Consider the following 110,055-nt stretch of genomic DNA (forward strand, 5'->3'; position numbering starts at 1 on the left):
AATGACCCCTAACGTGCAATATGATGACGAGGGCTATCTACTGTATCTTGTGCAATGATTACATTCATAGTAGTGCAATAATTTCATTTATTCTAGTGTAATAACACAGTTATCCCAGAGTAGTTGACTTTACTAGAAATTTGCGTGGAAACCCGTTGCCTTAAACCGTTTTTACACAAGGTGGAACTTAACAGGTGAAGTTGTATTAACACAGAGCGGTAAGTTGATGCAGTAGACAAATCAAGTTTACATTAGTAGTCATAACTAAAAATCGTTAGTAAAAATTATTTTTTTCTGGTGTCATGTATTCTGAAATGAGCATGTTAAGGTAAACATGCAAATAACCATTACAAATATAGAACATTAGGCTACTTATCACTACTAAAAATGATTTGCTCCACGTATATAAATATTGTTTTTCCTTTATGACAGCCTGATTTTAAGAACAACATATTCAATACATTTATTCTAATATAACAGAAAACACAATCAACACAAACCATCAGATTTTCCAATGTACGGTGCTGCATGGAAGGATTCACTTAGAAGACATAGTTACTGATTTCCAAGCTGACTGAAATATCTTTTAACTGCCCAGACCCCATCAGTCCCCACCCAGGTCTCGGTCATGGTGCAACAATACATGTAGATAAACATGAACGCTAAATCAATCATACAAGATTAAAACCCAGATAACATAAATGCACACCCCAGACATTAACAGAACATTATTAAAACACACTTTAACTAGGACAGTTTAGAACAGTTCAAATGACCCCGCCCCTCCCATACAGAAATTTAACATCCTTAGTATCTCTGATCTGTGCACTGCATACTGATTATTACAAACCACTAATGTGATTTAGTAATGAATATGGTTTTTAACAAAACATGAAAGAATAAGTAGTGACCACTAAAAAGTTTAATTACAACTAAATCTGGGTTTACAGTGTCCATTAATACCAGTGAAATATTTTTCTTGTGCAATACAAACTTATTCCAGTGCAAAATCATATTGAATTTATTAATTTATTTATGTTTGAACCTGTGTTGTTGGCTGTGGATGTTTGTTTGCTTAAGTTGATTTTTATTGCACTAATCAGTAGTAGCACTCCTAATTTCGTAATTTTGTATTCTGTACAATGACAAGGTTTTCCATTTCTATTTAATCAGGTGAGAAACAAGCATGCAAGCATTTGAAGAGAGAAAAATTTTAGATATTGCAATTATTATTATTATTATTATTTTTATTATTATTATTATTGGGACATTGAACACTGAAACATGGGTTAAAAGCTGGACTTCATGTCTTGTCTGCAACAGCGGCTTTGCTCTTGCATAAATAGGTGTGTGTATGTGTGTGTGTGTGTGTGTGTGTGTGTGTGTGTGTGTGTGTGTGTGTGTGTGTGTGTGTGTGTGTGTGTGTGTGTGTGTGCGTGTGTGTGTATGATGCTCAGGGATGCACTACACGACTACTGCGCTCAAACACCTCAGACCACGTGACCAGCACGCGCACAAAAAGGAGTGTTAACAGCGCTCGCTCCCACAAACACACTCTCTCTCTCCACCGGCTGCCTGTTCGCCTTTAGGCTACTGTATTTGACATTGACAGTATCCAGGGAGTCAGCCCCGGCAAATCGTCAAAAACAACAATTGTAATTTCCCATTGGCTTCCAGTTCTTTGTGGAGTAGCTGCAACTGTTGGTGAAGAGAGTGAAGACAACAGACTGGTTTACTCCCAATTTAGTGACAATTTTTATTTTATTTTTTTGCATCATGGCCAAGATGTTTCTGACGAGAAAATCAAGGTACGTTTTTAAAAATGTTTAAATCATTTATTTATTTTAGCTTTTATTGATTTTTATATTGTGATAGTTTTTAATTTCTGTGTTATTCTAATTTATTTACTCGTGCTTACGTTGTTGTTATTGCTCAATACATTAGCATATTCTTGGATCCAAACTGTATTTAGAAACATCATTGAAGACTTTCTTTTAATGTAGGCCTATTGCATTCGCAATAGTTGTTAGGCAGTTTCTGCTCTTCAAACAATGTATTTTTCCAAATCCTTCATGCAAACGTAACTGTTAGTAATTAATATCATCATTACTGGCATCAAAATGTAAATGGATAATTGGACAGATATGTGCACTCGATCTTTTTTCTCCCTTGATGCCTAATTAATCCAATGATTATTGAGGAAACAAAACAGCTTAATGCTGACCTGCTTTAATTAATAAGAAAGCCTGTCTGTCCTACATACTTAAGGCAATGATTTCCCCTGAGGCTGCCTAGGTTTGTCATCAACTGTTCAGTTTCCCACTATTGTCTGGGATGCATCTGCTCTGGAGTCAGCTGGCTGATACACAGATTCCCCAAATATCTCCCAGCAACAAATTCATTTTGTGCTATATTAATTATTAATGTTACTTTGTGTATTCAAACAATTTAAGAATTGAATGTAATAAGATGAATTTAGTAATTAATTAATTATTACATTCTTTATGGGGACATTTTTTTTCTTCTTCATAGATTTCCTTCTGCATGGATGAAATGCTGTTAGACCACATACCTCTCTACTGAGCATCTCTACAGCCACAAACTAGCCATGAAGTCAGCTTTGCAAAGGATAGCAGGCACCACAATGAGTACATTAACAACAGGTGTCCAGTATCTTGGCTCAAACGACGCCAGCTACAACGACGCCTCCATTGACTCGAGTCTAATCAAGAACCGATTCCACTTTGAGAAGCCTCACTCTGCCTCGATTAGTAACTCCTTTCCCGGACTCGTCCCTGGAAATAAGGAGGTCGTTTACAGTGGCCTCTCTCCCATTTTCCCCACAAATGTAACAGACTTTCTGCTGAGCAATGGCACCTCTCTCAGCGGAGGGGTGGCACAGTGTGGGGAGGACTTTGTGGACAACATGGAGTGTTTTATGATTCTGACACCCGGTCAGCAGCTCGCAGTCGCCATCCTGGCACTCACCCTGGGTACATTTACAGTGCTGGAAAACCTCATGGTGCTGTGTGTGATCCTACACTCCCAGACGCTTCGATCTCGGCCTTCCTATCACTTCATAGGCAGCCTGGCTGTGGCTGATCTGATAGGCAGCATCATTTTTGTCTACAGCTTCCTGGATTTCCACGTCCTCCACAGGAAGGACAGCCCCAATATTTTCCTTTTCAAGCTGGCCGGGGTCATCGCCTCCTTCACCGCCTCTGTTGGCAGTCTGTTTCTCACTGCGATTGACCGCTACATCTCCATCCACAGGCCCATGTCGTACAAACGCATCGTCACAAAGACTAAAGCAGTTATTGCCTTCAGTGTGATGTGGACCATCTCTATCGTCTTCTCACTGCTGCCGTTGCTGGGGTGGAACTGCAAGCGTCTCAACTCTGTCTGCTCGGATATTTTCCCTCTAATCGACCAGAAGTACTTGATGTTCTGGATCGGGATGACAACCATCTTGGTCCTGTTCATCATCTACGCCTACATGTTCATCCTCTGGAAGTCACACCACCATGCTGTCCGCATGCTGAGCCGCAGCTCCCAGAGGAGTGTGATTGTCTACACTGCAGAGGGGACCAAAGTGCAGACGGTGAGGCCCGAGCAGGCCCGGATGGACCTCCGTCTGGCTAAAACCCTGGTTCTGATCCTGGTGGCCCTTATCATCTGCTGGGGCCCACTTCTAGCTATTATGGTTTACGACCTCTTTGGGAAGGTGAACGACTTCATCAAGACTGTGTTTGCCTTTTGCAGCATGCTCACCCTGCTCAACTCCACCGTGAACCCTGTGATCTACGCCATGAGGAGCAAGGACCTGCGTAGGGCCTTCCTCAACATCTGCCATATGTGCCGGGGAACGACGCAGCCTCTGGACAACAGCGCAGAGAGTGATTGGAACAGCAGGAGTGTGAGAGGCACAGCAGGTGGAGCGGGGAAAGATGGCACCGGTTGTGGAAAGACTCGAGTAAAAGTAGCCCAGGTTACTGTTTCTGGAGTGACTGAGACTTCTACTGCAGAGCCAGTCTAAGAAAAAAAACTGCCCTGCTCTGGTATAACTGTGAAGTTATTGTAGAATAGCCCCGACCCTCCTAGTGCGCAGCAGGTTTCTGTTACTGTGAAATGTGCCAAAAAATAACTTAGATACAGAACTGAAGACTTTTTGTTGCTTTTAAGCTGAAATCTGTAATATTTATATTATTATACCCAGCTGTATGGTGGAGTGTAGTCTCGCATTGCCAGACCTTCCTCCACAGCGCTGCGGAGGAAGGTCTGCCGAGTCCACAAACAGCATTCCAGGATGGAAGAAAAACATGCTCTGGTTTATTGGCATTTCTCTAAACCAATCACAATTGGCGCCATATGCAGGTACGGTGTCATGTCTCTGCAAAATAGCCTCGGGAAGGAACTTGTTTTGGTGGAACATGTGCATGTAGGGAGGCGAGCTCTGGAATTAAAATGGTTGTTGAGTGTGTGAAGAGAATTTTACTCCAAAAAAGATAAATATAATTTGATTGTCAGTTCTAGCTCGGAGGATGTTCCTGAATCGACCGGAGTTTAGAATGCCAACACAAAGAAAGCGGAAGATGAGGGACATCCGGCAGAAAATGAGGGAGCCGAACCTCCGGCAGCACCGGAACAATCCCGTAAATGACGTCGTCGATATAGACTAGGTGCAGTGTGACGAGACTCTACTGTGCATTATCTCTTTACTTTGTTTCGGAGAAATTGTTTGTTAAGTTGCACAAGTCTGATTGACAATGCCAATTTGATCTTATTTCATTCAGTAAACAATATCTTCTTGAATTTCCCCTTGGGGATCAATGAAGTATCTATCTATCTATCTATCTATCTATCTATATAGTCGTACCAGTTTTTTCTGCAACAACAGTTACAAGCACAACCCTCTGATCTGTCACCTTTGTGGTTTGAATGGGCATAAAGTTACAGATGTCAGCTTTAAGTTAGAAAATATGGCACTTCCTTTCTTTTTCACATCATAGCAATATTGTGGCAGTAATGCAATGTGAAAATGTGTCTACCTTCATGTAAAATGTCAGTTTCCAATGACAGCACACTGCTTGTAAGTAAAATCAGCATCCCATTAGTGATTTGAAATCAGCTATTGATGCTTTTGTATGAACATGATATTGTAAGATTTGGCATTTTATGTTATTTTACTTTATTTATTGTTTTTTTAAACTTGTACTTTGCAAAGCAAAATGATGAGGCAACTTTAATATGAACAGCTTTTGGAACTTGAGTCTTTAGTGGTTTGGGAATGTTACATCGCTGCTTATTACACATGTGCTTATAAAAATACAGAATTTTGTGAGAAGCTACACTTTAATATTTCTGTGAAGCATCCATTGTGCCATTGTGTCTCATAACAGTGTGTATAAGCAAGGACATGCATTCAATAAATCCATGCAATGTGTCTATTTTCATCATACTTTTGTCAACATATCTGGTGTCTTTTTTTTCTCTATAAAACAATAAAATCTCAGCAAACCCTCACATCCGCACCTGTGGCTAATTCAATATAGTGTGAGTGTGTATGACTGTGTGTTTATTGCTGTGGGCCAGACTGTTTTGGATTGTTTGATTTGATTCATTATGATTCACATTTATTGTCATTGCACAGAGTACAAGTACTGAGACATCAAAGTGTAGTTTAGTATCCAACCAGAAGTGCAAAAATCAGTAAAGTGCAGAGTATTGTACAACAGTATAGTGGCAATTTCAAGAATATACAGTAAATGGTATGAATATGCTAAGATATATACAGTATGAACATGTACAACAATACAGTAGGCAAAATATATAGTGCAGGTATGAGTACAAGTAATGGCAATTACCTGTGACACCCTACTTGTGATCCCTCGTCATAATTGTCTAAATGTGGATGTAAATAATAAACAGCTCCACCAGAGAAGAATTTTTAAATTGTTTAACTTGAGGACTTTTGGGCCTTAAGAGACGAAAATGTTCATCACAACAAAAAAGCCAAAACAAGCTACTAAGAAATAAGCATACTTTTGTGTACATAATATAGATTTTATCCATAAAGCGAAGTCAACTGTGTAACACTGCCCTCCTGTGGAAATAAAAGAGACATAGGCTTATCCAAGACAATCCATTGTCTTTAGTATTCCCCATGGACTGATACCGATCATACAGATATATGTAGTTGTAGTTTATCGAATAGTATAATGTGGCTATAATGTAACCAAATTAAATTAAAAACGTGAATTTCGGAAAATGTAGGCTATAATTAGGACGACATAAACCTTTCATTCCTCATCTTTTACTTTGTTTTGTTTTACTACATGACCCAGAATTCATTGCAGCGCAGGTCGCACGTGACGTCACGAACCGGAGAAGCCGACAGCCCCGTATCAAAAACAAGCAGCTAAGTTAGCGTTAGCTAGCTCCCCAGACAGTTGGCCCGCAGCCGGCGGATAGTCACCTCAACTTTTGGGAAGCAACTTTTAGAACAACACGAGTTGTTGATTGCAGCTGAACAGACCAACTTTCCCCCGTAAAGGTAAGAGACAGTTTAATTCAAATGTACACCATAGCGCACTGTTCTACCAACGGTAGCCAAAGCTAACGTTAGCTTTGTTTTCTTTTTGATTATTGGCTAGCAAGCACAGCTAGTGTTAGCTTGTTAGCAAATATTTAAAGCCTCAGCTGCGCAGTATGTATAGCATGTATTCTTCAGCGAAGGAAACTTATTTTAGCAGAACTATTGACACTGTAATGAGCAACTCGTGTCAAAGAATAGCCATGATTAGCAGTTAACTGAAATCATGTTATCGCTTCATTATTGTCCTGTTTCGGTATTTTGCACCCCCTCACCCTTAAACAAACTGAAGTCATGGCGTGTGGAGCCACCCTGAAGAGGACCATGGATTTCGATCCGCTGATGAGTCCTACGTCCCCTAAAAGAAGAAGATGTATCCCCGTGTCCCCATCGTCCTCATCTCCTAGGAAGTACCTTAGCATGGAGCCTTCGCCATTTGGGGAATCGTCGTCAAGGCTTAGAGCAGGTAATATTAACGTTACTAATGTTGGCATGGTTGGCCTGCTTGATGGCTAGCCAGGGGCTTGAGAGGCATTAGCAACACGTTAAATCACATTATAACAAACCAAACGACAAATGTGCTTATTAATGTTAAAGTGTAGCTTGTGGACTCCTAACATGACAGCTGTTTGTAGCCCCCTATCTGTCTTTTTTACTTTCTTTTGTCCCACTAGAACAAATCCTCAACAGCATCAAGCAGGAGTACAAACGCATTCAAAAAAGGAAGCATCTAGATGGAGGCTACCATCAGTCAGAGTGCGGCTATTCTCCAGGGTCCCCATCCCAGTCGTCTACTATGAATGTTTCCAGCATGCCAGGTTGGTTGAGTAACACACTGCCTACAGGATAGACTGCTCAGGAATTACTGTGACATGTACTCAGGCAACCAGAAATAGGACACATGCCATGATTCTTAGGTTTTTGTTTGATTTGTACAGGAACGTCCTCTGGAAGCGTTTCTCCTACTAGAAAAGAACAGCCATTATTCACCCTCAGACAAGTTGGAATGATCTGTGAACGCCTGCTGAAAGAAAGGGAAGAGAAGGTGCGGGAGGAGTATGAGGAGACCATGACTTCAAAACTGGCAGGTTGGTACACATTGAGCAATTTATGACTCAGAACATCACAAATCAACCAACAGTCCAAAATCTAAAGGTATCCAATTTCAAATTATTACAATTGATAAGCAGGAACCAGTAACTGTTTGTTGCTGCTGCTGGTTGATAAGCAAAATTGTTGTTAGTTAATTTCCTGTCAATTGATTAACGCACTTATCTTTGCAGTACCATTATAGTTGTGTTTTTTTGATTGTGAAAGATGATCAGTACTAAATTCAAAATTAAATCTATAAAATTATAATTGCCTAACCCAAAGTCATGTTTTGTCCGACCAGCTGAAAAAATCATAATTTTGATTATTTTGTTCATTATTCATTAACTTTTGGAAAGATGTTGAAATTATTGAAGTTAAACAGTGAAACAAATCAACAGTGAAAACACCTTCAACTGTTAAATTTCCCTTCATACTTTTCCCATTTTACCTTTTTTTTTTTTTTTTATTCAGAACACAAGACAAAAGTTTACTTGCAAAAACATAAAAATGTTTTTTTTGCGATTATGTTTTTGTGATTAGGAGCCAAAATCGTAATTGCACAGCCCTACTGTGTGTAAAGTTAACCAAGGAAAAAAAATCATCAAAATAAGGACACTGTAACCAGCAAATGTTTGGTTGTAATTTTCAATCAGAATCAGCTTTATTTGCCAGGTATGAGGACACATACGAGGAATTTTGCTTTGGATTATACATGAGAATATGAGAATAGATTGATTCCTGACCCCAGTAAATATTTATTTTAGTAGTATTTATTTATTTAGTAAGTTTGTGATCTGTACCATAGTTAAAAGACAAGTCTCTGGGGAAATAATATAAAAGACTAATGCACAAAAAGTTTCACATTGAGTTGTACAATAGTAATTCTTATTTCCTGTCCTGTAACATTTCAGAACAATATGACACCTTTGTGAAGTTCACACATGATCAGTTAATGCGACGATTCGGGGAGCAACCTGCAAGCTGTGAGTTATTTCCTCCACATTCCTGTCTCACTGGCAAGACTCTGTGCGAAAGTATTGGATCTTGGTTTTTGCTCTGCCTTTTTGAAGTTTAAAGTAACAAGTCTGGTTTCTGTATTTTTGTTTTATCTCCCTCTTCTCCAGATGTTTCCTGAGTGTGGCCCAGAAATCTTTGCAAGACGGCCTTCTCTTGCTGCAAGCTATCATGTGATATCTCAAGAAAGAAGAAAAACCTCATTAAGAGATTCAGTTTAGCTAGTTTAAATGAAACTTTTCTTACTGTGCCATATTTCTGTCTTTGGGCAAAGGTTTATATATAAAGCTGTTGTCAGTTGTTACCTCTCTGTTGTAAGCAACTAGGTGCTTCCTTATGTAAATGAATGGATCCTATCTCTACCAGTGGCCTATGTTCCTCCTGCTGTACGTGTATCTACAGTTATCTCACTTTTGTAATGATTCCCAGCATTCCAGGCTTTGTCACTTATTTTGTTCGTTACATGTAAATATGATAAAGCAGTGCAAGAGTTTTACTTAAGGTTTGCTGGTCAATCTGCGAGGTAGTGGAAGAAACACAGCAGAACAGAGAATATGTTTGCAGTTCATGTTCATTGCTTTTTAAAAATGGGCTAATTTGATTAATTTTTTTTTGTTCTCCCTACCAGTGTTTTATTTATTTTGACTTTTGTTTTGCCGGTATTACTTTGAAACCAATGTACTTATTGGAAAAAAACAATAAAAATCTTTTAAGTTGTTTTGATGCATGTGAGACATTTCATTTCTATGGTAGTTATATCTTCGTCTATTGTAACAATATTGACTCAAGTTAAGTAAATTACACCTGTTGTCAATTAACTGTATACTATGCACCTGTATTTGTGCTGTGCCTACAGTATAGGATCATTTTGGCTCAACCGTACCAAGATAAGTTTCTAGAGAATCTTATCACTTCAGATACTTGTAATGTTTTGTTGAACATCCAGCATCTGATACGTTTATACTATCTCTAAAAGGTACAATGTGTTTTGCTCATTGCGCAGGTAAGAATAAAACGTGTACGGCACACTGATTATCAGACACTACTGCCATGTTTTATTAGAGGGGGAAAATATCAATCCAAGTCAAGTTCGATAAGAGCTTAAATGAAGGGAGGCTGCAGCCACAAGTGTATGTTAAAGACGTGTGCATGGTTTCTTTTTGGGTCCGGTCAGCAGCCTCCCCAGGTGAGTCGAGCCACGTGGTCAGTCTTCTGCTTGGTGGACTTTATGAAGCCCAGAAATTCGAGCTCCGACACAGCTCGGATGAAACGAGCGCTAGAAAACAAGCTAAGGAACAACATTTCTCAATTGAGTATTATACTCTGGCCAAAAGTAAAATCGCTATGTAATGTAACTATATCGTATGAACTAACTTGTGTTACGTGTCCCTAGAGCAAACAATTATGACATTAAGTGAGTAATAAAATGTTGGTAATAGCATGATGGGGGAAAAACATGTTCGTAGATAAAGTTATGGAAGGATACTGTTTGACCTCATCCACTTTCCCGAAATTGTCAGAATCTGGATCGTTACCCTCAGCAGCAGAAACCACAGTGGCATAGGCCTAGAAACAAACAGGTTTATTCATGTCAGTATCCGGTCCATTCTGGGCCGATTTTCAGATCAATAACATGACACAGTGATCCTCAGGATCAATGAAGCCTTCTGCAGAATGAAAAACAAACCATCAAATCAACAATCATCACTGATTGTAGGGCAAAGGTGCCGGTATCCTAAGTTAAAATGGAACGCTGTATAAACATCATTATCATCTTTTGTTTTTCCTTAAAGACGTTGGTTGATTCAGTTGAATTCAATTATTAGACAAATATCAAATGATTGATTTACATTATTAGACAAACATCAAATTATTCTGTATATAAACTCACTTCCAGCCAGTCGTAAAGGTTTATCAGCCTGCCGCACTCCAGATGGAGTTTGTACACGATGCAGATATCAGGTGCAGCATTAGAGACAGTCCCATCCTCAGTCTTTAGGCGGTCATTCTGGAAGAAGAGGCTCCGATGAAGGCACAAGTACTTTCACTGCTTTCAGTTACTCCTCATGTTAAGATAGACACTTGATAAGACATGTACCTGAAGATAATAGAAGGGACTATTGAGTGCAGCCTGAATAGAGGTGCGAGGTGTTGCGTTGAGGTGGCGTCTCACAGTGGCGGAAGAAGTGTAGTAGCAAACTTCATTCAGTACCTGAGACTCTGGGGGAGACAGGTGACTCCTAGGTGGGAGAGAGAGCTGTTAGCTGAAGAAGAATTTCTACCATATTTATGTAATTTAAAATAAAAAATCGTTACACTTTCAGCAGAGCAAGAAGGTAATATGCCTCACTTCACTAAGCTGTCAATGAACTCAAGGGCTTCATTTCGCAGAACCTCGAACGGACTCAGTTTCTTGGCTCTCCGAGACTCGTTCATCTCCAGCAGCGTCTAGAATACGTAACCAGACAATATATGGATCAAACACATCAGCAAGGTGGAGAATCTCCTCACAGAAATCCTGCGACGATAACATTCTTCATAAAACCATGAAAACCTTCTGCAGCTGGGCCAGATCCGTTTTCTTTTGAAGATGCTTTAGTGGAGAGGTGATGCTGTCTTCCACGGTGGGGGGAGGTTCAGCAGCTACTGCTGTTTAAGGACAAGATCATTGTAAGGAGTGTTGCATATTCATTACCTACAGTAATAATTATTTGAGAACAGAGACTATTCCAGGGTGAACGCAAAATCAGGGAGAGTAAGAATCTATAAACAGAGAATGACAACATGTGGGCGCTCTACTTCATTTTTACTACTTACTGTCCAACTGCTTAAATTTGGTGAGCATGTCTTCCAGCTGGACAAGAGCGCTCTTTATCTTCTTTGACTTGGCAGGCTGCAGAATCTCCGCACACCTCTGTAGCAAAGCGATCAGCTCATCTTTAGCCAGCATCCTGGAGCGAAAGCACAGGAGATTTACAATTTGAATTGTACAGCTCGAGTGCCTAACTTCGGACTGGGGTGTTTTTGGACTAAAGTCTGGTATGTTCACAATTAAAAGCCAGTGTCAAACAACAAATGGTACAATGCTGTTTTACTGTACAGTATATTAATGGCTAAATAGTAGTAAAACGAATTTGGCCATCAGGAGGAGCAATAATCCTTGAATATGTTGCCATCTAGTGGTAACGTGTAAATAAAGACTAAATTTAAATTAAATTAAATTTATACTGTTTATTGATCCCCAGTGGGGAAATTACAATTTACACTCTGAAATCACTACACACAAGCCTGAAATACACACATGCTCAGGACCTATTCATGCACAAATGGAGAGATGTCAGAGTGAGTGGGCTGCCAGTGCTGGACCAGCGCCCTGAGCGTCTGGGGGGGGTACGGTGCCTTGCTCAAGAGCACCTGGCAGTGCCCAGGAGTTGAACTGGCATCTCTCCAGCTACCAATCCACACTCTGTACTTTGGTCCGTACTGGGACTTGAACCAGCGACCCTCCGGTTCCCAATCCAAGTCCCTACGGATACTGCCACCCCTAGACTAGAAAGGAAGAAATACATTCTACAAACAGTCTACGACGTTTCACTTCCGGGATTGCTCCGTTGCTGCCGGAAAATCCGCCGCATTTCACTCATTTAGGCCGGATATCCGTTGCCTTGGGCTTCCTTTGTGTTGGCATTTTAAACTCCGGTGGATTTATGAGGACTATGGTTAACTGCTCCTCAGATCTCTGCAGGGTAAATCCAGACAGCTAGCTAGACTATCTGTCCAATCTGAGTTTTCTAATGCACAACTAAAACAACTTTTAAACGTACACATGTTCCACCAAAACAAGTTCCTTCCGAGCCTATTTTGCAGCGGCACCGCAGCTTTTCTCCGGTGCTTAGCACCGCCCAAGATGATTGTGACTGGTTTAAAGAAATGCCAATAAACCAGAGCACGTTTTCCTCCCATCCCCGAAAGCTATATGGAGTAGCCAGACCCTCCTTCAGCGCGATTTGGAGGAGGGTCTGGCGAAGCGAGACTACTACAAATGAGACACAGTTATGATAACACGTTTAAAACTGAAGGACTTCAGGAGAATCTTTATCGAAGTACCTTGAGTCTACAATGAAGACTAATTATCATCCTTTTGTTATTCCTACTTGTTGATATACAGGTTAAATATCCAGACTTACTTCAGAAGCTTCATGGCTGACTGGTAATCCTCACTCTCCCATACGTTCTTCTCCAGACATATTAAATGGAGCTCTCTGATCTGTAACACACGGATAATTCAACGTTACATCAAGCCAGTTAGAAAAAAAACTGAAACTGTAACTTCGACACTACGAGAAAGTTTATTTTTTTACACCTATGAAGCAGTTATTTCTTGCCTGTTTTCCGAGGGGGTACCGAGGTAAGGATGAGGTCAGAGTGTGGAGACACCTCAGGATGGGATAATAGTTCTTGTGATATTTGTGAAGGTCTTTTATCAGCTTTTGACACACCTCCTATAAAACAGAAACAAACTAAAGCATTAGATGCTGTCCAGGTATGTGCACTCGTTGTTGACTAATGCCTCAGGTGTAGCGATAAAACAAAGAATGCACCTTTAAATGAGTGTCATCCGTCAACAGATCCACTTGTTCCCGAGGTTCCTGCTTCTCTACATACCTGGGAAAAACACACAGGTTAGACCTGATTTAAAAGGCTCAGTTTTAAACCATTTAAAGCATACAACAGGCTACTAAACCACATAAAAAACTTAAAGTTACCTGTGTGTTCACTGCTTGAAGCCAAACTAAACGGAATGGTATATGTTCACAGTTTCATGTTGTCTGTCCACTAAGAGTCAGTGCACATGTGAAAACCAAATTGTCAGTGAATGTATGTGTGTGTGTGTGTGTGTGTGTACCTCTTGAACGACAGCAGGTGCCTAATCCTCTCCAAGTCGAGGTGATCGAGCTGCATCACATTAAGCAGGGCCTCCTTCTTCTTACAGCACAGCACACTGAGAGGCTGAGAGTGAAAGTGCTCCAGCAGGGCCAGCTGCACCAAGACAAAGCAGAATGTTTGTTTACCATGTGTGTGTATCTGAACTAGACAAAGACACAACGGGTACAAACAGAGGACACGTATTGATAAGTAATAGTAATAGGACAGTAGTAGTAGTATTTACAAGCTACTCTGTACCTGAATGCCCTTGATAAACTTTCTCACTGAGAAGTCGTGGTAGAGGAAGATGCTGATCAGCACCTGCATCACTTTACCGTTGAGCTTAAAAGGGAACTGCTTTGTCAGGATCAACTGGAAACAGACAAGACACATATTACAATAACCTTCCATGGATTTCATTTAAGCAGACACAATAGCTTAATAACCAATTTGGTTGGAAAAAAATGTGCAACTTGTTTCTTTTATTCTATTAATTGTGTATCTGTACAGACTAAAAGTAAATTTGAACAAACAAAATAAAAAAAATAAAAAAAAGTTTCAGTCTCAAAATTGATAATAGTGTTGAACCCATACCTCATTTACACAGCCTCAACAAAGTGAAGAGTACAAGCTTCGCAAAGTTAATAATTGTTATGGATTATATTATATGGCACAGGTGATCATGTAATTGTGTCTATCACCTGTATGTACCCGGGTAGCCAAATCTGTCACATGTTAATAGAGGACATACTTCAAAAAATATGCTTCCATGATCAATAATACAGATTTCAATTAAACACATTCTATAAAAAGGTGTATTAGCTTGGATTTGGCCATTTTAAATCACCTAATGAAATCTCAATAATGCAGAACAGCAGCAAAGATGTAGGTTTTGTGCTTCATTAAGTTAAAACAAGTAAAGCACCTGCACAAGTAGGGAGCTCATTTTCAAAAACGTAGAAGAAAAACTCAATTTAAACAGTTGTACTTGTTGCAGCATCTTCCATTATTAGACATTGTGCAATACCCAGTATTATTTTTACAATGCAGTGTAAAACCTGCATGAGTACCTCAAATATGACTGACATGATGATGTTTTAACACTTTAATAGTACAACATTGGATGGAAGCTTGGCAAATGTGATCTAAGAGATTAACAGAAAGGCTTTCAGTTCAGGAAGCTCATAACATGATGCGAGTGTCTCCAGCATATTTCCTGAAAGTATTTCTTTTGCACTGTACTGTATGTGAGTGAAAAACTACCTTGTCTATGACTGTGGCCAGGTGCTGTGTACAGGAGAGGGACTGGAAGAGCTCTATACACAGCAGGGAGGACACAGAGTGGGGCAGCAAGTGTTGGATGGTGCTGGGTGACGTGGCGATACCGAAGATGAACATCAGGGGAAGACGTTCAATGTACCGGCTGAGGAGAACATGGAGAACATGTTCATGGAGATACTGTTTTGACATCTCAACTTACAAAGCCTAATCAAAACTGTATCAATAGAAGACCGGATATTCTTAACAAGGTGATGAATTAACTTCTTCTCAGCGGGTCACTTGGTATAACATTGGTTTAACACTGGTTTAGGTGTATGGTAAGGTGGCTACAAAAGCAAACTTGTTCACAGCTTGACAGTAAGCTGGACTGGAGGAGCCATATGGAGGCGGTGTACCTTAACGGACAAAGACGATTTTATTTTCTAAGGAGGCTAAGGTCATTTATCATCTTCCAAACCTTGCTGCGCAGTGTCTATCATACAGTAGTGGCCAGTGCTGTGTTTTTTTTGCTGTGGCCTGTTGGGGAGAAGGCGTCCGCACAGCAGATAGAAACAGATTGGACAAGCTAATCAAGAAGGCCGGCTCGGTGGTCGGGGCTGAACTACAGGCGGTCCAGCAGGTGGCAGAGGTCAGAACATTTAACAAACTGGGAACAATAATGACCAACCATGCGTTTATCGGTGTTTTTTGCCCCCAACGGCTCCTTCCAGGCAGCGCTGCCTGGAAGGCACTAGGATTAGGCACTGGTTATGGTTAGGGTTAAGGTTAGGTGCCTTGGAGGAGCAGTTGGGGGCAAAAAACACCATCGAGCCAACCATGCACACCCACTCCATGACCTGAAGGTGATCAGCACCTTCAGTCAGAGACTGATTGCACCAATGTGCAAGTCTGAGAGATACAGGAAGTCCTTCTCACCAGCAGCTATAAGATTTTATAATGCACAGAAATAACTATGCACTTATGGTAGTAGTATGTATTTATTGTATTTTAACTTATTAGGTATGGAAGATATTTGAGGAAATGTGTGGCGTTTTGTTTGTCTTGAAGCTGCTGTGTCACTGTAATTTCCTGTAAAGGATTAATAAATGATCTGTATCTAAATGATCATCGTTTTATTGTAATACTGTAAACAGGAGGAGACTGATGCATTAACAAAATTACAAGGAAACAGTTAAATTGTTTTAGTCAGATTTTCTAGTTACCTGCAGATGAGTATGAAGTCCTGAAGAACTCTAGGGTTGAAAGCCTCTAAATCTTTGAAAATAATTACAACAGGAGGCTGCTGTGGACCGTCTCTGACAGGAGAACTACGTTTCTTTCCAGGAGTACCAGTGTTGGATTTCTAAAGTACAGGGGGAAAATTGCTTTAAGCGCTTTTATGCAACGAACTGCAAATGTAAAAAAATGCAGTAGTAATGCTTTATGGTCCCACCTTTGTTTTTGTATTGTACCAATCACAGAGTGTACTGAGGGAGCAGTGCACGCTCTTGTGGTGCTGAGCACTGGTCTGCTCAGCCTCCTCCTCTTCTTCATCATCTACAGTCACAACCGTGCCCATCAACCTCTCCAGGACCCTCTTTATCAAATGCTTCAATGCTGAAATGATAAAGCAAACAATAGAAAAACTTGAAAGCATAAACTGTAACGGATGTACATGACAAAATATAGTTATTAAGCTGCAACCATTACTATTCTTAGATACAAAAAGAGTAATGTTTCTTTAAAATCAAAGGCTGTGCGATCCTCTGAGTCCCTTACCTCCGCACTCTTTGGCCTGTACAGAGGCCACGTAAGGAGTAACAGACTGCTGGAGCAGGTCAGACAGGCTCTGGAAGGTCATGTCATGGTCCGGGACATTCACACCTATGGAGGATATCAAAAGAAGACAAATTGTATGACTCTTATCTATGTTAGATTAGGATAAAAAAAAAAAAAAAAAAAAACCTCCAAGGCATACCACAAGACTGGTCAAAAATAAAGCAATCGGAAATAATTTGTTTCCATTATGTTCTACATTGGCTGTTGTTTGAATGATCAATCAGTTAATGTCATTTGTGTTACTGCCTCGTCATCAACATACCAAGCACAAGAGCCGCTGTGGGAATCTCACTGGCCCTCATCTGTGATGCCCAGTCACTGTGTTGGCGAGTGGATGAGCACTTCCTCGTGAAGTCCAGCAAGCTGTCCAAGATGTTCCTGTTGAGCTCATCCTGTAAAACCTTACAGGCAGTAAAAACATTTGTTAGACTTTATTTACTTACCAATTTCAACCATTGTTTACCATCGCCTTTAGAGGGTTTGTTCAAAAATAATCAGATGGGAATTGGGGTGGAATCTCCTGTTTTTATGACACTGCTTTGGCTTTGTATCATATAAGCTGTTGAGACACCACTAATGGGCCTTGCAAAGCTCCAAAACATTTCATATATGTTCAGTGCAATGATTATACTGTATAAAAATGTAAAGTTACCAAATAATGGCACCTCCATACTAGAGAAATATATCTTGTGAATCTATTCAACTCCATTGTTCCACACTACCACCTTTAACCAACTTTTACTGTTAAGTTCTGTTGGATGAGATGAGCAACATGTTGAATATGTGTTGTTACCTCTGTGTCCGTTTTAATTTGGTCCCATAGATCCTGACAAAGTTTGAATCGTTTTTCACTGTTCTCAGCACCTTCACAGCCATGGATGAAATGATCCGCTGTGGAGAAATAGCATCAAGGTAAGAGTAACGTATCAAGTGAGGATACTCTCCTATAAACATTAACACAACTCACCCAAACTGAGTGTCTTTTTCTTCTTTGCACTTGGCTTAAAAACAAAGCAGCCCTGAAATATCAACGACCATAAGTTACAAACAGTGCCAGTTAACTATGAACATAAACAAATATACGAAACACTGATATGGCCATGTTGTGTCACGACTGCCAAGCTCGTTTCATGAGGTTTATGAAGCTTAACGTTAAATAAAACATACATAACGTCAGAATATTAAGTTACCTTGGACACAGATGAAGTAGACATCTTACATGAAAAGTTAACGGTTGTTTTATATTTCGGATAGTTCAGTAAGTGACTTGCACTTCCGTCTGGATAAAAGTGAGACAATTTGGTTTAAAATGCTGCCCGTCCTGGATTTGACAAACGAGCTACTACTTCCCGCCAATGTGACGTTTACGGAAAGGGTTGTGTTCAGCGCGCGTGTGTTCATAGCTTAGTCAAGTTTTAAATTATCGGGCATGATTAACGCTGTCATAAGCAAATTAAATATGACAAATGCGACTTTAAAGTTTTTAAACGTAGTTTAGTTAATTTCGTTATTCCTCTCCGTTATTTTAATGGCGGTGGATTTTTTTTTTTTTATAACACTGCTGATCTTGAACACTCCCGACCCTTTAAAGCATCCCTGGTTTCCCTGTTGTGGCCTCATTCTCTTAATACATCCATGTGTTGTGGCCTCTCTGCAGGTCCAAGTCTGTTTCCTGTTGCATTGTTTAATATTCATATTCATATGACAAGCATGTGGAGATGATGCTCCATAATACTATGTATAACCAATACTATTCGTTTTAAACATTTATATCATGATGTAAAGTTTAACTTGTATGTATTTAGTTATTTATGTCATATTTAATATTTAGCCATATCTGTCAAGTGTGTGAATATTATTTTTTTAATATTTACTGTCTTTAGTTAGCATTGTGCATATTGTATACTGTTTGGGTGTCTATACTTACACCATGACAGATTTGTAGTGATTTGAATATAACAGGCTTTGGAACTAGAATTTCACTCGATAGATTTCTGGTGGTTTCTATGCAGATAATAAAAAAACTTAATTTGTACAAAGAATGTCCTTTATTTTCATGCAAATTAAGTCCAGTGAATGTGTAAATCATGTGTTTTTGTTTTCAAATTTACTCTACTGTGAACTCTGCAAACAAATAAGATGTGAAAAACCCTGCAACACAAAAAAGATCTGCAGACAAGATGTTACAAAAACCAGTAACATTTTATTGAACACTTTGTGGAAGACATGTAAATATTACAGATAGGTCTACTAGTGTTGAAAAAGGATAAAATAAATACAAACAGAATTTGAAATCCCATAGGGATATATAAAAACAGTTTTTCTTTAAAAGTCTCCATTTAGCAAAAGAAAAAAAAAAAAAAAACATCTTCAGTACTAAGCATAAATACAAACATGATCTAAAATCTATGCCCTATCGATTACCTGGTTATTATAGCTAACATACATACTTAAAATCATCCAAGACATTTTTTCATTAAGTACAAAATAGGCCATTTCATCGTTAACTGTGACCATTACTGTTAACAGTTGGAAATCTGATGCATTAACAAACCATTCTGCAGCATAACCTCTCAAATCCTGAGTGAGATTGAGTTGAAAACTAAATATCGGGCTATGATCGGCTATAAAGCCACTTTTTTATTATGACTATTGGCCTCATGTCTTGTAGCTGCTTTAGCAAAAGATCAGCACCATCTGAAAATGTTTTATCCATGACAATTTTGACATTGCTCACAGATTTGAGATTAAGAGGATTTCTGAAGTCTATTAGATTCTCGCAGCCTCTGAATTCATCAGTTATTTTACTTTTCATTGCAGACTTCTGTTTGTTAGTTTGTTGTCTTTTGGACGGCAGTTCAGAACTAGATTTCTCATTTAATTTGCGTTTGGAAGAGTGGGTTGACTCTGAGGTTTCCAAGAACTTAAGGAAAGAGTCCTCGAGTCCTAAAGGCTTGAAAGACCCTGGCATAACCCCGTCGTCACGTTGTTCTTGGGCTGTAGGGGTACCAGGATTTGAGTTCTCTCTTGAACTGTTAACAGTCAAACGATTCCTAAGGGTCTGCATCCTCTCCGGACAAGCTGGTGTAGGATGTGCAGGCTTTCTGGGGCGGCCTCTTTTAACTCCACCTTCTGTCCCAGTGGAAGCTTGAGATTCTGCACTATCATCGTTGGACAGCTTGCTGTCTTCTTGGCCTATTCGATCCACCAGCTCATCTGTTTTCTGGTCACTAAGCTTTTCGCCGTCATCTAGCTGTGTTTCCTCAGAATCTGAGCTTGACGCGCCCTCTGATTTGCTTGAATCTTTGAATCTGGCGCGTGAATACTTTTTGCAGAAAATGAACTGGCTCCTGTGGTCTTCAATGTATCTTTCTGTGAGGCCGTGAGTGGTGTAATGCTTAAATATACTTTTTTCAGCCCGCTCCACTGCATCACAGCCTATTATCATGCATGGGTACTGCAGGGCGGACTTTTTGGTGCACATGGCTGATGCCTCATCGTGTGATTTTAGTGTAGGCTTTCCAAAACTAGTCCAGTGTTCAATGGACTTCCCCTCTTTCTTTTTAGTGTTTTTCTTCTTCACTTTGAACTTGTTCTCAACATTCTCTTTCCCGTTAACCCCTGGGAAGAGCCCAAGTGATTTAGTCCGTCTTCCGTCACTTGTTTTAGGATCATAAACATATTCGTGCTTTTTTATCAAGTGACGGAGGAGGTTTGATTTTGTAGTGTAAACACGGTCACATGCCTCGTACTCGCACCTGAAAGTTGGGTCAACTGAGCCGCTCTCAGAGATTGCGATTTCCTTGTGGTAATTCTTAATGTGCTCAATGTACTTTTCCACAGAGTTGAAGGGGAGAGCGCACTCCGGCCGGTCACAGTTGAAAGTCCCTATGGTCATGCTCGCCATCATGGCAGTGGCTTTGTCACGGGTAAACTTGTGAAGTAGGAGGTAATGCTGCACTAACCTCGTGATTCCCATGAACACCCGTGAACAGTTTTTGACTTGGCACCTGACTTCATCATCTTTGTCTATGCTCTGATGGCTCTCCTGTCCATTATTAACACTTGTCTTTTCGGTGTCGGGTTCAGGTTTGCCGGGAGGCAGGGATGCCTGATGCATGGCCCTGTAATGGAGAATCAAATTTTGCTGGATGGTGAATGCGGCAGTGCATCCTTCATGAACACAGCGATATGGTCTATATGGACTGTAGGCGTCTGTTTCACACATTTTGAGGCTCAACCTTTTCTGAGGTTTCTCTTGCCTCTGGTGTTCATCCTTCGTTGGTGTGTTTTTGGAGCTGCTGGGTTTCTCTGGGGAGGATGAAGCAGATGTAGAAGAAGGGCTGGACATTGGCTCCTTTACTTTGCTAAATGATGCATCTGATCGTCCTTGCTGCTCCATCGCTTTGCCAACCGGACTGAGTTTCTCTTGTAAACTGGATTTCTGTTTCACATCTGGACTCTTGTTTACAACAGCCACTATAGGTTGCTCTAGGTTACTTTTTTCATGAACCGATGGTGCCACTTCACAGAATGACCCATCAGTCATATAGTTTTGAGGTGGTGGTAGTTGTGCGACAATTGAAACCTCAGGTATGAAGCCCTGTTTAACTACATCTCCTGGTGAAGTGATTTGAGGAACTTCTGGATTGTTCTCATTGTCTGTTTGAGGTGCAATTGCAATGTCAAGTGGTTCTTGTTTTATAGCAGGTAATACGACCGCAGATTGTGTCGTGCGACTGGTATTGGCATCAGTGGTCACACGGCTCAACACGTCATCTTTGTTCAGTCTAAATGCACGCCTGTTTCGAGCACTGATCCTTAGCTTCTGCATTTCTGCCTTTGACAATCGATGGACTTTTTCATAGTGAATTCTTAAACCGGTCGTTCTCGTGAATGTTTTGGGGCAAATCTGACAAGGATATGGAGACAGTTTGGATGGGGTTTTTTTTAGTTCTTCTATCATGTCATTAGAGTAATCGTGCATTCTACACAAGTGTTTGAATAACGCCTCTTTTGTCATAAATGAGTACTCACACTCATCCTGGTCACATTTAAATGGTTTGGGTATCTTTTCAGAGGGCTTGTCATCACTTTTACTCAGTATTTTACTTTTTTCAATGTTGTGGGCTGTATCACAATGACTGACATTTTGCTCTAACGACAGAGCACTCCGCATCTTCCCTTGTGCAGCCTCAATCAAATCCAACCTTTGAAAGGCATGTGAAATTTCCATCAAGTGATCCTCTTGATAAGGTACAGTGAGGGCTGGATTAGCCAACGCTCCGACTTTCTGTTGCTGGATTTCAGGGGAAACAGATGTGGCGTTTGAATAGTCCATTATATTAGAATTTTGGGGCTCCTGTTTTAACACCATGGGTGAAGTCAAAGTGGTCAAGCTACAGGATTCCTGTGAGAAATCCCCATTTGACATGTATGTTGCTCCGTTAGTATCAGGGACATGGGGGTCATTGAGAAAATCAAGAAAAGATGTTGGCAGATCAGCTGTTAGGTCAATTTCATCTACAGGCCTGCACTGCGAGCGTTTAGATAAGTGACCCCCAAGAGACTTGGTGCTTGAGAACTCTCTGAAGCATCTCCTGCAGATGACTTTGCCATCCTTAATGATGGCTGGCCATTTGGTTCGCTTGCTCAACCTGCTGCGTTTTCCTTTCTGCATGTCAGGGTCACCAGCCTTTTCATCTGAGGGGGTAGGCTCACAGTCAGCACTAGGACAGTCTTCTTCGTAAGGGAAATCTGTGTGAATGACACTGTTTGGACTGAGCATGCCATCCACAGAGTTTTCCATCTGTTCATAACCAGGAGTGGGCACAATCTCTGTTTTAATTATTTCATTTGTAGCTTTTGATGCAACTTCGGCCTCTGGGCTCAGACATTTCATGGGAATATCAACTGACGAGTCTTGAGTAGGACAAGAGTTTTCACTCTGAGTATATGGAGTGTGGTAACTTCCTTCAGGGAGGCTATCAATTGTGGAGATACTGTTTTCATTATCCAACTGACCTGTCATACTTGCACTCCTTTTTCCCACATCTACGCTGTCTCCACTGCCTACTACTGGCTGCATTAGTCCATACTGATGCCCTCCGTTATGTATTTGCCCTCCATTGTCAAGCATCAACGAACTGGACACATACTGAGACATCAAACTTGAATCTGAAGGAGCGTGTGACATAGAGGGACCATGTATAGCTGCCATTGAATGATCTCTATCAGTAGGGAGAGATGCTGTGGTTTGATAAGGGTCTGCCTGCCATTGAGGATAGCTCCGAGGGGGGTACTCATTCATGTTGAAGGTATCTGGATAGCAGTTATTCATGGGAGGTGAAGACCATGACTGGGACATGTCTGACTGCATCATTCCGCTGGGAATATTTGGGCTCCCCCATGGCGGGTACAGTGTGGGGTTCACCATTGGAGTGATGGGCACAGGCTCCATTGATCCAGGATAACACTGGGCCGGTGAGGTTGAAGATTCCATTGGGAAATCCATTTGCTGCATCCCAGGTTTGTTGCATAGTATTCCTGGCTGATTTGACAGCCTGTTCCCCTGGTTTGGTTGAGTCTGATTGGATGAAGCTGGCCGACTTGGTACCTTTTTTGCTGTAATTTTGGACACTTTGTTATATTTCTTTGCCAATTTCCAATCTTCAAATATTTCAGGGTGTTGCTTCTTTACATGCCTAGACAGACTTTTGTTTGTACTGTATGCCCTTGTACATTCATTATATGGGCAGCAATGCAGGTTCTCCTCATTGCCAACAGTTGCAGTGCTGGAAGGATATCCTTGCACCCAAGGAATTTCTGTCTTGATTTGACTTGGAGAAATTATTTGTGGATTCACTTTTGGAAGATCATGGCCTTGTACATTATTAAGAACCACTTCCTGTTGACTTGCCACAGGGTTGAGTGGACTTGGTAAAGGATTTTCTGGTGGAATCTCACCTTGCCCAGCCACATTATGGTGCACATGAGGGGCCTCTGTTGCTGACTTGACACCAGCTGGTGCTGAAGTGGGGTTTGTCAGCGGAGTGTAGCATTTCTCTGATTCTTTCATTTCAGGATGTGCTGCAGAATTCAGCATTCTTTCAATCGAGTGTTTCACTCTCACAGTAACAGCTTCTTTAGCAAGCTCTGGTAATCTGCATGGTGATGTGTTTACCATTGATGCCTCCTTCATATATACGTCTGTATTAATCCTTTCAAGGCTTGTGGTGCTCTCAGGTGGTGGTTCTACTTTTGGAGTCTCAGGAAGGTTTTGAATTGTTATGGGCAAATTGTTTACTGCATCATTTGTACTATGATTCTCTTGGTGAGACAAGAATTGAGACTGTGAGTAGAATATTTTGCCACAGTTATCTGTTTGGCAGGTGTAGGTAAGGTAATGCTGCGCCTCGTGATCATACAACAGGTAGGCCTCACTGAAAACTTGGCCACAGTTAGGGAACATGCACTGGGCTTTAAATTCAGGATGTGTTTTTCTATGCATGAGAAGCTCAGAATTTGAGTTAAAGTTTGCCTTGCAATCCAACTGTATGCAGATGTATGGTTTAGTGCCACAGTGCATCTGCAAATGATCATTAAGATGTCTGACATTAACAAACTGCCGTCTGCAATACTGGCACACCACTTTCTGTTTCTGTATCTCTAAAAACCTCATGGCCTCTTCGTCGTCCTTGTGAGATCTGACGTGAGCCATGAGGTTGCGGAAAAACTTGAAAGCCTTGGAACAGTTTTTGACAGGACAGAAACAGTCTTGACTTATATTTGTGTCAGATGTAGTTTGTTCTATCTTAACAGGAGAAGCCAACTGGTCGCCAATTTGAGATTCAATTTTAACAGGACTAATGCTCACCTTAGCAGCAACTTTTGAATTTTTCGATGGACTTTTAGGGGACTGAGGGGGTTTGGTTACCTTTCTAGCAGCTTTCATTGCAGCTAGTCTCTCTTTGCAAGATTGCTTTACATGTGATGCTACATGTGGCTCTAAAACCTCCCTAGTTTCAAAACTGTCAGCACAAATTGGACAAAGATACACGCCATCTTTGAAGTGCTTCTGCGCATGGCGAACAATTCTGTGACCCAAGAACTCCTTGTCACACAAAACACAATACTGCATGTATGCTCGCCAGTTTCTGAACCGGGCAGAAACAAAACCCTGCTCCCGAAGTTTTTTAGCCTCTCTGTTTTTTTCTCTTTCATCCGTGATTTCATTGAGTTCATTTGTAGTGGTTAGCAGAAAATCCTCCAGGTCTCTGTATTCAGGGAGTTTGCCAAGTGCACTTTCCACCTCTTGTTCATCTGTGTCATTGAGTGTGTCAATAGATGACACAATAGCTGCCTCCTCTCCCATCAGTGCCAAGCAGTTGCGTTTCAGTGTTTTCCAGTCCCAGAACTCTGGATCAAAAGGCCACTGTGTCTTGAAGGCCAGCAGTAACTCGCAGCGTAAAGAATTGGGCACTGGTAAACTCCCGTCCTCCTCAGGCTTTTGGTCGGGTTCGTTGTACAGTGACTCCACAGCATAATAAGAGTCAACGGTAGGCTGGAGGAGGAACTCGGTCAGCTGGCATGCACGCTTAACCTCTAGATCAGTTGGCAAGAGGCAGGAAATAGTTTTGCAGATGGTGGACTTGCTATCTTTATGGTCACTGGATGTCATCTTCAGAGCTTGAATGCACATTTCAACGCACACTGGAAGCCCCACCTCTCCAACCTACGGAAATAAAAAAAGTAACATAAATGCCAAGGGTTTACAGACGCAGTACCATGTGAGTCATTGTTGGTGTCAATAGTAATGTGTAATGGTTCCGCTATCAGCTACAAATGTGTAGACTATTGTTCTTACCTCGTTTTGGATGACTTTGATTAGAAACAGAATATGACAGACGCTTCTACAGAGAAGAGCCATCTCTTTGCTGTGTCCAAGAAATGCATCAGCTGACGACTCTAAACGCATGAGTAGCTTACTCCAGAACAGTGTGAGTTCCCTGCAAAACATCACAAACACAACTGTTAAAAACAACTAATGAATATTTTCATTATTGATTCATCTTCCGATTATTTTTCTGATTACTCTATTTGAAATTAAAAAGTACATCTATTGAGATTACAGATGGCCACAAATCTAAAAGTGTATTGCATAGTTTTTACTTTAGCCATTGCTGTATCAAAGACAGTGAGTCATTTATTCACATGCACATGGACCTTCAAACACAGAGTCAGCCTCTGCAATATACTCAACAGTGAGAGTATCTTTGTGCACATGCTTTTTACAGAGATTGCTTCATGGATACAAGTAAATTGCATAATATATTTGTTCCATGACCACTGTATTCCTGAGAGTAATTTTGTGTTTTCTAAAAGTATTAATCTGAAACAAACTGCAACTTTCAACTTTGACACTTACCAGGCACAATAAACATCTCCTTGAAGAAGCTGTCGCTTGAGAAAGGCAGAGCATAAGCAGAGAGCTCCTTTCTCATCTCCCTCTGACTCCAAGTTGCAGATCATTTCAAGAGCATCTTTACAGTCTATTGACGCAATCTATTAGAAAGAGAGAGAGAAATCAAATAACTATCTGACACATGACAACACTGTTGGGACATTCTGTTATTAAATATCAAACGAGTGCTGAGTGATTACTGGGTTTCTGTAATTGTTGCGCATATGATAAGAAAAAAGAACTTGAACTTGACATACCATCACTGATCAGTTTTTGAGCACTTGTTCAAGTGTTAAATGTAATAACCTTGTGCGTACAAGGAACTGTGTTTCTGTGTGTCATTTCTTACCTCCTCCATTAGCTGCTCCTGACTTTTTGCCATGCAGATGCAAAGCAAGTAGGTTTGCTTGAAGTTTCCTTTTCCTTCATATCCCGGATACTCCGAGCACATCTTTGCGAGGACAGCAGCTTTATCAACGCTGTCCACTTTGATTAGGTGCTTTATTCTCATGTTCAGAAGTGTGGCACCTTCCAACTCAAGATACTCACGAACTAAGAAACAAAAAGTAGAAAAAGACAGAGACAAAAGGTAAGAAACTGCAGATTAGATGTAGACAAGTATAATACATTGAACAATTATAATTCCATGCAATTACAGTGTTACAAGTCAGCGTGGAGCATGTTCAAACCCAATTAGAACTAACCTTGCTCAGTTTGAGGGATTTGATCGGACAGGATGCTGCTTAGTGTGGTGTTGGACCAGACGCCATCCTGTTGCGCCAGAACTGAGAGCAGACAAAGCTGTGTGCTCCCACTTTCTTGCAAAAGGCTGTGTGCCAACTGCAACAGACGATAAATAAAGATGTAGTAACCTAATTACCAAAACGTGAGTGAGTCATACTAAATGTTAGACATGAGTATAAAATAACTGTTATGACAATGTTACTGTAGTGAATGTGTCACCATTCAACAGTTTACATTTCTTCAAAAGCAGCAGCGAACAGAACATTTCATGAAATGTCATTCTTGTAAAGAGAACTCAGATACAAACATTCAGCTAATATGTTTTATTTATTTATTATGTTTCAATGATGAGCTAAACCAAATGCATTCAAATTACTAAACAACTTTTCAGGGCTATTACTGCAAAGCACAGCCTCAGAAAAGATCCTTGGGAATACTGACCTTCATGGAGGACTGGAACTCCTCCCATAAGGCACCAGGGACATGCTGGGGCAGTAAGAGTAGCAGCTCCGCACAGCTCCTGTGAATCCAACACAGTCATTTTTAAAGCCACATTTAGGTCAAGGATGTGCACACATTCCACAAATTAAGGTTAACCATACAAGAATAACTAAAAAGTGTGGTGCTGTAAAGTCAGTGTGGCATTTTGGATGACAAACAGGAGAAATGGGGGTGTAACTCAGCAGCAGCGAGAGAGACACTTTAGTTACATGGATCAATTCAGGTGTACGTGTAGATGTTATTAAATAGTCCCTTTTATTTTTTATATGGTATTAATAAAAAACAGCTCAGAGTGGCCAGATCAGTAATTGTGATCAATAATTTACAAAAAAATGTTACATCCTTGACATTAATAATTGCTGCATCAGATTATCTTCCTTTTGTGTGTGCACTGCATCTCCATGTGCAAAGTATAGTCTATAGCTCATCCCAAATATGTCGAAGCTCCCCAGTAGGTACCTCCCCAGAGGCAGCCTACATTTCTATTCAGCTGCAAGGACTTTGCCTTCATAACCACCTCAAGAGCATTGTGTGAATAGTGCAGTAGTTCCTATATACTGTTTTTTATTATTTCAACATTTTTCTTTGGGACGTGGGTGTGTTTTGTTTAATTCTTATTGTCAAGTATTGTGCAGCTTTCTTGTAAGATCGCTGTCTGTTTTTGCAATCACCTATAACAAGCTGGCCAAAAACAAAACTACACCAGTGGAACTGCAAAGCAAACTAATGTTAGGTCTAATGCCATGTGCACATCCAAACCATGTAACCCATTCTTTGCCAAATCAACTTTATACTACTACAGGAAACTTGAGACTTAATGAAGATGCTTTCCCCAACATACAATTCATTATGTGTCATTAATGTGTAACACATATTACGGGGTCAAGTTAATAGGGAAGATGTTGTTAGAAAGAATACGAAAAATAACACAGGATTTTAAGTAAATCGTATTTCCAGTGACACCCATGTTGGAGTTGCTACTCACAGTGATAACTTTTCAAGTAGGAGTGGCACGTTTTCACATTCGGAGGAGAGACAGGAGGCAGCCTTAGCAAAGCTGAGGATGGCCACAGTGTAAACCTCCAGCAAAGGCAGTGGATCCTCATCAGTTTTCCAACGACCAGCATGTTCCACAAGGACCTGGAAAACATAAAAATATTACAATTAGAATAAATAAAATAAAAAGGCATCATAGTATAGAATAGCAGGCTGAAAAAATACCTGGAAAATGGAAAAATTAAAATACAAGTTTGTAAAAAATAAAAATAAAAAACGTGTATAAATAACTAATATATTTATTTAGCACTAAAAACAATTAGTCCTCCATCAAGCAAAAATACAGAACATTCTCTGTTTCTAGCTTCTCGAATGTGAGGAATATGCGGCTTTTCTCATTGTAAATGTTTTTGCACCTACCTGGATAAAAAAAAAACTATTTGGAGACATTACCTTTTTTCCACTGGGAAATTGTGAAATGCATTTTTCACTATTTTCTGACATTTTATAAACCCAGTGAATAATCAATTAATCTAAAAACCGACAGATGAATCAATAATTCAAAACAAAAATAATAGTTAGGGTTTAGCCCTATTTTGCTTATTTGTTAAGTATAAAAAGTATTTTTTGTCCTTGTTTAAAAGATGTATGTATACTTTCTTTAGCTCAGCAGTTGTACAGGTGTAATTACATATAGACAAATTACGCTTAGCGATGCCCCTTTAACAATAATATAAGCCAAGAAAATGTTGGCCTTGGTAGTAAAAGACAAAATGTAGGCTTTATAATCACGATTCATATATTTTATTCCGTTTCAAAATCAAACATGTTAAGTGAGAAAAAAAGAGTTCCTCTGTACTAGGACTGAATACAAGGATGTAAAAGCAATTTAGATTGAGTGTAAATAGTCAAACTTTTAACTTTGTGGTTCGCTTTGATTTCAAAAAGCCACAGCTAACTTTTGGATGAAGAATAAAAGTCTTACTCTCAACTATCAAGGATGGAAAAAAAATACATTTGGATCAATATTTACTGTTATTATATACTGATTACACAATAGATGCCAAGATGTACACACAAAGACAACAAAGCACCACAGTTATGTGTGGCTCTGCAAAAAAACAACTTTTTATTTTTTTATTTTTTATCCCTCCCTCTTTTTTCCCTATCACCCAGCACAAAAAAACGCCTAACCTTAATCAATGAAAACTCCCTCAATTCCTTCAACACACAAATATTGATACAGATCAATTTCATCCTGAATGACTCCGTTGTACCATGGAAGAGTTGTACTCTTACGAAACAAATCTCCATCATGAATTAACTGCTCCCAACTACAGCATGCAGCCCGAGGCTCGTCCCCTTTTCATCAAATAACTTTTAAGTTGAATGAATTCCTCACTGCCGGTTAATGTGGGATAGAAACAAACCAATACTTAAAACTAATGTGGTGCAATGGCCGTAATCCTTGCAGTATCAGTGTGATATCATCTTAACGGAGACCTCGCTTGATATTTTCGTGGTCAGGGCAAATTAATGAGAAGGATGTGTAATGGAGTCAAAGACCACTTTCCCTTATAAATCACTGTCTCCGCCAGATGCAGGCATATCGGTTGCTATAACATTGACATCAATATAACATATTTATCTGGTGCTGGCTATATGACTGTAATAAGCATCTCCGCTGATGTGGTTAGCTGGATTAATTAGTGCAAAAGGCCTGGGCTAGCACCTTGGAAAAAAATCATTGATCTTTCCGTACAATAAAACAGCTTCACAAAAGTAACTCCTTTTTACACTAAGCAAAAACCTAAACCAGCATGGAGATGCAGCGTTAAAACGTTTGGATGATATGTTCCACGGAGAACACAAGCGTATAATTCCGTGCATATCAATGCAATCGCTCTGTAAAATCTCGCTAACGTAGCTACCCATTTTTTGCACAGCATGACCACTGCACAGGACAGGGGGACCCTGCATACCAGCTAGCAACATTCATTTGCTATTAGCGATCTGGCCTGGAAAATACGAGTAATACATGCACGGCGCGCACACATTGATGTGACTTCTCGTCGCATTCATAGTCAGACTTTGCAAATAAGTTCATGCCACAGACAAACATCATTGAGAAAATGGCTGAAAATCACGGAGGAGTTTTTTTCCCCATCTTCAAATGCCAGGCTGCTAGCTAGGCAGCTAGCCCCTTAGCTACATTGTTGTAGCAAACGTAGACGCGCATCCTCGGCCAGGAAGCCAGAGGGGCTGCAGGCTTCCCGGGATGAGCAGCAGGAGAACGGGCTAACCTGGCAAAACTCCTGGCAGAAATGCAGGGAGGCTTCCAACGGAGACTTCGAGTTCTCTTTCAAAGCTGTGGTCAAACCCTGGAACCGCTCTCGGAGCTCATCGATAGCTTTCCGTGTGTCATATTCCTTCTCTGTCTCCCCCTCCGCCATCTTCACAACAATCACGACCGCGTACGCACAGATGTTACGCTGCCAGACTCGCACACGCACGCGCACGCAGAGGGGGAAGGGAGAGCACACAGTGTGCTCCACATACACATGGATGTATTACCCCTGATGTCAACAAAGCATCCATGGCCTTTCAGTGACACAAAATCCCTCTCTGCAAACAGACTGGACGTGAAATGTTTGCTCATCAGCTAATCTCAGTATGATTGGACTACTGGATTCCCCTGAAGACTCCAAAGATACTGAGGTCAGCTATGACCTCCAGGCACAGCATCATTAGACAATCAACCTCCAACATGAAGCAAAATCTATTATGTTTTCACAAACATTTTAATCAACCTCCAATATCCCAAAGACACAATATTCTTATCTTTCTTGTAAACTCCAACAACATCCCTGATTCAGACTTGGTCAGAGCCACTTCACTAGGGCCCAACAGGGATCAGTCAGCTGAAAGACTCCTGGTTAATCACCTGGCCTAAAAGGCAATCCAAACCTAGCATGTTACTTTATAAATGGCGTAAAAGTGTTGATGATTGATGATTGTCTGTAAATTATGAGGAGCATTAAAAAACAGTGATGCCGAAATATCACTGGTTATTGTATACTTACTACGTATGACTTCTTGAAGTTTTATATTACCATCAAACTGTGGCTAAATTTATTTCCACAAATACACACATGGGTTTACCCTACTTTCTACACATCACCATCTACACTCTCAATAAATTAATTAAGCATTTGAAGCAATTCTGAAGCTCTTCTGGAGTTTTTCCATCATATCACTTCATCAGCAGATGACGTTTGCTCAGTTGTCATGGTATTGTAGAAGTTAAACTTGGCCAATCATTTTTCCTTTTTTGGAGCATTTTAATGACTTCTCTTAGATGTTTGTTTCAATTTCAGATCTGTGGTTTAATAGCTACTTGACATATTTTTGGCTGCCACTTCTGATTAGTCAGACATGGCACAAACCTTTTATCAACCTCAAAGTCAATTTTCACTTTCAGACAGTTACTTATGCTACTATTCCTTACATTACATTAATTCAGCAGACAAATTTGTCTAAGCAACTTAGTGATTTGTAACACACCTATAAAATTGCTCTCAACACACACACTCCAATCCCATGCATTTCAGACACATTCATGAGAATTCAACATCTGGATTGCACATTTTAATTGCTTTTCAATCTACAATTAATCATATAACAATGCAAGAATGTAGGCTAATAACACAGACACAGACTTTCTAATTTTTTTATCTGGCAACACATGAGCATACAATTCAAAACAAATGATCTTGTGCAAATTAAAAGGAACAAAATTTGTTGCCAAGCTGAGCGTTGCAGAATTGTCTCCAGTTCCAGCATGTTCATATCTTATGGTAGTAGCAGGTGCTGCAGTGGCAGTCTGTGTGGTTTCTCACCCTTATGCCGTACACCTCTATCTGAAAGATGCACAGATGAGGAGAAAGACACAATAGTGATTATTAACAAAGTCATATCAATCTACAGCAGTAAATATGTATGATCAAATGCTCTTTTTAGCAGTGTGAAGAGACATTAAAAGGTCCCCTCCTTAATTGGCTTTTTAGTGTTAGTGATGGGGGACAAAATCCACAGTCCTTGTTTTGTGCAAAAATTTATTCAAACGTTTATCTGAAGCTAATAGGCTTCTGCAAACTTAGTTAATCAAATGAAGTGCATATCTTCCAAAGTTACAGTCTTTTTGGTATGAAAATCCATCTATATGTTTCACTGGGCAATGTTTCCCTCAATGTTGAGCTGCAGTAAAACAATAGTAACAAAAAGAAGGAATACTTTTTTTATTTATTTAAAGAAAAGTTTGTTTGGCATATCTTTTATCTGCACCTGTACCTCATAGTAGTCTTTTGCGACACAGCATGTTGCCTCCGAGGTGATGTTCTTTGGGATCTCCATTTTCGTCATGGCCGTAAGAGGTGTTGGGTATGCTCTGGAGAAGCAGCAGCCCATGCACTGGTAGACCGGACGATCCCTCGAGAAAAGATTGTTCATTCCCAGTTTGCACTCCTCACAGCCCACTAGAGAAAGACAATGCTATTGATCATGGACAGCTTGTGATACAGTGACATTTTGAGATTCATCTGAGATTTAAAGCACAGCGTACAATCTTTGTCAACAGAGATAAATAAAAGCAGATGGTGCTAATTTACTGAAGTAAATCCTTGTTTTGTGTACTAGATTTATGAGAAGAGTACTTAACACATTAGTACTTGTATCTGTAAAAATCTTACTGTCAATGTTGGGGTAAGAATCGGCTATGTAAAAAAGAAAAGACAACAGAAGAATAGAAAGTCCAGCTGATTTCACTGAGCCCATCGTGGTTGCATCAGTTATCTATTAATACAGAGACAAAAGAAAACTGGTCAATCAAAAATCTGTTGAATCAAAGCATGAGTAAGTCAGAGATACGTAGAGATAGAGTATTACCATGCCGAAAGAAAGTTGCCCCTTCATTGTGCCTCTGTGCAGGACGGCTTCCTGCTTCCCTTCATGTCGTTTTATACCTGTGTCCCTCAGTTTGTGGCAACTTGGCGGATTAGGTGGAACCTACCAACCTTATCAATGATCTCACTGACCTCTTTGCTACCTTTCTCATAATCCCTTCAAAGGACAAAATGATAAGAACAAATCGTGGAAAGCCAAAACATACTTCCATCATCCTTCCATCCTGACTATGGATGCTGCATTTAATCCCTGGGTTTTAGTTACTTGGTAACTGGGGGTTGTTATTATTTGTCATGTCACAGCAAAGGGAGGGTCATTTGAGTTTTTCTTGGGCATTTCGGTTTACTGCATAAAGACCATTTTAGGCTGCACGTGGCCTAAAAGAGTTTTTAATTTATTTATTTATGAAGAGTGTAAAAGTCTAATTAAATAGGTGTACATTTTCAGAGAGACATGCCAATTGTGAAGGCTCTGATCTACCAATTAGTGGCTGCTTATTAGAAAAATTAATTAAATAACTGATACGAGAGTTAATCTCAGTTTAACACAAAAAATCTGACATTGAAATCTTTACATCAGTTCAGAGCTGAAACGATTAGTTGATTCATCGATTAGTCAATAGACAAAACTGTTTTAATAATTGATGAATAACTTATTTGTTATGTTATTTTTTTAAAAGCCAAATAAGGTGAAAAGTGTCAAACATCCTGTGTTTCCAGCCTCTTAAATGTGACAATTTGCTGATTTTCTTCGTCATATATGAATGTAAATTGAATATTGTTCTGTTTTGGAAATTTGGTCGGACAAAACAAGTGATGGCCATTTTTTCACTATTTCTAATTGATTAAACAATGTATCAATTAATTGCAAAGCATAATCTGCACACTAATCATTATTTGCATCAGTCAATACATGCAATGTTGACGTTGGATACTGTATATAGTATGTAATGCATATTTTTTTTTTTTTTTAACTCTATAGGGTCTACTGGAATAATGCCATACGCCATAGCTTTAAAGATAACACATTTTATTTAAAAAGAGAGATAATAAATTTAACTAAACTTTAATAAAACATTACATCAATTATTTATTATGGGTGTATTCTTTTTACCCATCATTTTACACTATATGCTGAAATAATAATGTCAGTGCTGTAGGCTTTTTCAAAACTGGAGGAATTGATGGATGGAATAAGTTATGAATAAATGGAGTGATATCTGATAGTTGTTAAGGAGTATCCATCTTCGCCTCCGCCTCCAACATCGGAAATGTCAAGGATGAATATGAATTCATTGTGTATTTCATCTGTCTGTTTACATAAGTACCCATGCTCTGTTTCCTTGGTTGCGCTGGTGATAAATCCTTGGCCTAAGACTCATAATTCAATAAGTGCGGAAGACAAGGTGTTCTATTGGCTGTTTTCTTGCTTCTTTGTAACATTGTGTTGTAAACCCTACTGTTTAATAAACGGTACAAAATCTCATTCCTGCTGATAAGATTGATATCAGTGGCTGTTGCATTCAATTCAATTCAATTCAATTCAATTCAATTCAATTCAATTTTATTTATAGTATCAAATCATAACAAGAGTTATCTCGAGACACTTTACAGATAGAGTAGGTCTAGACCAAACTCTGTAGCATTGTGTGCTATTGCTTTATGGCACATGTCATTTTATCAACATCAAACCAAATGTCCTGTCAATCAAATATAACTAACACAATAGGCATATTACTGAAATATAAATGTTTAAGCATAAAAACAGAATCTCAAACATCAACAGATAAAAATGAATAACATCACATTGCTCAAGATTTGACAGCTTTTTAATCACATCATATTCTTATATAATGTCGCACTTGGCTATTTGCAGCGGTGTCTAAAATAACTTCTTGAAAGCATCATGGAGTGGACCGATGACTGAGTTGAGCTGGGTGAGTATGTTTAAGATACAAGAGATATAACGTATGTAAGACACCGGAAAGTATGTTGTACATTAGAGCCCAACAATAGTTTATTGACAAAAAAAAACACCAAGGTGAAAGTAAAAGCACAGAGGATTAGTTTGAGGACATGTGCAGCTTCCCTCTCTCTATATTTGTATTCTCTCATTGACGTGCTTCTAGCCTCCTGATTTACGAAAAACAAAGAGTGGTGCTGAGTTTTTTTTGTATGTTCTGCAGGTAGCTCAGACTCTCTTTTTACATGGTACATTGATCTGGATGGATGAGGATGAGAACCACAGAAATGTGGAAAGTCTTAGGTGTAGAGTAAATTGTGTAGCCTACGTGGTCACGCTTGGTGAAATACTAGTCAGATATATTCTCAGGGGCTCCAGTGTCGACGCTGTCACTGAGGAGAGAGCACAGGAGACACTGTGAAGTTAGCAGGTCATGTCTGTATCAGCCAGCCTCAAAGCCAAGGTGCCCTGGCATCAATAGGTCAGTGACACCAGACAACAAATGACGTTATTAGCTTAGATCTGTAGTTTTCTTGGCTGTGAAGCTAATCAGAATATTTAGTGTATTCAAGTGAATAAAGATTGAAACCCATCAAGTCGAGCATAGTTATGATTGTGGCCTCATCATTAAATAAAAGAGTTTTAACTAGCGAAGAGACCTTGGTATATTTAAATTATATTTAATCTGATAAACTAACCAGAAGATGCCGTGTTAGGAGACCAAAAATATATTCAAATGTTAATCTGAAGCTAGGCTTCTGCAAACTTAATCAAATAAAGTGCGTAGCTTCCAAAGTTAGTCTTTTTGGTATAAAATTCCATCTATCTGTTTATCTGGGAAATGTTTCCCTCAATGTTGAGCTGTAGTGAAACGATAGTAACAAAAATAAGGAATAATATAAACTTTTGAAACATTCCTTAAACATACATTTCTATCTTTGTTAGATAATAAATTTGTTGAAGAAGTTTGTTTGGCATATCTTTTGTCCACACCTGTCTTTAAAGTATATTTGATCTGAAAAACTAACTAGAAGATGCCATGTAAGCTTGCCTTTTGCAAATTTTAAAATGTTGCACTCCGAACCAGTGCAAAAATTCAACTATCCATCTTATTTGCTGCATCTATACAAAATGTTTTTCTATTCTGAAATATGAATTGTTTTTCCTTAAAGCAAAGCACCATTTTTGCATATAACTTTAAGAATTGATCTAAGCAATTTCACATCATGCAGGCACTTATACATCTTAGACATCGATGTTTTGCTGTTCAGGAGACAGATCATTTTTCTTGGGACACTCTCTCCACATGGTGGCATGAGAGGTCTGTAATATAGGGACTTATGGTCCTTTATCTCATTCAAGAGCCATAAAACAGTGGCTCTGCTGGCCATCGGAGGCTCTTAGTTACTGTATATCACTAGAAACAAGCAGACATTGTCAGAGATGGACAAAGAGAAAGTCATATTGTTTTATTAAGCATGCATATCTAAGATGGTCATATTAATGAAATAAAAAACAAAAATCAAACATCAACGGCTATATCAGTTTGATATGTACTTTATTTACTCTAGGTTAAAGAGGCAATAGACCTTGTTCACTTCTTAAACCCTCAAAATACTTTAACCTTAATTATCTTGGTAATATCTATAAACAGGATGCTGAGAAACTGGATCTTCATTTGAGTTTTTATGGCAAAAAAGGTTTTATTTTATAGTTCTTATTGCAGTTTAAGATCACTAATTCTGCAGAGAGAGTTTTGGCTAATACCTAAAAAACTGTACAGAAAAATACAATCTTGGCTGCTGCCTATTGGTTTTAAAGCTCAATGCCAAACATTCTGTGCCAATTGTTTTATAAAAGATCTGTCTGAGCTATGTTTGCTCTCTGAGGAGCCTTCACAGACATGAGCAATAAACTTAGTGTAGTCACATAAATTCAAAATAGACATTATTATGAACTCCACTTCTAGAGTGTCTGGGGTATTCAACAATCTGTGGATGATTATTGTTATTCTCAAAGCTTTTACTAAACTGGAAGTTGTGTATTTTGTTTTGATATTTTACCCTTTGATTTATTCTTTACTTGTGTTAAGCTTTGCAATTGTTCTTTTTTGTCTTGTGTCATTCAAAATGTTTTTAATTGTTAGGTAAGTTACATTTGTTTGTGAAACATTATTATTATTATGATTATTATTACATCCAATCATTTTGTAGCTCTATTCCTTAACAGCTGCATAAGTTATTACTCAAAATCCTCCAGCCATCATCCTCCAGCTGCTAATGCTCTATACCTGTGGGGGTTGTTGGAGTCAGTTACCTGCTAAAGTTTTATTATTTCAGCCTTGAGCCAAACATTAAGCCCATGATTCATTCTAGCTGTGATGAAAATAGCAGATAGGCCATGCCAAATACATACCATTGTATTGTCACTGCAATGTATTTGAAAGTATTGTCAACACTGACACAAGTAATCTTCAAATGGTAATTACTGTCTGATAGTAAGTCATGTATTAACCTTGGACTGTCACAAATATGTGAACCCAAAAATTGTAATTTAAAAAGATACCCCCAAGTGGAATTTGACAATTTGCAGTTGACAGTCACTTTGAACCTATGATAGTATGATGTTGACAATAAATAACATTGTTTTACAAACTAGATTATTTGCAACAAACACAGACACAAGTAACAACGGTTTAATCTGATCCAGGTTACAATGCATGCACAATGCTACAACTTTTCTTTCCTATCATGTTGCAGAGAATATTTTACAAAATCAGTAAAACGTTATAAAAACGTAATACTCTTCAGTAGTGCAAACCCTTGCCCCTTATGTTGTATCTGTTGTATCAAGCAAATAATCATATAGCCTAGTTTTCTATACACATACTCTGTCCTATTCTTTTGTTCATGTAGCAGATTCATGTTCAATCAATGAGAAGAGTGACACTGTGTGGCGGAAAGTGGGATCTACCTCACTACTTTTCAGTCAAACACTCCTGAAATACTCAGTAGGCCTACTCAGTAAGTGTCTGTTATGGTCGCACACACAGTATATAGTTTTAGATATAAATAGACATGTACTGGCATTTTATAACATTTTGTCTGGGAATACTGACCATGTTTAACATCTGTTATCATTATTAATGGAGGTGGTAGATCATTAGTAAATTATTAATGTTATGCTAATGTATTTCATTGTAGGCTATAGGCTACTTGCTTGTTTTAATTCTTTATTGTTTACTTTTGTATTTAAGTTCAGAGTTCTGGCTTTCAGTCTCAATGTTTTCTTTCTGTAACTATGCTTTTAACTGTTCTATTAGCCAACAGTTGTATCCGTCACATAAACGGTACTGTTGTCGTGAAATTACTCGTCGTTAGTACGGTAATTATGATGGATGCTTTGAATGACCTGCTGCTCTTCTTCTGTAAAAGCATACAAGGCAAGCCCGTGCAGGGATGTCCAAGAAACCCCATCGACGAGACAAAACTCGAGGCGTGAACGTGGCAGCCATTTTACATCATCAAGAGTGAATGACTGAAGCCGGATCAGTGCCGGGAGTTTTACACTTTTTCTGTCTTTTAAATATCACATTTATCTTCCTAAATAATCAACACCATACACGTTGGTGATCCAGCGGCAGGTAGGGCGAATGCTACTATTTTGTCACGTGATTGTTGCTTAATTGATTGCTAAAAAGTCTGAATCGTGCGGTGCTGTTTCAAACAATGTGGAAACTGGTGGTGGTTGGGAACGAGTTCTCCAGACCGGCTTTTTGAAAATGGACTCTTCCTATATGGCGGCACGTTGACAAACCACGCATCTAGCAAGCTAAACCTCTAGCTCTCAAGGCCTCGTTAAATCCAATTAATTTTAAAAGCCATACTTTATCAATTGATGAAGTCCGTACCGACAAATGACGTTGTAACAATGGCCTCACTGAAATTCCTTTCGAATTAGCATGCTAGCTTAAGGTAGCCTATTTTGACAGATCATGGAAATGACATGCTCATTGTCATCGTATGCTAACCGCAGCTAGCTGGTAAAAGCCAGTTATCTTAGCAATAATTTGCAATGCTGCGTTACTACCGTACTAGCATGACATGCTCATTGCCTACTAACTTACGATATTAAATGCATATGCATATGCATACTAGCACGTCATGTTATTGACCCGATGGAGGTCCCTAGTTAGCTTGGTTGCTGTAACATTAGCTAGCTGTGCAAACTAGCCCGCTAGCTAACGTTAGCCTCAACGTGTGCGAGTCAATCCCTCCCCGCTAAATCTAACGTTACCATTAACGTCGGTTAAAACATAATGTATTCCCGGGATTGGTTAACATTGCATGTTCAAAATCCAAGATTGAGTTGCACGAGGGGTTTAATGTTAGCTAACATTAGTTACTTTCAATGTTGCAAAAATGTTTTTAACCAGACAAAGCACATGTTTACCGATATAATGAAATTGATTAACAGTCACTAACGTTACGAGATATCAGTTGCAATATATCTTTAAGATGCTGATATTATTAGATAAGGATAAAGGGTAAGGTTAGCTAAGTTATGATTGCCGTCCACGTTTTGCTCAGCCCAGCGTTGCCGGATTATAACGTTAGTAATGTGACCAGAGAGCAGTTAGATTGCTGTTTGCATAAGTTCATGCTTTGGTGTCTGTCGATACAAACTAATGGGAAGTACTTGTTGAGTTTGCCATTAACGTGACAATTTAAGTTAGCTTAGTGTCACAATGTAAGTGTCAAGAAAGAAAATGCTAAAGGGCGCATACTTGCTCATTGGTCAGCTACCGGAAACCAGGGCTCACTCTCTGATGGAACACGTGTATCAGCTATCTAGCCTGTGCTGAAGTCAGCAGTGAGAAGGTAAGTTAACATGTAATTTAGTGACCAAAGCAGACAAGGCGTCTACACCAGCAGTGACTAGGGCTGTGATACAGGCGTTAACAAGTGAACTTGGCACCATTTGCAAAAACTTCTTAACTCAGAACAAACCAAAATGGAAAATAATGCCACATGGACACAAACCTAGTATTTTTTGATTTTAATACAATATGTCATTCAATTGATTTCTGTGGGGAATTTGCTATGTGCAATGTCTGTCCTGCGTGCATCTGTCAAATGCCTATATACACACACGTTTATGGGCTTATACCTAATGCAAGCTGAGAGCTGCAAATGTTATGTCAGGATAGTGTAAAGTCTCCAGACTGTACAGGGCCACACAACCATGACAACTTGTTTTGCACACAGCGTAATCTCCTGTTTATTGATAATTTGTGCTAATTAATACAAAAGTCACTCTGTATCTAAGATCATAAATGGCCAAACCATGTTTTTTTTTTTTTTTTTTTTATTATTTCCCTGATAAGTCTGAGACTTCACACTTTTCTGAACCTATCCCAAGTCTTGCCCTTGACCCAGGATTAATTTGGCTCATTGCATTTACACAGATTTCTGGAGACATGGCCACAGAACATATTAATGGAAATGGTCCAGAAGAACCAATGGACACCTCTGCTGCAGTTACCCATTCTGAGCACTTCCAGACTTTATTAGAAGCTGGTTTACCACAGAAAGTTGCTGAAAAACTAGATGAAATTTACATAGCAGGTAAGGCACAATGAATATACTTGCATATCAAATATGCACATTTTGTTTATCAATTTCTTGCATGTACTGTCATTTTATCACCTTTTTGAATGGGGGAATTGGGATCATGAAGCAACTTTTTGTGGTTTCCTACCAAAATGGGTACTGCAGTGCTTCAAAATATTAGATTACACTTTACCATTGTGAAAATGTGTAAATGATTGCAGCATTTGCATTCCCAATATGGTTGCATGATCACTGGTGTCAGGGCGAATGAATTGTCTTCTCCCTGGGAGTGTCTTGGTGAGCCTGTCTCTCCATTCATTTCTATGAAGTTTCTGTGCATCCTATAAAATTAATGCAGAGGAACGAACTGGTGTAAGTACGATGTCAGTCACAGCCTAAATCCCTGTTACTCTGGTCAGATCTTTACCAGTTTGTATGGGGCGAGCTGCAGTGACAAAGTTTGGGAGTCATTTTAGGACTTGTTTGGTCGGTCAGATCTAGAAAAGTACTAGTCTGGCCTTTTCAGCCAGATGGGACTGAGACAGAAACAATGGCAGCAGCTGCCTGGTGTGTGGCTGCCTGGGACAGGTGACCACCCCTCCATAGAGGAGAATGCAGACTGGCTCATTAGAAACTCCCAGCCACAGTATAGAGGGGCACTGGCATATCAAGTTGCACTGTCACATCTGTTGTGATTAGTTCTGCAAAAAAACTTGTCGCTGATTGGAGAGTAAAGTGCAGCCTGGCTACTGAATACAGCTCCATTTAGATTAGGCTGTTCCCACTCCTCCCTCCCAATTGTAACATTAGCAATCATTATTTATCCACTACACAGTGTAAAAGATATTTGTTGCAAAATTACTCGCCTGCAAATGTTTATCTCTTGTGTTTGAATAACCAAGTTAGTAATGACAACTTTTTCAGTCTTTCTTGATAGTAGCTCATCGTTTCTGTCCCTCCCCCTCCCCACTCCTCCAGGTTTGGTGTCACACAGTGACTTAGATGATCGAGCAATTGAAGCACTAAAAGAATTCAACGAGGAAGGTGCTCTGCAAGTCCTCTTGCAGTTTAAGGACAGCGACCTCTCACATGTTCAGGTATGCATGTGGCACTGTTGGTGTATTGTTTAGATCAGCGTTTCTCAAATGGGGGTAGGCATACCCCTAGGGGTACTTTGGAGTACTGCAGGGGGACATTCATTTTAATTTAAAAAATATTATACTATGAATGGTGAATGAAATAAGTGATAGATTCTAAACATTTTGAAATGGCATTTAAGTGTTTTTCAGTTACAAGGTTATTTAGTAAAGCCAACACTGGTGGTTCAGGCTTGTAGTACTTCTTCATATAGCCTTTTTTTCTACCAAAAAGGTTTTGCCCTGCTCAGTGGGTACTTCGCTGAAAACTTATTTCAAAGGGGGTACATTATTGAGAAAAGTTTGAGAACCACTGGTTTAGATAGCTTGGATCTTTTATTTCTGATGCCTTCATACGATGTGGATGATTGTCCTCTGTGCAGTGGGGTGTATAATGGTCTGTAGTTGAATTGTGGTTGCACAATAGCTCATAGCTTATCTACAAGACAGAGCTTCATTGTCCTGTGTAACATTCATTTTGTGTCAATCAGAAGATGTCCTAATGATTTATTTACATGTGTTTGATAGTACTAAGTTGTCTATTTTTTTTAATTTTTTTTTCCAGAACAAAAGTGCCTTTCTTTGTGGCGTGATGAAGACGTACAGACAGAGAGAGAAACAAGGGACCAAAGTGTCAGATACCAATAAAGGACCAGATGAAGCTAAAATCAAAGTGAGAACTAATCCTAAATTCAGAAAGTTGTATCTGTTGTAATGCTTGGGACAAAATGTGGGAATGCTAAAGCAATGCTTTTGAGTGTGGAAATGTACATTCTCCAGCCACTCTATTAGGTACACCTTGTTAGTAACTGGTTGGACCCCCTTTTGCCTTCAGAACTGCCATGATTGTTGGTGTCATAGATTCAAAAAGGTGAAACTTTCCTCAGCTTTTGGACCACATTGACATGATAGCATCACGCAGTTGCTGCAGATTTGTCCGCTGGCGGCATCCGTGATGCAAATCTCGCATTCCACCACATCCCAAAGGTGCTCTATTGGATTGAGTTCTGATGATTGTGGAGGCAATTTGAGTACAGTGAACTCGTGTTCAAGAAACCAGTTTGAGAGGAGTTGAGCTTTGTGACATGGCATGTTATCCTGCTGGAAGTAGCCATTAGAAGATGGGTACGCTGTGGTCATAAAAGAATGGACATGGTCAGTAACAATACTCGGGTAGGCTGTGGTGTTTAAACAATGCTAAATTGATACTAAGGGGCCGAAAGTCTACCATAAAACATTTCCCCACTATCCACACCATTACACCACCACCAGCCTGAACTGTTGATACAAGGCAGAATGGATCCATGCTTTCACGTTAACGCCAAATTCTGACCCTACCATCTAAATGTTGCAGCAGAAATTGAGACTCATCAGACGCGGCAAGGTTTTTCTAATCTTTTATTGTCCAATTTTGGAGAGCCCATGCCAACTGTAGCCTCAGTTTACTGTTCTTAACTGCCAGGAGTGGCCCATGTTAAGGTCTTCTGCTGCAGTAGCTCATCTGCCTCAAGATTTTACGTGTTGTGCGTTCCGAGATGCTCTTTTGCATACCTCAGTTGTAACCAGTGTTATTTGAGTTACTGTTGCCTTTCAATCAGCTAGAACCAGTCTGGCCGTTCTCCTCTGACTTCTACCATCAAGGCATTTTCACCCAAAGAACAGCCACTCATTAGATATTTTCTCTTTTTCGGACCATTCTTTGTCAAACTAGAGATGGTTGTGCGTGATTATCCCAGTAGATCAGCCGTTTCAGATTAGAACAGGTGTTCCTATTAAAGTGGCTGGTGAGTATAGTTCATCTCTTTAACCATATAAGACTCATTCAAATAAGATTTTTTTTGGTTCTTTCTTGCATGCTTTTAATGGGCTTTCCCACAAGTCTATTGTGTTTTTTATTTTTTATCGAACTGTCAGTTAAACAGTATCCTTCTTTATTTTTCATGTTTTCTTATGATCAGGCTTTGCTGGAGAGGACTGGCTACACACTTGATGTGACAACAGGCCAGAGGAAGTATGGAGGTCCCCCACCAGAGTCTGCTCACTCAGGGGTACAGCCCACTATCGGTACAGAGGTACGGAACATTTCACCTTTGAGTTGTACCATTCATTAAGCATAAAGATGCCAAAACAATACACTGGTATTTACTTACTGAGTTGGTGGGCCAAGTGCATTCAGGTTTCACACGGTGTCCAAATGATGAAACTCTTATCTTCTGTAGTAACCATGGTTACACTGATAGTTTACCGCTAAGAGCTGACTGGATGCCTTTTTTCCTAAATGCTGTCTATGCCTTAACTTTTAACTACATGTCAAGTTAAAGTGTTGCTCTAATCCACCATATTTTCCTTTCCTCTCAACCTGGCAGATATTTGTAGGCAAAATCCCCAGAGACCTCTTTGAGGATGAGCTGGTTCCGCTGTTTGAGAAAGCTGGCCCCATCTGGGACTTGCGCCTGATGATGGATCCCCTCAGTGGCCTGAACAGAGGCTACGCCTTTGTCACTTTCTGCACTAAAGAAGCTGCACAGCAGGCTGTCAAATTGGTATGTTTACTGCAAGTATAACCAGAAAAAAGAGAGGGTCTGATGCAATTTGTTAACTAAAACACAGCTAAATTCTACATTTCTTTTTCTTCTCTTATTTACAATATCCTCCATAATTCGACAGTGCAACAACAATGAAATCCGACCGGGTAAACACATCGGCGTGTGCATCTCTGTGGCCAATAATAGACTGTTTGTTGGCTCCATTCCCAAGAGTAAAACAAAAGATCAAATTGTTGAAGAATTTGCAAAAGTCACAGGTGAGTGAGCACCATCCTTGGATTTCTCTTTCCATATAATATTCTGTGTAATATCCATTCAGCAGCTTCATGCCTACATTTACATATATATACACAACTTTGAAGTGGATGAAGCATTGACAGTTTGTTTAAAGCATTTCCTGTTTGTGTCCAAATGATGACCTCATTACCATGCTGCAGTGACTTATGTTACCATGATGATTTACCGCTAAGATCTGATTGGACATTAAACATAGTTAATTTTTTATTTTTAAACTTTTGTTTTGTTTCTAAAGGGTGATTTGATGTCAGTAGTTTGTTGGTAGGCCATTGATGTAATGGTAATTTCTGTTGAATAAATGCAGTTAACACCCTGCTGCCTTTTCTCCACTTCTCTTCCCTGTTTCTTGTCTCTACAGAGGGTCTAAATGATGTCATATTGTACCACCAGCCAGACGACAAGAAGAAGAATCGGGGCTTCTGCTTCCTGGAGTATGAAGACCACAAGACGGCTGCTCAGGCCCGCCGCCGGCTGATGAGCGGCAAGGTGAAGGTGTGGGGAAATGTGGTCACCGTGGAGTGGGCTGATCCCATCGAGGACCCAGATCCAGAGGTCATGGCCAAGGTAAGGCACAGGGCCAGAGGTCGTTAGGTGTGTGTGTGACCAAAATGTGTTTTCTTTCTTAGATTGGCTACTGGAGTTATTTGTTCCCTTTTCTGCAAATGAACTGAACCTTGTGTTTTCATTACCAGGTCAAAGTGCTGTTTGTGAGGAACTTAGCGAGTACTGTTACAGAGGAGATACTTGAAAAGGCCTTCAGTCAGTTTGGCAAGCTGGAGCGAGTGAAAAAATTGAAAGACTATGCCTTCATCCACTTCGAAGAAAGAGATGGTGCTGTGAAGGTATGGACGAAAAAATAAACTTTGACACTGGACTAACGTACAAGACCTTTATCATGAGTTTAAATTTAAGTTTGTTGAAAGTCCAGTAAAAAGAAAACACAATTTTACTATCTTGGTCAATTTCACAGGCTTTGGCTGATCTCAACGGCAAAGACCTCGAGGGAGAGCACATTGAAATCGTCTTTGCCAAGCCCCCTGACCAGAAGAGAAAAGAGCGCAAAGCCCAGAGACAAGCCGCTAAAACACACATGTAAGAGGGAACAATGCAACTCAAACCTGTGACCTTTTACTCATGCAGTTATCAAATTTAAATTTTGATATAAAGCAGGATGCCATTTTTAAGTTGAGTCTATCATTTTAGGTATGACGAATACTATTATTACGGGCCTCCCCACATGCCACCACCCACGAGAGGCAGGGGCCGAGGCGGGCGCGGAGGTTACTCGTACCCCCCTGACTATTATGGCTATGAAGACTATTACGATTACTATGGATACGACTACCACAATTACCGGGGCGGCTACGATGACCCGTACTACGGCTATGATGACTTCCAGGGGTCTGGGAGAGTACGAGGAGCGAGGGGAGGAGTCCGTGGCGGTGCTAGTCAGACCAGGGGCCGCGGTGGCGTCACACCGAGGGGTCGAGTGAGCTTCTCCCAGCGAGGAGGCCCTGGAACAAGCAGAGGTAAATTAAACGTTTCTGTGTGATGCAGTTAGTTTCAAAGTGGGTAAAATCAAATGGTTGGGATTAATACAGATACAATATATATATATATATATATATATATATATATATATATATATATATATATATATATATATCTATCTTGCCATGTGGCGTTTTATTTTGAGTCAGGCTTTTTTAGAAGTCTTTAACATCGCAAGAAAAACGACTACTGAGCTCAGTCTTGGTATCTGCATATTTTCTGTGTGGGTCAGTTATCAAAACACCTAGTTAAGAGAAATGACGTGTATGGAAGGGGTATGGAAAATTAGCAAATGAAAGCTGCTGGGGGGGGGAAAAAGAGGTTGAGGGTTAACCTACACCGGTATTGATGGTCTTGAAATGATGTTGGTAGTAATTATGAGGCTGCAAATTACACCTGCGTTTTGGCCTCATAACTAATCCCTAACCGGTGTCATCTTTCAGAGTAGCCAGGCAGTCAGTTTGTTTGCCAACAGACAAAGGTCATTCACAACATACTTTACTTTTAAGGAGGCCAACTGAGTCCCAACCTAGTGGCAATACTGTCTTCAGTCTAGATTTTGTGGAATTTCAATAATCTGTCAGTATGCTGATTGATGGGTGCAACATGGGTGTCTGGATTTTCTTTTAAAACTTCTGTACTAATTTTATCTTTCTCTCATTGGTCCAGCAGGGAAACGTGGCCGAGGGCGGTCCTGACCTGTCACAGTGGGTACTGACTTGATGTGTGGGGTTACACCGTAAGCTGCAATGGATGTTGAAACAGAAAAGAGCGCGACAAAAGGTCCAATGATATTCCAGCCTTACAGAAGAAGCATCTCTTCCCCCTCCCCCCCCCCCATGTTTTTTTTTATTTTGATTTCTTTCTGAAACTGCCACCTTAAAAAGATGACCGGAGGATTCTAAATACTCGCCACAGTCTCTTTGCCCCAAGCCCTTGTACCCAGCCCTGATTTACAGGGCCCTATGTATTGCCCTTACAATCTACCCCTTCCCTGTCCCTGAACATGCCATTTTTAAATAATTATTGAAGAAATTGCACTTTTTTAAGTTCTTGGGTTTGAAGTGGCTCAAAGGAGCTTGATGCTATTGTATATTTTTGTGCTAATCGCAATTTTTATTGTCGGAATATCCATGTTCTTAATCGTTTGATCTGGATGTTTGACAGAGAACATTTGCAGGTTTTTAGGGTGTACCCACCTGGCATGGATAAGTCAGGCATTCCATGAAAGTGGTTCTTTTCAGAACTTGTCTTTAAAGGGTTGGTTGACTACCTCAGTACAGAGGACTAAACTACCCGGCCTGTACTGTAAATAGGGAAACTATATTGATGAAAGCAGGGCTTGTTTTCATACAAAATATGCACAAGAGCTGCAGTGCAAAAACAATGTACTTCATGTAATAGTCATTTTAGCTGCAGCTCTGACACTGCAAACAGTCAAACTGGGCATGCAAAACAATCTCATATGATGAGTCTGAACAAGCCCTGCTTTTGTCCTATTTTGAACTGAATTAGCTGCCTTGCTTCTTCAGAGTATGTAGTTACTGGTTGTATAGTTTTTCGGATAAAATGTTACTTTTGTAAAGGCTTCAAGATCACAGGCATCCAACTGCCTTTGATTAAAAAAATAAAAAACAAAAATAAAGCCCTGCAGTGTCCCTTTTGTGCCACTGTATTATTCCAGTGGGTTTGTTTTTATATTGATACCAATACATTTTCAAACATCATGTAAAACAACCTAATCCAGTCCATCATATAAAATCATGTAAATGTTGAATGATCCCTTCCCAGCTCCAAAGACAGCAACTTTGTAAAAGATATTTCAAGTTAATCTTGGATGACTGAATTGCCATATTGCCCAGTGAGCATGTGTGCCTAACGTTAGCTGCTATGATTTGGTGAGGGATCAGTCACATAGTGGTAGAAGGGATACTGCAGTGAAGGATTTCCATTTCCCGGGTATAGCATAAAGGAAACTGCTCTTCAATCCCAGTTTTCTATACAGTTAACTCCCTCAATAAAATCATCATAACCACCTTTTGAAAAAAAAAGATGTTAGCAGTTTTAAACTATTGTTGGTGGCCAACAACGTTTTTTGCATTCCTGCAAATAAATTGTTTTATACTGTAAAATGGAGGTGAGTGTAACTTATTTTTGTAATAAAGTTTTTGATTTCTATCTGTGTCTTAGTCTTTGGATAAAATCTTTATGCAGTGCAAATACTCTGCTATTAATTGGATGGTGTTTGAGTTCGAGTCGCAACAGGTCTGTCTTTGAAAGTACTCATTAGGGCCCGAGCACTGACATCGTTGGTTGGCGAAGGACCTATTGAAATTGCTCCCTTATTTTTCTTAGGGGGGGCCTAAACATGCTGGAAAAGTTATGCACACTTGCACATCACAGAAGTGGTAAAAAAAGTACATCTGATGGGGGGTCTCTGGCTTGCCCCCTAGAAATTTCAAAAAGGTAGCCCCTGCCGTGAGTTTTACCTAGATGTATGAGATGTATCAGGTCCAGACTTACAGAAAAACCTGTTGGAGCCATATCCCAAATGCAACAGGAAGTCAGCCATTTTTGGTATGTTTTTGACCATTTCCACACATTGTACTTTAACAAACTCCTACAGATTTAACCCGATTGATTTCAGAATTGGTCAGTAGCCTACAATCTAAATACCATGGCAAAGCTAAACTGTGAAGCTTTTCATTTTGAGGTGGCAAGGCGTCAAATTCCCATGTCACAGGAAACAGGACGTTGTAATACATCTTCGCCCCGCACTCTGCGCACTATCCTCTTATTCCAAGATCCTCTATCCCGTCTCTGTCTTAATACAATCATGGCACTATCTGATTATCGTGCAAATGCAGGACAATGTCGACGGGTGTCATAACATTTCTAAAATACTGCAGTAAAAGCGGTTTATTTAATAGAACTACCAAAGGCAATCATGAAGCCAATGCAGGTCAATTGTTGGGCTTTCATTTTCACGTGCATAAACAGCGTCTGTCTTGAGCCTTCAAAGACTTTAGTTTCTTTCACTCCAACATTAATTTACAGTAGGTTTAGCTACATTTCAACAGGTCTATAGTCGCATTTAAGTCTGAACTGATTGTATACTAAACATGCAAGACAAAGTAGGGCAGCTGGCCTATGGAGGAAATATTTATTCATACTGGCCGGCGTCGCTAAAATTATTTTGCACCTCAAACACGGTTCCGCTCAATGCAGGTGATGTGAACTAATTAGCTAACGCTTATTGGGGATTAACGCGAAAATTGTTTTCACGTTAGCTTGTCAAAAACGTAAAACCGGATGTTTAATTTCCGTGTGTTTTTTTCTTGGCTAAATTGTCAAGGTTAATGACAATACAGTGACATTAACGCTAATGCACTTCGAGTCCGTTATTTAACAAAATATTAAAAAAATTGAACGGTTAAGGAACGCTCCCATCTCGGCCTTGTTTGTTAAATTGGGACACCCAGTCGCGTATTCTAGTCTTAGTTATTTGAGGTACTATGTACTTGTTTCTCTGTAAACTACAGTAGCCAGTAGCACGTTACAAACTGGTGCTGTGAGCTCAGCGGAGGTGACATCACGCGTCTCCAGTGCTGACAACCAGGCAGCAACTGTTTCCCTCAATGCACAGAAATGACAGCAAGAGCACCGCAGCCATTAGCCAAACAGCGGAGTAGGACAGTGTACACAGATGATGCTGCGTAATTACCTCTAATCCTGCTGTGGTTTACAGCTGTGTACGGCACCTCGCCTCCTATACGCTGATCCTATAAACAGGGAACCTGCGCATTTATTCTGCAAATTCATGATGGTGTCGATGCTGAACTACAATGAAAAATGGCCTTTAACATCCACCGTTCACTTACAGTAAGTGCTGGTGTCGATAAATAAAATCGCTACAACCTACTTGTCATGTAAGGTAAAGAATTCTTTACCTTAAGCAGCACAAAATTGCATGATTTTGCGTGACGGTGAATGTGTCGCCGCAACTTGCTTATTTCTTCTTAGACGGTCGCTCCATGATGTCTTCTTTATTTAACAGTAACATGCAATAGGCTGCACGTAACAGGCTCCCCAGAGCGACGAAGATGGGATGCATCAGGGCTTGTCTGCAGAAAATAAGACGCAGGGTAAAGCTGGAGCGGTTCAGAGAGCTGGGCCGACAGTATCCAGTCTTCTGCTTTCTGCTGCTGGTCCTGCTGCTGTCTACTGTGCTTTTAAACAGGTAAGTAGGCCCCAGCAGTAGGCTACATTACTCCCATCACTGTCACTTCATAACATCCCTGGCATCTATTCCCTTTATATTCTAAAATGTTTTACTAAGTTAATGGCCATATATTTCTTCTGTTTTGACAGGTATATTCACATTATGATGGTGTTTTGGTCCTTCCTGGCTGGAGTCGTCACTTTCTACTGCTCTTTGGGGCCTGAATCTCTGCTGCCCAACGTCTTGGTCTCCATCAAACCAAAAACCAAGGTACCTCAGAAAGCAACACTTGCTAAAATATAGTTGTCTGTGCCTTTGACAATGTCTTAAGTGTGACTTTTGATGCTTTTTCACAATATATCTAGGGTTTAGTGATTTCTGAAGAAAGTTTGGATATACAAATTAATATTTTATTGGACACAAAATTCCCTATGAATTAACACTTCTGCAGCTGCAGTGAATGATGGGTAGGATCCTTGTAAATGCTAAATCCACAGTATGTTAACCTTCTCTTACAGTCATACCAACAGGAGCTGTTTCCATTGGGCCACAGCTGTGCCGTTTGTGGAAAAATCAAATGCAAAAGGCACAGGTGAGCTACCTGGTTATGCTGTGGTGCAGTGGTAGTTGAGGTAGTTGCTGTAATGTGTTGTATTACGACCTTATCATTTGTGTCAACAGTAGTTATTCTGATTAAGTAAACTCTCAAAGCCGACAGACGCAAGTGGTCACTCCATGTGACTATGTATATTACCATGTGACTTTTATCTGTGACTTACTTGTGCTAGTAAAAGATAGGGTAAAAATCAAACAAAGTAATCCATTTAGAAGCAAGAAGTAAGGTAAACTGGAGAAAAGAGTGATCTGGATTAATTGAAGATAGACTCCTCATATAATTCTGCCTTAATCTTATTGTATTGGGCCAACATGCATTCAATGTGCTCAATAATACAATGTTGTTTATCATCAAGTTATAGAAGGTGTTACACTGCCCTCTAGTGGTCATAAAGGATTATTATAATTTCGCTCAGTATAATGCTTACATTTTTGTTTGTTTTTTCAATTTACTGATAGACCGACTTTATTACTGGAAAACTATCAACCATGGCTTGACCTGAACATTCCCTCTAAGGTGGATGCTTCTCTTTCAGAGGTAATACATGCATGGATTAGTTGAAGTTATTATTAATTAAATAGACCAAATTATCTCATAGTCCAGTTCTGTTTTTTTTTTTGGTCAAGATTCTGGAGCTGGTTCTGGAAAACTTTGTGTATCCTTGGTATAGGTAAGACATTTTTCTGTTTTTTTTTGCATGTCGTAATACAAAGTGAGGTGGTGTATAATGTGTTATACATATAGTGACAGATGTGACTGTACTATGTTTCATTTCAGAGACATCACGGACGATGAGGCATTTGTTGACGATCTCAGAGTGACTTTGCGCTTCTTTGCAGCTGTGTTGGTCCGCCGGACCCAGAAGGTGACAAATTAGACTCTGTATGAAGTTCAAATCTTGGGATGCTGATTGACTGAACATTCATTATTTTTATTTTATTTTATTATTTTTTTTTTTCTCACTCAGGTGGATGTGGCATCCCTCATCACACAAAAGCTTCTTAAAGTTGCCATGAAGCACATTGAAATAATAAGCAAAGCAAGACAGAAAGGTATTGCTGATATGTATCACCCACAGAGTCTTTTCTTTGTGTTTACCATAAAAAAAGCAAACAACAAACCTACAAACCTCTCTACTCTCTTGCTCTCCTCTGTAGTAAAGAACGCAGAGTTTCTGCAACAAGCTGCCCTGGAGGAATATGGTCCTGACCTCCATGTAGCCCTTCGCAGTCGCAGAGATGAGCTCCTCTACCTCAGGAAGCTGACTGAGATGCTCTTTCCTTACATCCTGCCACCCAAGGCTACAGACTGCAGGTAACTCAGTTCTGTGACAATAAAGGCAGTGCCTCCATATATTTGTCAAAGTGTGGCACAAAACATCACAGCATCAGTGTACTTAATTTTTCCCCCAAGGAGAAAGTCTTATAGCTTTGACACTATACAAAAGTAGATAAGGATCATTCTTTACTCTCTCATTTTCTTATTTCCTGCTGCCTTATCTCTTCGCTCCTCTCAGATCTCTTACTCTCCTGATAAGAGAAGTCTTGGCTGGTTCTGTCTTCCTTCCTTCAATGGACTACTTGGCTGATCCTGTGAGTGTAGACACATTAAGGTCTGCTTTTCTGAATCCAAATTTAGACTACAGTTTGTCAGTCTAAATACTGATTTGTACTTATGTTGCATGTCAATAAATGTTATTTACCATGAGCATGCAAAAGAAAGACAAATATGTGTCTCTTTCAGGTCATCAAAAGTACTTACAGTGTTCTATGTGAGTTGTATGAATTTACTGACTGCTGTTTGTTTTTTTAGGACACAGTGAATCATTTACTTTTGATATTCATAGACAACTCCCCTGTAAGTATATGTTGAAACGTGAACAGGCAGTGTCATTTCCATTATGTGTATTTAAACATTATTATATTGTTGCAGAGTGTGTGTAATTTATGGGGGAATAACATGAACATGTTTTGTCCCTCCAGCCTGAAGAAGCCATGGAGCCCACTTCAACATTGGTTCCTTTTCTACAAAAGTACTCTGACATTCGCAACAAAAAGCCCTCTGTAAGTGTTTCCTCTGATTCAGGAGAATGTAATACTATGATAGCGATAGTGCTTCCTAAAATGTTTAAACTGCAGCCAACCTCTGATCAAATCTAAACATATACTGTATATACCACCTCCAGCAAACTGCCAGATACTGTATTTAATAATATCTAGTACATCCTGTCATCACAATATGCAGACCCAGTATTTTAGCTCACTATATCAGGTCTTACTGTGCTTAACAAGAAGTTGGAAGCTGCCTTTGTTAACTGTGATTTATGTTCTCTCTTTCACCACTGTTCTCTCTCATCAGGTGCTGAAACTGGAGTTGAGGGAAATCAGAGAACAGCAAGACCTTCTCTTCCGTTTTATGAACTTCCTGAAGCAAGAAGGGGCCGTTCACGTGCTCCAGTTCTGCCTTGCAGTCGGTAAGCGTGTCCCGAACCTTTCAGATGGTTTCAACCTTACTCTAGCCCTTCTCTCACCTCTCACCACTCAGTCAGTCTGAAAGCATCAGCAGAGCTCACTAAAGACTGTCCATAACCTTGACTCTCATGGATACCACAGTGATGCATTCCTAAAGGCCCTTACGCAGTGAGACTGAGCTGTCTGACTCTTCTAACTTTGCAGAGGAATTCAACGACAAGATACTGTGCCCAGAGCTGTCTGACACAGAAAAGATAATGCTTCATGAGGAGGTGAAGAAGATCTATGAGACGTACTGTTTGGACGAAAGTGTCGACAAGATCCGCTTTGATCCTTTCATAGTGGAAGAAATACGCAACAGTATGTCAATCACTGAAATTACAATTTCTCAAAGAAGGGCATATAATTACCTACCTTGTACTCGTGTATGCTATTAATGTGTGTGTGTGTGTTTTTTGTTGTTGTTGAACTTCCCAGTTGCAGAGGGCCCGTATGCAGAGGTGGTGAAGCTGCAGACCATGAGGTGTTTGTTTGAAGCCTATGAGCACGTCCTGTCCCTCCTGGAGAATGTTTTCACCCCAATGTTCTGTCACAGTGATGAGGTTAGTGTCCACACCTCGAAATAAATCGCTCAACTCACTGTCACCCAGCTTGACAACACACGCCTGAGGCTTAATGAATCCACCTCTTTCATATCTGTATTGCAGCTGTCGGTCATGCTCTGATTTCTAATTACATTCCTTTCAAAATGTGGTTGTTTTAGCACAGACTGAATGTTAATATCCTCTACCATTAGAATTTTGTTTGTGTCAGATTTAACAAATCTATATCTGCCAAATGCTGGAATTAGAATTAATTTGAATTTCACTGACTCTCTTGCGCTACCCTCTTCCGATCTCTCAGCCACCAACCACTATCGGCCGTGTCATCAATGCCAGATGCCCAACTGGCCAATGAGCCAACACTGGCATTATGCCAAGCTGCCAAGCCGAATTTCACCCCTCAGAGGCTGTTTCATTGAATATAGCTGGGTGGACCAGTGCTCAGCCATTGTCCACAGCAGGCCACTGCCCTGCATGACTAGTGTGTCTGGAAAATAATGATATTATTTGATATTTTGTTGCCACTCCTGTTCCTGCTCCAAAATAAACAATGCAGTCATGATTAATATAAAGGCAAAAAGAGGTCACTATATACATACTGCAGTTTTTTTCTTCAATGTTGCTTACATATTGTCCCAGAATTTGCATATGCTGTGTTTGAAATGTACATACCTTTATTTGCTCTTACCATTTCATTCTCCAGTACTTCCGCCAGCTTCTGAGAGGGGCAGAGTCCCCTGCCAGGAATTCCAGGATGAGCAGGTCGGTTTCACTTTACCAATTTTTTGTATTTGTGTACAACAATATAAGCTTGGCCATACTGTTTACCAGTATATTGATTCATCAGTTAGTATTTGACAGAAGGTACAGGTGAGTTTTGATCATCATGTTTAAATACTCACTGGTAGTGTATGTGTTTAGGCAGAAAATTGAGTCAGTGTTTAAACTAGGTGATCAAAACTCACCATTCTGCATCCACATGCAACCCAAGTTCCTTTAATCTGTCTGACGTTCACTGATAATTTATCAAACTTTTTTTTGCATGTTCACAACTCTCTGTATCCCAGTAGCCACTGCAGTGTGAAGGCAGAATATAGTATGTGCCAGTTGCCTGAAATATAAATATGAATTCACTAACTGTAAATCAGAAATAAAAAAAAAAATAGTTTTTTACTTTGCAGTATAATGAAACTTAAATAAGAAGTAAGATGCCTTGAGCCCAGGGATTGACTGCCATGTTTCTATCACGGGGTGTGGTGTGTATGTGGCCAAGGGGCCCTGCCACTAACTCCTTGTGCATATTGTTCCAGAAATAGCCTCAGTTTGGATGACATCCGGTGAGTATAAGGCATTAGTGTGCTGATCAAAACAGTTGCTGGCTGAGTAGTGCTGCTGCACGCAAGATACAAACGACTTCATTCTTGCCTGACCTGTCTACAGAGAAACGTGCTGCCTTTGTAACAAACGAACTGTGCTCTGGGCCTGCTGCAATCAGGGCTTCAGTTTAATGAGCAGTAGTAGATATAATAATGATATATCATTTTATCGCTAATCTAATTTCACCCATAAATATGTTTTATTTGGTGCCTGTGCTGTAAATGCAAATGTGAGAAGATTGAGAAAAGCGACCTTATTCAGCTTATCATGTTAATCATAGCATGAGTCATCATTAATCATATGTTAATCAAGTTAATCAAGAGTGATGCTGCTGAACACATGCCATATAAAAAAGATTAATGCTTTATCCTAATGATTTTCTTGCTACATTTTCAATCTAAGGGGTTGCTTGCTTCCAAAATGACACAAAAACATCAGGGGTTACTTGATGTTAGTTGATTTTGTGTTTTTGTTTTTTCAACTGGTTATGAAAGCAATCTTGTATGAAGGCAGTTTTTAAAGCAGCATGAATTATACGACTCAAAGGAGAAAGATGAGGTAGCAGAAAATGGCTCTCACTTGCACTCCATTTGTAAACGCTGACCAACTACAAGCCTCAACTCCCTCCATGTCTGCAGTTTAGTAACCTCCCTTCCACTCTGCCCGTCTGTCTGCCTGTTACTCCATATATGTATTGCCGCCACCGTGCTGTGTCTGTGACTGTATGTCCCCTCTGATTCTGTAACCACCATACTGCCTGCCCTGGTATGACCCACGGTCCTCTCCCTCCTCTTGCCCGTGGGGACGTGACCCTGTTCTGCTTATAGTTCCTGGGACTGGAGCCCGGAGTCTCCGTCCTCAATGTTCACCGCCTCTGGCAGCTCTTCACCTGCATCTTTTAACTCCCTCCATGCCCAGTCCACGTTCACAACCTTCCCATACGGCTCGCTATCCCACCGCCACTCATCACCCAAGTAAGTCAGGGTCCATCTGTGTGTCACAGGAAGCTCAGTGTGATGTCATGCTGTCCGCTTTCCCCTACGTGACCCCAGTCCTGGCCAGACGCCTGCATGGTGGAACCGATGCATGGGATCCTGTTTTTATTTGTCACTTGTCCTTCCTCTAACTTTGTCGTGTTGTTAAGGCTGAAGACTCGCCTGCTATTTATTTATTTTTTTACAATGCAGTGACTTTTCAATGTTCAGTTTCTCATGTAATGGGTATATAATGGATAATGGGCATATCACCATGTGTCATATGGTGATTTTTTTATTTCACTTAATCTAACAGGCACTCACACAGAGCGCCTGTGATGTCCCTTTTGACTGGTAACGGATCATACAATATTTTTGTGATCCCCTTCAAACTAGACATCTGTTCATGAAATCACTGCTGTGTGCTGTGTTTGCTTTTTGGCCCCGCAGCATTTTAACAACAAACCAGGCATTTTACTGTGAGATGACTGTGAAGTGACATTTTGGCTTTGGGTTTGGCTACCTTAGCTTTTTCTCCCCATTGTCATGAAACCGATGCAGTACGTTGCTCCTTGCTTCCCCTCCTGTCCTCTACGGTTCCGTCCCTGTCACTTCTCTCAAGCTGCATGCGCTTTGCTGAAGCCATGCACATCTCCTCCATTATGCATTGTTTAATAACCTCCCTGTTTGGCCTGCAGGAACACGTCAAAGAGGGGCGAGTCCTTTGGGATCAGCCGCATTGGCAGTAAGATCAAAGGAGTGTTCAAGAGCACAACCATGGAGGGAGCCATGCTGCCATCCCATGGGCTTGTGGAGGGAGAGGATGATATGGTGAGGCTGATCTAAAAGTATTCTCATTTTAGATGATTTAAAGTGTTTGTTATAATGCTAATAGGACGATAGTTTCCTTTAAAGTCTAGATTAAAACACAAATCAAATTGTCCTTTGTGTGTTCCTCATTCTTACAGATTTCTCCGATTCATGTAAACTTTAAAGAAATACTTCAAAATAACAAAAAGTAATTACAAAAATATTTTCCGGTTTCGATTTTTGCTTAACAAATAACATAAAAGGTAAAATTCAAACTAAAGCACTCCTCTACACCATTACTGTAGCTAGTTGCCACTTGGTGGTGTTGGTGAGTAAAGAAAGGAAAGCCACACTGTTCACCAAAATCTGCTTCCAATGTGTTAACTCCAGAGTTTCTGTTTTAATGACTAGTACAGTGCCCGTTGAAAATGTGCCTGTTTGGAACGTGCCGATTGCTTGGCCTGTGGTATTACAGCATTGTAGAGTTCTTCAAAACCAAATTGTACCCCAAAATGACTTAGAGAAGGACCCCAAACCACTTAATATGCAACTCCACTGTATGGCCTACTACTGACTGACAGTGTAGTCTACGTGGAGGAAGACATTGTACTACTACATTTACCTGACAGAGAACGTTGTCGATTCAGAATGTAATTACAAATTATCACAATGAAAATGGAGAGAGAGAGAGAGAGAGAGAGAGAGAGAGAGAGACGTTGTCTTGTGTCGTATGATCATTAACAAATTTAAAGTGCTCATATTATGTTTTTTGGCTTTTTCCCTTTCCTTTATTGTGTTACATATCTTTTTTTTGTGCACGTTATAGGTTTACAAAGTGAAAAAGCCCAAAGTCCAGCCCAAAGGGACTTACCATCTTCCAGAGTAAACACTGTTCACAAACAGCTCTATTGTAGTCCAGCCTTTACTTGCGTGACAAATGTGCGTCACTTTGTAACACACGTTATAATGCTCGCCTAGCTGCTAGCATGGCATGCCCTCATACTCTCCTTCTGACTGGGTAGTAGTCCTTACCTAGCTACTGCACATGTGCAACTCCCAACAAAGATGGTACAGTACTGAGATGCCTCACTCTGTAGCTAAAACAGAGAGCTCATCACACAGGGTGAAAAGAGGAGCTGCAGCAATGTGCAGTACAACAAAAATATGGTGTTTTTTGAAAATTAAACCATGTAAACCTATTCTGATATAACACCTAAATACAATTATGAACCTGAAAATGAGCATACACTGTAAATCCGAATTCGCTAACTCAACCTAAACGGCTTGCACTCAAAACTTTTAATTTAGTACAGTATGGTAACATTAAAGTTTTGAGTACACTAAACATAAAATAAATGTGTCACATGAGTGTTATCTGAAAGGAAATTTATGTCAGTTTAACATAACTTTTTTTAGTCATGCAACAAAAATAATTAGTGTTTTCTTAACATATAATTCTATGTTATATTAACATAGAATAATCAGGTTGCTTAATGTGTATTTTTATGCTCATTAAACACAAAAAGTTATGTGTCATAACTTGTTAATTTTATGTACAAACAACAATTAAACAGTTAATACAACATAACCACATCTATAGCGGAGATAGCATGAGTGTTCGGGTGTGGCCACCCAAGGGCCTCATGCGAAATAGGGGCACCTCTAAAGCCACTGATCTTGCATCACTTTACACAAAAGGACCACTAGTGAAGTGACACACCGCAGCTTAATGGCTGAAGGAAGCCTATTACTGCTCAAAGTCTAATGCTGCAATACTCCAGCTCTTATCAAACGTAACAGTCACTTAACTCATGGTTACAAATGTAAATCAGCACAATGACAATTTCCAGGCAACAAAAATTCTAAGCAGACACGTTTAATAAACGGAATTCATGAAGTACATGAATTTGTATTTCGAACAAACTGCAAACTTTTCAGCAAATTTTAACACAACTCTATTTACCGCCTTGCATCATGGGAACTGACCAGCCAATGAACCAATTGCATCTGACTGCAGTACGATCAAATCAAACATAACACAAATTGTATGTATCCTTTCTATTCAAACATTTTAAATTAGACAAACAAAGAAATGGAAGTTATTCTCAACCTTTAAATTTAACGTTGCTTTGACTAGTTAAAACTTAATTATGTGTCTAAAACATAATACGTTGGTAAAAACACAAAACATTGTGGCAGTTTTATGGTGAAACAGCACAAAATATTTGTGTTCAGCATAACTCTGGAACTTATGTTGTAATTATGTGTTTTTGTTGTGTTAAGTGAACACAATATTTTCATTTTGTTGAACATCAAAGTGACCGCTTGTCATATGAACATAAAAACATTGAGTACATATTTTGACAACCATTTTTTAGGTTTACGCGACTATAAAAATATATGCTAAGTGCACAGTATATGTGTTGTTAATTGGCCTTGAACTAATTATGTGATGTTGACGTTATACATTTAAGTAGAATGAACTCAAAAGTCAAAAATTGTTGACTTAACATAAAAAAATTATGTCAACCTCACATGGGATGATTTTTTGTGTCAAATGAACATAAAGTTTTTATGTTGTTTTGACAATCCTGAACATTTGTGTGGACGTAACATTAAAATGATTGACATGCATGGGTGAAATGCAGGTTACCTTTCCCCCAAACACGCCCCCAAACACGGACACACACGCATACACACATACATACAGATACGTCTCGCTTCATTAGATAGATATTGGAGGTTTTAGTCTTGGATCACTGCTGTCCCAAGACATTTGAATGATTCCAAAAGTGATTATGCTGTTTTGAAGAACCAGTTGAACTTTAATGTTCCCAGTACTTACCAGAATTTGATAACCTTTTTGGCTTAGTGACAAATAAATGAATGGCCATATTTTAACGATCTAAGCGCACGGCGTGAAGCACATGGCGCAGGTGCGTTTAGGGTGTGTCCAAATCCACTTTTGCTAGTTTGACGGGGGTCCGTGCGCCGGGCGCATGGTTCAAAAGGGTTGTACTTAGTGTCTTCATTAATTCATAGCTGTGTTTTGGGCGTAACATGCAATAAACCAATCAGAGTGTCATCTCCCATTCCCTTTAAAAGCCATGCGCGTTTGTACCTTGGCGCATTGCTGTTATGATGGCGGATTTGCACCGTAATATTTTTATTTGTAATCTTTTGCATGTGCGTTTGTGTGCTGCTGCGCTTCCCTGTGTGTGTGTGTGTGTAACAAGCATAGTGTGCGCACGCTGTGCACAAGCCTAGGTACATTTTACTAATTCACTGTTAAAATAACAATGAAATGCGGGCGCCCAGATAGCTCAGTTGGTAGAGCGGGCGCTCATATGGACCCGGATTTGACTCTGACCTGCGGCCCTTTGCTGCATGTCATTCCCCCTCTCTCTCCCCTTTCATGTCTTCAGCTGTCCTGTCAAATAAAGGCCTAAAAAAATAACAATGAAATGAAATGCTATTGACTTTAGACCAGGTTTTTGTTAGACAACAGCGCAATCACTTCCCGCTGCCTCAAGATAGCAATACGCCAATAATTCACCTGAATACACCTCCCTGTAAGACCAGTACACCCATGGGCGCAAAGATGGACACAGGTGCATTTGCTATTTAAACGACGCGGGCGCTGGATGGGAAATTGACAACTGCGTCGGTCTTAAACTAGTAAAGACTTTGTGTCGAGCTTTGCTCTGCGCTGCGCCAGGTGCAAGATAGGGCCCGAAGTATATCTAGTTTGGCTCTGCTGAAGTTATACAAGATTAAAATACATGTTTTCTGGCTGCACAATTCCTTCAAATGAAAAAAAGTTTTTTTTATGTTTCAACAATAATAGTTTTCATGCTCAATTGACAGAAGTTTGTCTGGAGTTATGAGACTTATGTAAATTACTAAACATCGGCTTTGGTTGAGAGAAATGTAACCAGTGTGTTTTGTTATCACAGTTCAGACCTAATGACTTTTTCTTTTTCTGTATAGAAAGTGCCTAACTGTTTTAGATCATTTTACAAATATTGTGTATAGGAAAATCAATCATATGTACAGATATAATGACCTGTCTTCCATAGTTGGTGCAGTAAAACAGTAGCCTGGCTCCGCCCTCCTACTTACTTCCGCACAATTTTCATTTCCCTTCAGTACTCCGTCTGGGTCTGCGGTATATTCTTAGGTTTTCTCCGGTCAAATATTTGTAGGTCCAATCAGCGAACAGAGGGAGTGGCTGAGAACGATGACGTTGAGGACGTGCACTAGAAAGATGCGAGCGAAGCCATTCGGTCCGTTGTGGCAGCAATGCTGCCAAATATCCAGAAGTTAAAGCCAGAGCAAGAACAATCTTTGCTGAGTTTTGTTGGTGGCCATGATGTTGTGGCCCTCCTCCCCACGGGGTTCGGGAAAAGTTTGATTTTCCAGCTCGCTCCGTTAATGGTGAAAGAGTTGGCTAAGGCTAATGCTAGAGATGCTAATGCTAAATATAAGCCGATAGTTGTTGTCGGTCTCCCATCTTGTTGCACATGTGCATGACATACGTCACGACCAAACGTTAGTGATTGGTTATGGCAGATCCAGAGTGGCTCTGGGCAGATCCAATAGTTTTAAACTTCAACAGAGTACCCGCCTTCAAGGAAGTTAACACTTGTCAATGGAGAGAGGCCAGACCATGGATGTATTAAGAGAACGGCCAGACACTCTGTACAAATGAAATGTACGAGAGTCTGGTAGGACCAGGCTAGTAAAACAGGACCTGTTAGCTGAATGTCTGGACATTTTTCTTTAATTGCCCTCCCTGTATTTAGTGTCAAGGGATATGCTGTGTTTGCTTTTGCATTTCCCTTATTTGTGGTTGAGTCTCAGCCGACCTTGAGTGAGACTGATGAACACATTTGAATTGTAATTCAGTACAAAATAAACAGAACTCAAAAAACAAAATAAATCCAAGCCCTCCTGCCTGTAGTGCTCTTAAGATTGTACACAGTGTTTTGCACCTTAATAATAGCAGTTTTGACCTACAGTATTTCTTCATACTCTACTTGACATTAACCTTTCTCACTTCCTTCTATTCAAGGTGGAGGAAGCCATGATGGTGCTGGAGGACGACTCCCCCATGGAGGCAGCGTCCACCCCCAGCACCCCTCGAAACCTCTCAGCCTGGAACATCACCATCCCATACATTGATTTTTATGACGACGATGTGAAGAGGGAAAGGATTCCTGTGTTCTGTATCGATGTAGAGCGCAATGACCGGAAGGCAGGTGAGGCTTCACAGACCCGTCCTTCTGTCTCACTTACTGTCATCTTTGAGGGGTCATTCTGCTTTGCTGCACGACATTTTAGAATGAGCTATGGTACCCTTTTCTCTAGGATACAGTTTTGCATTCAGAGTAAGAACTTGACCAATCATGTGTGATACTGTTCTTGTTCACAGAAATGTTTAAAGCCCCTGAAATATTTATGTTTACGTAAGCACCGATCAAAAGTCAAGTTTGAATATAAAACTCCTTAGGTAGTTTTTATTAGGTACTAGCTGTTTCCAGTCTTCATGCTAAACTACACTAACCGGCTGCCGGCTAGAACTTAATGTACAGACATACAGACAGAGTAGTATTTATCCTCTCAGCAAGAAAGAAAATTAAGCATGCTTCCCAAAATATCCAGACAGGCATGACAGACAGACAGACAGACAGACAAAAGCATCTTATCGCCAAAAACTGAGACCTCAAAGATTTTCCCCGTGTGACATTCTGGTGCGAAATAAAATGTAAGTGACTGCTGCAGAAGCTAACAGTTACCTCTCACTGTCTGTCTAGCATATTCATCTTACTGTATGTTTTCCCTGTCTGCAGTGGGACATGAGTCTGAGAACTGGTCTGTGTACAGACGATATCTGGAGTTCTATGTCTTTGAATCAAAGCTGACTGAGTTTCATGGTAAGGATTTTGTTTGCATTAGAGGGCCTGTGCACTGTCCTTTTTTCATTTATTGTCATATGGAAAGAATTTGCCACCATAATGGTCTCACGGATTCCAGAGGATTCACAGAACATTAGGAGTGAAATTAGTTTAATGGCCCTGTTGTGTAATTTAGGGACTTGTTTTGGACTGAACTGTTATTTGTAAGTAAAAAGGAAGCATGTTCTTTTAATTCTTTTATATTTTTGTAGGCTCGTTTCCAGATGCGCAGTTGCCTTCGAAGAGAATCATCGGTCCCAAGAATTATGAGTTCCTCACATCGAAGCGAGAGGAGTTCCAGGAGTACCTTCAGGTAGATGTCTGAGAATATTCTGTAGCACACTCAATTCACTTAATACAGATTGATGGGTCTAGAGATGAGCCAGTACTTAACAACAAACCTCTGATTATGTAATGTTCCAGCGCAGAGAGATGAAGATTATTTAAACACACAGCTGTGACTGCAATCTCTGTGGGATAAAAGTGGACTCATATAATTGTCAAGCAAGTGCATGACTCACATTTGAACATGTGCCCATTTCCAACTAAACACTGGTCAATTCAAGTGGGAAACAAGGTGCACGTCTTCTGCATATATAATCAGAATGGGATGGCTACAAACCGGTCCTTAATGTCCTCTAGAAAGTAGCACCCTACATTAGTATTTTGATCAGAGTGACTTTTTGAAGTGGAACTAACAGTGAAAGTTCAGTGCACATTTACTTCTGTAATTATTTCTTAATTCCACTTTTTCTCAGGCCCAGAGCGCCCACACTCACACACGTACTCACACCCACAAACATTTACAGTGCTGCAGGCAAATATATCCACTCACAGCATCTGGCTGCACTCAAGTGACCAGACATCAAGATTAAGTTGGAACAGTCTCAATTTTGGAGCATTTGTTCCAGGAACACACGACGTCCAGTTTCAGAAAATAACTTTTCAAAAGTGATCATTATGAGATTGTAAGGAATAAAAGGTACTAAATGTCAAAACCGTGGACAGGTTAAATCACTGTTCTAAATGGAGAAGGAATTATCTTCATGTCTCATTTGGCTGTCACGAGAGCAGCCGCAGTGTTTAAAAATCACAGTTGCGATTCTTAGTTGTGATCAAGGCTTTCAAGGACCCTCTAACAAGATGTGAGACTTGGCTGTCAAACAGACAAATGACCAAAGTCACATCCTTCACAACTGCAAATTGTTGATCCTCTGAGATTTATTTTTTGAAATTCATGGATTTTTCTGCAATTGACTCACAAATCCCAGATGTGTTGTAACTGCAGCGTCCTTGAGCACAATTCAACAAGGAAAGGTTTTTAAATGGTCCCTGCTCAGAGGCGCATCATCACCACAAGGTGATAACTGACAAAATAAAAAGACAAAGAGTCTGCACAGACATCCTAGCAGCTCTGTTTAGCAGGTAATGTTTACCTTGTTTAGCATCTTAGCATGTTAGCATGCTAATTAGCACAAAGTACAGCTGATGCTGATGGGAATGGCATTAGTTTTGCAGCAATTTAGTACCGAAATATTGGACAAATTAAAATGTTGTCCTATTGGTAGCCCTAGACGAAAAAAACGCAGATTGCCAAAGTGATTACAATTCATCCCGAGGGGGACATGTATGTCTGTACAAAAATGAATGGCAATCCATCCAGTAGTTGTTGAGACTAACAGACTGACATTGCCATCCCGAGAGCCATGCCGCTAGCATGGCTAAAAAGCAGTCAAACAATTCACTATAATAAATTACTTACGTCAAAATTAGTCTCTGCATGTTGATTTTTACAGTATGCTGAAATTAATGGACAGTAAAGGCTATTTTGAAGGCTGGAAATTACTTTTAAGCAGCCATATTATGCTCATTTTCAGGTTCATAATTGTACTTTAAGGTTGTACCAGAATAGGTTTACATGGTTTAATTTTCAAAGAACACCATATTTTTGTTGTACTGCAGTGCTCTCTCTCACTGCTGCAGATCCTCTTTTCAGCTGGTCTCTGTTTTAGCTACAGAGTGAGATCTCTTTTGTTCTTCTTCTTCTTCTTCTTCTGTACTATCTTTGATTGCACTTGCACATGCGCAGTAGCTCAGATGTAGATCATGTCAGCTAGCTAGCTCCATAGACAGTAAAAGAAAGGCTGTTTCTACAACTTCGGTCAGTTACAAGGCAGGATTAGCTGGGAGACTTCTAAATGAGGGTGCACATGTAGGTAGTTCTTTTGTAGATTATGGTGAAATTGTGTGTGTTGTAGCAGTGCTTTGCTATTGACGCTAGCATGCTAGCGTTAGCACGCTAACTACGAGCTAATGGTTGCGGTTAGCCTGCTCGTTTCGGCTTGTGACGTAACAAGCCATGCCGATTTTGAACAGCTCACCCAGAGACTGAAGGCAGGACACATTCAGAAACCGTATCTCACTCTAAACACCATGGATGGATTTTTTTCAAAGTTTGTATGTGTGTGGAAGCACCAGAGACACAAAATAACATGTAATAGCATGTTGTTCTCCCTCTCTCTCTCCCCTTTCCTGTCTTAAGCTGTCCTGTCACTAAAGGCCTAAACATGCCCAAAACATAATCTTTAAAAAATAATAATAATAAAAACTATATTCTATGGAAAATGGTCAGCAATAATACAAATTATGTTCATAGGCTATACAACATACAAACCCATACACATTTATAGTCTGTGAAAAACTACAGTCTGTTTCTTGACAAAATGAGTTAAACATCTGTGATTGAATGTTTCCACACAGCAACCCGAGTAATATACGTAGCGTAGCTTCTAATATATTTGAAAGCCACAGCACTGATTCACGGTCCTCTGTTGTTCCACTATAGAAGAGCACAGCTTACAGCAGAGTATATTTACATGGGTTTTCTTTGCAGAAACTTCTGCAGCACCCAGAACTGAGTAACAGTCAGCTCCTCGCCGACTTCCTGTCCCCGTACAGTATGGAGTCTCAGTTCCTGGACAAGATGTTACCTGATGTGAACCTGGGTACGGTATGACTGAGACAAAGAGCAGTGAGATGGATTATGTTTGAACAGCAGAACATGTCAAACACACTGTGAAAATGTTTGAACAGTCTGACCTTGGGTTGCAGTGAAACAATTTTTGTGGTTCAGACGGAGGCAAAATGTGACAGAACCATACATTACTGAGATAACATATTTATGTTTCACAGGGAAAATCATTAAGTCAGTTCCCAGCAAACTGATAAAAGAGGTAAGACATGCATTCCTTGTGTGTGTTTGTGTGTGTGTGTGTGTGTGTGTGTGTGTGTGTGTGTGTGTGTGTGTGTGTGTGTGTGTGTGTGTGTGTGTGTGTGTGTGTTTCTTTCTATCTCATCTTTCTACAATACAAATGTTTCCACATCACAGCAATTAAGCTATTTCTTAGATCCTTCACAGTCCATACAAATTATACTGTCACTTATACAGATTGTGTCTTGTGGTTTCTCTGTCAGAAAGGGCAGCATCTGGAGCCATTCATCCAGTCCTTTTTCAACTCCTGTGAATCTCCCAAACCCAAACCCAGCCGCCCTGAGCTCACTATCCTGAGCCCCACCTCGGAAAATGATAAAAAGGTTTGGTGTTCAAATTTTATAATTTCCAAAGTTCATATTCTCTCTCTCTTTCTCTCTTTCCGCAAGCCAAGGAATGACTCTGTCTGTACTGTCCTTTGTGTACAGTTAGAGTCATCACTGACGCTCAAATTTAGTTTCATAGTTAACACCAAAACTATAGCTCTAGAACAATTGTGCCATTGCCTCAAAATGCAGGGATGAATGCAATTAAAATGAAGAAAAACTTTTATTGCAATACTTTCATTTTAAATGTAGAAAATGCACATTTCTTAATATTTTATTTATATATTTGCAGAGTTCTGTCAGTTACTCAGATTAGAAAAGGTTGTTGAAACAGAAGAGAATAATAGTGGTCTTATGGTTTTAAATAGGTGTCAGTCTCTCTCCTATAGCTCTTCAATGACGTCTTCAAAAACAACGCCAACCGATCAGAGTTGACTGAGAAGAGACACAATCAGAATTACTTCATGGAAATGATCACCGTTGAAGGGCTGTATGACTACTTAATGTTTTTGGGTAAGTGAGTTCTCCTGGAGTTTGTTTATTGCCATATTGTTATATGTTCATACCAACCTATTGGGTTTATCACATTCATTTTATTATTTATTGGTCATTAAAGTTGTGTATTCCTCCTGTCCACATGTGGAAGTGTCCTTGGGCAAGACACCGAACCTTTGAAAAATTACAAGAAAGCCATCTGGAAACTGAGTGTTATTTTTATTTATTTTTTACCAAGAATACAAATAGGCTAGCATTTAGTGATTACAAAAATCTTCAAAAAGCATTTCTACATGAAACATCACATAGCTGATAGACACCATTTCAGCAAAAAATTGTATGTAACAGTAGCTAGCTGCAAGTTAAACTAACACTGTTAGCACCATTGACTTTATGGGACATCTGCATTGTGATTATGATAATTTGTTTGTTTGAAAGGTTACTGTTGCATTGTAGTTAGGAAAAAAATGCAATTGCAATGCAGTTAGTGTATTTGAATACTATCCAGAGCTAGTACATCTAGTAATGGTAATAACTTCATTCATACAACCCAGTTAAAAAACAAAGCCACAAAGTACATACAGTTAGCAAGGAATACAAATAAAATAAAATGAAAGGCATTGCTGCAGGATTGTACTAGAAGTAGGGAGTTGGTGTTCCCTCATGAATTACCACCATGACAAGTAAAACCCTGGACCCCAGACATACTGTAAAGCCCATCACTCACACTCTGTCCCCTCTCTCTCTTCTTCTTTTTCTTCTTCATGGTTGTCAGGCCGAGTCATCTTCCACATCCCGGACTGGCTGCACCACCTGCTAATGGGTGGCAGGATCCTGTTAAAGAACACACTTGAAGCCTACACAGATTACTACCTTCAGTGTAAGCTGAACCAGGTGGTCCAGGAGCACCGGCTAGTCTCGCTCATCACCCTGCTTAGAGGCAAGTTTTGAGAAAAAAGAGAATAAGTGTATTTCCCATAATGTTGAACTATTCCTTGAAACATGCTACTTTAATGAGGTGGAATGATGTACGTAATCTTTGCCCTCCCAGACACAGTTTTCTGTGAGAGCAGTGTGCCTCGATCGGCCCAAGACAAGCAGAGGAGGGCGAAGAGGACATTTGATGAGATGAGGACCTACATTCCAGGTATTCATTCACTTCTTCCAGGTAGTGTTTTGTAATTTGTAGAGCAATTTACTGCCAACATTTACACTTACATGACAAATGTGCAGATGTGAGAACTCTGCTAATTCATAAACTGCTCATCTTTAGACTTTCTGGGGAAATGTATCGGAGAAGAGGCCAAGTATGAAGGGGTACGCCTCCTCTTCGATGGACTGCAACAGCCAGTTCTTAACAAACAGGTACACAAGGACACACACACACACACACACACACACACACACACACACACAGACACACATACAGTGGTGGAAGAAGTATGCAGATCCTTTACTTAAGTAAAAGTACTAATACCACACTGTAAAAATACTCACAAGTGAAAGTCGTGCATTGAAAATGTCATGTAAGTATCATCAGGGAAATGTACTTAAAGTATTAAAAGTAAAAGTACTCAATGCAGATAAAATCCCCTTTTCAGAAACTGGAAACGATCAAAACAGTTCTGTCAATCAACTAAGTGTTTAATCTGCTAATCATTTCTGCTGGACTTGTAGGCCGTTATATTGTTGGGTGGTTTAATTTATAACAATAAATAATAACTATATTTATAACTACTTTATAACTGCTATACTTTAATTATAAATTGCATCTGTTTTGTGTGCAAAACTCTTAATTTGTAACCTAACTAGTAACTAAATCTGTCAGATTAATGTAGTTGAGTAAAAAGTACATTTCTCTCTGAAATGTAGTGGAGTAGATGTAGAAAGTGCAAGTACTTCAAATTTGTACTTAAGTACAGTACTTTAGTAAATGTACTTAGTTACATTCCACCACTGTGGGCGCGCGCGCGCACACACACACACACACACACACACACACACACAAATCATTTTCCCAGCATGTTTGAACTTCACTGCTGGAATGGCTGTTGTATATGAAGATCACTGGCGTTAATGCTTTTCATCCTCTACCTGCTTTTGGCCTTCAGCTGACATATGTGCTGTTGGACATCGCCATTCAAGAACTTTTCCCTGAGCTAAACAAGGTAAACAGATAATAATAGCCTTGGTTTCTAAAGAAATATAGAGTCTGAACATTCACCCATCCATCCATTATCTATACCGGCTTATAGTTTGCAGGGTTGCCAGGGAAATCTGATTATATTTGGACAAAAAATGTATTTATTAATTAACAAGTGAAACCTATGACTGTATGATAATGTCTGACAAATGACCGATCACTAAAAGTAGATGCAGAGATACTATATGATGACATGAATTAAATATTTAAATCACTAATTTCTTTTAGCTTTATGCTTACTAATAAGTATGCCAATGTCTTTATAACTCAATTTACGTGATTGGAACTCACTGCAATAGTCACTTCTATTATACGCTTTAAAGTGTCCCTGTAATTACCTTATACAATGTTGTATGTCGTAATATCTCAATTCAACAATTCAGTGTTTTGGAAGTGGAAAATCTGTGTTGTTACACAGTTACAGAGCCAAGATTAGCTGTAGTGATGTTGTCTCGAAGAGTGTGAAAAAAGTTTTGATTTCTGCATATTTTGGCCAGAATAGTTATATGGAGTTTTGTTTTTCATCCAGACAGATGTGCTGTTTGTTTCAGGTGTCTTCCTATAAATCAGAAGACAAGCAAGCAATGAAGAAATAACAAGCTTACATTACAGGCAACCAAAGAGTTTGTGGTTCCATGGACTGAAATCGTATCTTCTTCTATATTTGATTTTCTCAGTGCAAATGTCATACTTCAGCTATACATCGCAGTTTTTCTGAGGGTTCTCATTAAGATAGTTCAATGTATTGTTTGGGCTGTTGAACTGTACTGGTTTTTGATGTATGGTATACATATTTTTATTACAAGATATATATATATATATATATATATAATGTTCAACTTATCTTTGAACTCATACAATAACATTCGTCATATCTATTATGCATTTTAGGATATCCTGTGTCATTGTGTAATTAATAGCAGCATAATATTTTGTATTCAAATCTATGTATATTTGACAATAGAGAATGTCTATTTTAGTTCTTACGTTGTGTTTTTGTTTGCTCAGCAGGTGCAGAAGGACACCGCTGTGATGGCTCCATGGATGTAAAATGAACACTTTAATGGACATGTGCTCAAATGCTTTCTAGGCATTACACTAAGCCGAAACATCTGCAGAGACTTGTTTGTTCGGTTACCTAAAACATGTAGATCACATGTTCAGTATCTGACCTGGATACATGGCACAGCAAGAAGAGGAAACCCAAGGCTTCTCCAAAATAAGTTATATAAATAAATGATACAACAGTGGTCCTTGTGTAATTAGTCTGAACTATAAAAAAAAACAGCAGTGTAAAAGTGTGCTGTTTGACAGCTGCAGTTGATTGCAGTAAAACTTTGAAGAAATTACTTTTTTCTACTATTTCACACTGTGATACTGTTGAGCACACTGCGATATTGCCACAGATGTGAACTACTAAAAAACACCTCACATCACATTATAGCCTGTGACACCTCTAGCTGGAAAAGCAGTCACCGTGGAACCAGTTTTACAGAATCTAAAAGAGAAAAGCTAAATTTAACTGCAGCCAAAAGTTCTGTCAAACTGCTTTGTTGTTTTGATTGTTACTGATTTCAAAAACATAAAAAAAAATTAGCACAGACAATAGTGTTTAATCTATTAAGCTGCTTTGATGATTTAGAGTAATCAGTTTTTATCAGTATTTTAAAATTGGTAGCCAAAACGTTCCCATTTAGCAGCAGTTTAGTGTGTAGCTACATATTGCCTAGCAACACAACGATAATAAAGGCTTGAGTTTTAGTTGACAATTTGTCAACCAAGATTATATAATTTATAATAAAAATTAATCATTAACAGCAGGACTATTAGTATAATATAAAATTCATGACTCATATTGATGAATTGTTGTCACAATGCCATTCATTTTTTTGATACGTAAAAAAAAGAATACCTGAGAAAATGCCTTTCATTTCCATTTTCAATATTACATTTTTTCGCCGTGTGTAAACTGCATACAGGGAAAGGTTTAAAAAGGTAATGGTCATAACAAAACAAAAAACTATGGCTTATTTACAGATCATATCTACAATGTATCTGCTGTAGCAATTTGTTTCTGTAACTTGATGATGGACATACTCAAATAGCAATAATTTATAAAAATAACAATATGTATAGGCACATTCAGGTGCATGAATACTTTAAAGCTTTGGCTTGTTTCCATCCATTTCTATTCAGTAATGAAATGCAGAGATATAGCAGTCAACAGCTTTTCCTTTGTTCATTATCTCACTAAGAAGTTGGACGTTGCCTTGCAGTCTTTGAACTCTTTCCTACCATATAGACATTCATAACACTTCAGTTCCTTTAGATTCACAAGAAAAAATACATTCATAGTACAAATTACTTACATGCACTTTTAAGTCAACAGTATTAGTAATATCCAATGCATATTTACCGTTTTCATATTTAAGTCATTGAGTAAATCTACCTTGAGGCTAAACCTGCAATCCTGTTGTCTTCTAGTTATCCTTGGCAGCAAAGGCAGCGAGATATAAAGGCAGTTGACCAAGTCCCAGAGGAGTTTACAGGCAGCCAAACGTGCCCTTTATCACAGTTCCCGAGATTGTCAATCAGAGGATCAGGGACAGACATAAACCCAGCAGCAACAATCCAAGGCTGCGATCTGTAAAGACAGCCGAGTTCCTGAATGTGATCCGGCCTTCCACTGCTGGGTACACACGCTTCATGTCCGAGATGTATTTGGACAAAACAGAAATGTCCATGTCACCTACAAGAGGTGGGAAAATGACAGCTTTGATTAGGTTGGTATTTGATATTTTACAAATAAAATGATATCTCCTTGCTTCCCATGCTTAAAACCACATTCTTCTCCATTTTAACAGTGCTATAAGATCTGTGAGAGACAGCTGCAGAGCAATTTTAAAAATATGCATCCGCTTTAGATAAAACATTCCCACCAGAGTGAGTTACATAAGTTCACCTAGAGGGGACCCTCTTAACATGAGCATAAAGGGACTCTTTCCTAAGACGTGAGGATTACTAATGGATAAACGGCCACTGCAGTATCTTGCTTCTGACAGCTGCTGTCATAATGTTCTTGGATTAATTTCAAGTAAGTGAAATACAGTGAGACATTTAAATATAACGACGAATGACGGAATTGCCAATGCAAAATAATTTTATTATAAATTATTGCACAGAAAGAACATTAAGAGTCTACAGCTATGCTAACGGCTCTGTGAGGTTGTATTTAGGCACAGTGGAACTTTTAGCTAATGCTAACATTAGCATGCTAACACGTTACAGTGACAATGCTCATGTTAAGCATGTGTTTATCATGCTCACTATCTTTGACTAGCATGTTAGCATGCTAATATTTGATAAATAGCACTAAACACAAAGTACAGCTAAGGCTGATGGGAACGCATTCATTTTGCATTAAGTCATAAACCAAAATGTTGGACAAATTAAAAAAAATTGGCAATACGTCCAATAGTTGTTGAGACTTTTCTGTTTGGAGCAGTGGTAGATCAAACGATCAAAAAATCATCATCGCAATCTATTGAGCCATGCTTGGAATGGAAATTGCTTGGGTGCAACATGTTTCAAGTTTGGCGCTCCTCCCAAGGCAACATCCTGTCTTTCATAACTTTTTACAACACTTCCCCTCTTACTTCTATGTGCTCTTGCTGATCTGTTTTTGAAACATACTTTTACACTGTTTTGACATTTAAATGTAACATTGGGTGAGAAGTTTGAGGAATCTGAGCCAGAGAACCAACTTTTTGCAGTAAAACAGTTAAAGATCAGAGGTTAGGGCCGACAGCTTCTCGAGTCTGTTTTTCCATATGTTCTCAAGATGTTTCACAGGTAACTAAAATTGTAAGAATGAATTTATGCTTCAAATATTCTTCCAGAGAGACCATTCAGAAACATTTAAAAGTTGCTAGTGAGCACCACCTTGAAAGACTTTGAGACATTAGAGAGCGAGCAAGCTTTTAAGCAGTCATGGTAATTGCCGTCTCTTTGCTTAGCTTTCTTCTTTTGAGTATTAAGCAGGGAAACTTACAAGTAAATGAAACTAACTCTGCTTTCTGGCTGTCTTTATATATTATATTAAATACATTTAGGATATTAAAAACATGTAACAAAGTAAATACTCATCTTATCTCACACACAATAACTGAACTGCCTCTACTGCCCACCTGTGTTATGCTTCAGAAACTCCTCCTTGATCATGGTAAAGCCATCACCTCCGCCCACCATGTATGAAGGCATGACCACGGTGTACGTCTTCTCCAGGTCTAACGGTTCATACTTGGGCACACGGCACTCAGTGCAGAGCATGGACAGAGACACTACACGCTGGTTCACTGGTTTGGAGAGGTCATACTGAATGTGAATGCCTAGAAATGTCCGAGAAAAAAGGAGGAACGTTATGTGTGCTTAAGGACATCATTAACAAGTACAAACCTTGGAAGACTGGAAACAAAATGTGCCTACCAGTAATTACCAGTATTATTCCTTTAATACAACATCTGACCAGAGAAAGTATCAGTTAATATTTTTCTAGGAGACTGAAACAGGTGTTGGTGGAGGAGCACAGGGACCAGAAAACAGACCTGAGACTTGAAGAAATTCTCCAGACATGCTTCCATATCTGTGAATGGAGTGTTCAAATGCCTTTTTCACTGTTGATCCCTTTATCTGGACCAAGTCAATGGTTCCTCCAAACGGTAAGACGGTGAGTATCTCCTCCATAGTTATGGAACCTAAAAGTAAGGGCAAATACCGCTACATTATAAAAAGAGACTACAACTGCTGCCAATGCAAAGTGGCCTTTATAATAAAGCGCTCAGTATTTCTGTAGAAAAACGTACCATTTTTGTAGTGCTCGTTAATAGCTGTCCGTACAGACCCACTATTCAGCATACATATGCCCACATGATTCCACTGCAGCTCACTTGAATGCTTTATATTGTGATAAATCTAGCACCGCAAAAGGGGAAAACATGTTATACAGCAGTCAAACTCAACTTCTTTGAAAGAGTTGCTCTTGTGGAGATCAACCTTTTGTCACGGTCCCTAAAGACTGACTGATTGGTATTTACGTCAGCCCCCTCCAAAGCCCCACAGCCCTTTAAATTCCAAGAATTCCCACCCAATACGTAACATGCACAGGCAGGATCTGAGTTTACAATCATTTGGAAGTTGGCGTTCACTAAGGATATTGTGTTTATGTGTGACAAAAAGAAAATGTTTCTCTTTTGTCTCAGTTATTAAAGCTATAGTGCGTAGTTTCTGTCGCCCCCATTAGGAATTCTAAGTAATGACAGCAAAACTCGAGCACGCGCCCCCGCCCCTCCTCCACACAGTTGCTAGTAGCCAAGGAGGACACGGAGGATTAAAAAAACATGATGGACTCTTCAGAAGAGGTAATTATCTTCACTCAAGCTTCTGCGCAGGAAAGTCACCGAACAACACAATCTTCTGAACATAGTCATACTGAGAAATAAAGAGAGAGTTTTGTGGAGCTGATAGTCTTAATTAGCTTTGTAGCAACTCATTTGGCAATGGCTTGAATGTAACGGACGTTTATTAATATCAAAAAGTTACGCGCTAAAGCTTTAATGAACTAAACAACAGAGTGAGGGAGCAACTAAGGCTGTCTGAATAATAATAAATATTACCATAGCGTCACAGATCAGGTTTCCAAGGTTACACTCCCGAAATCACACTCTTCAAACGTCCCATTGAGATAGACCAAGGTCTGTCCGACATACTGCGAGGAATACTGGGCCAAGTCTTTCTTCCACTTCTCAATGTCAGCAAGGACATCTTGGTCTGAGAGAGTAACAGTACAAGCAAAACTTGTGTAAGGAAAGGAATCATGAAAACATGACACAGAAGTAAACTAGATGCAGTTGATTTTTTTCTTTACATAATCTATAAGTAGTAGTCCAAGCGTTTTAACAGCTGTGTGAACATCACAGTTATTACCAAAATGATTTTAAGATTATTATTATTTATTGATTTACTTGCACACAGACAGACATGGCGATTCAAGTCACATCAAAAATCAAATCAAAAAATGTCACATCAAAATTTTACATGTTAAATCTTGTTTTGTTTTTTCTGTGAAACAACAACTGAAAAGTCAAACATAGGCCATGTTGTAATTACTGACATGCATTGCAGCTACCTTGAGGTATGCTACTGTCCATTAGGATGGGGTTTCCAACAGCTTTGACCACATTCCCAGCCTCGTCAAATGTAAGTTTTAAGTAGCCAAGGTACTTCCCAAAGGCAAATGCCTGGACCACTGGCACATTTCTCTCATCATTAGACTTCACCATAAAAGGGTACGGACCTGCGGGCACTTCAGTGGAAGGGTGGTTTCCTACCAAGAAGACAGTGAAGGTAAACCATGCTTTTGCTCTTGCAGTTTGGAACCTATTTGTTGTATCCATGAAGCACAGTTTAAGTATCTGAGCATAGTGTGAATGCTAAAAAAAAGAACTTCTGCAGCCAAATTAAATACAAAAAACTGTTAGTAAAACAGTCTAGAGTAGGACTGAACGGAATAAAATAATATAATAAATACCAGGTGGCGTATAGAGGAATGTGTTGGTGTGTCCTCCAATAACGACATCAATTCCTCTCACACGCTTGGCGATGTCTCGATCCACGTCGAAGCCAGAGTGGCCCAGGGCGATGATCTTATTATAGCCCAAGGTTTTCAGCTTATCGACCTGAACCTGAAGTGCTTTCACTTCATCCTCAAACTTTAAGTGCTGGCCTAACACACAGGGGAAAAAATGGAAACAAGGGCTGTAAAGTAAATGAAACCTCTCTAGTGCATTAGAAAACAGGGGAAAAAAAACTATTACGTAACCACACTGAAAAAAGCTCCAACTAGTGTCTTAAATCCACGTTTTATTAAGTATTAAATCTCCTGGACTAACACATCTTACTTACTTACTCATCTTAACAACTTAATGAACTTCATCAATCAAACAACAGAATATGCTAGTACCTGGCATGGATAAGAAGGGGGTCTCAGCAGTGGTGTAGCCGACCACAACCACTTTCTCTGAGCCCACATTTAGGACTGTGTAGGGCTGGTAGTAGCGGCTGAGGTTTGCGGCCAGAGTCTGGTCAGGTATAGACCTAATGTTGGCACTCACCACAGAGCAATTTACATTTTGGAGGAAGGGCTGAATGAGACCCTCCACTCCGTTGTCAAACTCATGGTTTCCAAAAGCCTTAAATACAAAAGAACACTAATTTTATTAACTAATAAACTCCAACAAAAAAACATATAGGCATACAGATGTGGGGATTAAAAAGAACACAATTAAAAGAACATTTACCATAGCATCATAACCGAGTTTGTTCATGAAATGCGCTACTTCGGCGCCTTTATAGTAGTTGAACCAGATAGTTCCCTGAAACTGGTCGCCAGCATCCAACAACAACACGTTCTTCTCCTTTTTCCTGATCTCCGACACTTTAGTGAACCTCCTGGCGACTCCGCCGAAGCAAGGACCCGCTTCTGGACACTTCCCCGAGTCCTCGCTGGTCTCCTCGATCCGTGCATGGTTGTCGTTAGTGTGAAGCAGTGTCACCTCGAAAGTAGACACTGTGCCCCAACAGTTTAGAAAGAGACAGAGCGAGGTCAAGAGAGCGCACAGAGAGGTCCAGACGCTCATCGTGGCGTTGTGCGTAAAAACGCGCCAGTTACAGAATGTATATATAGCACATGAACAAGGCGTGGGCTTTTCCTCAGGAGTAAGATGTGTTAAACTAAACACAGGGGGAGATACTGGACTCACAATATGTTAGCTAGTTCCCGCCTGGAAAAAAGAAAGGGTTCATAAGATGTAACTAATACGTTTATAAATTGTTAATAATTTAAATATGAATAATGTAATGATTGCAAATGTACACAAATAAATACCACAACCCCCCAAATCGGTTATTACGGATTGAATGCAACTGATTGGGGTGGGGAGGGGGTCTCAACCTTGGATTTTGATTTTTTAAGATAGACACGGTTATTAATATTTGGTTTGGACCCTCCCTTCAACATGAAAAATGCAATATCATCCCCCCCCAATATCTTTCATGCCTAATATTTTAATGGCATTTATTTTCACATACCCTCTACATTTACATTCTGTTGCGACTGCTACTACAAATACTGAAAACATGACACTCGAGGGTCATGTTTTCAGTAATATCCTATATTACTGAATATCCTATTCAGTAATATCCTCACTAATTTCCACAAAACCATAATAATAGCTCACACACAAAATATTGACTATTTACAAGTCTACAGCATCTGACTTGAGTTCTATGTTTTACATTATTGAGGGGAATTGTATGTTGTAAAGTTTTCTGTTTTGCATGAAGGAATCACCACACTACAATCTGTGTGGAGTAAAAAGTGGCCACACTGATCTGTAGTCTTGGTTCTGTTGAATACAGTGCCTCTAACCCAGCAGCACCCCTTAGTGGAGAGAATGGGACTAAAACACTAAAAAGTAATCAAATGTTACTCAAATAGAAGCATTGTGGCTCCCAAACATTTTTTTCCCTCATAAATGAAATACTCTAAAAGAAATATAACCTAATAGTATAGGCAACTAATTCAGTAATAGCTGAACTATCCTCTTGAGTAACAATCACTGTGAACTTAACATCACAATAAATGGTAATGAAGACTCATGAACAGCAAGGATTTAATCATTGTTATGGTTTAATGTTGAACTGTAAAAAATTAATAAAAAAAATAGGTCAGATTGCCTGTGAAGACTCTTTTTTTGTGGCAGCCTTTAGAAATCTAACAAAGTATAAAACACAATTTCCCTTGTAACAAGGGGGAATGACAATAATAATTTCTGAACTTTTTACATTTAATTTCAGTTTCCCCTGCTGTACAAGTGCAGACTATTTGAGTCCATGAGCATCTATCCACAGAAGTTTCTGAGTGAGAAACAAAAAGAGACAGTTCTCAGCGATGAGGGAGGAACATCAACATCAATAACACTTGACACAACAATATGAAAGAACCCAGTAAGCGATGAAAATAACTCAATAATAGAAACACTCAAGCGTGAATAAAAGTGCATGCATCATTGCACAATACGTTTGTGCTGTATTATTCAGTAACAAATCTCATTGGCCTTTGCAGGAACCCAGAGCCGCTCTCAAGTCAGCATCCTCCAGTGTTCACTGAGAGGCAGCAGATCAGGAGGAATATGATATGATATATACGATATAAGAATGTGTTTATGTCATTTGCTATCTAACTGTGACGTTTTGGGACCAATTGGTGGGGATTGCTATAGACGATGTACACACGGCGATACACTGGTGAGAGCAAATTACATTTAACCAGGTATCCAGCTAATTTAAAAAGGTCACGTTACTGTATTGTGTGAACAATTAACAATTACATTTCATTAAATATTGTTTGTGGTGTTTTCCACCAAAACAAGTTCCTTACTGAAAACATTTTGCAGAGCCACCGTTGCTGCGTCTGAGCTTAGCACTGCCCAAGACGATTGTGATTGATTTAAAGAAATGCAAACAACCCAGAGCGTGTTTTTTCTCCTATTCCAGAACGTGTGTAGTAGCAAGGCCTTAACACCACAGCTCTGTGGAAATAGGTCTGGCAATGCGAGACTAAAGGCAATGCAAGACTATCCTAAAGGAAAATTAGTTTGTAGCCAGCAGCTCGCTAAGTGGGTAGCCTTGACGAGCAACAGCTAGCAATGTTTGCAATGCAACAGTCCACGAAACTGCTAAAGGGTGCACTGTAAATCTAGATTTAGTTTTAAACTTTTTAATGGTCACTACTTGACCTTTCATGTTTTGTTAAAAACCAAATTCATTTCTAAATCACATTAGTTGTTTGTGATAATCAGCTTATGCAGTGCACAGATCATATTAAGCAGAGAGAACTATGGTTCTGCGGAAGCTCCATGCAGAGCTTTCACTGTAGCCTGCATAATATAATACTGAGGTGATCTGTGGCCTATCATATGAATAGTATCCTCCAGTGCACCAGGATGTCTCTCATTATACAGTATTATCACCTGTACCCAGGTCAGCCATCAACATTCCAGAGTGTATGGCAGCAGTTATCATATGAATAGTGTCCTCATGTGCACTTGGCTATCTATTATTCTACACCAATGGCACACATCAGCACCTGTATCCAGGTCAGTCATCAACATTCTGGAGTGTATAACATATCTGTAAGAGTGTATGACTGTAAGTATCTAGCTTAATAACTTAATAATTATCTGTTTTTATAACTTAATGCCGTTTTGAGCATTATGTCACGCTAGTTTTTCAGCCAAGTCATTTCACTCGTCTTTGACCACAAAAAGAGCTGATAGTGCTTACGTAAAACCACGGTTTATTAATGAAAAGATAAACAATAAGATAATGCCTATAACATAACAATATAATAATGACTTTAAAATATACACAATAAAGTAGAAAATGTAAAGAAAGAATGCTTATAAAATGTGCTAAATGATAGTAGGACTATAAAAGGTATAGCATTAGCAATAAGGTGCATTAAAATGTGCATTCGAAATGTGACATTCATCACGGGTGCTGCTGGGTGTGCTCAAACATCGTCTGGAACAGTTTCTGCTTCAGCCGCCCATGCACCTGTGGATCGACATTCTCCATCATGTCCGCAAGGACTTTGAAAAAGCCCCCCGTAGGAGACGTCGCAAGCCGTAAACACCTCTCCTGGCTCTCCTTGAATTCAGTCCACATCTTCTCCCTGTGCTCCTTGAGCTGTGCCAGATGTGCTGCCACCACAGAGTCGTCATGTGCCATCCGTCTCTTCCTCCTTCTTGGGATACACGCAGAGAGAGATGATGTGGATGCCACCGCTGTCGGAACAGCATGGGCGATGGGGAAAACTGGGATGACGAGGGGTGGTGGGGTCGACTGGCACGGTGAGGAGGACCTCATCGATTCGGTGGAATCTGTGGCGCAGGCTTCCGACTCTGATGAACCACACAGTGTCAGAGATGCTGGGCCACACAGCTGTGAAGCCTTAGCCGCTTGGCCGCACATCTGTGAAGCCTCGACTGCTGGGCTGCACGTCTGGATTGATGTACAAACAACAACGTTAATATATAGGCCACGTCAAATTCAACAATCAGGTTTAACAAACCTTAATTTAAATGTTAGGTTATTCTTTTATTTTTTATTATTATTATATTCTGTTATATATATATATAATTCAGACAGGAGCAAAATAATGCAGATTTAACACCAGCTGATCGAATTACAACCAGCGCGATGTTCTGCTTACCTCAACATTTGTTTCTGTCGGCCTGTGTTTCACAAAATTGCTCAACCATGAAAGTTCCTCCAGGATTGGTGCAGGTCTGTGTCCTCCTGCAGCACCGCTTCTTGCAGCTGCTTGCGACCTCTTTCTTGCCTTTACAAATCGGTCGCGGAGGTTCTTCCAGATTTTCCGGCGAAAAAATTTTCGAAAATCGCCATGAATTCTGGCACCTCTGGGTATATCTGTGCTCCTTCATGGAAGGATCGTAGAGATGCCTGTAGAGGCGCACTTGCTCGGAAAGCTTGTCCTCGAACTCGTCCATGCTTCCTGTTTCCGCTTTGTCATGCACCGCTGAAAAAAAATAGAGTGGCGCGCGACCTCTGGGTGCACCAGCGAGATCAACTTCACATTGTCGCACGACAGGTCAGGAACGGCGACTGTAAAAAGGCCTTAAAGAACAATTCCGGCGCAAAATGAACCTAGGGGTTAATAACATGTGTACTGAGTTGACCATGACTGTTTTCCCAAGATGGCACCTGCCTGTAGACGTGAAGGTACAGTCTTTCTAAATTATGTTTTTAATAAACTGTCTGTACACTTACAAAGTTCTCAATGCTTTGGTTTACATGTAAGGCAAGGCAGCTTTGTTTGTATAGCACATTTCAGCAACAGGGCAATTCAAAGTGCTTTACATGAAAACAGATTAAAAAATTTAAAACAGATAAAATACGAGAATAAAAGTTACAGTGCAGTATAAGAAATGAAACATTGAAGAGCAATTAAAACAGTTAAATATATAAAAGCAGATAAAATAGGAATTTCTCTTTATATGCTTATATAGATTGTCATACAGTGTCAACAATGCAACTTCAGTATAAGAAATGAAGTTATTTAAAGAAAGGCAACATCAAATAGATAGGTCTTCAGCCTTGATTTAAAAGAACTGAGAGTTGCAGCAGACCTGCAGTTTTCTGGGAGTTTGTTCCAGATATGTGGAGCATAAAAACTAAATGCTCATTATGCATGAGCATGAGCAGACCCTCATTATGCTACCGTGGAAATGTGGTGCTATTTTGAGCCTTGTTAGTGGTATATAGCGTTCTTTTTACTTTACCCTCTGCCCCGAAGACTAGCATTATAAGCTAATCAGAGGTTTGTGCTAGCTTGTTTCAAGCTAGAGACACATTCGATTAGCATGTATACATATTCCAGAGAACTTGACTTGGTACACATATGTTATTAACCCCTAGGTTCATTTTGCACCGGAACTGTCCTTTAAGTGGCCTGAAGTTCATACTTGTGCGTTGGTGTGTGCGTCGAGCCGGCACGCGTGTGTGTGTGTGTGTGGTAGAGCGAGGGGGAAAGTGAGAGAGTGACGGCGATTAGCTTCGGATCGAGTAGCGACTCTAGAGTCATAGTGAGAGAAACTCTTTCTGACCTAGGTGGGAAATCTGTAGCAGGTTAACCCTCTCCTTGATTTCATGTTGTTTATGGAGAAGGAGAACCAGGAAATGAGTAGGGCGAAATGCACAGACAGTAAAAGAAATGGACACAGTGACGCCGTAGACTTCCACGGAGACCAGTGACGTCTATTAGAAGCACTTTTCCCGTGAGGGCTGAGCGTTACTGCGCAGCCTCCAACTGAGCTTGAAGACGTAGATGTGACATGAGCAACATGTCTGAAAGTTGTAAGTCTTCTGGTAGCTGTGCCAAGAGAAACTAATCATTCCGAATCTTGCAGAGACGGAGAGCGTAGGTATATATTAGGAAATAACATAGGCACAGTCTAATTATTGCTAACTAAAATGCTAGTTAACATTAGTCATTAAACTTAGCAGCTAATGTAAGTCGAAACTGCCTGCGAGCTTCTCCTGTACTGTACGATAATTCCTCTACTATGCGACAGTAAGTCGCTTGGTTATGACACAATCGTTAGCCTATTTTTACAAAAACCTCTGCTATGGAGCCATAACGTGAGATACAAGGTAATGGATCCTTTTATACATTGTCGTGTTTCTTTAGAAATAAACAATGGACAAATAGAGTATTTAAACGCTTCAGATGTAAAGTTATTCGCTGTCAAAGTGGCGCCAAAATGAATGGCAGTCAATGGGATGCTAACGGCGGGTGATGGTTGCAACAAAATGGCTCCATAGGAGATACGCTTTGCGGAGGCTGGCTTACCCCCTTGGAGAAATGCAACGCTACCAAGCCTCGGCCGAGTATGGAAAGCCAAAAGGGTCATAATACGTCACAATTCTCACAGCGTTTTGAACGCCGTTCTTGGCACCACTTGGTGTTAAATAAACGCCACCACACGTCTAATAAACACCACCAGGTGTCTAATAATGTGTGCAGGTGTTCCCATAATTTTGCCTGCTGTCTTAACCAGATTGAAAATCTGAGTTTTGGATTTGTCTGTCAAATTCCAAAACCAGCTGAAAAATTGACTCTTAGATTAAGATTAACATGATATTTTTACAGACCGCAAACACTCTAAGTCTGCACAAAAAGTGGAGACGCTGATGAGTTCTGGCACAGACATTTGTTACATGTGTGCGCCAGCTCAAGTCATTATCAATATAAACTCCTAGATATTTAAAGGAGGACACCTGCTTGATGTCATAACCATGGATGGCCACAGGGCTCTGATCGCTGATCTGGGGTGTACCAGCATGTCCACAGTTGTACTTGTGTTAATATGAAGTTGGTGTGAATCACACCAGTTGACAAACTTGTCCACAGCAACTTGATGGACGCTTATATTGCTTTCTTTAGTAAGCAAACTGAGAAGGACAGTGTCATCTGAAAATTTTACTATATGTTGGTTTGACTCAGAGCTGATGCAGTCATTGGGGCACAATGTAAACAAAAGAGGTGAATTGACAGTGCTGCACACTGCTAGATCAGACAGGGTGAAGTTAAACTTCACCTGCTGTGGCCTATTTGACAAAAAGGAGTGATACCACCTGATTAAAAAGGATTTACATTTAACTGAACTAATTTCCTAAGCATGATATCTGGCTGGATTGAGTTAAAGGCAGAACTAAAATCAACAAAAAGCAGTCTGGCATATGCAACAGGACTTTCAATGTGCTTCAGAGTGAGGTGTATTATTGTTGATATGGCATCACTTGTACTACGATTTTTTTTGTGGAAGCAAATTGGTATTCATCTAACATTTGAGCCACAACGGTATGGAGTTTCTCTATCATAAGCCTCTCCATTGATTTAAAAACATTAGAGGTAATAGCCACCGGCCGATAATCATTATTCTCCTGGGTACATGCCTTTTTGGGTACTGGAATAATAATAGATTTTTCCAGAGTTTTGGTACTGTGTATGTGTCTATGGAGAGCTGGAATAGTTTATGCCAGGCTGGTGACAGTTCTTCTGCAAAAGTTTTTAAAAGAAAAGCAGACAGGTTATCAGGGCCTGTTGCTTTGGTTGTTGGTATGTTTTTAAACACCTTAGCAACAGTGTGCGGTTCAATTATGATTCTGTCAGTTTGACACAGGAGTTGACACAGTTAGACAGATGGTGTTGTACTTGAAGCACACACACACACACACACACACACACACACACACACACACACACACACACACACACACACACACACACACACACACACACACACAGAGTTATTGGGTTTCTTGAGCCTTTGAGGAGCACTGAATTACACTTTTTCTTCTTCTGTTTACTGCTCCTTTGAGGGGCTAAAAGCGCTTTCTTGCACAGACCAAAACAATATTTTCTGTCAAGTTAAATGCAGCTGTGATAAAGGGGGTTAACATTCTGATATAATTGATGGACGTCTTCACACTGTAAACCCAGATTTAGTTGTAATTAAACATTTTAGTGGTCACTACTTATTCTTTCATGCTTTGTTAAAAAACATATTCATTACTAAATCACATCAGTTGTTCGTAATACTCAGCCTAAGTATGCAGTGCACAGATCATATTAAGCAGAGATAAAGAATGTTAAGTTTCTGTATGGGAGGGGCGGGGTCATTGGAACTGTTCTGCAATCAGTACAAAGGTTCATGGGAAAACAATATATGTGGGTTTTAGTTTTGTATGGTTGAGTTGGTTTAGTGTTCATATTCATCTACATTTATTGTTGCACCATGACCGAGACCCGGGTGGGGACTGATGGAGTCTGGGCAGTGAGGAGGAGTATGGTCACTCAGATCCATGTAGAGCACATTGGAAATTACAATTTATGCATTGTCATCCTTTCTGTTTTACTGGAACTAATGTATTGAATACGTTATTGAAACTATACTGTTATAAAGTAAAAAACATATTTACAGGAATGACTTATTTCTATAGTTTTGATAAGTAGGGCCTAATGTTTCATAATTTATTATATTTAAACGAAGGTAACTTATGTTAACTAATGATTTTTAGTAATGACTACTAATGTTAACTTGATCTGTCTGCTGCATCAATTTACCAATCTGTGATGATACAACTTAACCTGTTAAGTTTCACCTTGTGTACAAACTTAAATGGTTTAAGGCAACGGGTTTCCATGTAAATTTCTAGTAAAGTCAACTAATTTGCATAGGTAGTGAGGTGAGAAGTGTTTACCCAATAAATCATCTGTTCTTGCACTCTCTTGAACACCGTTTTGAAATGAAGCAGCAGCTGCGACCACAACCCTGCATTTCAAACATTTACATTTACATTACATACATAACGATATATAATGTTTTGCCATTATCTACAGCCTTGAATTGCACATATTGCTGCCAGGGTGATGAATTTCAGTGATGCTTGTTCCTAACTTCCACTCCGTGCCCGTCTTGCTCAATAACCTCTCCTTTTCACGCTCCACGAGCCTTCACCCACACCAGTGCTGATGTGTGCTATTATTATTATTACTTGTTTGCACACTCAGAATTAGGCTGGTCACCTCCTCTCGCTATCGCCCTAATTCTGTGCTCAAACCTCACACATACAGTATATCAGTAAAGACACACACACACACACACACACACACACACACACACACACACACACACACACACACACACACACACACACACACACACACACACACACACACACACACACACACACACACATACAGCTTTTACCTCCAGGAGGCAATAAATCAAGTCTCATGCTCACCTAATTAAGTCCTTTTCCCCTCATATCAAAGAGTAGCATGTCTAGACTATTACAATGTTTGCAGTCTATACCACCAGGTAACCCTTTAATTGTTAAAATGAGGCCATCTGTGATACTGCAGCTGCACGGTGTGAATGTTCAGAGAGAGAATGATATGCATTATGCAACAAACCCTCAGTGACTGACACAATGGTATCACTGCAGCATCATTGCCAGGGCTTAATAAATCAATTCTACGCTTCCCCGTTTTCCTCCTCAAAGTGTGGACTAGTTCCAGCTCTTAAAAGTGCTGATATAACTCATAACTGCCTGCAGTCAGTCTCCCATCTGACCATGCAGTCTCCAAATGGACTCGGCCACTTCCACTCAAGCCAAAATGAGTCTGACCGCAGTAAAACAGGCCTGTTATCAACCAGTCAGTCATCATCCCCACTTAGCTCATTTCCTGTCACATGTTTTCCTTTAGGGAATGTAATTCTGCCCTATGTAGTGCATTTACCGTGAGTATACACTTCTTCCCCTCTTCTTCCTGGTAGTTGTGTGCTGTAATGCTACTTGGAGCAGCCCTCTACTTGAGTGACCTACACAATATTCCCAGCGAGGGTCTCACACAAATGGGGCACAACCCCTCCAAAAAGCAGCTCAGTCCCCTATATGGTGGCACCAGCTCTATGAAGGTAAATATGGTGCAAAAAGGGAGAGCTTGTAGAATACAATGTGAGAACTTGCAGAACAAAAAATCTGAACTTGTATGTTAAAATTTGCACTTGTAAAAATTTAATTTGCACTTGTAAAAATAAAATTTGCACTTGTAAAAAATATTCACACACATGTGATCTGAATTTGAAGTCATACAAAGAAAAAAAACATGAGAGCTTGTAAAAAAAATCTGAACTTGTAAGTTGAAATTTGCACTTGTAGAAAATGTTCACACACCTGTATTCTGAATGTGAAGTTACAGAAAAAAATATTCACAAATGTGTATATTGATATTTACATGAACACAATGACAGCTGCAAACTTATAATGCAACATTTACTCGTATACTTTTTTTTTTACTCTGGTTCATTTTCCATCACAACCACAACTCAGTGATTACAACCTCTCGAATCTGTCACTGCAACTTCACATATGTGCTCTCTCGCATCACAAAGTGGCCAATCTGCGCACCTCGACTTTCACAACACTCTTGACGATACATTTGGTGCAAAACTAATTTGTACCTGTGGACTTAGGCTGTGGAGCTCTGAGCTAACAGAACGGGAAAAGCAGGGTTTCTATCGCCAGATGAGGGACAACTCTGTCCGGCTTATTTATGTAGCATGGAAACTTGGTGGAATAGAATGCTAGCGTTAGCTTGCTAACTAGCAGCCAGCCCGCTTCTAAATAAATACCTTTTAATTATCTAAACACTTTTTAACAGTCAAACTAAAACACTGGCGGTGAGCTCCACGGCCTGCAGCCGCAGACGGACCGTCATCAGTGGGGATCGACCAGCGTAGCAACACTGCTTTTGCCAGAAAGCTTCGCTGCCGACCTCGACCTGCAGTCGGAGCTCCAGCGGGACACGGAGAGCCCCACATCCGGTAGCAGCGGCCCATCCCCCGGCCATGACCAGAGCTTGCTTTGCTGATGTTGTGCATCCCTGCTAAGAATTGCACCCGCTTGGGCAGAAACAATAATTTCTGCAGAATTCATTGCTGCCGAAAATTGCATCTAAGTAGCAAGGAAATGCTACTACAGAGTCTGATAAAACATTGATGTCTCTCTAAACCTTCTAAAATCCTAATCATTATTGATGAACATGACAAAGAGATTTACTATTGCCTAGTTTTTAAACAGTACATTGCCTTATAAAATCATTATTTTCCCTAGTGGATGCAATTCTCGGCAGGGATGCGAAACTTGGCACCTGTTACCCACTGATGACGGTCCGTCTGCGGCTGCAGGCCGTGGAGCTCACCGCCAGTGTTTTAGTTTGACTGTTAAAAATGTTTAGACAAAAGGTATTTATTCAGAAGCGGGCTGGCTGCTAGTTAGCTAACGCTAGCATGCTATTCCACCAAGTTTCCATGCTACATAAATAAGCCGCACAGAGTTGTCCCTCATCTGGCGATAGAAACCCTGCTTTTCCCATAGACTGTATATAAGAAGGCTTTTCCCGTTCTGTTAGCTCAGAGCTCCACAGCCTAAGTCCACAGGTACAAATTAGTTTTGCACCAAATGTATCGTCAAGCGTGTTGTGAAAGTCGAGGCGCGCAGATTGGCCACTTTGTGATGCGAGAGAGCACATATGTGAAGTTGCAGTGACAGATTCGAGAGGTTGTAATCACTGAGTTGTGGTTGTGATGGTAAATGAACCAGAGTAAAAAAAAAAGTATACGAGTAAATGTTGCATTATAAGTTTGCAGCTGTCATTGTGTTCATGTAAATATCAATCTACACATTTGTGAATATTTTTTCTGTAACTTCACATTCAGAATACAGGTGTGTGAACATTTTCTACAAGTGCAAATTTCAACTTACAAGTTCAGATTTTTTTTACAAGCTCTCATGTTTTTTTTCTTTGTATGACTTCAAATTCAGATCACATGTGTGTGAATATTTTTTACAAGTGCAAATTAAATTTTTACAAGTGCAAATTTTAACATACAAGTTCAGATTTTTTGTTCTACAAGTTCTCACATTGTATTCTACAAGCTCTCCCTTTTTTACAAGTGCAAATTAAATTTTTACAAGTGCAAATTTTAACATACAAGTTCAGATTTTTTGTTCTGCAAGTTCTCACATTGTATTCTACAAGCTCTCCCTTTTTGCACCATATTTACCTTCATACAGCTCCTTCATATAATTGTCAGATTTGGAAAGAACTCCAAAAAGCTTACAGTTGTAAATAGAAGCCCATATCGCCACCGATACAGTTTTAGCAATAGGCCTTCGGGAGCTGATTGGCAGAGCAGAATGCACCATATGCCATCAGACCAGGCTGGGGCACACTGCAGTGGGGTTCTGCAACTCAACATGTGTCCTATATTTGATTCTGTCATTGTACTCAGCCTTCAGATTATACACAGTGGTAGAGGAAGTATTCAGATCCTGCACTGAAGTAAAATATACTCCATTACATTTAAATTTCACAGTATCAGGTATTAACAGCAACATGTTAGAGAGAAGTATAAGTAAATGTAGTTGTATATTATTGAATTGTCATTACAATGCATTAATAATATGTAAGCAGCATCTTAAAAGAGTCATCCACTGATTTAGCATTGCACTCCTATAACTTTGCACCAACATTACCCACAATGCAACTCGACCACAGACATATCGGTCACTGACTCAAGTGACTTAATAGTTACTTGAGGACGTTTATCAAGCTCCACACAGCTCCCTCTGGAGCCACAAAAGGCTTTATTCAATTTTTTCCACATATGCAGTAGAACTCCCCAAGACTTGTAAACGGACTTTGATGTATAAAAGTAGCGCTCTTCCCCTTTAAATGTTCTATCTTGTCGAGATGGGGCTAATTTTAACTACTTTACATACTGCTGGGAAGTTTAATGTAGAACAATATATCATATTGACAGAGAAATATTTATGAACACTATTTAACTTTCTTGATTATATATTGCAGGTAACTTAACTTCACTTAACTTTTTATTTAATTGTAAGTGACCAAACTCAAACTAAATGGAACTGGCCTATGGAGGGATTTCTTTTACATGATGTCAGTGAAGGGTTTTAATATGCAACCTGCATGTCAGCTCATAATGTGACATCAACATGAAACGTATTCTATACACACTTTCTTGCTTGCTTTTTACAGCTTTATAACTTTTAGGATCCAGGCTTCAAACATGGCTGACCTAGCTGCTCAGCTTGGTCATTTCTCCAGAATCTCATCTCATACAATAATCACTTGGATAAGAAGGAGCCATTTCCTACAGCAATAGTTTTGGGTAGGTGGAGTGGGAGGGTTGAGTCTCACAACAACAAGGGATCTGCCCTGATTTGCATTTGCCCTATTTGGTCTCAGTCTCTACAGCTGTCAGTTATTGATAGAAATAGAAGTCCACAAAAACTAAAAGGCCACCCCTAAAATTGTTTTAAAAGTGCTCTTGATTAAACTTCACTCTGAGAAAGTGTAACAGTGTAAAATTGTAAATGTTTGTCGAAGAGTCTACTCTTAATTTCTTGCTAATGTATCTTTACCATTTGTTTTAATAGTCATGTAACATTTATCGCATTAATAGCATTAATCGCCCTGTGCTTGTATGTGGTATAATGTATTGACTTTAAGTCTCACTGGATACCTTATTAGCTGACTAAAAATAGGACTTTCAGGGCCAGTGTGAGATTGGATGTAGCCAGCTACTGTGCTGTGCTGCAATGTGTTTAGAGGTGAGGGGAGATAACAGACACAGAGTCACAAAAATTGCCCTGTGCTGCTGCTGCTGCCGCTGAACTGGGTCACTCACACCAAAGCCTTTTCACACAGAAAACTACAACTAGGAAACAAAACAAAGTATCACACATTAGGATGACAGAAACGAGCATGTGTTTTTGTGTAAACAGTGGTAATGGTGGCTGTATTTTGCCCAGTTCTCGTACATTAGCAGTGCCAGACCGTCATGGTCAGTCAAGGGGTACAATTATGAACTCACAGGAGGGTATGTTTCACTGAGTACTGCCTCACGATACTCTCTGCTGAGCTTGGATACAGAGACATAATTGCTGTTTGTCGCTGCCTGCAGGGGAATTCTGTGCAAAACAACCACATAAATCACTGAGGACATAGTTTGACTTCACCAACATACATTTTGAATTCACCAAAAAGTAAACAATTTGGTATGCCCAATAGGAGCAAAATATACACTATAATCAGGTTTTACAACCAGGTTACTGACAGTGTTCTGTAACAGATGCAATAGTGAATTCATTAACACCAAAAGCAATTGTCTGGGATCAGAGAAAAAGCCCATTCCTAATGTGATTTTCCAAGGTGTCAATGGTATTTATGTATGCCTTTTGGATAATGTTGGTGTTTGAGATGAGTGTCACCAACCTGACTCTTGCTCATTAAGATGTAAAAGGATTTTTAAAGCTTGAAAATGTATTTCCATGTGCATGAGTGCAAGTATAAAGTGCTTATAAAGTGAAGATTAAATGCGGGAAAACTGAATTACAATTAACATGAGTGCATTAGTCAAGTATGCATGCATCTGAAATCAATCAAAAATTGTTGATACTGTTATTCATTAACTACATCTGCCCAGTAGCACAATGCTGTTTAGAGACTTTGATGGTCTGTTCCTTTTTTCCTGCCATAGATTATTCGTTAAAACTGTGAGTTCAGATGAATGCATCATTAATTTGCACCTCAGTGAGATACCTTCATGCTACATTAAACTCCCAATGACGCTCAACTGTTTGACACAAATGCTCTTGCCATTTTTTTTTCTTTTTGAATGGGCTTGTCTGAAGTTCACGACAAAGGTTAATGTAACTGCTGAGAACAACAGCAAGCGGAGCCACAGCTAAGAGTGGTTTGGTGGGTATTTTGTATTTAATGGTCTCTTATTTCAGTATTTCCCCAAACAGAATTTCATTCTTGACATCGTGTAGAAAGCTTTAAAGCACATCCTTGTCAATTAACAAAATACATAATAGCAACAACTAAATAATTCATTTGATTTAGAGCATTTTGGTGTCTGGCCAAAGTTTCCCTAACCATAACATTACAGCTCATTGTCTCATTGCTTGGCTATGGCCCTGCCAACAAGGAAGTAATGACTGAAGTCAATTGTTGGGGTCTTTGGGTGAGGGGATATAGATCACAGTGTAAGTGGGATTTAAACAGACTCATGCAGACATCTACACTGACCTATCCCCATATAGAAAATAACAAATTTCACCTCCACCTTGTCATTATATTATCATATTATATCTTTTTAATGTGTCATCATTGTGACATTCACAGATGTTAAAGTAGAGGAGAATAACAGTGATCTTAAGTGATCTCAAGAGCATGACCTACTGACCTAAGGAAAGTCTGTTGACGTAAAGATTTGTGGTATTACATTACATTACATTACATGTCATTTAGCTGACGCTTTTATCCAAAGCGACTTACAATTCCTATATATATATATATAGATAGATACTTTATTCATCCCGAAGGAACGAAATTTTAGGATCCAGTAGCTTAGACAACCTTAACACAACAAACACATATACACACACATATATCACACATACATAAGAATAAAAATAAAATAAAAATAAAAATCACGCACAGAAATGCAATGACCATGATAAGGTAAGGTGCTATGGTAGACTGTGTGCAATAGTGAACAAAGAGTGAACAGTGCAGGGATTGAACAGTGCAGTAGAGTATTATTAAATATTAACTATGACTATGAAATATTAACATAACAACATATTAACTGACTGATTGAATAAGAATAAGAACAATATATAACAGGGAATAATTTATAAGATGTAGATGTTATGACCACATATATGTCAGAGGTTGCACACCTCTGGAGCAACTTGGGGTTAAATGTCTTGCTCAGGGACACATTGGTTGATGTATCGCAGTGGGAATCGAACCTAGGTCTCCCACACTAGTCATGATATTAGGCACCTCTACCATCCAGAATGAGCTATTATGATAGACACCATGAATTAAGGTGTTTATTTTTTCAGCTCCAGCAGGTTTTGCATTTATAATACAGATAAGGATAAAAAAGGAGGAGCTGTCCATGGTCCTGATATAGCAGTAGTTTTTTGTCCTTATAAACTGGATGCTGTTGAAAAGTCCCAAACTGTCAAGCATTTGTGTCAAAACTAGGGTAGTTTATGGACTCAAATTCATTACTTTCTGGGGTAGAATGCTTTCAAAAGAAGTATAACATTTGGACTGAGATGTTGAAGATGCAGCAAAGAACCCCACTTTTGTTTTCTTGTACATTGCTTTGTTTTTCAGACAGTAAAAGAGCATTTTAACTATCTTTAATACAGTTCAAAATGATAATAAATATTCTTCCAAAGTATATCTTAAGCACACATAGGTGTCTGCCAATGACACTTCCATTGCATTAAATCATGGTCACTCATATTCTGTTTATGGGTAAAATTGTGTTTGAATCCTTACTCTGAATGATATACTTTAAGTTGAAATTAAACAACTGAAAGGTCAAGGTGCCAAACATGTTGATGTGTTTTGATGTTTTCTAAAATATTGCCTCAAAACCTCTAAAACAGGGGTCTTCAACAGTTTTTTAAGGACCCCTTAACTGAAAATGAGCGTAGCAGGGACCCCCTACTACATATTGTTTTAAATGAAGTTGCATATTAAACTGGGCCTACAATATACTGTTAGGGCAGCCTAAAGCTTTCATACATACCTTTTTGCATAAGCTATTAAAATATTAATTGTTGGCATGATTTTATAAATGGCACAGTGAATCTTTGGATTAACTGTATTTGTGGGCTGCTATCTTAGTGACTACCTTACCTATAGGCCAGTAAGCCTATCATCAGTAGGGATTTATATTTGCTAATAATATGTTGGAATTATGTTATGGCATTTACATGTTTTTTTTTAAACTTTCAAAAATTAACAATAATTTGGAGGCCGCCGTGCAGTGACTCTGAGGACCCCCTAGGGGTCCCGGATCCCCTGTTGAAGATCTCTGCTCTAAAACAATACATTCCAGCTGTTAACAAAACCAGCTGAGCACCACAGATGAAGACAGTTTAAATGTGATTTTTGAAAAATATTGGGCGCAATGTAAGTGATAAGTCAATTTTAATTAAAAGTTTCTGATGAGGAAATGAATAAAAGTAAAAGGGGAGATATGATTGCTACAGCAGCTTGAGACGAGAAAAGAATATATTATAGCAGGTTTATTACTCTGAGTCATTTCAGTTTGGAAAATGGACATTGTCCTGGTGTGTGTGTGTGTGTGTGTGTGTGTGTGTGTGTGTGCGTGTGTGTGTGTGTGTGTGTGCGCGCACATGCCTGTTGGGAGTTGAGTCTGATAGCATAATTTATATATTTCCTGACCAGACTTAAAATGTATTTCACAAAAACCGCCAGGCTCTTGAATAGATTTTTGGCCCATGACAGCCTCAGTGAAGGCAATGAGTGAACTTGAGAATTAGCATCAAAGGCTGACTGGGCGTGAGAGGTTCACAGCTTCATGTGTAACTGGCAGTAACCCAATGTCAATATCTATGACAGCCGTTATCACACATCAGAAGTGCCAAAAATGGCAGGATTCAATGCAAGTGAACTCCTGATACTGACTCTTCTAGCCATGAAATGTCAAAAGAATCACTGCATCAACCATCATTATTTCTATTTAAAATGACGCTATGATGTTGAGATGTATGCATGAAGCATGGTGGCACCACTTCCTAAGAAAGCACTCATTATAGAGGGTTTATAAGTTGTAACTTATGGCTTTATTAATCATTTACAAATGTTTTATAATGTTCTGACTTTAATTTATGGAAACTGGAGCATACAACAGCTTCACTACAAAGATGACATGGTCATATTTCGCATTCATATAAACAATAATGTATACAGAAATACACTATAATGTAGTTGTAAGCAGATTGAGTATTAATATTTGCCAACAATATAACTCCTCCTGTTAGCACCCATACGTGGAGGCTGTTGTATAAACAGGTGGATGACAATAGTGATAGAATAGAATATGACATCATAGGAGAAGTTATAACTTTTGGCAAATACTGTGCATTAATAAATACTTTAAAATGCCTTAACGCTACATGCAACTACACTACTATTGTAGTGTTTTATGAACAATTTATTAAATGCTATTTTAAACTGTTATTGACTCAAATGCCAGAGAGACTTTTCACAACCTGGCAACCAAAGGTTGTTCTCCCTGATGATTATAAATGGATCTATAAAGTATTGGTACCGTTAATAAAGCCATTAGTTACAACTTATAAACCCTTTATAAATGACTATTATTGACAGTGGCAGTTTTTTTATTCTGTGATATAAGGTATTTTTTCAAATCAATTAATGTTTTTGGTGACAAATGAGACACTCTGGGCACTATGACCCAGCAGATAGCCTACTCTTCATAAGGAGAGAGAGAGAAAAACAAGGCTGTTATCAGTGGTACTTGTTAGATGTCAGAGTCTGTATAAAATTGAGACTTTGGGTTGACTCACCATTCAACCACAGGGGGCCTGAGGAAACACAGCTCCGGAGAACTTCTGCCCTACATGCGGATTATCTGTGACATCTTCCCAGATGTTGGGACATCAGGAAGCACTGCTCATCATTTACATTTACATATAAACCTTTTCTGTCTGTTGTGTGGGCCTACAACAGTTAAGACCTTTTCTTTTATGGCTAAAAAACGGAAAAGTTTGAACAGCGGGGAATGGATATTTACTTCAACAATGTGGCATCTGCACATTAATACCTGAAATAGGCTAACAGAAGCAAATGAGTAAGAAAGGAATCCGTTTTTATGTTTAAGATTTACCACCATTATGCCATTTATGTGACCGGATGGCACGGATAAAGAGATGTCCATCAAGAGAAAGGGCACCTTAAATGACAGACATCTCAGAGGGTGACATCAAATATGAGAAAAAGTGACTAAAAGTTATGGAGCGCTCCGGTCAAGTCGAGCCAACTCAGCCGGTCAACACCACAAACGACAGTTGTATTACTGATCCATCCACTGTGGATGTCAGCGCAGAGAGTCTCGCCTATCAGATCAGTCTGGCGGTGATTCTTTCCGGCATAACACTCGCCACCACTTTATCCAACGCGTTCGTCGTAGCGATAATCTCCCAGTCGAAGAAACTGCAAACTCCTGCGAACTTTCTGATTGCCTCTCTGGCCATCACCGACCTGCTGGTGTCCATTCTGGTGATGCCCATCTGCGTCCTCTACACGGTTATCCACACCTGGACGTTGGGGCAAATCGTGTGCGACATCTGGCTCTCTTCGGACATAACGTGTTGCACGGCGTCTATCCTCCACCTGTGCGTAATCGCTTTGGATAGGTACTGGGCCATCACAGACGCGGTGGAGTACTCCAAAAAACGCACGCCGGGGCGCGCGGCCGGGATGGTGGCCACAGCCTGGGTCATCGCCATCTCCATCTCCCTGCCTCCTCTCTTCTGGAGGCAGGTGAAGGCGGAGGAGCTGACCAGCTGCAGCGTCAACACTGATCATATTTTCTACACCATCTACTCCACCTTTGGGGCTTTCTACATCCCCACATTGCTGCTTATTGTCCTCTACGGACGGATATACGTCGAGGCTCGGAAACGGATCCTGAAGCAGTCCCCCAAGAAGGTGGGGAAGAGACTCACCTCAGCGCACCTGGTCACCAACTCCCCTGGATCCGTGGCGTCCACAACCTCTCTGCAGTGCGGAAGACACGACACCCAGTCCAGCGACACCGGGTCTTCAACAAGCGAGAACCAGGTGAAAGTGACGGTATCGGACGCGCTTTTGGAGAAAAAGCGCATTTCAGCAGCCAGAGAGAGAAAAGCGACCAAGACTTTGGGTATAATCCTCGGCGCTTATATCGTTTGCTGGCTGCCGTTTTTCATTTACACATTGGTGGTGGCCACGTGTGAGACATGTTTTAACCCCGAGTTGTTTGACTTTTTCACCTGGTTGGGATATCTGAACTCCCTCATCAACCCGATCATATACACAATGTCCAATGAGGACTTCAAGAAAGCTTTTCATAAACTTGTGCGCTTCAAATGCTGCAGGTCGTGAACGAATATGTTCTTTCAGTCTCCCATAATATTTATTTATGTATTTATTTTTGGATATGAAGTTCTAAAAGTGACAATATAGAATAGTAAGAATACCGTGCAATATAATTTGTGGAACTCATAGACATTATGAGATGTGCATGCAAAAGAAAACAACATTCATCGTTAGTCATTTGGTCCAGTATGGTCATTTAAAATGCCATTTTTTATAAAACAAACAAAGAAAATCTGGAGTAAAAGTGTTTCACATAATTTAAAGCTCAAACCACTGCAAGGCAAAATTAATATTATAATTATTTAAAAAGCTTTATTTAATTAAAGATTAAAGATTTACTGTAATATTGAGAGAGTCTAAAAATTACGCACCTCACAAAATTTATTAAATGTGTCATATACGTAAGCTCCCCTTGATGAGCAAATTTGCTATGTTGTAGGTTAAATTGAGTGATGGGTTGTTCATATTCTGTATGGATTCCTGTTTGGATGGTACAAAGCATTATTCCCCTGCAAGGACTGACCTATTAATGCCAGTAAGCAGAAGAGATCAGAGAGATCATGAACATCTGACTTGATAATAATTATCCTTTTTGCATTATGTGTAAAAATATGACTCCTACATTGACAATATGTCTATTTATTCTGAAAAACAATACATTTGTATTATGGTCATGCACTGCTCGCTGCTACCCTGTATGGTTGTCCTTTGTTAATCACAATCATGCATTTGAAAAAAAGAGAAAAGATTCATATCAGTGTCAAACAATGAAACTGTAGCTGATATTTAACCAGCAGTTAAAGTTCAATTTTGCTGAACAAACACCACCTTGTTTTACTCTGTGTGTGTGTGTGTGTGTGTGTGTGTGTGTTACATTAAATCTGTACCTACAGTATGTTATGTTCATGTATGAAATGGTTTGCCATCTCATGGCTATAGAGAGTGATTTAAATTGTGGCCTGCAGAGCTACAAAAAATGCTGAGGATTTGTCAGCATTATGTGAAATAAAAGGTATGTTGTTCTGGGAATCTATCTGTTCACATTCAGAGATGCTGTGCAATAAAGGCTTTAAAATATTAGTTTGGCACACTTCTATGAGTTCTATGAGTGGGAGTTTTAATGGAGTTTAAATCATGACTCAGGTCAAAACTTCTTCCAAATCTGCAGTAAAAAACATTTCTTTCGTTGTTGTTGGTGTGTTGAAAGCAGCACAGATATTCTGACAGACCACTTGTAGTTTTGTTTTAAAGCGTTACCTTGAAATGAAATAAGAGAATGGAGTAATGGCCCTCAGCGTATCACGATGATATCAAAATGAAATCCAACAACCTCTTGAGGCACTCACAGAACGTGGCAGAGCATTCACTAACACAGATTAATTTGGATGATTGGGCGTCATTTCACATCAGTTCCTCTTGACGTTTCTCTCTAATGTCACAATGAGAGTCTGTTGTGGCCGAGATTCTCACTAAAGATTGAACTCTCCGCCATCTTCCTGCCCTTTCCGTCTCTTTGCTGCCTTCCTGCAGGCGGAGGAGGACACGATCTGCGTGGTGAACGGCTGTCACAGTTCAATAAGTTATGAGCGTGACAGTGGGCTATGCTCTTCTGGTGTACTTCACACATACAGAAGGGGGCACTTATATTGTCAACTCACATGCAAACACACTTTTCATATTATATGAATTTTCATATGGCCCATCATGCATGAAAGATGAGTGCACCTGAGCAGGCAGACTAAGTATTTTCTGGATTTTCTGGAGCAGTTAACAGTATGTTGAAAGACTGACAAAAGTAAATCTTATGATATATAATATATACATATATCTTCCCTCAGAGGTATTGTCATTAAAACAAAAATATTTGTTGGACAATGAGCAATAGCAAGCCCTTTGAAGTTTGAGTTACAGGTTAAAAGTCCTTGCAAATCACCAGCGCATATAAGTATAAGTATATAAACAGAAGCTCCTAGAACATAATTATAAAGTGTAGGTTTAATTATCAGGCTAAAGAGAGATTTATTATTGCAAAGGTATTTGTGAAGATTCATTAGAAACACACTTTGTCCTCAATCACACCACCTAATAATAAGAAAAAGTAAACAATATAAACATAAAAACACTTCAAATTACAGTCACCTGAGTCTCAAAAGACTAAAGTGAATCTCTGTTCTACCCACAATTCTGGTCGACCGCAGACAGTTCGGTCTGAGATTTAGGGTGTGTTACGTCAGTAGAGGCTAATGTAGCCTCGAGCCACTAGCTTCATGCACCCCTAGATTTCTTTCATTTTAAAACTTGAAGTCTTCAGACACAACCGATGCTGACTCAAGTGAGATCATTTGAGGCAATTTATCAGATTTCAGACTCCCTCTGGAGCTACAAAAGGCTTTATACACAGTTTTACACATAGAAGTCCCCAAGACCTGTAAACAGACTTTGAAGGGTGGAGTTTTACTTTAAAATTCTGGGCACTTTAATATTGTATTCAATATTTTCATTACACATACAGGATAGCACAAGTGCTCATGTCACACAGTCCCTCTGAATGCATGCAGAGATTGCTACAGAGCGGAGTTGATCTGTTACGGACCGGAAACACATTCATGCTGAGAGATTGTTGTTTAACAAACAGGGTTTATGATTTTGTGTATCCAAAGGAGTATTGCATGGCTTATGTAAGTAACACTGCTTTACGCCCAGCTGCAGAACAGTACACATTATCCTTTTGTTGACACAGAATGATTGCATTGTGCAAGCAAATACATTAATTATACAACCACTTTTTTTTTTCTCATAGCTGAATGTGCTGCATTGCTGGTTTGCCACAGGTCTGCTGTGGAGTGAAGGATGATGCTGATAACAGCTAGTGAGGCTGAAAACATGGATAATGAACCTATAAAATATTCTTTGTGGAATGTAGTTTGGTTTAACAGCTTTATTGTTTCAACCTTTCTGGTCTAAGAAGGTTTGCAGCATCCATCACCTGAAAAATGGAGGCACGAGGGCCCATCTGCTAATAATAAATTACCAAGGGGATAACAATTGACCTTGACAGGTAGGAAAACGAGTCAGCAAGTCATCTATTAGGCAACACAGGACGGTAAGGAGATTGAGGGTGAATAACAATTAGATATCAGTTTTCAGCCATCCTCATTCTGACGCCTATAGTTAGCTTTTTATACAAAATCCTGTTGTACATAGCACCTGTGCTAATGTGACAAGATGCAACTTTTTCTTATTTACATCTACTCTTAAAAAGTTTGTTGGTGAAAAAAATAAGCCAGTATTATTAACTTGTAAAAAACAATAGGCTACCTTTTGCAACTTATTCGCTTACATATAGTGTTGCACATTATGTTTTCCAAATGTTGACCACTGAATTACAGCTTTGGTCAAATTAAACCCATTCACTTGCATTATAGGCATGTGAATGGACATGCACAGACATAAAAGCCTAAACAGTGTGGAAATTCATCATATCAAAACAATTGTCATTAATACCTATTGGCAAAAAACATTAATCTATGTTCTACTTTGATCAATACCTGGTGATAACAAGATGATACAGAGCTAAAATTGGACAGTGGAGTCAAACGTGGAGCAATGTTCCGCCTTATTTATGCCCACAAACACTAAACACACCTCAGCTCATGTGTGGATGAGGGTGTCATTGAGAAGTGCACACCAGATTATTGTGCATGTTAAATCACAGCCTTCACTCATGCGTTCTCTTTCTGTGCTTCACAGCAGATTCATTGCCACAAGCAGTTTCAATAAAGTGGGTTAGTTCAAAGGCTCGCAGCACTTTGCATTAGCTTCTCCTCCAGCTCACCTATATGTCTTATCATGTCTTTCTCTGAACCATAAACTGGGATTCACCTGCAGTCCAAAATAGAAGGCATGCTGTATTTGGCTGCCTTTAGCTAGAAAATCCTAATAATTGAGTCAAATAATTTCACCAAACTGGTGATCTGATTGACTGGCTGTGTTTACACTGTGGGACCGTCACTAGTTTAGCTTGGTAAATCTATCACACTTAACATCAATACTGGCCTGAAAGGCAATATATCACCAAATTAGGCCATTCTATGTGGTGGTGGTGGTGGTGGTAGAGGAGGTGTGCATGCCCCATTAAAAGCAATCTGGTCAACTGAGTTTCTTACAGTATTTCCTAAAGAGCTGGAGATAAAATGTTTTCACCTGGCAGACATGAAGTGTGGTTTTCACATATGAAAGAAATCCATTGTCAGCTACTTGCTACATTTAACAAATATCATGCCACTACTTGTGCTTTCCATTACTGAGTCTTACAAGGCGCACAAAGTTGAAAGTAAGAAAAACTGTTGTCTAATAAGGAGCTGGTGAGAGTTGGTTGTAGTTTTGTGCTGAACTTGAGATATCCCTGCTTAGAGGTCAAACACACTAAACTTTACTGAGTCCTTGTGGCAGACACTGCTACAACACAGAAGATGGCACTTCAACACAAGAGGTCGTTTTGTTTCTCTGTATATCTCACCTTCCTCTTCTCCAGCACTATGTCTAAAATATATTTCCCCCCAGGTGACATTAGTTTGGTATTAAAATAGTTTTCTAAGTAATCATCGCAAATATTAAAAAACCTGGATATAACGCATTCAGTCACACACATTTTTTGGCAACAACAATTTTGTCAGAGGAACAATTCCTGCAATAATAAAGCAACATGTCAACCTCACACATAGATGGATTTCGGTTTCATCAAGAGCCTTGAAGAATATAAATGAGGGTTTTTCCCTCACCTCGGCGATAATTTCCATATTGTGTATTAACCTTTTGATATTAAGCATGAGAAGGTGCATTGAGATGGAAACACGACTAGCATGTTTGTAATTTCCCATTTTCACAAGCAATAACAATACAAAATGTCACTGAAGCTATTAGCATGAAATTTGCCTGACAGAACCTAATTCAGCCTTTTTTCCCCCCGTCTACAAACCCCCAAGCTTCCTGTCACTCTAATAGGCAACGTACCCCCTCCCACTCGACCTCGACCGCACTTTAAAACAAGCTTCCTGCTCATGTCACACAGTTTAACGCACAGGTATGCTGTTTAAAGTGTAACTCTCGCCAAAATGTAACCTAGGGTCTTTTTGTGAATGTACTCGAGTCAAACTTTCATTTAAAAGCATATTTAGGATGGAAGCGCCACTTTTAACATGTACCGTATTTTCATTTTTCGGTCAAATGGCCTTTTGAATGGGAGTAATAGGGGCACTTTTATGCTAGCCTCAAAATAGCTATTTTTAAAACACTAAGAAGGCTTGACACAACATGAAACTTTGCTCGAAGTATCACCAGGGTCTCTACACATGAACTACACCGGTGCACAAGGGATATACTAAATCTGTGGCTAATTGTTTTGATATCGACTCGTTTTGACTGCCGAGGTGGTAGCGGCCGGAAACAACAAGAGCTATGGTGAGATTTTCAAAACCTTTCTTTTTAGTAAACTCTGGGTACACAAACAATGTTGTCAATGCTTTCGTTAAGGTGTAGAGCCCCTGGTGATACTTCGAGCAAAGTTTCATGTTGTGTCGAGCTTTCTTAGTGTTTTAAAAATAGCTATTTCGAGGCTAGCATAAAAGTGCCCCTATTACTCCCATTCAAAAGGCCATTTGACCGAAAAACGATAAACGATAAAATACGGTGCATCTTAAAAATGGCGCTTCCATCCAAAATAGGCTTTTAAACGAAAGTTTGACTTGAGTACATTCACAAAATGACCCTAGGTTGCATTTTGGCAAGAGTCACGCTTTAAGTTCAGGATCAAGAATCATTATCTTAAAAAAAAAACTGTATGACATTACCGGGGATGCAGCTGTAATAGAAAGTTGCATTGACACTTTTCTGACTGATACAGATTTTTCCAGCCTCACTCAAATCATATGAGTTAAGTTGAGCTGTTTTCCTGCAGCCATGCCATAAAACTGGACTCTTGGGAAATCATTAAATGAAGCATGAATTATATCTGCCAGTGTGAGATCATATGGAAAATACAGCATCTATTGAGGCAGCCTCATGGACTAACAGTCCCATTAAATCTAGAGTTCAAACTGTGGTGACTGTGACAACCACTACACACACAAGCAACCATACCACTGCCTTCAGGTTTTCTTCACTGTGAAGAAATAAAGCATGATCTCAGTGTCTTTGTGGGGTGTGGTCTGATCTATTTACCATCCATCTGCAGCTGTGTATCCAGGTCAACGTTCTCTTATTCCTGAGGTCCACACGTTTATTCCTACCAGATGCCACACCATCTTAAATTGCATATCTCAGTTTTGGAGGTGCAGGTCACCCCCATATTAGAGTGAGGCAAGCTCACCCTGCAGAGAAAACTCATTTCAGCCCAATTTAACTGCAGGAGTGGTGTCCTAGGGGGTAGGAGGTGTTATCCGCCGCACTGCAATCTTCACTGGCCGACCATGGCGCTCCTCCATAACACATTTTCTGACTATGACTGGTAAGTAAGTAATCAATTTGTCATTACTAAAAAAAGAAGGATGGAGATGTTGGCCAATGAGAAATAACCTAAAATGGAGTAGAAGCAGTTTTAGGTTAACCTGCGACACCTTCTGTGATGCCTGATTGGTTCTGGTCATTAACCTCATGACTGCCTGATCAGGGTTGTTACATTTACATTTAAATCGTATCACTATGACACTCACACTAGTGACTCCTTGGTCCTAAATATTCCATTTGTTAGGACAGAATTAGGCAAAACTGCATTTGAATATTATGCCTCATGTAATGAAATTGAAATTCTAATGAAATTGAACAGCCTAATTCCATTTAATCACTTTTGAAGCCATAAATGTACATGTGCATTTTGAGTTTAACATTCTGCAACTGTTTTATGTGTGTACTGTGTATTGCAACTGTATAGTGTATATTAATTGCTATGTTTGGTGGTTTTGTATGTGTTATAATTTTGTATGGCATGTCATCAGGTCGTCGTTGGAAATGAAATGTATACATACATATATATGTATATAAATACCAGTGGCATTGACTACCAAAATATGCACATGACCAAGATCAAAACTTAGTCCAAAGCTAATTTCTAACTTTGAACTTTTCTAACTCTCTGTGGATAATCAGTATGCTGTGATGTGGTGTACCTGTTCAGTAAGAGGTTACAGCATAGGGCACCCTTATTTTTGTATTCTGACAGGTAAGCATGTTTTTTTACTTATCTGAACATTTCCATAAATGAGGAATAGCATGTTGGCCATTTCACCACTTAGAATTTAAATGCAGTGATTTCTCACTGCTTTCGCTGAACATCTTCAGACAAAGCGAGAGTTCTCTACGCTGAGTAAATCCACGTTGACATGATTAAAAATGTCTGATCCACTTAATCTCAAAGTCAACACACAAACGGGCAAATGTACACCTTAAAAAGACAAGAGCGCAGATAATCTTCGTGGCGTTCTTAGATCTGGTACATACTTCTACATTTTCTGCTTTGACTGGTGTAAAAATATGAGGGCATCACATCAGTCAGGAGCCACGGCAACATCACAGTAATACACGTGTCGGCCTGTGGTGGATGTAGTTTTGACAGGTTTATATTTTGCAGTGGATTTAGTCATGGTTTCTGCTATCAGGCTGCTCTGGGCTGTAAACAGGTGTGGATTAATATGGCGGGACATGACAAATGCATCCCTGATGGGCTGTCAATTGACCTGACCCCCTTCTCCACTTCTCACCCTTTTTATTCTCCTGCCATGCAGCATTGTTTCTCCCGATTCATCCCACTATTTTCCATCTTCTCCTCCCTTCATGTCTGCCTGTCACTCTGCCTCTGCTCCATTATCATTACTCTTCTCCTCCTCAGCCTCGCTCCCACCCCATCTCTATCACTGTCTCTCCTGCTGCTTTCCTCCATTCCTACAAGATAACACAAAGCCTGCCCATGGGGAACATCATAAACAGGCTACATTTTGCATATAGTTCCTCATAATATCGTGGGCCTTTTTGAACTCTGATTGCATGTGACGTCTTTAATAGGTCATTTAAAGCTGCCTCAATCTGATATTTCATCACATGTATGATATGCAGATATCTCTTCAGGAGAGAGGTTCCTGATGTATGCCTTGATGTCATCAGTGTCTTTTCAGAATTGTAGCATATTTCAATATTTTTATCTATTCAGTGATTGATATTCTCTACCTGCAAGGTTGAAGTGTCTCTCTATATGATTTGTCCTTGTGCAACATTATATATGAGCGCTTACAGTATGTCAACATCCTGGGTGTTTGGAGGTTTGGTCTACCCTGTTGTTTTAATCAGGCTCAAACTGTATGTCTCCTGATGAAATTTGATGCAATTTTGAGGCCTATAAGTGAGTTTTAGAGTGAATCTGTCATATGTTATGTAAGATGCACATGGATACATTTGGATGCAATTATTGTTTGAGACAAATCCAAACTGACATGGCATTTGGCCAATAAAATGAATTATTTGTCATTAGTTTGTATTACAGATTTTTCTGTGGACAACTACTGATTGATATTTATTAAACCCTGCTGTGTGAATGTTAAGTGCATGTCTTCCTATGAAAATGCCTTGCTGTGATTTGTCTTTTGCTACAAATCAGTGACTTTATTGGAAAACACGGTTTACTACAACTTGAGTTCCCCAGCTGGAACTGCAATGGGGACATTAAAATCACATGGTATGCATCTTTCCAGTGATTCTTAAAAAGTGGTCTGTGAAAGTTTTTCAGATTCATTGATTTAAAAATATTATCTTTTACAAAAGGCTTCATAGTTCAATGAATATTTACATTTTTTAATCTGAATTAGTTCATAGATGATGTTCTAATCTAACAAATTGTATATTATATTAAACAGACAGAATCTGCGTTTTATCATATGTATGCACTAAGAGTTAAACGCTTGTTAGAAAAATTATGTTTAGAATGGTTTTGCTTCAGTTTCTTTGGTAAACCATTTGCATCCAAACTGCTGTTTTAGTCTTTCATGTGTTAATCATGAAAGCTCAGTGACCTTGCAAGGAGCACAGGATATATCCCTGAGGGCAGAGCGCATAATGTGGAGGAGATGCTGGGCCTGACCAGAGATAAGAAGAAAAGCTACTGATTGCATGAACCGATCAACTAACTTGACTCCCAACTCCTTTAAAAAGCCACTGTTGAGAACACTCTTCAGTCATTTACTGTACTTACGCCGAAGTGCTGTAAACTGACTCTGCTTGCGCGAGTAAAATTACTTAAAGAGAACTCCAGTGATTTTGTCCGTTCTTTGATAAATAATTATCCTAACAACGCTTCAAACTTCTCTTGATATGTGTGTGTATGCTCTGAAATGCACTTCAAATTAGCGACTTTTCTTTTGATTCGCAGCTGATATTTTGTTTAGGTACAGGAAGGTCTGGCAATGCAAGACTAGGTACAGTGTTTCTTGCAGCTAATGGAATTAATGTCAATTGCATTGTTTAATGGGTATTCTGTGTTGAGATGGTGGAAATGTTTTAAATATATGTCTACTTTCTTTCTAATGGCCTACAATTCTTTTGTGTTATTGTTTCACGTAACTATGGCTGTAGAAGTGTAAAAAATGGCCTATGTCAAGTTATAGATAGATAGATAGATAGATAGATAGATTGATAGATAGACTTTATTAACCCCATTTACTGGAAATAATAAATAAGATAAAAAATAAGATAAAATAAAATAAGATAGCAAAAATAAAAATGCCAGAACAACTACTGAAAAATATACTTAGAGGGATGAAAAAAATAAACATGTATATACAAGTGTAGAATAAAAATGTACAACATACATACATAGTATATACAACAAAATAAAATACGTATATTAAATATGAAGTAACCAGTGTGCAAGTAGCATAATATGCAATATTGTAATGTGTGTGGTAATGAGATCTCACAGACAGCTGTGAATTGTTGTACAGTTTTATGGAATGTGGCAGGAAGGATTTTTTGTAGCGGTCCGTGCGACATCAAAGCTGTCAGAGCCTCTTAGAGAAGGTGCTCCGCTGGTGGACCAGTGTGGGGTGGAGAGGATGGTCGGGGTTTTCCATGATGGATAACAGTTTGTCCAGTGACCTCCTCTCCACCACAGCTTCAAATGTCTGCTGTTTGCAGTCAATAACGGAACCAGCCTTCCTGATCAGTTTGTTCAGTCTGTTTGTGTTGCTGGCTCCGATGCTACTGCCCCAGCAGATGGCGGAGGAGAACAGAGCGCTGGCCACAACAGACTAGTAGAACATCTCCAATATTCAGGTGATTCTTACCAGCCCACTCCACAAAGTTGTCCACCAGCACTCTCTACTCTCCCTCCTGTCCATCCCTTACACCCAACAACTGCAGAGTCATCAGAAAACTTCTGTAAGTGACATGACTCTGAGTTGTACTGGAAGTTTGTGGTGTATAAGGTTAACAGGAAAGGAGACAGCACAGTCCCCTGTGGAGCCCCTGTACCACTCACCACCACATCAGACAGAACACAGTCCAGACGGACAAACTGTGGTCTGCCTGTCAGGTAGTCAGTGATCCAGGAGACTGTGGACGCACCAACACCCATCAGCTGCAGCATCTCACCTAGTAGCAGTGGCTGGATCCACTGGAGAAATCAAGAAATGTGATTCTCACAGCACCGCCACCGTCATCCAGGTGCAAATGAGCTCGCTGCAGCAGATAGATGACAGCGGATGAGTCCAGAGAAGATCTCACCTACGGCCTCAGGCATGCCAAGACCAGCCTCTCCAGCACCTTCATCACATGGGATGTGAGAGCTACTGGGTGGTAGTCCTTGAGGTCAGATGGAGTCGACTTCTTGGGGACCAGGACAAGGCAGGACGTCTTCCATAGCAGCAGCACCCACTGCAGACTCAGGCTCAGGTTGAAGAGATGCTGGAGAACAACACACAACTGACTGGCGCAGGTCTTCAGGACCCTGGGGCTGATGCCGTCTGGGCCTACAGCCTTGCGCTGGTGAAGTCACTCCAGCTGTGTCCTCACCTGGCCAGGTGTGATCGTCGGGGGGGGGGGATTGGGATAGGTGGGCACACCACTGGGGAGTGAGGGGGGAGGTGTGGGAGCAAAGGAGGGAGGGGAGGAGGAAGAGAGGAGGTGTAGGTTGGGGGTGTAGTAGAAGAGGCAGGGGATGGCTGTGAGCTAAACCTGTTGAAGTCCTTGGCTGTCTTTTAGACTACTAGTCCTATTGTATTCTGTTCTATTCCTCGGTAAATATAACTGTGTTGAACTGTGAACAAAATGTGGGAAACAAGTGATTGGGAGAAAGTGAATGGCAGGACCCTCATAGTTGTTGCAGTTTGAGGTTGTTAGCTCCCTACAGGACAAACAATATTGCGTTTATAATTTACACTGCGACTACCTCCATGTTTCAGCTACTTTCCATCCAAGTCTGATCATTTTATGGGGGAATTGACTATTTATTGAGTCAAAGTGAAGGTTTAAGAGTGTTTGTGTTATTGTTCATCACTGATCATTTTCCTAACCAAAGCATGGTGTGCATAACCTGGCATTACACATTTCAGCGAACATTTGGTTTCCATTCATTTATGTATGTTATATGATGAAAATCAGCTATTAGACTTCAAAGTTGCACACTTGGTAATTCATCACAACCCCATCATGTCTGCATTTCTTCAATAGCTGCGCTATTATTGTGTTTTATGGTAGCTCTAAGTGCAGATTACATTGATTTGTGAACAAATGCAATGCATTGCCTCACAATAATAGTGTAACACTAACAAAATACTCACTTGACCCATTAGGATGTTTTAAACAGTTGGCTTTTGACACCTCAGTAAAATAAACCAAAGGTGGGGAAAAAGACATTTATGACCTCTCTCTTCCCTCATTGTATGTCAACTCTCTATTACCAACTTTCTAAGAAAGGCAAAAAATGCTAAAAGAAAGACTGATGTATTTCATATTATTATTATTATTATTATTATTATTATTATTATTATTATTATTATTATTATTATTATTATTATACTAACCACCAAATTTCCATAAGCAATTTAAAATACTGAAATGCATTGCTTCAGGTTCCTGGCAACTTCATCCTTTCAGCATGTACTTTTCAGATTTTCACTTCACATAATCCATCCACTGAAATTGATTTACTCAACAGAAATAATTGATTTCCAAATTTTCCTAAAATATGTAATTTATAGAGTGTTTAGTGGGTCATGAGTTTTAGGAAAAAGTAGCTTTGGAAATAAGAGGTTTATTTCTGAATGAGTTATTTGTGTGTGTGCAGAGCCTGAACTCCTCACTAACTTTCAAACAGTCACTGTGTGGTTTGGACAGTTCAACATGCTGTCCTGTGTTGGTGTTTCTTTTGCAAAGTCTGCACACAATTATGAATTAGAAGCAATTAAACCCTCCGTGACACACTTTAATACTGGATATCTGTAGAGTACTACTTACTTGGCAGGCTTATGGTTACAGCAGCAATCTCTTAGCATGAGCAGGGCTGTAGCCAGGATTTTAAAAACACTGAGGTCATTCATCCAGTTGCTCCAATTCACCCTAAACTGCTTAATTATTTTGATGTTTCATATTACATGTATTCACTTCACTGTAAATATGAAGTTCTAACTGCTGTGCTTTATGGGCCTGGTATTGAACCTCAATATGTTTTGAGTACTGGCTAAAATGCGTCTGCATCCAGTATCTAAGATTTTAAGCCTTTTTACATATTCTTTGATCAAATATTTCCTGATTAAACCTAGAAACATAACTTTATTTTATTCAAGCTTTTTTGTTTGGATGCTTCAAGAAGTTTCTTGATTGGAAAAGAAACTGTCAAAACATGCTTCTATTCCCCAAAGTATCATATAGGCACTAATAGAAATGGTACTTTATTTATGTATTTTATTGGTGCAACAGGAATCAAATCAAATTTAGATATATTAAGTCTGAACATAGA

At 39.6% G+C, this 110,055-nt stretch overlaps 8 protein-coding genes and 1 pseudogene across 26 annotated transcripts; 5 read left to right on the forward strand and 4 right to left on the reverse strand.

The window, feature by feature from the left end:
• The first annotated feature begins 1,510 nt into the window (after positions 1-1,510).
• On the forward strand, positions 1,511-4,141 carry LOC116035909 (cannabinoid receptor type 1B-like). Its single transcript, XM_031279280.2, has 2 exons — positions 1,511-1,808; positions 2,533-4,141. Exon 2 carries the CDS (start codon positions 2,609-2,611, stop codon positions 4,034-4,036), a length of 1,428 nt encoding a protein of 475 aa, XP_031135140.1. The 5' UTR covers positions 1,511-1,808; positions 2,533-2,608; the 3' UTR covers positions 4,037-4,141.
• Positions 4,142-6,305: 2,164 nt separating this feature from the next.
• Positions 6,306-9,416, forward strand: LOC116035758 (akirin-2-like). 3 transcript variants are annotated; one of them, XM_031279073.2, is made up of 6 exons: positions 6,306-6,553; positions 6,885-7,058; positions 7,267-7,410; positions 7,531-7,680; positions 8,596-8,667; positions 8,809-9,416. In XM_031279073.2, exons 2-6 carry the CDS (start codon positions 6,887-6,889, stop codon positions 8,817-8,819), a joined length of 549 nt encoding a protein of 182 aa, XP_031134933.1. In that variant the 5' UTR covers positions 6,306-6,553; positions 6,885-6,886; the 3' UTR covers positions 8,820-9,416. The 3 variants fall into 3 exon arrangements, with proteins under 3 accessions (XP_031134933.1, XP_031134934.1, XP_031134932.1); XM_031279074.2 differs by having other exon boundaries at positions 6,376-6,553; positions 6,860-7,058; XM_031279072.2 differs by having other exon boundaries at positions 6,377-6,553; positions 6,850-7,058.
• A 311-nt stretch (positions 9,417-9,727) lies between these two features.
• On the reverse strand, positions 9,728-18,253 carry orc3 (origin recognition complex, subunit 3). Of its 2 annotated transcripts, XM_031279071.2 has the most exons (20): positions 17,914-18,129; positions 17,691-17,742; positions 17,517-17,614; positions 16,986-17,124; positions 16,664-16,768; positions 16,338-16,501; positions 16,108-16,247; positions 14,888-15,047; positions 13,883-13,996; positions 13,605-13,738; positions 13,300-13,363; positions 13,084-13,200; positions 12,886-12,965; positions 11,516-11,649; positions 11,253-11,347; positions 11,049-11,146; positions 10,797-10,938; positions 10,590-10,706; positions 10,185-10,264; positions 9,728-9,974 (listed from the first exon to the last, which is right to left on the reverse strand). In XM_031279071.2, the coding sequence occupies exons 1-20, from the start codon at positions 17,935-17,937 to the stop codon at positions 9,869-9,871; spliced, it is 2,163 nt and encodes a 720-aa protein (XP_031134931.2). In that variant the 5' UTR covers positions 17,938-18,129; the 3' UTR covers positions 9,728-9,868. The 2 variants fall into 2 exon arrangements, with proteins under 2 accessions (XP_031134931.2, XP_035850697.1); XM_035994804.1 differs by lacking the exons at positions 9,728-9,974; positions 10,185-10,264 and adding an exon at positions 10,265-10,365 and having other exon boundaries at positions 17,914-18,253.
• Positions 18,254-18,906: 653 nt separating this feature from the next.
• On the reverse strand, positions 18,907-30,922 carry znf292a (zinc finger protein 292a). Its single transcript, XM_031278867.2, has 8 exons — positions 30,731-30,922; positions 28,417-28,571; positions 27,372-27,450; positions 26,891-27,026; positions 26,536-26,738; positions 26,151-26,287; positions 25,590-25,731; positions 18,907-25,457 (listed from the first exon to the last, which is right to left on the reverse strand). Exons 1-8 carry the CDS (start codon positions 30,878-30,880, stop codon positions 19,338-19,340), a joined length of 7,122 nt encoding a protein of 2,373 aa, XP_031134727.1. The 5' UTR covers positions 30,881-30,922; the 3' UTR covers positions 18,907-19,337.
• Positions 30,923-32,060: 1,138 nt separating this feature from the next.
• Positions 32,061-40,236, reverse strand: cga (glycoprotein hormones, alpha polypeptide). Of its 2 annotated transcripts, none has more exons than XM_031278884.2 (4): positions 33,372-33,550; positions 33,176-33,278; positions 32,778-32,962; positions 32,061-32,347 (listed from the first exon to the last, which is right to left on the reverse strand). In XM_031278884.2, exons 1-4 carry the CDS (start codon positions 33,396-33,398, stop codon positions 32,273-32,275), a joined length of 390 nt encoding a protein of 129 aa, XP_031134744.1. In that variant the 5' UTR covers positions 33,399-33,550; the 3' UTR covers positions 32,061-32,272. The 2 variants fall into 2 exon arrangements, with proteins under 2 accessions (XP_031134744.1, XP_031134745.1); XM_031278885.2 differs by lacking the exon at positions 33,372-33,550 and adding an exon at positions 40,138-40,236 and having other exon boundaries at positions 32,227-32,347.
• On the forward strand, positions 38,799-48,671 carry LOC116035666 (heterogeneous nuclear ribonucleoprotein Q). Of its 4 annotated transcripts, XM_031278881.2 has the most exons (13): positions 38,829-38,994; positions 40,153-40,231; positions 40,819-40,978; positions 41,942-42,060; positions 42,665-42,772; positions 44,058-44,171; positions 44,466-44,642; positions 44,767-44,902; positions 45,301-45,506; positions 45,635-45,784; positions 45,913-46,034; positions 46,146-46,471; positions 47,163-48,671. In XM_031278881.2, exons 3-13 carry the CDS (start codon positions 40,831-40,833, stop codon positions 47,189-47,191), a joined length of 1,635 nt encoding a protein of 544 aa, XP_031134741.1. In that variant the 5' UTR covers positions 38,829-38,994; positions 40,153-40,231; positions 40,819-40,830; the 3' UTR covers positions 47,192-48,671. The 4 variants fall into 4 exon arrangements, with proteins under 4 accessions (XP_031134742.1, XP_031134740.1, XP_031134741.1 ...); XM_031278882.2 differs by lacking the exon at positions 40,153-40,231 and having other exon boundaries at positions 38,799-38,994; positions 47,166-48,671; XM_031278880.2 differs by lacking the exon at positions 40,153-40,231 and having other exon boundaries at positions 38,799-38,994; positions 47,163-48,669.
• Positions 48,672-49,330: 659 nt separating this feature from the next.
• Positions 49,331-71,225, forward strand: LOC116035663 (sorting nexin-14). Of its 12 annotated transcripts, none has more exons than XM_035994800.1 (31): positions 49,331-49,455; positions 50,551-50,733; positions 50,865-50,985; positions 51,234-51,307; positions 51,790-51,868; positions 51,958-52,001; positions 52,109-52,196; positions 52,299-52,383; positions 52,489-52,645; positions 52,848-52,923; positions 53,144-53,188; positions 53,314-53,394; positions 53,690-53,804; positions 54,007-54,162; positions 54,280-54,404; positions 55,108-55,166; positions 55,715-55,741; positions 56,609-56,755; positions 57,454-57,586; positions 62,640-62,826; positions 63,418-63,501; positions 63,735-63,835; positions 66,416-66,527; positions 66,715-66,755; positions 66,997-67,116; positions 67,509-67,632; positions 68,390-68,554; positions 68,666-68,782; positions 68,888-68,979; positions 69,726-69,782; positions 70,826-71,225. In XM_035994800.1, the coding sequence occupies exons 2-31, from the start codon at positions 50,597-50,599 to the stop codon at positions 70,865-70,867; spliced, it is 2,991 nt and encodes a 996-aa protein (XP_035850693.1). In that variant the 5' UTR covers positions 49,331-49,455; positions 50,551-50,596; the 3' UTR covers positions 70,868-71,225. The 12 variants fall into 12 exon arrangements, with proteins under 12 accessions (XP_035850693.1, XP_031134730.1, XP_031134733.1 ...); XM_031278870.2 differs by lacking the exon at positions 49,331-49,455 and adding an exon at positions 49,986-50,375 and having other exon boundaries at positions 70,829-71,225; XM_031278873.2 differs by lacking the exon at positions 49,331-49,455 and adding an exon at positions 49,987-50,375 and having other exon boundaries at positions 53,144-53,149.
• A 513-nt stretch (positions 71,226-71,738) lies between these two features.
• Positions 71,739-77,585, reverse strand: LOC116035665 (annotated as a pseudogene).
• Positions 77,586-95,486: 17,901 nt separating this feature from the next.
• Positions 95,487-98,132, forward strand: htr1b (5-hydroxytryptamine (serotonin) receptor 1B). Its single transcript, XM_031279294.2, has one exon. The coding sequence runs from the start codon at positions 95,931-95,933 to the stop codon at positions 97,062-97,064; it is 1,134 nt and encodes a 377-aa protein (XP_031135154.1). The 5' UTR covers positions 95,487-95,930; the 3' UTR covers positions 97,065-98,132.
• The last annotated feature ends 11,923 nt before the right edge of the window (positions 98,133-110,055 follow it).

Source organism: Sander lucioperca, chromosome 18 (assembly GCF_008315115.2).
Source record: "Sander lucioperca isolate FBNREF2018 chromosome 18, SLUC_FBN_1.2, whole genome shotgun sequence".
Lineage (NCBI taxonomy): Eukaryota > Metazoa > Chordata > Actinopteri > Perciformes > Percidae > Sander > Sander lucioperca.

Bases quoted from the DNA above. Each gene is read 5' to 3' on its own strand.
- LOC116035666 (XM_031278880.2), top strand. From the start codon at position 40,831: ATGGCCACAGAACATATTAATGGAAATGGTCCAGAAGAACCAATGGAC. The intron at 40,979-41,941 runs GTAAGGCACAAT...CCACTCCTCCAG, and splicing joins AGATGAAATTTACATAGCAG to GTTTGGTGTCACACAGTGAC. The intron at 44,643-44,766 runs GTATGTTTACTG...ATAATTCGACAG, and splicing joins CACAGCAGGCTGTCAAATTG to TGCAACAACAATGAAATCCG.
- cga (XM_031278884.2), bottom strand. From the start codon at position 33,398: ATGAAGGGGCAACTTTCTTTCGGCATG. The intron at 32,963-33,175 runs GTAAGATTTTTA...GTCTTTCTCTAG, and splicing joins TTCTTACCCCAACATTGACA to TGGGCTGTGAGGAGTGCAAA. The intron at 32,348-32,777 runs GTACAGGTGCAG...TGCATCTTTCAG, and splicing joins TCGCAAAAGACTACTATGAG to ATAGAGGTGTACGGCATAAG.
- LOC116035758 (XM_031279073.2), top strand. From the start codon at position 6,887: ATGGCGTGTGGAGCCACCCTGAAGAGGACCATGGATTTCGATCCGCTG. The intron at 7,059-7,266 runs GTAATATTAACG...TTGTCCCACTAG, and splicing joins GTCGTCAAGGCTTAGAGCAG to AACAAATCCTCAACAGCATC. The intron at 7,411-7,530 runs GTTGGTTGAGTA...TGATTTGTACAG, and splicing joins GAATGTTTCCAGCATGCCAG to GAACGTCCTCTGGAAGCGTT.
- orc3 (XM_031279071.2), bottom strand. From the start codon at position 17,937: ATGTCTACTTCATCTGTGTCCAAG. The intron at 13,201-13,299 runs GTGCATTCTTTG...TCTGTTTTATAG, and splicing joins CGGATGACACTCATTTAAAG to GAGGTGTGTCAAAAGCTGAT. The intron at 10,265-10,589 runs GTGAGTTTATAT...GTTTGTTTCTAG, and splicing joins ACCTTTACGACTGGCTGGAA to GCCTATGCCACTGTGGTTTC.
- htr1b (XM_031279294.2), top strand. From the start codon at position 95,931: ATGGAGCGCTCCGGTCAAGTCGAGCCAACTCAGCCGGTCAACACCACA.
- LOC116035663 (XM_035994800.1), top strand. From the start codon at position 50,597: ATGGGATGCATCAGGGCTTGTCTGCAGAAAATAAGACGCAGGGTAAAG. The intron at 54,163-54,279 runs GTATGTCAATCA...TGAACTTCCCAG, and splicing joins AGTGGAAGAAATACGCAACA to TTGCAGAGGGCCCGTATGCA. The intron at 57,587-62,639 runs GTGAGGCTGATC...CTTCTATTCAAG, and splicing joins TGGAGGGAGAGGATGATATG to GTGGAGGAAGCCATGATGGT.
- znf292a (XM_031278867.2), bottom strand. From the start codon at position 30,880: ATGGCGGAGGGGGAGACAGAGAAGGAATATGACACACGGAAAGCTATC. The intron at 27,451-28,416 runs GTGAGTAGCAAC...TTGGATTCACAG, and splicing joins CTACTTGAAAAGTTATCACT to GAGCTGTGCGGAGCTGCTAC. The intron at 27,027-27,371 runs GTCAGTATTCCC...CGTCTGTTGCAG, and splicing joins AGTTCCAGTCCTCCATGAAG to TTGGCACACAGCCTTTTGCA.
- LOC116035909 (XM_031279280.2), top strand. From the start codon at position 2,609: ATGAAGTCAGCTTTGCAAAGGATAGCAGGCACCACAATGAGTACATTA.